Consider the following 144,179-nt stretch of genomic DNA (forward strand, 5'->3'; position numbering starts at 1 on the left):
GGGAACTGGCTACGAGCTCCACGGCTCATCTGCCTGCTCACTCACTGGGAGACAGCGGGCGTAGAACCAGGATGGGCGGCTGAAGACCCTGCTCACTGTCCTGACACGGACCACTCACAGATCTTGTCTTGAGCCTTCGGTAAGTCCAGCGTTCAAATGTGCTGAGACACGGCTTGAAATTGGAAGAGATGAAAACCTCATTCGCCCCTTTCAAGTTACCGATCCAGAGCTTGAGTCTGTTGAAAATAAGACCGTTGACGGTCACAGAAATAGACAGAGGGATGGGCAGGATAAACAGCCTAGAAATGGACTCTAGGTTAGAAAGAGCTGGAATGGAAAAGAGGGGTTCTGGGAAAATGGGTTAGCTATTTGGAAAAAGAAGTCAACTTAGATACTCAATTCCTACTGTAATAAGATGAAATAAAGAGGGAGAAAAGAAATAGATGTAAAATAGATATCTATTTTTTAACAAACAGAAAACAGAAGAAATAAAGAGGAGTAAAAGAAAAACAACAATTATAATAAACAAGTGCCAAAAACCGAACAGAATAAGTCTTTATATAGAAAGATAATAAAATCTATAGAAAAAATAGTAACAGCCAACTTTTAAATGTGAAATAATATGTATAATTCATAGACAGTAAAAAGGCTATTAAGTATGAGTGTATTTATCATTGTTAATGAGAGTCAGTAAGTTGTAACAATATACCTGTTTGTATCAATTTAGCAAATACATTTAAAATAACTATACCTATTGTTGACCATTGATCCATAGTAATTGGTGCAATAATTCCACTTCTTTCTAGAAATTATCCTTCAGAAATAAACAAAGCTAGAGATGAAAGCTTTATTTTTAGAGTGTTTATCTCCATGTTAATGTTAAAAGAAAAACGAGAAACAACCTAAAACTTTGACACGAGATAAACAGTGAAGTAAAGTATGGTATGCACACTCGAGTGATACCGTGGTAAAAAAATTCACCTGCCAATGCAGGAGATGCAAGAGATGCTGGATTCCATCCCTGGGTGGGGAAGACCCCCAGGAGGAGGAAATGGCAAACTGCTCTAGGATTCTTGCCTGGAGAATCCCATGGACACAGGAGGCTGGTGGGCTATAGTCCATGAGATCACAAAGAGTTGGACACACACACACACACCCGTACATTCAGGTCACCACAGGAAAGAGCAGGCAAAGAGTGGGCTAATGACAGTAGTCTGGTTTTTCTGCTTAGATGTTTATGTATTTCTGGTGTCATTTTGCAGTTAGGGAGAATTTAATGGTTTGGGAGAGGGTAACAGACATTCACACAGCAGCAGAGAAGTTAAGAACGTAAACTCAGGGACCTTCCTGGTGGTCCGGTGGTTAAGACTCTGCCTTGCAATGCAGAGGATGTGGGTTTAATCCCTGGTCGGGAAACTAAGATCCTATGTCCCTGGAGCAACTAAGCCCGCCCGAGATGACTAGAGAGTCCCTGAGCCACATGGAACGACCCCATGTCGATGAAGATCCCCTGTACCAGAGCTAAGACCTGCTGCAGGCAAATAAATAAATATTTAAAGAGGAATATTTTCTAAAAGAAGAATATTTAACATTTAGTAAACTCTGGTTCCCATTCAGTTCTGCTGCGTTACAATCTTATTCTGTGGGCAGTGAGGGAACCATTGCTGGTCTCTGTATTAATTAGGACGATGAACTTGAATTAGCTTAAACAAAAAGTAGGAAGCAATCAGCAAGTGCTTTTGTAGCCTAGCAAAAAAGTGAAAGTGAAAGTTGCTCAGTTGTGTCCAACTCTTTGTGACCCCATGGACTACAGAGTCCATGGAATTCTCTAGGTCAGACTACTGGAGTGGGTAGCCTATTCCTTCTCCAGGGGATCTTCCCAACCCAGGAATCAAACCAGGGTCTCCTGCATTGCAGGCGGATTCTTTACCAGCTGAGCTACCAGGGAAGCCCTTTTGTAGCCTAGGTCACATGCAAGTGGATTGTCTTGGAGTATGATCCCAGGAGCAGGGGTGAGAGGGAAGAATGGGGCTGGGAAGGGCAATACAGGGACCCACATTACAGGTCACCGGGGCTGGATCCCTCAGGGCCTTCAGAACTGTCTGCCCAGGAAATAGAAAGCAGGACATATTCATCCACTTGATCCCACCACTCTCGATCAAGTTGGCCCCCAAGCACTCACTCCTGCACGTCAGCTGGTGTGTGTGACAGGTGAGAGAGCCCTCGGGCACCCACTCCAAGGTGTCAGGGGAGCGCGTGAGACGCACCTGGGGCAGTTAGGTTGCTCCAACGTGATGATGGTTGAAACGTATAAAGCTCTGGTGGCCACATGTAGGGGAAACGGCTCCGAGGGATACCAGACATGCCCCATACATGAGACTTTGGTGATTCAAAGAAGAGCGAGGACCCAGAAAGGCAGGAATAGAGCTGAACCTCAATGAAACTAACCAGAAGTTCCAGTCCACCTGGACCTTCTCATTCTCAAATCTCTGTATCTCATTGGCTGAAGAGACATCACTTTTTCTCTGAATGATAGAAAACTTTTAATGACTTCTACATTTTGCACCTTACAATTTCACCCTCAGAAAATAAACTGATAGAATTAGACCCACATCTGAAATGTCCCAGGGCAAAGCATCACTGACCTACTTAAGGTCAGGCATCTTAAAGAAAGGAGTCATGTCAGGACATGAAAGTGAAAGTGTTAGTTGCTCAGTCGTGTCCAACTCTTTTCGACCCCATGGGCTGTGGCCCAGCAGGCTCCTCTGTCCGTGGGATTCTCCAGGCAAAAATACTGGAATGGGTTGCCATTTTCTTCTCCAGGAGATCTTCCTAACCCAGGGATCAAGCCTGGGTCTCCCACATTGCAGGCAGATTCTTTACCACCTGGGCCATAAAGTCCTCAAAATTCAAATTAATTTCTCCCTCCTCCAGGCTCCCACATCGTCCTCTCTCGTGTTAGACTATAATAATTTGTTGATGTGTTTGTCTGTCTCCCTCTGGACTTCAGAGTTCCTTGAGGGTAGGGACTTCATCTTCTTTCTGTTTCCCAGGATCCAGCATGGTACATGGCACACAGTAGGTCCTCCAGTTTGGGGGAGAAGCAGATAATGAATTCAGCAAGTCTGTCCTCTGAAAGACTAACAAACCACAGACATTTGGTGTAGGTCACTAAGGTTCTCACTGCTTATTCCTTGGAAATAAGCAAAGGATCCTAGAGATGTTTCCAGTGCAGCTAACTAGGATGTCACTGATATTTCAGACTCACTGGACAACAAAAAGCTACTCTTTTTTTGTTTGTCAAGTTTGTCAGCTCCTGTAAAAATCTCTGTGGAGGATGATAGCATCTGTGGGAGATTGAGGTAAGAGATTTCCAGTGTAAGTCAAGTTGTAGTGTTATCTTTATTATGATCTTTATTATCATCATTTCTTTTAGGAAGAAGAGTCTCTGACCCCAGAGAAAATTGTGGTCTGTCTCATAGGAGGCCGCCCGAAAAACATTACAGAGTAAAAACAGAACATAAAACACAGAAAGGCTTCTGCAGAGGTGAGAGGTGATTTTTTCACACTTTTTTTTCTCACCTGATAAGTGATAGGGCACACTGTTAAATCTCCTTTGAAGGGTGTTTCACATAATCTTGATTTAAACATACCATTACCCAGATTTCAGTCCCGAAGGCAGAGTAGCTCTGAGCTACTCTGTCAAAAAAAAAAAAAAAAAAAGAACAAACAAAACAAAAACCAGAATATAGTGCAATAATAGTTCAAAAGAACAGTTTTTTAAAAACTACTTTTCATAGTAACAACAGCTAGAATTCGGGAACAGCCTACTTTGTGCCAGAAAGCATCAGTAACATTTGATATAGGTCATCTAACACTCACATCAGGCATCTGGGGATGGTGTTACTGAGAAAACTGAGGCTCAGAAGAATTATTTATTAGATGGAGATTAGACGTAGGAGGGGAGACTCAGCGTATGAATGAGTCTCCCAGCTTTCGAGGTGAACAAGAGCCGGATATGAAAGACTACACACTGTATTATTTCATTTATTAAACTTCAAAAGGGTTTCCCTGGTGCTAAATTGGTAAAGAAGCTGCCTGTAATGCAGGAGACGCACGTTTGATCCCTGGATCAGGAAGATCCCTTGAAGAAGGAAATGGCAACCCACTCTAGTATTCTTGCCTGGGAAATCCCATGGACGGAGGAGCCTGATGGGGTCACAAAGAGTCAGACACAACTTAGCTACTAAACAATAACAACAGATTCAAAAGCAGGCAAAATGAATAAATCCTCATAGAAGTCATGAGAGTAGTTACCTTTGTGAGGTGGGTTTGGATACGAAGGGTTATCAGGATGACTCTAGATGACTAGAGTCTAGATGACTCTAGATGACTACAAGTGTTTTATATCTTGACGTGGATGGTGGTTCAAAAGCATGGACACGTGTTAAAAAGTCATTCATCCACACAAATATCTGTGCCCTTTTCTATATATAAGTTGTATCTCCATTAAAAAGTTAAAAAGAGAAGGGGGAAAGGAATTAGAGTTCAGCTCTGTTTAGTTCCAAAGGCTCTCTTTTTCCACTACACACTATTTCCACAATGTTTCAAAAGTTTATGTTCAATGTAGACTCTGGGATATTGCACAGAAAAGGCTCACAGATACTTTAATAAACTATTGCAAATAAGCTTATGTGACAGAAATTGCAGAGTACAGGAGTGGTTGTGATTGGATAATATAGCAGCTAGGATCGGTTTATAAAGAGTTTTGTGAGCCTTGTTCAAGGAAAGTGTTTTATTTATACGGGGAACCAGTGAGGTATTTGATATGACAAGCTTTATGATCATATTTGCCATTGTCAGTGAGATGGATGGGAGACGATGGGTGGAAGGGTGCAGGAAAGGTCAGGGAGCAGACAGTGGGGTAGAAAGCTATTGTCATTGTCTCTGACATTGGACTGAGAATGGCAATGGTGTGGTTTAGAAGAAGCAAACATCCGTTTAGTGGACATTGTGAGCGATTGGATATGGGCAATGGAGTTTCCCAATGGCTCAGCGGTAAAGAATCCTCCTGCAATGCAGGAGACACAGGAGACATGGGTTGCATCTGTGCTTGGGAATACCCCCTGAGGGAAGGGAATGGCAACCCACTCCAGTATTCTTGCCTGGAGAATCCCATGGACCGAGGAGCCTGGTGGGCTACAGTCCCTTGAGTGGCAGAGTCGGTCATGACCGAAGCAACGGAACAGAACACACGACACAAAGATGAGGGTGGAGAGGAGCTCTGAGATGACCTGGTGGGCTGATTCCAAGTAAGGGGGCTCTACTCACCTGGAGCCAAACACCCTGGAGGGGGAAGTCAGGTGGGCCTTAGGAAGCATCACTACAAACAAAGCTAGAGGAGGTGATGGAATTCCAGCTGAGCTATTTCAAATCCTCTAAGATGATGCTGTGAAAGTGCTGCACTCAATATGCCAGCAAATTTGGAAAACTCAGCAGTGGCCACAGGACTGGAAAACATCAGTTTTCATGCCAATCCCAAAGAAAGGCAAAGCCAAAGAATTTCCAAACTACCACACAGTTGTACCCATTTCACATGCTAGCAAAGTAATGCTCAAAATCCTTCAAGCTACGCTTCAATAGTATGTGAACCAAGAACTTCCAGATGTACAAGCTGGATTTAGAAAAGGCAGAGGAACCAAAGATCAAATTGCCAGTATCTGCTGGATCATAGAAAAAGCTAAAGAATTCCAGTAAAACATCTACTTCTGCTTCATTGACTATGCTTCATTGACTGTGTAGATCACAATAAACTGTGGAAAATTCTCAAAGAGATGGGAATACCGGACCACCTTCACCACCTCCCGTGAAACCTATATTCAGATCAAGAAGCAACAGTTAGAACTGGACATGGAACAACGGACTGGTTCCAAATTGGGAAGGAAGTATACAAGGCTGTATATTATCACCCCGCTTATTTAACTTACATGCAGAGTACATCATGAGAAACGCTGGGCTGGATGAAGCACAAGCTGGAATCAAGATTGCAGGGAGAAATATCAATAACCTCAGATATGCAGATGACACCACCCTTATGGAAGAAAGTGAAGAGGAACTAAAGAGCCTCCTGATAAAAGCGAAGGAGAATGAAAAACCAGGCTTAAAACTCAGCATTCAAAAAATGAACATCATGGCATGCAGTCCCATCACTGCATGGCAAATAGATGCGGAAACAGTGGAAACAGTGACAGACTTTATTTTGGGGGCCTCCAAAATCACTGTGGATGATGACTGCAGCCATGAAATTAAAAGATGCTTGCTCCTTGGAAGAAAAGTTATGACCAACCTAGACAGCATATTAAAAAGCAGAGACATTACTTGGTTGACAAAGGTCTGTATGGTCAAAGCTATGGTTTTTCCAGTAGTCATGTATGGATGTGAGAGGTGGACAATAAAAAAGGCTGAAGAATTGATGCATTCAAACTGTGGTATTGGAGAAGACTCTTGAGAGTCCTTTGGATAGCAAGGAGATCAAACCAGTCAGTTCTAAAGGAAATCAATCTGAATATTCACCGAAAGGACTTTTGCTGAAGCTGAAGCTCCAATACTTTGGCCACCTCATGCCAAGAGCCAACACATTGGAAAAGATCCTGATGGTGGGAAAGACTGAAGGCAGGAGAAGGGGACAACAGAGTATAAGATGGTTGGATGGCATCACTGATTCAATGGACATGAGTGTGAACAAGTTTCGGGAGATGGTGAAGGACAGGGAAGCCTGGCATGCTGCAGTCCATGGGGTCACAAACAGTTGGACACAACTGAGTGACTGAGCAACAACAATAACAAGTAACCATCAGGGAAACAGGGACAAGGTACAGTCCTCTGGGGAGAGGCTGATGCTCGACAGCTTGTCGAGGCTCCAGGCAAGTAATTTGGGGTTCAGGGAAGAGCTAGAATGTTGTCATGGGCTTAATGGTGTATCCCCAATTCATATGTTGAAGTCCTGACCCCCAGGACCTCGGAATGTGACTTTATTCGGAGATAGGGTCTTTTAAAAGGTAATTAAGTTAAAAGAAGGTCATTAGGGTAGGAGGCCCTAGTCCAGTACGACTGGTCTCCTGACAGGAAAAGGAAATGTGGACACAGACAAACTGAGAGAAGACCATGTGGAGAGACAGGGAGAAGACAGCATCAGCAAGCTAGGAAGGGAAGCCTCAGAGGACCTGCCGACACGCTGACCTTGGCCTTCTTGCCTCCAGTGGTGGGAATACAGGTGTCCACTGTTTAAGCCACCCTGCATGTGGTACTTTGTAATGGCAACCCTAGCAAACAAGCATGTCATCCTGGACTTCAGACCATTTAAATCACAGAAGGCCCAGCCGTGGGCACCAGGGGCTAAATCACAGTTCAGAAAGCAGACCGGGCTTCTAGCCAAGGAGCGGTTCCAAAGTCCGTCTACTGGTAGGGATGGGGCTGTTAATGTTCCTCTGAATTTAGTTCTTGTTGGTTCAAAGACGGGGCAGAGCAGAGCCACAGGTGGATTAAAGGTACGGTCTTTCATGGAGACACCCTAAATGTCCATCAGCGGATGAATGGAAAAAGAAGATGCGGTACATACACACAGGGGAATATTACTCAGCCATTCAAAAAAAATAAAATAATGCCATCTGCAGCAACATGGATGGACCGAGAGACAGATTACCATATTAAGTGAAGTAAGTCAGAATGTCACATGATATCACTAATATGTGGAGTCTAAAATATGACACAAACAAACATATCTATGAAACAGGAACAGACTCACAGAAAGGACAGACTTGTGGTTGCCAAAAGGGAGAGGGTTGGGGGAGGAATAGAGTGGGAGGCTGGGGTTCGCAAACGAAAACTCTTATACATAGGGTGGACATACAACAAGGTCCTACTGTATCCGTCCATGGCGTTCTCCAGGCAAGAATACCGGAGTAGGTTGCCATTCCCTTTTCCAGGGGATCTTCCCGCCCCAGGGACTGAACCTGGGTCTACTGCATTGCAGACAGATTCTTTACCATTTGAGCCACCAGGGAAGCCATTGTGTAGCACAGGGAACTATATTCAATATCCTATGATAAACCATAATGGAAAAGAATACAAAGAAAACATCTATATAAATGTATAACTGAATCACTTCACTGAACAGCAGAAATTAACACCACATTGTAAATCAACTATACTTCAGTGAAAAATTAATCACACACACACGAAAGGTAGAGTTTCTAATTTCAATGCTAGGCAGAGTTAGAAGGAAGCTGGGGCCGACTAACCATTTCAGTTTCAAAAAATAACGGGATATCAACTCTGAGCAAAAAGGAATCTAGATCCAGTCAGAACTGACTTGATAAACAAAATATTTGTTTACCTTTGCACATTCTTTGGTTACTAGACCAAAAAATAAGTATATGGGGGCTTCCTTGGTGGTCCGGTGGTTAAGGATCTGCCTGCCAACACAGGGGACACAGGTTCGATCCCTGGTACGTGGAGTTTTCCACATACTGTGGAGCAACCAAGCCCCTGTGCCACAGCTACTGAGCCCGCCCACCATAGAGCCTGTGCTGTGCAACAAGAGAAGCCACTGCAGTGAGAAGCCCGGGCACCACAACTAAGAGTAGTCCCCACTCGCTGCAACTAGAGAAAGCCTGAGTGCAGCTACAAAGACTCAGCACAGCCAAACAAAGAAACAAAACCCAAAATAAATATATGCACAGCATACCTACACACGTATTCCAACTACATACTACACAGCTCACACGCTCTGTCTTGGCTCAGCCTCAGCCTTTGCTCCCTGGGGTCCTCCATCTTCCTCCTAACTTCCCCTCTGCCTCAGTACTGCTCCCTAGGAATGAGGGTCAAGGGCAGGTCTCTTGAAGCATAAATCACCGTGACTTTCTCATTGGTCTGTACACACCTAGAAATCCTTCTTGACTCCTTTCTGTTAAATTCAATAGGAAGTATAGATCCTCCCTTTATAATTACTCTCTGACTCACCCTCTCTTGGTACATTTCACATATTCCAGTTTCAGTTATCATCTGATTCTGCCTCAACAGTTGCGATAGCCTCCTGACTCTTCTGCTCACCTCTTGGCTCTCTAAATCTGTCCTACAGAAAATCTTTGAAAAACATCACTTGGACCACAATGCCATTTTCTGTTGTACTTGTTAGCCTTCAACTGCTTATAGCAACACATTCAACACCCCCTCAGTCTAATGCTTAAGGCTTTGGGAATCGGTTTTTGTGTTTTCCAGTCTTATTGGTAACCATCCTTGCTTCCCCACATTCATCGAGGTGGTTTCAGGCATTGCCCACCCCCATGCCCGCAGTGCAGTCATGAGTGTCCCTGCGCTTCTGCTCCTGTGTATCCCTCCCTTCCCCCTCTTTTCCACGTCACACTGTCCTTCAAGAACATCTCGGACCCCAGAGGAGTCTGCTCCTTCTTCTCTGCTTACCTGTGTTACCCATCTTTCAAAGTCAACCTAAATTTATCCTCATCATTGACATCTTTCCTAACCACCCTGACACTCAATCTTTGGTGTCAGCACCCGTGGGGCCGTTAGGGTCTGATGTCTGAACCCCAGTGATCACCGGTGGATGACAGCTGCAGCTCATTCCCAAGACGATAGGCCCTCCTCCCTCTTCCACTCCTGTGGCAGTGAGCCCCTCAGCTCCAAATTGTCTATTCATAGTGTGATTGCTTATGAAATTTCTTCTGTTTTGAATTGCCAATTGCATTTCTATGATTTAACTTTTAAAAAAATGACTTCTCTTTCCTAGGCAGATTGTAAAGACTTTGTCCCCAAACAACTTAGTTTCATGTGAGGGAGGAGATGGAATATACTATCTGGTACCAGGCAGTGAGGTGCTGTTTTTGCCAGTACTTCTCATAGGGTAATGGTCTAGCTGTCTGTTTGTTGCAGAACTACAAGCCTTATATTGTCCAGCTTTAAGACCTAAGAAAGAGCCTGGAGTTGGCAACAGAGACATCAATGGTTTAATGGACAGGGGGATCTTACACGTCTGAAGAAGTGCCCTGGACCAACATCGCACTGCGTGCAGTGGACAGTGGGCAGGATGTGGTGGCACTCTTCGGTCCCCAGGGACAGGGGGATATTGTGAGTTCTAGAAATAATGGATGTCAAGCTGGCTCTTGGTTACCATGGAAACTAGCAGAGGGGCACGCCCCTTAACATTCCTTGGATGAGAACAATTACAAGCTGGGGCAGGAGCAAGTACATAGGAAGGTCAGACACGTAAGTAGCTGCAGGTGAAGCTGGTGCTGGCTGGGCAGGGGATGTAGAGAGCAAGAGAACAGTCATTTTGTGTGGCCTAACCATACACTGTTTTATGGGGCACACAAAAACCATGATTTTACAGATAGTCTTGCTTAGGATAAGGCTAAAGTAGAGAGTGTCCATTTAAGGTATTTTTCAAAATTCAGTTTATTTAAATAAAAAATTAATAATGGTTCAAGTGATACTCAGTTATGGCAAAAACTATGGAAGTGGTACATGAGTGACTGAAAGAGTGTTAGATGGTATATTTATTTCTCACAGTTCAGTTCAGTCGCTCAGTCGTGTCCGACTCTTTTCGACCCCATGAATCGCAGCACGCCAGGCCTCCCTGTCCATCACCAACCCCCGGAGTCCACCCAAACCCATGTCCATCGAGTCGGTGATGCCATCCAACCATCTCATCCTCTGTCGTCCCCTTCTCCTCCTGCCCCCAGTCCTTCCCAGCATCAGGGTCTTTTCCAATGAGTCAACTCTTCGCATGAGGTGGCCAAAGTATTGGAGTTTCAACCTTGCAAATTAGAAACAAAAGTCCGGAGAAACGTTGGGACTTAGCCAACCTGGAAAGCGAATAGGTCGTGAAGGTGGAGGTACTTAGGTCTCTGACTAGTGCTCTCCAAGCTTCCCCTTTTACCAGGATTCTTTTTTTGTATAAGGAAGATTTCATTCAACTACTTACATGTGTGACTGACTCATATTTTTTTTACTCCACCTCATCTCCTCAAAAATATTTACTTCCCAAATTAAATCCTTCCCCTCCAGAATGAATTTGGTGTGTTTTTAAACACACTTATAAAACATACAGGGAACAGGGCCCGATTTCCTGCCTGGCTGAGTGAAACATTAATTGTCCAGCTTGGCACCTCACCCTGCAGCTGTGATAAGGGCCGTTATGCCCAAATAGGCCCTTAAACGGAAGACCTGCTGAGCAGAGACCCACTTTCCCAGCCCTGCTCCACCGCGTCAGCTTCTCTGCCAACTGACCAGGCGGAAGCAGCAGCAGGGGAGGGCCTGCAGGTAGGTGGGGCGGGGATAGTTTTTTTGAAAGCCTTAAATCCCTCACCGGGAAGCAGCAGCTGCTCCTTGTTTTTCCAACATCTGTCCCATCTGTCCCCCTCCGCACCTCCCCCTTCGGGGGCTGGAGCTAGCTGCATGTAGGCATAACAAGGGGGCCTTTCTGAAGGCTGCTTGGCGAACGGGTATGGGCATCATTGCTACCCTGAAAGTTTCTACTGAGAAGCGGGCAGTTGGGGTTCCTGAGGACGATGGCTATCACCTTCCTTCATTTTTCTCACACACTTAACAGCTTCAGTCGACAGAGTGGGGATTTGTAGCATCATCCAAGGGTATCGTTTCACAGGACAGAGGTACCCCTCGCGCCCACTTCCTCCAGGAGAGGCACGGGCGTCCGATGGGGGCGGGGGCGCCAGCAAGATGCTGCCTGTAACAGTACCAAGTTGCCGCACCGCCTCGAAGAGCTACTCGCCGCATGTAGCAGCTCACTGCTCTCACCGGCTTCCTCACCCACTGTGCTTTTTCGGAATTAGCGATTTCATTTTTATCCAGTTATTTCCCCCTAGTATTCAGAACCGAGGCTGGAACCTGGCAGGCACGACACAGACACTTCTGAATGAACGAACGTTAACGAAGTGCAAACAAAGGAGCAGGCTGGCTTCTCAGGTTCGAAGGCAGGAATGCAGAGAGAGGCTCGGGGTTGAATGGAGCCGTCCGGGGGTGTGGATCCCCGCCGGCAGCCTCACAGACGCGCTCGGGCAGCCGGCTCGCAACCCCGCCCCCGGCGCGCTGCGGGGTCCCGGTGGCCCCGCCCCCGGGGCGCGGCCCCGCCCTCTCCCGGGGCTGCCCCCGGGCGGGCCCCTCCGCGGCGCTCCCGCGGCTCGGGGCGGGGCGGGAGTGCGCAGGCGCGGCGAGCGGCGGAAGTCGCGACCCGGAAGTGCGGGGGCTGGAGCCGCCCCGCTGTGCGCCGGGCGCCGCGCTCCTCCTCTGGCTCCCGTGGGCCGCCCCGCCCCGCCTCCTGCGCGTGGACATGGCGCTCGACCCCGCAGGTAAGGCGCGGGAGGCGGGGGCGGGAGCCCGGGGGCGCGCGGGGGGCGGGCCGGCGGGGGAGGTGCGACGCCGAGGCCGCCCCGCCCCGCCCGCGCCCCGGCCCGCGGGCGCCGGGGTCGGGCCCGCGGGCTGACAGGGCTGGCGAGTGTCCACCTTTGCCGCCTCGCCGCCATTCTCTGGCCACTTGGGCTCACAGGCTCCTTTAAGTATCTGTGGCCCGACGCGAACGCCCTGGTCAGGACGGGGCCGTTCCGCTGGAAGGTGCCCCCAGAGACCCGTCCCTCCCCTTGACTGCCGCGCGCCCGCCCCCGGGACGCCGCCGCGGGGCTCCCCGGCGGTGCCCGGCTCGAGGATGCTCTGAACGGCGGCTCTGGGGAGTGCTGAGGGGCTTCGGGACATTGCCTGCGTATCAACATTGTACGTGTGAAAACTCAAGGCGTAGGGAGGAGGAATGGCGTGCAGCCTTTGGAGAGCCAGAAGGGAAACGGCCTCTCTGGGCCCGAGGAGAAAGAAGCGGACGAGTCCAGCTGGGACTCAGAATCCTATGTCCAGTCCTCATGGAGTAGACAGATACTTGTTGCGAACTCACTGTCTCCTCTAGGACCTGGGAAACTGGTCTATAGGACAGAAAGACCCCTGCTCGGTCTAGATCTTGTGTTCTAGGGGTGCAAGAAAAAACATCACCCGCCCCCCACCCCCGTCCCCCGTACACTAACTTTTACAGACAGTGGTAAACGTTGTGAGGAAGATAAGCGGTGTCAGAGGTAGATGGTAAAGAGAGGACCACTTTAGGTGGCAGGTTCCTGTGAGCTGGCATCTTAAGAACCAGAGGAAGCTGTCCTGGAAAGAGGGAAGGGACCAGCGTGCTAGGCGCTGCAAGGTGCAAAGTGCTTAAACTGCTGGGTTGGATTGAGGTCCAGACTATGGAGGAGTTGCATAAGCAGAGATGCTGGGAAAGTAGATAGAACCTACATATTGCAGTGCCTGAAGGCCCTGATAAGTACGCATTTGGACTTTTCTTGACCTTAACAAAAACCTGTGGAGGATTTTAAAGACGGCAGTGACATGATACGATTTATACCTTTACCGCTGTGGTAGTGGTGGTAGCCTTGTAGAGGGGCCATGCTGCTGCTGCTGCTAAGTCGCTTCAGTCGTGTCTGACTCTGTGTGACTCCATAGACGGCAGCCCACCAGGCTCCCCTGTCCCTGGGATTCTCCAGGCAAGAACACTGGAGTGGGTTGCCATTTTCTTCTCCAATGCATGAAAATGAAAAGTGAAAGTGAAGTCGCTCAGTTGTGTCCGACTCTTCGCGACCCCATGGACTGCAGCCTACCAGGCTCCTCTGTCCATGGAATTTTCCAGGCAAGAGTACTGGAGTGGCGTGCCATTGCCTTCTCCAACTGGATGACGGGTGATGGTCAAATCTAACAACACGATAACCATTGGAAACTCAGACAAAAGCAGACTTGGAAGCAAGATTGAAATGGAAAGTTAGAGAGTGGACTCAGCAAGTAAGACTATTTTGGAAAAATTTCTTTGTTTAGGTTCCAGAATACAAATATACTGAGGTCCACTCTTTTAAAGTTAATTTGTGTTTGGTTCATAGATTGAAGCATAGAGTCATGTTTTGATATTTGTTTTGCTTCTTACAGTACACAGTGGTATGTTTCTGACTAAATGAATAGAAATGCCAAATGAAGCTTATGTAGCAAAATCTATTTTCCCAGTGGTCAATGTTAGATTTTTAAAAATCTTTATTCAAGTTTGATCTTCATTTGGCAGCAGCCTTTAAACTTACTTTGTATGGTCCATTTTTCTCAAAAAAAGTCTGAACCCAACAATGCATACTTACTCTTAAATGTAGTTTTATTAAGCAATTTCCCTTTTTGTTTATGTTGAGGTAATAACAACACTCTTTGGAAGCTTATCAGCCATATTTCTGTCCACTATTTTCTGTTACTATTTGAATGCGGAGAGAAAAGGCTGGAGAGTACAAAACACCCAGAGAAGATGACTGAGGAGAGAGGGAAATTTAAGCAAAATGCTAGTAGCTGTTTGCACTAGCAGATGTTCAGACATATTTTGCCCAAGCCTCTGGTGACTTAAAACAGTCCACGGGGAGTGCTAACCTGCAGAGTATTGCCAGGGCTCTGAACTCTCCCAGCTTTATTGACTTGACCTTTAGCTTTGTTTTCTTAGCAGCCAGGAAAGTTTGCCTTGCACCTTTAGTCCTAAGTGGGACCTTTGATAACACAGTAATGATTCAAGAAATATACAGTATAGTTCATTCTCCTATGAAAGGATTTAAGTAGTTTAAGTATACAGTGTGTATATTGTATGGACTGTATATATTTTAAAAATCCAGTCAAACTGAGGTGATTGAAGTTTTACAGGTTGTTTATTGATCATCTGTAGAAACAGTGTTACAAGTGACACCTGTTTTATTTTGTAAAGATCTTATAAATATTGTATTGAGTAAAAAGTGAAATCACCAAATCAAATCTGTAGCACAACACCATTTATGTTGATTACGAACCCTGCACACGAACAGTGCTACCTGTTTTCTGAGGATGTATGTGCTCAGACATGTCTGACTCTTTGCAGCCCCATGGACTGTAGCTCAAGTGGTACTTGTTAAAGTAGGATTTCCAGAAAGGTAAAATGATTACTTACGGTAATACAAAGTGGGTATTTGTTGAAGATTTTCTCCAACTCAGTAGTGAGGGAACCAGTAAAATGTAAAAACTACTCGAAAAACATTGAAACGGTAGATATATAGAAAATGTCATAGATTGTTGGCTTAGGTAAAAGCTGATGAATTTAAATAGGGCTATGAACGGTTACTTGGGGGGTTATCTTTCCACTGGTTAGAAATTATTTCTGTCTCGATTGGACAGGGTTCTAGAACTTAACCTCTGCCCCTAACAAGTTGTAAACTAGCCCAGTCCTGAAAGGACACCCAGTGAAGCCTTTGCTGCTGCCAGCATTCAGAGAAATCATCTGACATAATTAGTCCCGGGTGACAACTCACAGGAACCTGGGCCTGAGGAGTTTCTTACTTTTTCTGGTAACAAGGAGAGAGTTCCTTCTGCCCCATTGTTCTTCTGCTCTTTCCCCTTTGAGCTGGGTAGAGGGTTTCCCTTCCATTTGTTGCCCAGTCCGCAGCGGGCAGCAGGAGAGACGTTTCTTTAAGCGCGTGCATGGCCATTTGTGGCTGCCTCCATGGGTGTTTTCTTCCAGAAACCTGCTACGGGGAGGGCTGTGGGAAGTGGGATCAGGAATTTCATGCCATCCCATGAGTAGAGGTTTCGAGTGTGTGTATCCTGGGAGGATGGCATCTTGGCAACTCTAGGAATACTTAGGTTGCAGGGGTTCTTTCGGTGGTTCTCATGGAGATGGAGGTAGATGGGCTGCAGGTATCCCAGTTCTTGGCCACTGGGAAAGTCCGCTCTTTGAGTCAGACAGCTAAACAGGTTGGGAGAATCTGTTTCTGGTTTTTTTTCTGAGCATTGTGTGATTAATACGTAAAAAAAAGAAACAATATATTATGTCGTTGATTAGAAATTTTCTTATTTTGTAACTGCTTCCCTGTTTTTACAGTATCCTGTTAGATACAAATTATATTCATGGTTCAGAGATAAAAGTCTGACTTCCACGTTTTATAAATTTTTAAGGTCAAAGCATGCTTGCACTACTACAAAATATGTTGTTTTTTGTTTGCCTCATTTGATTAATTTAACAACCTGAAATGGTCTCCGAGATTGAACAGCAGTGGCATGAGCAGACAGCACACGGGAGAGGGAAGCTCTGAGCTCACAGACGCGCATATGTAGGGCCCGGGGCTTCGGGCTGTGGGTCACGAAATGGCTCTTAAACCCGTCTGTGGGGTTTGGATTTTATCCAGGAACACCAGGGAGACACTGCAGGTGCTTAGGGAAGGGAGTGACAGGTGGAATTCTTCATTGTGCATTGATCTGACTATTGATCAGATGGGGGTCGAGATCTCAGCTGAACCCTCTGCACTGAGGTGTCAGACCTGGAGGCACTGGACAGAGGTCTGTTGTTAGTCGGTGGTTTTAACATTGGCCACCCAGCCAGCGTCTTGCCCAGTTTCTCTGCTGTGTTTTTCCTCTCCTGTATTTAGTAAGCACTGTATGAGCTTCGCGGGTGGCTCAGTGGTTAAGAATCTGCCTACAGTGCAGGAGTCACAGGAGACATGGGTTCGATCCCAGGGTGGGGAAGATCCCCTGGAGGAGGAAATGGCAACCCACTCCAGTATTCTTGCCTGGAGAATCCCCATGGACAGAGGAGCCTGGTGGGCAACAGTCCATGGGGTCTCAGAGCCAGACACGATTGAAGTCACTTAGCATGGCATGGTGCAGGGAGAAGGCTACGCGGATGTTCATTCCTCATCAGAAAACTCCTTTTGATGGAGCTTCTGTTGATTTTTGCCGGATTCAGTCTTTTTCCTATGATGGTTGCAAAATGATTTTCTACCTCCAACATTCTTTCCACTTAGATGGTTATCTCTCCATTAAACAGTTGCTGACACTTTGCTGTAAACAAGAAAAACTTTGTTTCTTGTTGACATTATTGGCATGATTATTGGCATGGATTCAGGAATTTGTCTTCTCAGTGGTGTGTCACTTGTCACTGTGAATATTTCGGTGCTCGCGTTTTCCCGGATCGGCCACCTAGAGTTCCTTCAGACCAGCTTCTGGGTCCTGGTGACGTGCTCCCATCGTTTTTGAGCGTTTCCTTCGCTTCTCGCACAGAAAGTCCTGGCCCTTCTGGGACCTCCCCGGCCCAGCCACAGGATTACTCATGTTTTGGACAAGCCCTGGTTCCTTTATTTGGGTGGTCTTGGAGCACAATATGTGGGCCCCTGGGCACCGTGTGAATTTTTCATGTGCAGGGATTGGTTCTTGGAGCACAAACCTTCGGGGGAGAGAAGGGAGTAGGAGCTGAAGGGAGGAGGCTGAGTAAGGGTGTGGTATGGGGCCTTGTCTAGCTTCCGAAGCAAAGGAATTGGGCTTTGTGACCCCCTGTCAGCCCTTGCCCACTGCAGGAGGAGGGAGAGGGGTCTGGAGAAGGAAAACTACCAGGTGCTACCACCCACGGCCCAGGTGGGGTGCTGGGAAGGTTGCAGGGGTGGTGAGCAGGCTCTTGCTCTCCTCCGTCTCTGCTACGGGAAGAGACACCAGAAGTTCAGTTCAGTCACTCAGTCGTGTCCGACTCTTTGCGACCCCATGGACTGCAGCACGCCAGGCCTCCCTGTCCATCACCAGCTCCTGGAGTTTACTCAAACTCATGACCTTTGAGTCAGTGATGCCATCCAACCATCTCATCCTCTGTCGTCCCCTTCTCCTCTCACCTTCAATCTTTCCCAGCATCAGGGTCTTTTCAAATGAGTCAGTTCTTCACATCAGGTGGCCAAAGTACTGGAGTTTCAGCTTCAGCATCAGTCCTTCCAACGAATATTCAGGACTGATCTCTTTTAGAATGGACTGGTTGGATCTCCTTGCAGTCCAAGGGACTCTCAAGAGTCTTCTCCAACACCACAGTTCAAAAGCAGCAATTCTTCAGTGCTCAACTTTCTTTATAGTCCAACTCTCACATCCTTCCATGACTACTGGAGAAACTATGGCTTTGACTAGACAGACCTTTGTTGGCAAAGTAATGTCTCTGCTTTAATAAGCTGTCTAGATTGGTCATAACTTTTCTTCCAAGGAGCAAGCGTCTTTCCCCATCTATTTGTCATGAAGTGATGGGACCAGATGCCATGATCTTAGTTTTCTAAATGTTGAGTTTTAAGCCAACTTTTTCCTCTCCTCTTTCACTTTCATCAAGAGGCTCTTTGATTCTTCTTTGCTTTCTGCCATAAGAGTGATGTCATCTGCATATCTGAGGTTATTGATATTTCTCCCGGCAATCTTGATTCCAGCTTGTGCTTCCTCCAGCCCAGTGTTTCTCATGATGTGCTCTGCATATAAGTTGAATAAGCAGGGTGACAATATACAGCCTTGATGTACTCCTTTTCCTATTTGGAACCAGTCTGTTGTTCCATGTCCAGTTCTAACTATTGCCTCCTGACCTGCATACAGGTTTCTCAAGAGACAGGTGAAATGGTCTGGTATTCCTATCTCTGTCAGAATTTTCCACAGTTTATTGTGATCCACACAGTCAAAGGCTTTGGCATAGTCAATAAAGCAGAAATAGATGTTTTTCTGGAACTCTCTTGCTTTTTCAATGATCCAGCAGATATTGGCAATTTGATCTCTGGTTCCTCTGCCTTTTCTAAAACCAGCTTGAACATCTGGAAGTCAACGGTTCACGTATTGCTGAAGCCTGGCTTGGAGAATTTTGAGCATTACTTTACTAGCATGTGAGATGAGTGCAATTGTGCGGTACTTTGAGCATTCTTTGGCATTGCCTTTCTTTGGGATTGGAACGAAAACTGACCTTTTCCAGTCCTGTGGCCACTGCTGAGTTTTCCAAATTTGCTGGCATATTGAGTGCAGCACTTTCACAGCATCATCTTTCAGGATTTGAAATAGTTCAACTGGAATTCCATCACCTCCACTAGCTTTGTTCGTAGTGATGCTTTCTAAGGCCCACTTGACTTCACATTCCAAGATGTTTGGCTCTAGGTGAGTGATCACACCATCGTGATTATCTGGGTCGTGAAGATCTTTTTTGTACAGTTCTTCTGTGTATTCTTGCCACCTCTTCTTAATATCTTCTGCTTCTGTTAGGTCCATACCATTTCTGTCCTTTATCAAGCCTATCTGCATGAAATGTTCCTTTGGTATCTCTAATTTTCTTGAAGAGATCTCTAGTCTTTCCCAATCTGTTGTTTTCCTCTATTTCTTTGCACTGATCGCTGAGGAAGGCTTTCTTATCTCTCCTTGCTATTCTTTGGAACTCTGTATGCAGATGGGAATATCTTTCCTTTTCTCCTTTGCTTTTCGCTTCTCTTCTCTTCCTAGCTATCTGTAAGGCCTCCTCAGACAGCCATTTTGCTTTTTTGCATTTATTTTCCATGAGGATTGTCTTGATCCCTGTCTGCTGTACAATGTCACGAACCTCTGTCCATAGTTCATCAGGCACTCTGTCTATCAGATCTAGTCCCTTAAATCTATTTGTCACTTCTACTGTATACTCATAAGGGATTTGATCTAGGTCATACCTGAATGGTCTAGTGGTTTTCCCTACTTTCTTCAATTTAAGTCTGAATTTGGCAATAAGCAGTTCATGGTCCGAGCCACAGTCTGCTCCCGGTCTTGTTTTTGCTGACTGTATAGAGCTTCTCCATCTTTGGCTGCAAAGAATATAATCAACCTGATTTCGGTGTTGACCATCTGGTGATGTCCATGTGTAGAGTCTTCTCTTGTGTTGTTGGAAGAGGGTGTTTGCTATGACCAGTGCGTTCTCTTGGCAAAACTCTATTAGCCTTTGCCCTGCTTCATTCTGTACTCCAAGGCCAAATTTACCTGTTACGCCAGGTGTTTCTTGACTTCCTACTTTTGCATTCCAGTCCCTTATAATGAAAAGGACATCTTTTTTGGGTGTTAGTTCTAGAAGGTCTTGTAGGTCTTCATAGAACCGTTCAACTTCAGCTTCTTCAGTGTTACTGGTCGGGGCATAGACTTGGATTACTGTGATATTGAATGGTTTGCCTTGGAAACCAACAGAGATCATTCTGTTGTTTTTGAGATTGCATCCAAGTACTGTCTTTCGGACTGTTTTGTTGACCGTGATGGCTACTGCATTTCTTCTAAGGGATTCTTGCCAAATTGTGCTCTCTCTTTTTTTTTCTTTTTGCCTCAGGCCTTTTAACATGCTGTTCCTTCTCTTTGGAATGTTTCCCTTTCTGTCCCACCCTCACATCTAAGTCTTATTCTTTTTTGAAATCAATTTCATAGAAGGCCTTACCTGATGTCACTGCCTCCAGTCTTTATTTTAATATTTTAACAAAAAATTATTTTAATATATGGAATTTTAAAAACCACCAAAATGTCAAATAACCAGCGTGTGGAGTTTCTTTCATTCTAGATCTAGAATTTTTTCTTTGAGAAATAAAATGAAGGCTATGTGTATCAAATAATTTGAGAGATGAAGAAAAATCGGATGTGAAGGAATATTTACTTCTGTGGTGAACGGTATCTTTCCTATGGTTCTGTGTCTTTAACTTTATTAGCACAGGGAAAGGATAGGCCAGTTAATTACACCTAGATAGTAAGAGATTCTCCACTAGCTCTAGTAGGCTCTGTACTGTTATGCAAACAGCACCGAACTGAATTTGGGAATGAGTAGGACTGACATGTTTCAGACTTGGCTAGTAACCTCAGGCCCCTCAGGAATTCTAAATGGCATAATCTGAGATTTGAGGATGACGGGGAGGGAGAGTGAGATGTATCGGATTCTAAGGCTGCCGCAAGCCTTAAACTTGTCTGTGTTTAAATAATTAAAGGTGGTCTCAAGGGGTTCTAGACTCAGCACAGAAATCTCATGTTTCATTGACTGGATTAGTATGGTTATTTATCTCTAGGCGTGTTAATTGATGTTCAAGCAGAGGTTCCAATACTTTGGCCACCTGATGCGAAGAACTGACTCATTGGAAAAGAGCCTGATGCTGGCAAAGACTGAAGGCAGGAGAAGCGAGCGACAGAGAATGAGATGGTTGGATGGCATCACCAACTCGATGCACATGTGTTTGAACAAGCTCTGGAAGTTGGTGATGGACAGGGAGGCCTGGCTGTCCAGGGAGGTGCTGCAATCCATGGGGTTGCAAAGAGTTTGACACAACTGAGTGAACTGAACTCACGGGTGTTATTAACTTATTTGTAGAAATCTCCTAGACTTGATATAAGTGGGCCACACAAAATGTGCTGAAATGAAAACATTGATTCCCAAGTTAACCTTCTCCCTACATCAGCCAGCTCCTTTTACACTTTTACATTTTCAAGTAAAGAGATTGAGGGAAAACACTTTTAAGAACAAGCCTGCACTGTGTTTTTGCTGGAGAACTGTTACTGGGAGGTTTTCCAGATTTTAATTAACTGTGTGTTCGTCACTCAGTCGTGTCCGACTCTTTGCAACCCCATGGACTGTAGCCCACCAGGCTCCTCTGTCCATGGAATTCTCCAGGCAAGAATAATTCTCCAGGCAAAAGGGTAGCCGTTTCCTTCTCCAGGGGATCTTCCTGACGTAGGGATTGAACCTGGGTCACCTGCATTGCAGGCTTTTATACCATCTGAGCCACCAGGGAAGCCCTAAGCGTGACTAATTGAAAGATGATTTTAAATGTTTATATTGCAGAATAAGGCACATCAATATATCAACAATCCCTAGCCTGATAATTGGTAGATAGTGGGTACCTAATAAATGTTTCTTAATGAATATCAAATAAATAAATGTATTTTTTCAACTATTTGCTAGTATAATGATTATCAAATATGGAAATTTTACACATGTGTCATTTATTACATAGTTTATTGAATTTTTACCATGTACTAGGAGTAGGAGGGAATTATGGAGGTTAATGAGATATGGTCTCAGACCTCATTATAGTTAAATTTCATGCAGTGGTTCTTAATCTAGAATCTAATATTATAATTATTTGGGAAGCTTTTAAAAATACCAGTTCCTGGATGTTACACCAGTGTCTTTGATTTAACTGGTCTGGAGTGGGGCCCAGACATCAGATCTGGTTGTTAGATGCAGCCAGAATTGACAACTTCTGTTAACAAATCCTATCTCCATCCTCTTGGGTTGCCATAATAACATTCTGTAGACTGGGTGGCTTAAACAATAAACATTTATTTTCTCGCAGTTTGGAAGGCTGGCAGCCTGAGATCAAGGTGTTGGCTGATTCAGCTGCTGGTTTTTCCTGTTCTTAGCAGGGCCGCCTATCAGATTAGGGCCCTACCCATGTGAGCTCTCCTGGTGACTCAGATGGCAAAGAATCTGCCTGTAATACAGGAGACCCGGGTTCAGTCCCTGGGTCAGGAAGATCCTGTGGAGGAGGAAATGGCAACCCAGTCCAGTCTTCTTGCCTGGAGAATTCCATGGACAGAGGAGCCTGGTGGGCTACAGTCCATCGGATCGCAAAGAGCTGGACACGACTGAGCGACTAACTTTCATACACATACGTACATATGTGTCAACTCATTTAACCTTAATCACCTCTCCAACTAGAGTCATTTCGCGTTTAGGCTTCCGTGAATTCTATGGTGGTGGGGACAGTTTGGTCCTTGGCAACCATTGATCAACAGAAGAGTTTCTGTAGGAAGTGTGCTACTCTGAGTTCTGAGTCCACGTGTGATTAGTGTTTGTGCATGAAACAGCTTGAGGTTAGTGGAAGGAGAAATCACTTTCAGCCGCCGGGGTTAGGGAGCACTTTGGAAGATGTTAAATGAGGAAGTTCTGATAAAGAAAATAAAAGGTGGGAGCTAGAAAATACAGGCAGAAGACTGAGGCAGAGTCTGCCCCGCCTGGTTACGTGCTGCACGGCGCTGCTGGATCGCCCTGCGCTTTCTAGGCCTCCGGTTCAGAACGCCTGCCCCTGCCTGTGGTGGTGCTGGTGAAACGACCCCTTCACCTCCACTTCGTCCTCCTTTCTGTAAGTAAGATCTAGCTGGTTGTCTGGTGGATTGATTGATTTTTTAGCCAAGGAGGATAATATAACCACTGGGATGGCAGAATAACGATTTAAACAACAGACATTATAAGTGGAACTTCTGATCCTGGTGGGACTTTGGAATTACTAACAGATTCTTGAAGATGTGGGCCAAGTAGATTTGGTGATAGAGACCAGCACTGAGAACACAGCATCAAAAGTACCGATGTTAAAGACAGAGTCTTGTGGCATTGCCTGGGGAGGAGCGGGGGCAGAGCCGGCTCTGGGAGTGTTTATACGGTTTTAGCATCACCGTTGCTCAGAATATTTTCAAGACTCTTTTAGAATTTGCCTTCCGCCTCTACAGTACATTTATCTTACTACTTTAAATATTTATCTCAATATCTTATTATCTTAATATTCTCATTTTGGTAAATTTTTGTTTTGAATGTGAACTTCAATTTCGACCATAGTTAGCCAGAGGCAGTCTGATGAAGGGAGTAGAGGACCCTCCTTGGGGAACACTGCTCCCCAAGAAGGTTGCATTGTAGTTTAACTCAGCCTGGCTCTAAAGGCCATCCTGAGAAAGATGTCGTGAGTCTCTACAAATGAACCAATTTCATTCCTTTTTATGGCTGAGTAATGCTCCTTTGTGGGTGTGTACCACATCTTCCTTATCCATTTGTCTTTCAGTAGACATCTAGGTTGCTTCCGTGTCCTGGCTGTTACAAACAGTGTTGCAGTGCAGGACCTAGAGGCTGTCACACAGAGTGGAGTAAGTCAGAAAGAGAAAAACAAATACTATTTATTAACATGTGTATGTGGAATCTAGAAAAATGGTACAGATGAACCTATTTGCAGGGCAGGAGTAGAGACGCAGACATAAGGAATGGATGTGTGGCCCCGTGTGTGTGTGTGTGTGTGTGTGTCTCAGTTGCTCAGTTGTATCTGACTCTTTGCAACCTCATGGGCTGTAGCCTTCCAGGCTTCTCTGTCCATGGGGTTCTCCAGGCAAGAACACTGGAGTGAGTTGCCATTTCCTCCTCCAGGGGACCTTCCCGTCCCAGGGATCGAGCCCGCGTCTCTTGCATTGGCAGGCCTATTCTTTACCACTGCACCACCGGGGAAGTCACAGGGAAGTGAAGGGCAGGGGCAGGTTGGGAGATTAGCGTTGGCACTTATATAGTTAGTGGGAAGCTGCTGTGTAGCACAGGGAGCTCAGCTTGAGGCTCTGTGATGACCTAGGGGGCTGGGATGAGGGGTAGGAGGAAGGTTCAAGAAGGAGGGGATGTTTGTATGCATATGCCTGATTCACACTCCTGTACAGCAGAAATGAACACAGCATTGTAAAGCACCTATATCCCGATTTAAAAAGTGAATGATTTGAGCTCGCATTGAATCTTTGAAATAAGTGAATAAGCTCTCAATATAAAAATAATTCCCATGCTCTATGATGAAAATGGTCCATGTTTTTTGTTAAATTTTACGAACTGTTGAAAGATGGAGGAGAAGGACCGGGAGGGCCAGAAGCCATTGAGGAGCACTCGTCGGTGTGGGAGTAGCCCGCTGTGTCCCAGATGGACGTGGGAGGGAAGGTACGCGGGTGACGGGTGTGTGAGGGCAAGGCGTGCAGTCATGAGCTCCTTTCTCAAATGTCTACTTATGTAGACATGTCTCCTGTAGTAACATGACTGATTTTCTATTAGCTATCAATGGGAAATTGTGCCAGTAGCAAAAGACAGTCTTGAAGTTTTACCAAATAAAGTAAATGTGAAACCTCTTCACTGGAGGCATTATGGCCACAGTGGCGATCGCAGCGCTTTTCTAAAATTGGCAGGTCTTCTTGCATAAGTCGATTTCCTGCTCCGGTATGCTTTGAGACTGGTTGTCCCTTTCTGGCCTCATCTTGGTTAAAACAACGTGGGTGGAAGAGGAAGTTTTCACACCTCACAATCTGCAGAATCTGAGGTCCAAGAAATAGGTGCTTTTGGGAACCGGGCACATGTGGTGTGAACACAGTGGTTACTACCAGTGGGAGCTGATAGCACGGAGGAACTCAGATGTGGCACAGCGATGGTGGGACGTTGGCGTGTGTGACCCAGAAGCTGAGCAGAAATAGGCACTTCTACCTCATTGATGTGCTTTCCGGGTCTTGTGAGCTCGAGATTATAAAAAGTTCTATGGTCACCGACTGACCTAATATTTGATGTTTACTCTCCGCGAAGGTACTTTTCAGCCAGCTGACAAATCAGTCCTTTTTCGTTTTCTAAAATAATTTTCTTCATGGTTGGAATCGTTGAGCTTCCTTTCTGATCAAGAAATGTGAACTGTGAAGTTTTGAATTTTGCTTGTTCAAAATGATGCTTCTGAAACCAAGATTCCTCTTGTCCAAGAGTTCCTGCAGGCTTCACCATGCCTTTGGAAGCTCATGGGACCTAGCTGACCGAAGTCCCCTGAAATAGACGACTGCCCTAGGGGAGGGGTTGAGTTGTGGAAGAACTTTAGAACCTGCCCCTGGGTTATTCCCCTTTGTTAGAGTCAATTCCTATGTTGCTTAAAGGAAAGAGGATGGGACACAGATCTTCCTTGTCTGTCTTCCCGGTCTTGGTCCCGCTGCCCCGCACGCCTTCCTCACCTTATGCTGTGATTGTAGCAGAGGGTGTGAGCTGGAGGGGACAAGGTCTGGTTGGGGCAAGAGTGGCTTGAGCACTGAGACCAGAGTCCTCGAGGGCTCCGGTGTGCAGCGCACAGGGTGAAGCTGCCTGTGGCCAGCCCCGGTCCTGCTGAATGGCGTGCAGGGCCGTCTCCCTGGGGCCACTCATTACAGAAGACAGACCCAAAGTAGAAACCGATGCTAGTAAGAGCACCTTTGCACATTTCCTCAAGCATTTTCCTGATTTTTCCTACAGAGTAAACAACATCATGGTAATGTCTACTGGAACAAATAAAGGCAACTAGGAGGTTCCAAAAAACAAAAACAGTGGCATTATCTACGTAGCAATTGCGTTAGTTATGTTAGAGCATCTTCAGTGTTGAGGGGCGCTCCTTGCCCCCCGAGGTCTCCCCTTTCTGGGGGGAGGCTCTGTGATGCTCTGAGGCAGGTCCCCTCTTTCCAGGGAAGGCTCTGTGATGCTCTGAGTCATGTGCATTAGTTATGTTAGAACGTCTTCAGTGTTGAGGGGCGCTCCTTGCCCCCCGAGGTCTCCCCTTTCTGGGGGGATGCTCCGTGATGCTCTGAGTCGTGTCAGTGTTGTCTCATGGATTCAGGGCAAGCACTGCTGTCGGTTGTTCTGTGTGGTCCCGGGTGGCTGTGCTGCAGGAACATGTGAGCCCCAGAGCAGAGTCTGCACTAACCAAGTCAGCCAGTGAAAAAGGTAAAAATTGACTTGAAGGTGGTGATAGACGGTTGAGGAGTTAGAGCTTTGAAAATTTGCCCTGGTGGTGTTACCCTGATTCTTCATTTCAATATAATTTCATGTGACTGTAGAGTAGCAAACTCTCAAAATTTGATTTTTTTTTTTGCCAGCTTTGGTGCAGATGTATAACATCTATGTAGCATATTGACAGTGAGGGAATCATCCTGTAATTTTGTGAATAAAAAGTGCCATATCCATATTTGTAGTATCAAAGGAAACTTTGAAATACGTACAGAATCATAATTAATTAAAAATTGACTTTTAATGGTTAGTATGCTACCAAGTGTTAGCAGAATTTATATATATATATATATATTTATATTTTTTTAAGCCTTTTGTTTTTTTGACTGCTCAGCACGTAGGATCATAGTTCCCCAACCAGAGATAGAACCTGTGTCTCTTGCAGTCTAAGCAGAGTCTTAACCACTGGTCTGCCAGAGATTTAACACCAACAATGTGGAAAATCGAAATCAACATTCATATGATTCTATAATTTTCTTTGCTTTAGGAGGTTTTAGACGAATGATCAGAAGGACTTCTTACAACACATTTAAACACTGTTTCAGGAACACTGACGGTTGTGGAGAGAAAGGGTGGATTCATGAGGATGCGTTGCGGATAAGCCGTGTAGGTTATAGGCATGTTCGTGGAGAGCAGAGCGCAGAGTCTGAAGCTATTGCATAAACTAGGTCAGCATACCGCAGTGTTTCTTCTCATCTCTTCACTAGTTACACTGTTAGTTGTGCGTGCGTGTGTGCGTTCTCAGTCGTGTCCAGCTCTTTTGTGACCCCATGGACTGTAGCCCACCAGACTCCTGTCCATGGAATTTTCCAGGCAAGAATACTGGAGCGGGTTGCTATTTCCTACTCCAGGGGATCTTCCCGATCCAAGGAGTCAATCCATGTCTCCTGCATTGCAGGTGGGTTCTTTACCCTGATAACTATGGTTTGCACTGTAGACAAGGAGAAAGAAGTGTGTGGAGATGGCCCCAGTTTTATTATTTTCCTTCCAAGTAGTTGCCAGCTTTCCACTCCCAGGGTGGCTCTTGGGAATCTCCTGTTCAGTTTGCCCAGTCAGGCCTGCCCTCCCACCCGGAGTCTCTTTTGTCTCCCTGACTTGGTGAGTGGGCACCTCGTTTCCCTGGAGACGAAACGCTGGGAGCCCCCCTTGCCGCGCGCTGTTCCCTGTGTCCCCGCAGGCCCCCCACGCCTCCAGGCCGCCCTCTCGGTCCGTCCCGTCTCCCCACCTGTACCCGGCAGTCCCTTCTGCGCGCTGGTGCGCGTCTTCTCATCTTACAGCAGCTCTGGAGGAGCCAAGGAGGAAGACAAGGCATAAATCAATAGCGCAGGACAGACCCAGCCATCCGCGTCCTGGGCAGAATCTGTAAGGCTTGTAGGCTGTGAATGCTTAGTAATGTTTTCAAAGGATTGTTTGGAAAAAGAGAAGAAAGGAGCATACGTGACAGAGACGGTTTGTAACCTACGAAACTTGAAATATTTACACTCTGGTTCCTAACAGAAAGTTTGTTGACCCCCTGGCAGGTGCTAGAAACTGGGATAAATGCAGTAAAGAGGAAAAAGTCATGTGAACGTTTCCATATCATTATTTTCAACTTTTAGATGAAACGGATAATTTCCTTGAGAAATACCAACTTACTGAAAACTGCAGTTGACTCAAGAATGAATAAGAAACCTTCAGAAAATTTGATCAATAGATAAAAGTCTTTTTATGACTACTTTGGGGCTTTCCTTGGTGGCTTAGAGGGTAAAGAATCTGCCTATAATGCAGGAGACCTGGGTTCGATCCCTGGGTCAGGAAGATCCCCTGGAGAAGTGAATGGCCACCTACTCCAGTATTCTTGCCTGTAGAATCCCATAGAGAGAGGAGCACGGTGGCTTATGGTCCATGAGGTTGCAAAGGGTTGGGCACGACTGAGCGACCAACCCTTTCCCACACACACACACATGCTCACAAAGCCTGACTAAACCTGGCACACACACATAAACTCAGTTCAGTTCAGTTGCTCAGTCCTGTCCAACTCTTTCCAACCCCGTGGACTGCAGCATGCCAGGCCTCCCTGTCCATCACCAGCTCCTATAGCTTGCTCAAGCCCATGTCCATCGAGTCGGTGATGCCACCCAACCATCTCATCCTCTGTCGTCCCTTCTCCTCCTGCCTTCAATCTTTGCCAGCATGAGGGTCTTTACCAGTGAGTTGGCTCTTCATATTAGGTAGCCAAAACATTGGAGTTTCAGCTTCACCATCACTCCTTCCAATGAATATTCAGGACTGATTTCCTTTAGGATTGACTAGCTTGATCTTCTTGCAGTTCAAGGGAGTCTCAAGAGTCTTTTCCAACACCAGAGTTAAAAAGCATCAATTCTTTGATGCTCAGCTTTTTTTATGGTCCAACTCTCACATCCATACATGACCACTGGAAAAACCAGTAGACGAACCTTTGTCGGCAAAGTAATGTCTCTACTTTTTAATATGCTGTCTAGGTTGGTCGTAGCTTTTCTTCCAAGGAGCAAGCGTCTTTTAGTTTCATGGCTGCAGTCACCATCTGCAGTTATTTTGGAGCCCAGCACATAAAGTCTGTCACTGTTTTCATTGTTTCCCCATCTATTTGCCATGAAGTGATGGGACTGGATGGTATGATCTTCATTTTTTGAATGATGAGTTTTAAGCCAGCTTTTTCACTCTCCTCTTTCACTTTCATCGAGAAGCTCTTCAGTTCCTCTTTGCTTTCTGCCATAAGGGTGGTGTTATCTGCATTTCTGAGGTTATTGATATTTCTCCCGACAATCTTGATTCCAGCTTGTGCTTCATCCAGCCTGGCATTTCACATGATGTACTCTGCATATAAGTTAAACAAGCAGGGTGACAATATACAGCCTTGACGTACTTCTTTCCCGATTTGGAACCAGTCTGTTATTCCATGTCCGGTTCTAACTGTTGCTTCCGGACCTGCATACAGGTTTCTCAAGAGGCAGGTCAGGTGGTCTGGTATTCCCATCTCTTGAAGAATTTTCCACAGTTTGTTGTGATCCACACAGTCAAAGGCTTTGGTGTGTCAATAAAGCAGAAGTAGATGTTGTTCTCGTAGAAGGCAATGGCACCCCACTCCAGTACTCTTGCCTGGAAAATCCCATGGACCGAGGAGCCTGGTAGGCTACAGTCCATGGGGTCACTAAGAGTCGGACATGACTGAGTGACTTCACTTTCACTTTTCCCATTCATGCACTGGAGAAGGAAATGGCAACCCACTTCAGTGTTCTTGCTTGGAGAATCCCAGGGATGGCGGAGCCTGGTGGGCTGCCGTCTATGGGGTCGCACAGAGTCGGACACGACTGAAGTGACTTAGCAGCAGCAGCAGCAGCAGCAGAAGCAGCAGATGTTGTTCTGGAACTCTTTTGCTTTTTCGATGATCCAACGGATATTGGCAATTTGATCTCTGGTTCCTCTGCCTTTTCTAAATCCAGCTTGAATATCTGGAAGTTCTTGGTTCACATACTGTTGGAGCCTTGCTTGGAGAATTTTGAGCATTACTTTGCTAGCGTGTGAGATGAGTACAATTGTGAGGTAGTTTGAGCATTCTTTGGCATTGCCTTTCTTTGGGACTGGAATGAAAACTGACCTTTTCCAGTGCTGTGGCCATAGCTGAGTTTTCCAAATTTGCTGGCATATTGAGTGTAGCACTTTCACAGCATCATCTTTCAGGATTTGAAATAGCTCAACTGGAATTCCATCACCTCCACTAGCTTTGTTTGTAGTGATGCTTCCTAAGGCCCACTTGATTTCGGACTCCAGGATGTCTGGCTCTTGGTGAGTGATCACACCATCGTGGTTATCTGGGTCATGAAGATCTTTTTTGTATAGTTCTTCTGTGTGTGTATTTTTGCCACCTCTTCTTAATATCTTCTGCTTCTGTTAGGTCCATACCATTTCTGTCCTTTTTTGTGCCCATCTTTGCATGAAATGTTCCCTTGGTATCTCTAATTTTCTTGAAGCCAACTCTAGTCTTTACTGTCCTATTGTTTTCCTCTACTTTGCGTTGATCACTGAGGAAGGCTTTGTTATCTGTCTGTGCTATTCTTTGGAACTCTGCATTCAAATGGGTATACCTTTCCTTTTCTCCTTTGCCTTTAGCTTCTCTTCTTTTCTCAGCTATTTGTAAGGCCTCCTCAGGCAACCAGTTTGGCTTTTTGCATTTCTTTTTCCTGGGGATGGTCTTGGTCACTGCCTCGCATACAATGTCATAGACCTCTGTCCATAGTTCTTTAGGGACTCTGTCTGTCAGATCTAATCCCTTGAATCTATTTGTCACTTCCACTTTAAATCATAAGGGATTTTATTTAGGTCAATCCTGAATGGTCTTGTGGTTTTCCTTACTTTCTTCAATTTGAGTCTGAATTTTCCAATAAGGAGTTCATGATCTGAGCCACAGTCAGCTCCCAGTCTTGTTTTTGCTGACTGTATAAAGTTTCTCCATGTTCGGCTGCAAAGAATATCATCAGTCTAATTTTGGTATTGACCATCTGGTGATGTCCATGTGTAGAGTCTTCTCTTGTGTTGTTGGAAGAGGGTGTTTGCTATGACCAGTGTGTTCTCTTGGCAAAACTCTGTTAACCTTTGCCCTGCTTCATTTTGTACTCCAAGGCCAACTTGTCTGTTACTCCAGGTATCGCTGACTTCTACTTTTGCATTCCTGTCCCCTATGATGAAAAGACATCTTTTTTGGTTGTTAGTTCTAGGAGGTCTTGTAGGTCTTCATAGAGCTGTTCAGCTTCAGCTTCTTCAGCATTAGTGGTTGGGGCATAGACTTGGATTACTGTGATATTGAATGGTTTGCCTTGGAAACGGACAGAGATCATTCTGTCATTTTTGAGACTGCACCCAAGTACTGCATTTTGGACTCTTTTGTTGACCGTGATGGCTACTCCATTTCTTCTAAAGGATTCTTGCCCACAGTAGTAGATATACTGGTCATCTGAGTTAAATTCGCCCATCCCAGTCCATTTTAGTTCACTGATTCCTAAAATGTTGATGTTCACATTTGCCATCCTGTTTGACCACTTCCAATTTACCTTGATTCATGGACCTAACATTCCAGATTCCTATGCAATATTGTTCTTTATAGCATCGGACTTTACTTCCATCACCAGTCACATCCACAGCTGGGCGTTGTTTTCGCTTCGGCTCTGTCTCTCATTCTTTCTGGAGTTATTTGTCCACTGATCTCCAGTAGCATATTGGGCACCTACCGACCTGGGGAGTCATCTTTCACAGACACTCACGCACACACATAGACACGTATGCACAGGGTAGCAGCAGGGTGATGTTTAATTTCCAGATAGCAGGTCTGAGAGCCCCAGATATGAGGAGATTTTCCTGCGATCTCTCTGTTATTACTGTCTGGTTGATTCCATTCCATTTGATTTATCTATAGTGTTTTTGAATGTATTTCTTTGTCTTTTTTTAGTGGTTGTTCTGAAGATTCCCTTATGCATATATAGCTTATCACAGTCTAGTCAAATCAACATTTTCTCTTTCAAATAGAACATAGATATCCTACTACCAAAGTTGCTTTACCCTATTCCCTTTACAATGAAGTCATCTTTAATATTACCTCTATGTATACTGAGAATGCTATATTTTTTGCTTCTGTCAAAAATGAAATATAAAACTCAAGAAAAAAATAGTTTACTGTGTTTTCCCTTTTTGTTGCCCTTCCTTCATTCCTGTTCTGAGTTTCCTTTTGTTACTATTTCCTTCCTGTATGAATAGCTTCCTCCAGCCACTCTTTGAGAATAGGTCTGCTGGCAGGAAATTACCTTAGCTTCTCTTCATGTGAGTTGTCTTTATCTTCATTCCTGAAGAATATTTTCACTGGTTATAGAATTCTTGATTGACAGTGCTTTTCTTTTAGTACTTGAAAACACTAGGTCACTTCCTTCTGGCTTCTGTGGTTTCTAATGAGAAATCCTTTGTCTTTTGATTTTTTGTTCCCCTATATTTCTGATACTTTGGTGACTTTTCTTTCTCATTTTCAGAAGTATAAGTATGGTTTGTCTGGGTATGTATTTCTTTGGGTTTCCACTGTCTCACTGAATCAATAGGGTTCTGTCTTTTCACTGATTTGGAAAACTTTCAGTCATTGTTTCTTCAAATATTTTTTCAGCCTTGCAATTCTTCTTTCCTCTTGAGATTGTGGTAAAATCAATGTTAAATTTTGTTTTTGTTTTCCAGGTTCCTGAGCCTCAGTTCATTTTTTAAAAAGCCATTTTCTATTTTATAGTTTGGGAAATTATTATTGAATTATCTTCTAGTCCTCTGATTTTTATGTCATTTCCATTAGATTTTTGTATGTTAATGTTGTGTCTGGAAACCTTGCTAAACTCACTAGTTCTAGTAACTTAATCGATTCCATTGGATTTTCTATATAGATGCTCATATGACCTTTAATTAACTATGGTTTTATTTCTTTCTTTTCAATCTAGAAGCCTTGTATTTTTCTTGCCTTATTACACTGGCTAGAACACCCAGTATAATGCTTAATAGAAGTGGTAAGAACAGCCTTGTTTAGCTCATTCCCTGTTTTAGGGGAAACGTTCAGTATCTTAGCATTAAATACGATGTCAGCAGTAGGTTTTTTCTATAAATGCCATTTATCGTGTTGAGGAAGTTTCCTTCAGTTCCTACTTTATGCAGGTTTAAATTAGGAGTGGATATTGGATTTTTGTCAAATATATTTTCTCTGTCTGTTGTGATAACCATGTTTTTTAATATGATGAATTACACATCTTCAGTTTGTGAATATTAAATAAGCCTTGCAATCCTGGGATAAACCCTACCTGGTCATGAAGTATTATCCTTTTTTTTATTGCTGGATTCAATTTGCTCATCTTTGTTAAGATTTTTACATTAGTATTCATGATGGCATATTGGACTGTAGTTTTCTTGTAATGTCTTTGTCTAATTTTGGTATCATAGTAATGCTGGCTTCAGAGTAGCTTTCTGAAGGAGTTTATGTGGAATTGATATTATTTCTTTCTTAAATGTTTGGTCACATTCACCAGTAAGGGCTCTCTGGATTTGGAATTCTTTTGTGAAAAAACTTTTGATTATAGATTGAATTTCTTTCATAGGTATAGGGCTATTCTGATGATATGTCCTTATGAGTTAGGTTTGGTTATTTGTGTTTTTCAAGGAATTTGTCTACGTCATCTTTGTTGTCAGATTTATTGGCCTACATGTACAAATTAAATACATTATTATTATATAAAAGATGTGTCATCTCTGATGTCTGTGACCTCTCTTTTCCTGGCTAGGTTGTTTATCAATTTCAATAATCTTTTCAAAGAACCAGTTTTGGTTTCATTGCTTTTCTCCATCATTTTGCTTGTTTGATCATTTTGTTTTCCATTTCATTGATTTATGCTTTGATCGTTATTATTTTTTTTCTTGTGTTTCTTTTATTCTTTTTCTGATTTCTCAAGGCAGGAGCTTAAGTCATTGATTTAAAGACCCTCCTTTTTTCCAGTGTAGACTTTTAGTGCTACAAGTTTCTCTATCAGTACTGTTTTTAGCTGCATCACACAAATTTTGATGTGTTACCTTTTGTTTCATTTACAAAAACTTTCTAATTTCCCTTTTCATTTCTGCTGAGACCCATGGATTATTGAGAAGTGTGTTACTTAGTTTCCAGATGCTTGGAGATTTTCAAGAGCTCTTTCTGTTACTGATTTCTACTTTAATTACACTGGTGTCAGGACACATACTTTGTATGATTTGAATTCTCTTACACTTATTAAGATTTGTTTCATAGCCCATTCTGTAGATTATCTTGCTAAATATTCAGCTGTTATTGAGTGGAGTATTCTATAAATGTGACTTGGGTTAAGTCAGTTGTTGATGTTACAGTTTTAACATGTAAATTTAAATGTGTGTTTTCTAATATGCTTTATTTATTTCACATTTGTACATCACGGATTCATTTCTTTTGATCCAAGTGTGTTCTCTGTTACTTCTTGGGGCAAATTTTGTTTCAGAAAGAAGGTTACGCCAGTATCTTCCGTCTGTCAAGCTCTGTGTGATGTAGCCCTCACTCCACTGAGTACAGGCTGAGCCGAGCCCAGTGACTTGAAGTCCACAGAAGGCAGCGGAAATGCGGCCAGCGGCTCCCAGGACCGGCCCGGAGAGAAGGCTGCTGTGCTTCCCCTGGGTTACCCTGGGCTGCTTGCTTCTGCTCGTCACCTCCCTGCTGTGCCCCGTGTAGGCGATTTGGTGTCTCTTCCTCACTGAACCCGCCCTCAGTCTTCCCAGCCCGCATGTTAAGATAGATACGTGAAGAAAGAAGTCTTGGAGTAAATCCTCCAGGCCCAGCTTTCGTGGGGTTTGAAGTCAAGGCCTGTGGCTGGAGTCTCCCAGGTGATTGCCAGACACAGAAGCAGAGAAGAGTCAGTTCTGTTCCACCTGCCTGGACTCCTTTCTGTGGGCTCCTGTGCACACAGAATGGTGTTTGTTCTATATTCACATTGGATTAGTTGCTCGGCTTGTCTCGCTGTTATAAAGATCATTTCTTTTTCAGTGAGGTTGAAAGAGATAAACTTTTCAGTTCCTATGTATCTGAAAGTATATATTTTCCTCCCATTTTTAAAGTCTTTATTGAATTTGTTACAGTTGAATTTATTGCTTCTGTTTTATGTTTTGGTTTTTGGGTCACAAAGCATGTAGGATCTTAGCTCCCCAACCAGGGACCGAACTCTCACCTTTCACATTGGAAGGCAAAGTCTTAACCACTGGACCACCAGGGAATTCACTGAGAATATTTTTAATTTCACTCTTGATTGGCTCTGGAATTCTTGGATATAAAGTAATTCCTTCTCAGAGCTTTGAAGTTATTTCACGATCATTTTCTTGCATCCACATCTTGCCTGTGAAACATGATGTAAATCTGGTTCTTGTTTCTCTGTGTGTGTGGTGATGTTTTTTTCCCTTTCGAAGCTCTTAGGATTTTTGAGCTTCAGACTTTCATCAGTTAGGTGATCTATGATTTGTTTCTGTCTGAGGGATCATATCTTTTTATTTGCCTCAGTACATTAATTATATTTATTTGAAAGTCTTATTTTCTGTACTCTTTAACTGTCTTAGGAATTGTTTACTTCTTGATTCATTGCAGTGGGCTTCTCCCTTTCACTGTGTTGTCCTTATCAAATTTAGGTGATTCTTGGCTGTTTGGTTGTTGCTGATTTTATTTGCTTTTTGAGACGATGCCCTTTTACCCTAGCTGCAAATGCTGTATCACTTCATAGCTACATCCAGAGGATGTTGGGGACCAGGAAATGTTTAGGAGTTCCTGGTCTTAAGTGTCACTAGATACATACTGAGAAACTTCCTCATCTTTTGGAGATAAGTGTCTGTATTTGCTTATTTTACCCGTGGTCTGAAGGCAGCAGAAGAGTGACCTACTTTGGCTCCTCTGTGGTTGTCACGACCACTGATGCTCTGGCCCCTCTAGGGAAGTCTGCTTCTCTCCGTTTCTGTTGCTTCAGAGTGTGGGGCATGCTTCCCACTTTTGGCATCAGTTTTTTCCTGGGAGAAAACTCTGGAGATAGATTGCCTCCTTTAATCTGATCCATCCACCTTGTGCCTTTCGGCATGTCTCATCATGTGGATTCTGGGAGAATACTCACCTCTTTGGGCTTTAGGGCTCTCTGGGGATCTGAGGAGCCTGCTGAGGGGAGTCGGGAGCCGGAGCCCAGGCCTCCGTGTTTGTCTTACTGTGGCGGTTGTTGGAGACACACAGAAACCCCCTGTGCTTTGCTTGTCTTTGCAAGGGTAGTTCCGCGTCTCCTTCTTCTGCCCACTCTCTCTTAAGCTGCTCATTGTTAGGTGGGAAAACTACTCATGTGTCTCTTACTCTGGGATCCCTTCATCTATCCTTGGTTCTCAGTGTTGATAAAAATTCTCTTCGTATGGATTACGTGAATTAAAAAATGAAAACGCTTTAGTCTATGACTTTAATTTTGTCAAGGCTACATGGAATATGTCTCCAAATAAAAGTGTTACAACGTAGTTTGCAGAAAGTTTTGGGAATTTGTTACCCATACCCCTCATGTTTTTTTCTGTTGTATTTAAAACAATGTTTAATGATTTTCAGTGACTTAATTACAGCTTCATGAGGTTATAGAAGAGTTACTTCTTAATATATTTGCATAGGCTTTTATTTTAAGTAAACCAGAGTGCTTATTTTTCACCTAAACAGGTGGTTTACTTGAGACTTTATTAAATGAAGATTTTTTTTTTTTCAGAGCAGCATCTCAGACACGTTGAAAAAGATGTTTTGATCCCTAAAATAATGAGAGAAAAGGCCCGAGAGAGATGTTCTGAACAAGTTCAAGGTAAGATTCAAATATTCATGTAAAGATCAAATACGTTTTTTGTAATATGATCTGAATTTAATCCTTAGCCTCAGAATGAAGTAGTCAGTGAATTAATATGTATGAATTGGTTCTCACCCTTTCACTAAGATACCAGTATTTCAGCTTTCAGAACTTACAGGCAGCGTTCATTTACAATTCAAAACTATTCTCCCAAATTTCCAGTCAAGAACATTTCTTTCCCCCAGATGTACAGTTATAGAGAAAAAACTTGCATTTGTAAGTTGGAGAAACAAGTTATTCTGGTGAGTTTGATAGGGAAAGAAGAAACGTCAAATGTGATGTATACCTATTTCTCCTCTGTCAACATATTAATATACGAATAAATTCTAAGATGATTTGTCTGGCATCATTGCTATTATTGAATTATGAATGAAATCGCAGTAGTAAATACAGCGAGTCTGTTTTTTAAAAATTTTTCTATATTTTACAGTTTTAAGTGGAAAGTATTTATGTAAATGCATGTACTAGGCACCCACATATGCCTGTGTTCTTTGGAAAATATTTTTTAACATGAAGTATTCTTATATTCTATAAATCTAGAGATATATTGTTGATCAATATGTAATATTATAGTGAAAAATATAAACAAAGGCATGGAGGGTGAAAAATGAGACCTTAAATGCTGGGTAATCGGAAAAGCAGATGGCAGTATTACTGTAGAAATGTCTTGTAGTAACAGCCTGCCCCTTGGAATGGCCATGTCCGAGAAGCAGCAGCAAAATCTTGCAGACCTGGACTTCCCCCCGGCTTCCCTTTCCCTCTGCCCTGTGGCCTTTGCTGGGGCACCGTAGCTGTGCCTGGTGGGGCCGACTGACTGCAGTCCCCTGTGCGTTTCTCAGCAGGAAGCCAGGTTGTTTCAGCTATAGTTTTGGGCCTGTGTCAGGAACATTTGGGTGTCAGGCACATTCTTGTCCCTTAGATGCTATCTCCTTGGAGAATAACCTCTGGGGCGGATGGATAAAGACAATGAAAGAGGAGTTCCTCAGAATCAACACTGTGTGATGATCATTTTTTTTTCTTAAATGACTATTATGCGCTATTCCCATTTTAAATCCATCTATAAATTAGGTTTGAATTAAATCCGTCTGTAAATAAGTTTATTAATAAATTATCAGCAGTTTATCAGTATCATTTGATGGTCTTGCTTTCATTATGAAATAGTTGTCTGATTGGAGCACCTTCCATCCCCCCCCCCCCCCAACCAGATGTCAGGAGAAGTTACTCCATTGGCACCTGCAGGTGGGATTCAGTACACACCTGGCGTGGGGGTGGTCATGCCCATGGTCTCAAGAAGTAATCTTCCACCTGCCTCACAGAACTTGTAAAAATACAGATCCTGATTCTGGTGATGGAGGAGAGAATGTAAAAATGGATAATAAAATTATAGGGTTAACTTTTCACTACCAGGAAAATTATTTACTTATTATTGATGTGTTGGTTCAAAATTATAAACATTAGTTGTACTTATACTGTTTTGTGGGTCTGCCCTGGTATTCAGCTGGTAAAGAATTTGCCTGCAACGCAGGAGACCCCCCGGTTTGATCCCTGGGTCGGGAAGATCCCCTGGAGCAGGGCATGGCAACCCACTCCCATATTCTTGCCTGGAGAATTCCATGGACAGAGAAGCTTGGCAAGGTCCCAGTTCATGGGGTTGCAAAGAATCAGACATGACTGAGCAACTTTCACTTTATTCTCTTTTGTAACATGTTATTCTGATACTTAGCATGAAAGAAAGCTAGCCAACTCAGTTACAGGCTGTTTACTCGCATGATTCAGATGAAAATGCAAAATGGTCGAGTTTGGGTTTCAGAACTACCTTTGCTTTGCTCTTGGACAATGAAACTTCGTCTCTGGCCTTTGAAATGAAAGAACTAGAGTATAACTTTAAAAGGTTTATTTATGTTATGCACCTACTACTTTGTAATGGTACAGAAAAGAAAATATTTAATTTTGCTTCTTTATCAAAACTTAAGTTGCTTACCGTGTTAACGTTAAGGTTTTCTTTCTGTTTTTATTTAATATACTTAAAATCCTTTGAAGACTGAAAGCACCTTGAAATTTGAGGTTCATTTGAGTCTTTTCAATGCATTTATCCCTAATAGAACACGTTATAACAAATGATCTTTGAGTATTTGGACTTTTATAATCATATATTGATTTTTTTTTTCTTTTAGGCCATATGGTCCAAAGCAGTAGTTTAGAATCTAAAATTGATTATTTTATAAAGAATGATCTTGCTGTTTAACCAGGTGAATTAGGAGAGCACATACACTGGCATTGCTCAGGCAGGAGTAGAACAACTCCATTTAAACTGAACAAAAAGGCATAATGTACAATCAGGAGACTTCCATTGTGGTTTATTTACTGTTTATAGCCTTTGCTTTATTACATAATTATAGGATTCTATGTAAAAGCATTATGCATCCTAATTGTATAGTTCTCAGATAAAGATATAGGAATTCTAATAAATGATCTGACTTTCTGCTAAATGCCTGAAACATGATTATGTCAGAAAGCTTTTCTGTTTGATTTTTTTTTTTTCTTTTTCTATGTCATTTCAACCTGGCTGATCATAAGAATTGGGTCAGGCTGCCAGCAACTTAGGTTTGTGAAGGGAATGGAACAGCTTTTCCAGTGACAAAGAGAAATGAAATCACTTTCAATGAAAAAAAAGAGATGCCTCATTATAGTCAGCAACAGCAGTTATTGACAGCTACACTTCCTATTAACAAGGAGCATTTAACTAAGAGTTTGGCTGTTGGATCTTTGGACTTGATCTAATTTGCCAGCATTAATTAGTTTCTTTTGAACAGAGACACTTGGTGCTCACAGCTATAGATTTGCAGGGCTAATTAGGATAGAAAATTGAACAGAATGGAGTAAGGCATTAACCTTCAACCATTACCAGCTGGGACACTGATAAAGACCACAGGGTCCAAATGCTCCTATTGATGTGAAGAGCACCCTAATGAAGATCAATTTCAGCCAGGTTGCTATATTCTTACTAGTTCTCTCTTCATTATAAGTTTTAACCAGTTTTCCCAATCCCTTCATTGTCTGTATCTGCACAACTGGGTTTTACTATACACAGGTTCAGTCTGTGTTGCACGCTTCACCTTCTGTTTAAACACAATTAAAATTTGTCTTAAGTAGTGGATAATGTTCAGAATGTTTCATGGTTACATCCCCTATTGCTTCTAAAATTTGACTTTTACCTATAATTGCATGATTCTAATTCTGCAGTTCATTATTTATAAAGTCATGATAACTTCACCATCGCCATGTAGTGAAAATTATAACCTGAAACAAGAAACTCAGCTTTGGGGGAACAGTTAAGCAGTGTTTGTATTCAGCTGGGGTCAACCTGAGAATCTTTGTCTTTGTAAAATAGATATATTTCTTTGTTTCTTTTTGAAGAGAAAAAGAAGGCACATCACCTTTTCCATTAGAACTTAGTTTTGATTTGATGAGTAAAGATGGCTTGACTTGGTGATTAAATACAGAATTGAGAATCCCAGTCTTACTATTATATAAACTTTCACAAGATGATAGACTCTGTTGGTAGAGCATACATCAAAAGAAAGGCATTTGCACAGTTCATTTAAATAGAAGACTCAGCTTTATAATGTTCTTCTTTTGCCAGTGGTATGAGTAGCAGTGAATAGAGCCACTAAAATAAATGAACAAAGTAACGATGAAGGCGGATGTACTGGGGATGAACAGAAGGAAAACTCCTGAAGGGCTCATCTCTGCCTTTCCCCCACTGTGTCCCCACCTCCCGAAGGCCAAAACGGAAATCCCCTCCTACCAAGTGTGGTAGTGGAATCACTGCTTTTTCTTGAACCTGTGACGTACCAGCTTGTGGTGTCTTAGGAGGATGGTTTGATGACCTCTGGGGGTTACTTTTCACTGTGTGACTTTTTCCACATGTTTGACTCTTCACTAATTTAATGATTTATATTTTCTATGTTAGTAATATTTTTAAGAATATTATTTGTCATATATATTGGTAAAATATGCATTCTTTTGTTATATTTTTCTAAAATAGAGCCTTCATAAGAGGAAGAGTCACTGAATTGCTGTGTTTTGTAAAAATTCATTGTATTTCTTTGCTTTTTTGAAATGCATAATTAGCATTTTATAATAATGTCTCTGTTGACTAAAGAAGTTTTCCTTAAAAATAGTGTGTGTGTGTACTAAGTTGCTTCAGTCGTGTCTGACTCTTTGTGATTTTGTGGACTGTAGCCTGCCGGGCTCCTCTGTCCATGGAATTCTCCAGGCAAGAATACTGGAGTGGGTAGCCATGCCTTCCTCCAGGGGATCTTCCAGACCCGGGGGTCAAAGCTATGTCTCCTATGTCTCCTGCATTGGCAGGCGGGTTCTTTACCACCAGCGCCACCTGGGAAGCAAGAACCTTTTTTTGTCTTTGCTGTGACAGATCAAGACCAGGAAGTACTTTGACATCGGCAGTGGCCTGAACCTTTCTTTACCCGGGATATATTCTCCTACTCGCTGACTCTCTTCATCCCTTGCACCTTCTTTTATGGTATTTCAGTGTTTCTTTTGAATCAGTGTTTTTTGTGGCTGTCTTTTTCATCTGTTGGCCAATAGGTAGCATTGGTTCTAAAGGAATTGTAACAAGTTTAAGGGCATGGATTGTTTATTTGATACATCACAGAACTGTTGTTAAATAACACAGAACCTTGATAAAAATGCCTGTCCTCTTTATCAGTCACATACAACTGAAATGTGTTGCGTTTACTAAATTCCAAAGGTAGATGAATTAACAAAAGAGGAACTTCAAATTAAGAATGGTTAGGATATTCTTCAGGGTCTTTGCAGGCAGAGAACTATCAAGGCATCATTAAAACTGATCAGAGGGCTACAGACTATAAATGGTCCAAGTAATCAGTCTTTCCAACTCTGTTACTTGAACTTGCCCCATATTTCCTAGTGGTTGTTTGAATTGTACCTGTTTTATCACATAGTGTTTTTGCCATATAACTAGTTCACCAATGTTAACTCACACTGAAATGGAGTTGCAACACATCTTTAGACTGGTTTGGATCTATTAGGAGGATAAGATATAAAATCATCAAATATGATGAATATCTTTTGTATAAGAATGTCATATAGTCTAAGAAACATAAAGAGATTTAAAGCACAAGTCCTCTCTTTTGGACCTTCACTGGACTGTGTCAGGTTCCTGAGACCACCCTGGGCTTAGTACTTTCCTACAAAGGCTGATTGTCCTAAGCGAATAGTCATGCTCACGGCTAAGACTTATTAGAGCAAAACCAGCCAAGGGAAAAAGCACATGGGACGGTTAGACCAGGTGCAAGGTTTCTCGAGTTCTTACTCAGTAGAGGCAGTCAACTTGAGCTTCATTCTTCTGTGGTCAAATTGTGAGGACATGTGAAGTGTTGTCTCTGGGGAAACTCATTAGAGGCCCAGGGAGTTGGTGAGGTGGCAGCTTCTGCATAGCATGTACCAAAATTTCAGACTCCCAGAAGGAAAGCAGGTGTTGAGCACAAACCACATGGTTTACCCAGATGGTTGAGGCGCAGGGAGCAGCTCTTAACCAATTAGGGAGTAGTGAGAGTACTCCCCAAATCCAGGCTCTGACACAGCTAAGGGTCAGCCTCGGAAGAGCTTCTTTCTAAAGAGTGCAGTGTCAGGCTTGCCATGGTAACTCTTTCTTGCACATGGACACAGTAAAAGTTATTATGTTTACTAACTGTATTATTATCATTATTTTTTTTTTGGTCATACCACGTGGCATCAGGGATCTTAGCTCCCCAACCATGAATGGAAACCACACCCCCTGCTGTGGAAGTGCAGAGTCGTAACCACTGGGCCACCAGAGAAGTCCCTGTATTTAGTAACTTTCTAATACTTAAAAATATGTTTAATTAAAGTTATTATGTATGCCTATTGGGCTTGATGTCATGCCAGTGGAATCATGGGTAGTAGACCTCTGTCAGTCACAAATCCAGCTGAATGATTTTTAAAACAACTGAGCAAAGTGTTTGATGCTCATGACTCATTGACTTAGTGGTTCTTGGTCACACTTACTAATTCACACTTCTGTTGTAGGACGCATGGTTGTCTTGACTTATGATGGTCTTGTTTCTCAATGATGGCAATTTTATAATAAGATTATTTATACTTGGACATCAGTACTCTTGAATAAAATGGCCAGTTCTTATTTCACAAAGAAAAGTGCAGTGTATTTGTTTTAGGAGTTAAGCTAAATCTTTAAATGACTCAGTTAGCAGGGAATATTGTTAGGACAGAAGAATTCAGTATTTTTTTCTTTTTCTTTTGGCTGCACCCTGCAACATGTAGGGTATTAGTTTCCCTACCAGGGATCACATCTGCACCCGCTCAGTGGAAGGGGAGATTCTTAACCACTGTATCGCCAGGGAAGTGCTGAATTTAGTATTTTAACAACTGATTTATGCAACTCATCTCCGAAGGTTTAAGAGTGAAAAGTCTACATTTTGAATACAAAGCCGAAAAATTACATTCCTTGGAACTTAGAAATATTATTAAAATTAGTAAATATTATTAATATAAAATATGAGTTACAGCTGTTTCTATTAGTACTTCATTAACAAGTTTGTGTTATTTTCCTAGATTTCTTAGCTGTTCAACTTTCAAATATTTTGCCATAATAGACTTAAATCCTGTCATCTTATGTGCAATTAATCCAGACTTAACGGTGGTCTTTAAACAGTTCCATGCCTTTTTAATAAAATCTGAATATGAGATCACTCTTTATTGAAGCTACCTGATGATTTTGAGTCGTGATTGTGATTCTTTCCAGATAATCAGGGACTGATACTCATAGCCAGTTATATTTTGGCTAGATACATTCTCATAGGAATCTTATATGTCCGTGGAAAAATAACTAAGGGGGAAATTTGGCTTGTACAAAACTCTGGAATATGTTAAATTGATAGATGTAGAACTATTTAAAATATAACCAGATTTTTGGGGGATAGTCTAGAATTTACAGCCCATCTTAAAGGAAATCAGTCCTGAATATTCATTGGAAGGACTGATGCTGAAGCTGAAGCTCCAATCCTTTGGCCACCTGATGCAAAGAACTGGCTCATTTGAAAAGACACTGATGCTGGGAAAGATTGAAGGCAGAGGAGAACGGGACGACAGAGGATGAGATGGTTGGATGGTGTCAGTGACTCGATGGACATGAGTTTGAGTAAGCTCTGGGAGTTGGTGATGGACAGGGACGCCTAGTGTGCTGCAGTCCATGGGGTTGCAAAGAGTCGGACACGACTGAGTGACTGAACTGAACTGAACCGATAATATATAAAACAGATAAACACAGTATTATTTTGTTTTTATTACAAGTTATTAATTTCATTACATGTAAGGAGTCAGTATGTGAAAACAGTGTTGTAGTATTTCCATGAAGCAAATCTGAGCTCAGATGTTATGGAGTGTAGTTGCAGCCTAGTGGGTATTTCCAGTCCACATTTTTGTGGTTTACTCGTTTGGGGGATGCAAATGTAGAGTAAATCCTAAATCACATAAAGAAGTTCTAAACAGAAATGATTTCTTATAATTTACTCAAAGAATTGTTCAATTAAGTAGATATAATAGAAGTTTTGTTCTGAGGCTCAGAAACAATTTTATCTGGCATCATATTTTAATATATTGGTTGTCTCCAAAGTGTTATATACTATTTGCATATGTTTTAGTGTTTGTCAACTTTTACATGACTAAGTTATATTTTTACAAAGCAAAACAGAATTTTCAGATTCCTTTAAGCACTTGCATGGACCCTTGGGGTTATATGGAACATAGTCATTCAAAAGTGTTTACTGAGTATTTCCAGCGTGCTCCTCACCATTATATGAACAGTCAATAAAACAGACAAACATATTTGCGATTATAATTCTTAGATTTCAGTGCAGGAAGGTGGTAAATGTCTTAAGTTACTGTAAGAAAATATAAGTGATCTAGAGAGTAACGGAGTTGGGTCAGAGCAGTGAGGATGCTGATGTTAGACGGGGCTGCAGTTTTTTAGCAGGTGGTCAGTGTAGGTTGCACCAAGGTGACATTGGACAGCAGTCTCAGAGGAGGTGAAAAGGGGAGACACACAGGCATCTCTGGGAGCAGCACGTGGGAAGAGGCAGAGGCGGCGGGCGTGGCTGGCATGCTGGGGGGCGCTAGAAAGGTCCTTGTGGTTAGGGTGGGAAGTGAGAGTTCAGGAGGGTGACATGCAGAATCAGGGCCTTGAGAGCACGGAGGAGCCAGCTGAAAGGACGCGATGACTTAGAGCAGGGGAGGGAGGCGGGTCTGATGTATGAAGCGCTGCACCACTCCCTGCTGCGTTCGGAGTAGACAGATCAGGGCGAGGGCTAAGCAGGGGCCGGCTGAGGGGTGTGGGTGTCATGGTCCAGCTGGCGAGGTGGTGGAGCAGAGGGTGGTGCCAGTGGGCAGACCTGGGGTGTATTTGGAGACAGGTTTGTGAGGGAACAGGTAACGGATGGACCTGTGGTTAACACAGATGGGAAACCTGCCTGTCGAGAAATTTTATGATTTAATTTTAGTTTCCGGCGATTGATAGACTGGGCGTTTGGACACGTGAACTCTGAGGTGTCTGGTAGACGTCTAAGTTTGAAGCCACTATATTGGACAGTGGTAAAAATTCATCACTCTTTTCAAGGGAAATGAATATTTACCCGGTCGTGGTGGGTCTGGTATGTTTGAATGTTTTTTGTGTAAGTTCTTTTAGTATATGTTTGGCACATGGTGTTGACTTAATGATAAAAACTGACACTTTTATTTCTTGGTTTTAAGATGCCACCTGGACCACTTTCCTTCCATAGTAAATCGTGACTACACTGATGTGTTTATTCAGCACACTGTCTGTAGTACTGCTGGCTGTGGTACTGGTGCTGGGTACCTGGACTCACACTACAGTGAAGAAGCTGAATTAGCCACTAGTGTCACATGACATGTTGCCAAGGGTAGCGATTATGGCTCCTCTGTGCTGATTCTAATAGTTTGTAAGTGTGCCCAGCACGGTGGTGCTGTGTCTGCCGAGAGTGGTGGGTTTTTTAGGTGATGATACACTTGGTCTAGTACTTGTCCTTTCAGCCTATGTGCTAAGTTTATTTGTAGTTACTGCTTTTTAGTTCTGGATCGTGTTTGCTATGCTGTATACTATTTATCTCAGACTTCACCTAGATTGAAAAGTTATTTTCTTCCAATAGCATAAGTAATTTTTATTATTCACTTCATTTTGTACACTTCCAATGCTGTTTTCTGTAGCACTCTTTTTGGGGGGTGTAGCCCTACCTATTTTTCTTGAAGAGATCTCTAGTCTTTCCCATTCTGTTGTTTTCCTCTATTTCTTTGCATTGATCACCGAGGAAGGCTTTCTTATCTCTCCTTGCTATTCTTTGGAACTCTACATTCAAATGGGAATATCTTTCCTTTTCTCATTTGCTTTTCACTTCTCTTCTTTTCACAGCTATTTGTAAGGCCTCCTCAGACAGCCATTTTGCTTGTTTGCATTTCTTTTCCATGGGGGTGGTCTTGATCCCTATCTCCTGTACAATGTCACAAACCTCTGTCAATAATTCATCAGGCACTCTATCAGATCTAGTCCCTTAAATCTATTTTTCACTTCCACTGTATAATCATAAGGGATGTGATTTAGATCAATCCTGAATGGTCTAGTGGTTTCCCCTACTTTCTTCAATTTAAGTCTGAATTTGGCAATAAGCAGTTCATGATCTGAGCCACAGTCTGCTCCCAGTCTTGTTTTTGCTGACTGTATAGAGCTTCTCCATCTTTGGCTGCAAAGAATATAATCAGTCTGATTTCGGTGTTGACCATCTGGTGATGTCCATGTGTAGAGTCTTCTCTTGTGTTGTTGGAAGAGAGTGTTTGCTATGACCAGTGTGTTCTCTTGGCAAAACTCTATTAGCCTTTGCCCTGCTTCATTCTGTACTCCAAGGCCAAATTTGCCTGTTACGCCAGGTGTTTCTTGACTTTTTACTTTTGTATTCCAGTCCCCAATGATGAAAAGGACATCTTTTTTGGGTGTTAGTTCTAAAAGGTCTTGTAGGTCTTCATAGAACCGTTCATCTTCAGCTTCTTCAGTGTTACTGGTCGGGGCATAGACTTGAATTACCGTGATATTGAATGGTTTGCCTTGGAAACGAACAGAAATCATTCTGTCATTTTTGAGACTGCATCCAAGTATTGCATTTTGGACTCTTTTGTTGACCATGAGATACCAAGGGAACATTTCATGCAAAGATGAGCACGATAAAGGACAGAAATGGTATGGACCTAACAGAAGCAGAAGATATTAAGAAGAGATAGCAAGAATACACAGAAGAACCAAACAGAAAAGATCTTCACGACCCAGATAATCAGGATAGTGTGATCACTCACCTAGAGCCAGACATCCTGGAATGTGAAGTCAAGTGGGTCTTAGAAAGCATCACTACGAACAAAGCTAGTGGAGGTGATGGAATTCCAGTTGAGCTATTTCAAATCCTGAAAGATGATGCTGTGAAAGGGCTGCGCTCAATATGCCAGCAAATTTGGAAAACTCAGCAGTGGCCACAGGACTGGAAAAGGTCAGTTTTCATCCCAATCCCAAAGAAAGGCAATGCCAAAGAATGCTCACACTACCGCACAATTGCACTTATCTCACACGCTAGTAAAGTAATGCTTAAAATACTCCAAGCTAGGCTTCAGCAATACGTGAACTGTGAACTTCCAGATGTTCAAGCTGGATTTAGAAAAGGCAGAGGAACCAGAGATCAAAGTGCCAACATCTGCTGGATCATTGAAAAAGCAAGAGAGTTCCAGAAAAACATCTATTTCTGCTTTATTGACTATACCAAAGCCTTTGACTGTGTGGATCACAATAAACTGTGGAAGATTCTTCAAGAGATGGGAATAGCAGACCACCTGACCTGCCTCCTGAGAAACCTGTATGCAGGTCAGGAAGCAACAGTTAGAACTGGACATGGAACAACAGACTGGTTCCAAATAGGAAAAGGAGTATGTCAAGGCTGTATATTGTCACTTTGCTTATTTAACTTATATGCAGAGTACATCATGAGAAATGCTGGGCTGGATGAAGCACAAGCTGGAATCAAGATTGCCGGGAGAAATACCAATAACCTCAGATATGTAGATGACACCACCCTTATGACAGAAAGTGAAGAAGAACTAAAAACCCTCTTGATGAAAGTGAGAGAGGAGAGTGAAAAAGTTGGTTTAAAGCTCAATGTTCAGAAAACCAAGATCATGGCATCTGGTCCCATCAGTTCATGGGAAATAGATGGGGAAACAGTGGCTGACTTTATTTTTGGGGGCTCCAAAATCACTGCAGATGGTGATTGCAGCCATGAAATTAAAAGACACTTACTCCTTGGAAGGAAAGTTATGACCAACCTAGACAGCATATTAAAAAGCAGAGACATTACTTTGCCAACAAAGGTCCATCTAGTCAAGGCTATGGTTTTTCCAGTGGTCATGTACGGATGTGAGAGTTGGACTGTGAAGAAAGCTGAGCGCTGAAGAATTGTTGCTTTTGAACTGTGGTGTTGGAGAAGACTCTTGAGATTCCCTTGGACTGCAAGGAGATCCAACCAGTCCATCCTAAAGGAGATCAATCCTGGGTGTTCATTGGAAGGACTGATGCTGAAACTGAAACTCCAATACTTTGGCCACCTCATGCGAAGGGTTGACTCATTGGAAAAGACCCTGATGCTGGGAAGGATTGGGGGCAGGAGGAGAAGGGGACGACAGAGGATGAGATGGTTGGATGGCATCACCCACTCGGTGGACATGAGTGTGGGTAAACTCCGGGAGTTGGTGATGGACAGGGAGGCCTGGCGTGCTGCGATTCATGGGGTCGCAAAGAGTCGGACATGACTGAGCGACTGAACTGAACTGAGCCCTACGTATGTAAACTGTAGACCATTTATTTACTTATTAAAAATGCGGTCATACTCACATGGTGTAGTAATGTTGATTATGTGTTGAACTTAAATGTTTTGTTTTTATAATTTATAATTAATAGTATGTACTTTTTTGATGTTTAGTTTTTACTAAAATTGAAAGTCTTCTTGATTTTCATTACCCTAGTAATCTTATGAAAAATACCCTCAAAATATTATGTGCTAATTAATGGTTGATTTTAGGAAGGATTGTTAGCAAATCTGAACATGTTTATTTATCATGCTAACTTTAAAGAAGCATGATGTAAAATTGTGTACATAGTTTAAGCCTGATTATAACAAAATGATAGATGCATATAGAAAAAAATACATTCAAAGTTTAATAAGTATCTGGAAACGTGGGAAGGAAGAAGGTGGATCGTAAGTTATTTCTTTTCCTATGTGTAGTTTTTTTCATATTCTCCAAGGCTTTATGTTTTTACATTATTTTCTTGAAATATACTTATGCCCTGTATGTGCAAATTATAAGTATGTAGCTTGATGAATGATGATGTAGTAAGCATGCCAGTGTCACCACTGTTGAGGTCAAGAGACAGAAGTGACCAGAAGTCACTTTCTTTGTGTTCCCTCCCCGTCACTGTCCTTTTCCTCTTCCCAGAGGGGAGCCACTATTTTGACTGTGGACTGAATAGATTAGTTTGCATGTGTCTTTATTTAAATGGAGTCATATGGTATGTGTTCTTTTTGTCTCACTTCTTTTACTAAACTTTGTGAGATTCACACGTGGTCTTGCATGTAGGAACAGTCCTTCATTTTCATTGTCACATGGTACCGTGATGTGAATGTGCTGTGAAAGAGGTTTAGATCATTCTTGGTTTTATACAAATGATTCTCCTATAACCATTTTTGTTCATGTTGTTTGGTACCTGTGTACATATATTTCTATTATTTATATACTTAGTAATGGGATTTCTGGGCCCTATAATGTGCATAATAGACTTGCAAATAACTGGATGTACATACACCCAAGTTTTAAAAAGAACCCATGAAGGAATATGGGAGAAAGAGGGTGGGTTATGGGTGGTTTTTACATTTTCATACGTTGTTCTCCATAATGAACATATATTTCTTAAAAAATAAAACTATAAAAACTCACCGTATATTTTATAATACAGTAAAACTATAAATATATAAAGTAAGTTTTTACATATGTGCTATAAACGTATAGAAAGATCATAAACAAGGAAAATATTTCTAACATATGCAACAAATTTGATATCCTTAGTATATAAAGATGTAGTCCACGGAGAATCAGTGAATATCCAATTTAAAAAAAAAATGAGCAGGGGACACAAAGTTTCTTTCTGATAAATATAAATTTCTGATAAAGTGCATATTATTAAACATATTCTCACTGTCAGTGGGTTAATTGAAAACCACACACAACATGTAATTTGTGAACTTGATATGATTTAAAAATTCATAATGGAGACTTTCTGCTTCTGGCCTGGCCTAATAGCTCTATCACACACATCTTTCTGTAGAAAACGATATAAATCATGAACAAAATTTAAAGAGAACCACCTGAAGGCATTGGAGGGTAAACAGGAACAGATGGAATTCGAAGGGGAGTCAAACATTGATGTAGGGGAGGCTGAGACTGACCAAAACAAAAACACATTGGTCTTACTGGTTTGAAGAACCAAACCCAGAGTCTGGTATAACTGCAAGCCCTGGAAAGTTTGTGTTTGTACAGGAAGGAGAGGGGAGGAGCATACATCCCAAGGGCTGAGCCAGAGAAGAGGAGCTTCGTACTCTGTGCATGAACTCTGCTCAGTCCTGAACCTCATGTGGGGCACATTCCAAGCAGCTCAGTTACGGCTAAAAGGACTGAACCAGAAATCGAGCTCTGCTCACTGTACGCTGTTGGGGAGACAGGCTTCTGCAGTTTGAGTTCAGTGAAGAAAATTGATTGTTTAAAGGAGAAAGAAAAAATCTTGAGAGAGACAGAACAGGATCCAAACTTTTTACATGATATCATTCACAGTATTCATGATCAATGTGAAATTATTCAGTGTACACAGAAACAGGAAAATATGACAGATTCTTAAAAGAAATCAGCAGAGGCTAACTTTAGGATTACTAAAATGTTGGAATTAGCAGACCAGGATTTTATCTCAGCTGTTGTAATAGTTTAAGAATGTAAAGGAAAATATGGTTGCAATGAATAAAAAGAAAATCTTAACAGAATCTGAAACAAAAAAGACCCACATCAAAATTCTAGAACTGAAATATCTGGTATAGAAAACCTTAGAATAAAAATGGCAGGAGTGATGAATGTAGTGATAGATCAGTAGAAATATTCAATCTTAAGAACAGAGAAAAGAAGATTAAACATGATGACCAGAATCTCAGGGACCTGTAGGACCATAAGGATGATAACCTTTAAGTAATAGGAACGGCCTACTTAACAGATTGGCTGCAGTGAGACACGGACAGCATTCGCCAAACATACACCTGCCCACGGACCCGGCAGTGCTGCCCAGAAGAGGTGAAGCATGTTTCATCCCTGTACAGGTGATACATACAGTAGCTCATTCAGATAGCCCCAAATGGAAAACAATCCAGGTATCTCTCAAAGGGAGAAAGGGTAGACTCTGGAGTACTTATGCAGTGGGTACTGTTCAACAGGAAAATGGAATATACTAGTGTTATACACAGTAGCATAGGTGAATCTCAAACTGTCATTCTGAATGGAATATGAGAGTACGCACTCTTTAAAAATATTGTGTTCTAGAACAGGCAACATTTGTATGGTGCTCAGGAACAAGTCACACTAATCTAAATGATGGTTGCATAGCCAGTTTAAAAAATGAGCAAAGGACACAAAATTTCTTTCTGATAAATCACATATAAACTTCCAATAAAGTACATATTCAGTTCAGTCGCTCAGTCGTGTCTGACTCTTTGCGACCCCAAGGACTGCAGCACGCAAGTCTTGCTTGTCCATCACCAACTCCCGGAACCTACTCAAACTCATGTCCATTGAGTTGGTGATGCCATCCAACCATCTCATCCTCTGTCATCCCCTTCTCCTCCAACCTTCAATCTTTCCCAGCATCAGGGTCTTTTCCAGTGAGTCAGTTCTTTGCATCAGGTGGCCAAAGAACGTATTGGAGTTTTCAGCTTCAGCATCAGTCCTTCCAATGAATATTCAGGACTGATTTCCTTTAGGACAGACTGGTTTGATCTCCTTGCAGTCCAAGGGACTCTCAAGAGTCTTCTACAACACCACAGTTCAAAAGCATCAATTCTTCGGCTCAGCTTTCTTAATAGTCCAACTCTTACATCCATATATGACTACAGGAAAAACCGTAGCTTTGACTAGATGGACCTTTGTCAGCAAAGTAACGTCTCTACTTTTTAATATGCTCTCTATGTTGGTCATAGCTCTTCTTCCAAGGAGCAAGTGTCTATTAATTTCATGGCTGCAGTCACCATCTGCAGTGATTTTGGAGCCCAAGAAAATAAAGTCTCTCTGTTTCCACTGTTTCCCCATCTATTTCCCGTGAAGTGATGGGACCAGATGCCATGATCTTTGTTTTCTGAATGTTGAGTTTTAAGCCAACTTTTTCACTCTCCTCTCTCACTTTCATCAAGAGGCTCTTTAGTTCTTCTTCACTTTGTGACATAAGGGTGGTGTTATCTACATATATCTGAGATTATTGATATTTCTCCCGGCAGTCTTAATTCCAGCTTGTGCTTCATCCGGCCTGGCATTTCGCATGATGTACCCTGCATATAAGTTGAATAAGCAGTGTGACAATATACAGCCTTGATGTACTCCTTTCCCGATTTGGAACCAGTCTGTTGTTCCATGTCCGGTTCTAACTGTTACTTCTTGACCTGCATACAGATTTCTCAGGGGGTAGGTAAGGTGGTCTGGTATTCCCATCTCTTGAAGAACTTTCCACAGTTTGTTGTGATCCACACAGTCAAAGGCTTAGGTGTAGTCAATAATGCAGAAGTAGATGTTTTTCTGGAACTCTCTTGCTTTTTTGATGATCCAGCGGATGTTGGCACTTTGATCTCTGGTTCCTCTGCCTTTTCTAAATCCAGGTTGAACATCTGGAAGGTCATGGTTCACATACTGTTGAAGCCTGACTTGGAGAATTTTGAGCATTACTTTAATAGCGTGTGAGATGAGTGCAATTGTGCGGTAGTTTGAGCATTCTTTGGCGTTGCCTTTCTTTGGGATTGGGGTGAAAACTGACCTTTTCCAGTGCTGTGGCCACTGCTGAGTTTTCCAAATTTGCTGGCATATTGAGTGCAGCACTTTCACAGCATCATCTTTCAGGATTTGAAATAGCTCAACTGGAATTCCATCACCTCCACTAGCTTCGTTCATAGTGATGCTTTCTAAGACCCACTTGACTTTGCTTTCCAGGATGTCTGGCTCTATGTGAGTGATCACAGCATCGTGATTATCTGGGTCATGAAGATCTTTTTTGTATAGTTCTTCTGTGCGTGTATTTTTGCCACCTTTTCTTCCTATCTTCTGCTTCTGTTAGATCCATACCATTTCTGTCCTTTATACAAATAGCTGAGAAAAGAAGAGAAGCTAAAGGCAAAGGAGATAGCAAAAGATATACCCATTTGAATGTAGACTTCCAAAGAATAGCAAAGGGAGAGGGATAAGAAAGCCTTCCTCAGTGATCAGTGCAATGAAATAGAGGAAAACAATGGAATGCTAAAGACTGGAGATCTCTTCAAGAAAATTAGAGATACCAAGGGAAAATTTCATGCACAGATGGGCACAATAAAGTACATATTATTAACCATATTATTAAATATGCTCTCACTTTGAGTGGGTTAATTGGAAACCACACTCAGTATGTAACCAGTAAACTTGATATGACTTCCAAATTCATAACACAGACTTAACTGCTAGGGGACAGGTTCTGATTAGAAAGGGACATTACAGCAACATTCTGGAGTGATTTTAATGTTTCGTGCTTTGATTTGCATTGCACAGGTGTATCTTTTGTTGAGTGCTGTATTTAAGATTTATTTATTTCACTGTATATACATGTCATCTACTAAGAAAAATATAGAACTCTGATCATGCACATCATGAAGTATGTGGTAAGAAAATGTATATGAGGTATAACATTGGTGAGGCTTTGGAGAAGCAGTTTCTACACTGCTGGCTTAGAATATAGATCAGCATGATGTCAGCAAAAGAGTTTGTAAATATGTTAAAAAATTAACAAAGGTTCCTAAATACGGCTTCTCCGTGTGTGTGAAGGCAGTGATGAGAGTTGTGCCATAGCATTGTGTGTAATATAAAATTCTGTCAAAAACTTCGACGTCAAGAGTTGATTGGTTATAAAGATTATGTTGTCAGAAGTGATGATATACACCTTGTGATCTTGTGATCATAATGATTCATTTTCAGTATGAGAGACTGGCATACTGTATGATTTTCATCCAGGGCTGCTGGTCTACCATGGTCAGATCCTGCCCTTTGCCTGTCTCGCTCACTAGAGCACAGCCTTTCCCATTTCCTTAGGTATTACCTGTGGCCCCTCTCACGCTGCTGTAGTAGATTGGAGTAGTTGCAGCAGAGACAATACAGCTCACAAAGCCTAAAATATTTATCAGAAACTTCTTTGCTGAAAAAATTTCCTAATCCCTTGTCTGCGTGCATGCATGCAATTGTGTCCAACTCTCTTTGACCCCATGGCCTATAGCCCACCAGACTCCTCTGTCCATGGGATCATCCTCGGCAAGCACAGTGGAGAGGGTTGCCATTTCCTGCTCCAGGGGAATCTTCCCAACCGAGGGATTGAACCTGCATCTCCTGCATTGACAGGCGGATTCTTTAGCACTGCACCACCTGGGAAGTACAATCCCTAGTTTAATCAGATAAAATTTTTAAAAATATAGAAGGCCTTGCCAAAAGTAACTAATTCCATAAATTCTTCGGAGCCCTTACCTTGTGCTAACAAGCACAACAGTGTGTACATAAGTGTGACTGCGACCAAGTTGGTCTTCATCCTCACAGAGGTTAAGTGTGGGAGGTGGTAGTTAGAATGTAAATGCTTAAACCGAAGTTATGACTAATGGTATGGAGAGAGAGCTGTGAAGACGTGTTAACAGAAGTTGTTTTGGGAATATTGTGTTGGGAATACTGGTGATTTTTAAAATTTATCCTTTTCGGAGTTTTCTAGGTTTCTGTTACATTTGCCAATTATTTTCCTTTGGAGGGAGGTAAAGAGGATTGAGTTGATAACCAGACATTTGCTGCTTCAGAAATTTTTTAAACTTCAAGAAAATATTGCTCCTAACTTAAAGAATTTTTAACAGCAATCTTATTAAATATTTGTCGAGTGCCTGTCGCTTGTGCAGCATAGTGAGAAGTGCTGGAGAGTGGAGGTGAGACTTGCGTTAAGGACCTCTTGCCTGACGGAGAGGCGGCCCAGGTACATGTGGAATAGGATTCTACGATTACAGTTGACAGTGAAATAGTGTGGATTAGTTTAGAAAAGCCCACGAGGCCTGCTGTAGTCGGGGGGGCCTCAGTGAAGAGCGTGGGCTGTCGCTGGCCCCAGAATCACAGCTCCGGGCTTGGGTGGGGGCAGGTCGGCTGGAAAGGCCTCTCAGGCCCCAGACTCAGGACCGAGGCAGGGAGCTGAGAAAGGCCTGGTGCGTCTCTGAAACAGTAAGGAGGACCTTGGGAGAGCGGGGGTGCGCTGGGAGGCTGATGATAGATCAAAGCTGGGAGTCGAGCCGAGCCTGACTTTGTAGCACCTTAAACACCTCAGGCAGAAGTTTAGACTCGGGTTTAGACTCGGGTTCTAGGAAGAAATCAGAAGCATCCAAAGTGGCTCCCCCCCCCCCCCATTGTCTTCGTCACTCCCTTCCCAGGAGACTTGATCCGACTAAAAGTAGGAGACTAATTCTGCAACAGAATGCAAGACAAGTTGACAAGTTTCTAAAGTTTGACTGTCTTCATTCTTTTGCAGCTAGAAGCTGTTTTTCATTCAAGTGAGCACGGTGTGTGTTTGCCAGAGCCTGGGGTCACCCCTGGGCCACCCTGTGTCCACCTGCTGTGGCAGGACCCCTTTTTGGTGTGTGTGAGGTGGGCGATACTATGGCACAGGCTTTGGCACAGTCTCTTCCTCCTTACAGGTGTCCTTAGACTTGTATTATTCGTTATCTTTTCTAGAGAAATCGAGTCATCACATTTGTCAGATTTTAACATCTAACATTTTTAAGTCCCGAGAGCTACAGAAAAACCTTCTGTGGCCTAAGAATGCCTAATAGCTAAACAGTTTATCCTTTTGTTGAATAGCAATTGACTTCTACTTATATAATCTGAAAGTTCATATTGCCACATTGCCAGTCTGCCTTTTTGTGTGTGTGTGTAATCAACATCCATAGTTTTCTTCCGCATTGGAATATCATATACAAGTCCTTACTTTCAAAATGCATAGATGAATAATCTGTTTTTATAGTGTTTTTTTATCCCCTTGATTCTACAGCATAACCTTGTAACTGGTTTCAGTGGTAACCAGACTCAACAGACACAGCGCCAGTCTAACTGAATGTACGCCGTTAGACGGCCTCTCCTGTTGCTGGTAGTAACTATGTGTGTTTTGGTTGCTCTGTATCTGTAGCTGTCCTTAGTTTTCATGCGTCACATTTCCTGAACCTTAATTCCCTTTGCTTCCATCATGGAGGCTCAGCCCCCAATTACATAGGCAAGCTTTCTGCTTCTTTTCCAGAGGCTCAAAGATTCTTAGTAAACTCCTCTTAGGAAATGATAAACCCAAGTATATATTTGCAGTCTTCAGCCTCAACCCCCTTTTATCCTGTAAATTCCACAATTACCCCTTCCGCTCTTTCCCGTTAGGAAAATTGGTACCCTCGTGGCACACAAACCTCCCCTTCCACAGTGGTCTTTCCTCTGTGTTCCATCAGCACAGTCTTTGACTTATCAGATTTCAAATCTTGACTCTCATCTCCATGAGCAGACATTGATTTGTGGTCATCTTAGATCCCTGAGTTCACAGGATGTCATGTGAGTGATTAGCTCACAGTTTCAGTGAAGACAGTTGCTCTGACGCGAAGCTGTGCCTGTGTGCTCAGCCCTCCCCGCCCTGGCGGTGCTCCCCGTGCACAGAGCTGAGGAGATGCCCTTGATGCCCTGCTCGAGAGGAAGGCCCTGCATCGCGACACATTCACACTGAAAAACTGTCTACACATTTACACACATTCACGCTCAAAAACTGCCTACAGATGGAGTTAAAACGTTGTTCTAGTTAGCGAGTATATATACAATCATGAGAATTGGTCCTTTAAAAATCTTAATTTGGATTAAAGAACACACACATACATGACTTATTGAGTTATTACTCTAATCCTGCATATCATCCAGGGAAATTCTCAGCTCATTTTTGTTATGTCACTCTCATCATATGTGTATATATTACACTCATATATGCCCCGTTTTTGAGTTTCACTAGAAGAAAAGGCTGAGTCAAAGATACCACTGTTAAGTGTATAGGTTAGTGTCCTTGATAGCTACTATACTTTTCACATTGGTATACAATAACTCTTATTTTCCATGCCAATGTTTTGAGTGGGCACCCCACTCCAGTGTTCTTGCCTGGAAAATCCCATGGATGGAGGAGCCTGGTAGGCTGCAGTCCATGGGGTCGCTAAGAGTTGGAAACGACTGAGCGACTTCACTTTCCCTTTTCACTTTCAAACATTGGAGAAGGAAATGGCAACCCACTCCAGTGTTCTTGCCTGGAGAATCCCAGGGACAGGGGAGCCTGGTGGGCTGCCGTCTGTGGGGTCGCACAGAGTCGGACACAACTGAAGTGATTTAGCAGCAGCAGCAGCAGCATTTCAATATCGAGACTTCTGCCTCACTGATGCAGAGTCCGCTTAGATGGGCAGTCAGGAAACCCCTTCACATTTTTGACCTTGAAGGAACATTGGTTTTCCTATACTGGGTTATACTGGGACCTTTTTAGGGTTAATTGTCCTTGGATTGGATTCTTCACCTTTTTTCCCTATACATTTTAACATACCATTTAATGAATGTTAAGTTATGCAGAGCATTTATATTAAATAGACTTGTTAAGTATGTCTTTCCTATCTGCTACATGGTTCCTGCTGAGAGTGTTAATATTCAAATATCCATTTATGATGTGAGTTATCCAGAAATATGCCTAATAAGAATATACCATATTCTTCATCTTTGAATTATCACTGTTCAAGAATATATTCTATAATGATATTTTTCAGCAGTGGGTGGAATATCTCCGTTTTCTTCTATTCCCTTTTTGTTTTAAAGGAAAAGTTCTAAGGTTTAAGGAAATAGGTCATGACATTTATAAACTGGTCAGGAACTGAAGTATATTATGAAATAAAAAATGAAGCTGAGTTGCCCTCTAGGGGTTCAGTTTTAACACAGCACATGTGGAAATAAGGTAATGAGATCTTGGGGGGAGGGGTCTGCCGAACAGGGAGGCTCTGTTCATTTTCTGTGGAGTGTGACCAGTCAAAGCAAGCTGACTTTGTAATTAAAAACGAGAACATCCCAATTTGGTAACCTACAGGCAGTTTAATTGAACATCCTTTTTGGGATTTCCTGGTTGGTTTTGAAGTTAGCGCGCGTGTGCCAGACGAATCCAACCATCAGTGTATTTTCAAGAATTCGACCCACGAGTTCTTCTCTGATGCTCCTTTGTCGCCTCAGAGTCGCCTCACTAGCGCTCGGCAGTCAGCTGCCTCCCCTCCTCTGCTCACACCAGCAGAGGTCTCAGCGAAGTGGTTCCCCGTGAATCTTGGTGCACTCGGGCTGCGGTGCTGGACATCTAGTGGCGTCTTTGTGCGCTGGGTCTTCTGGCCTGAATGGTGTCCAGCTTGGCATCAGACTGTCTCTGACACAAAGTGCTCTCCTTCGGAATTAGAGAATTAGGCTCTTTACTGTCTAGTCACTAAGTCATGTCCAACTCTTTTGTGACCCCACAGACGGTAGCCCACCAGGTTCCTTTGTCCGTGGGGTTCTCCAGGCAAGTATACTGGAGTGGGCTGCCATTTCCTTCTCTGGGGGATCTTCCTGATCCAGGGATCGAACCCACATCTCCTGTATGTGTCTCCTGCGTTGCAGGCGGATTCTTACTGCCGAGCTACCAGGGACGTCCCTTACTGTTTAATAAGAGGGAGCAATTTTTTCCCCATTATTGAAAATGTTAACTGAACTTGGACTTGAAAGTGAAAGTCACTCAGTTGTGTCCAACTCTTTGTGACTCTGTGGACTGTAGCCTGCCGGGCTCCTATGCCCCTGGATTAGTATGTATTCTATTAGTATGTATTTAAAAGATTAGTATGTATTGTATGTGTGTGCACATGTTTTAATAATGTTCTTTGTTATTTCCTTTGAGGGGTGCTGTAAAACTTTACTCCTTTTAATATATATTTTCAATTCTGTAGTGAAAATGTTTGTGTATTGAGCTTTTCCATTCTTTTTCTCATGGTTATGGACAAACCTTGATTATTAATTGTCAGAACCTGTTTTTTATCGGTAGTTTGTACTTTTAAAGTTCAGGTTTTATCTGTTAATTGCTTTAATACCTGAAACTCATTGGATTTTGATATATATGGTGTAGATCTGTGCTGTCTAGTTTGGTAGTCACTAGTCACAGAAGTGACTTCATTTTTCTTGGTGGCACTGCCCAGACTTCCAGTGCTCACTGGCTGCCTGTGGCCTGTGGCTGCCATCCTGGATAATCCAGGCACTAATCCTCTCTACCACTGCAGGCAGTTTTCTCAGACAGCAGTGGTATCGACATACGAATCATCCTTGTCGGTGTAGTTTTAAAAACATCTTAATCCTGGTAGTTTCCTGTGTAAAATGAATTGAAATATGTAAACATTATATGCTTTTGTATTTTCTTCTCTTTTAGCAAAAGAATATTTTGGAAATAACTGTAATTGAAACTCATCACATATGAAATAGTTTTATGTATCTGTATATTTAAAGATCAGCCTGTGTTTCTGATTACAAGCTAAATGATATCAACTGTTAGTAAAAATTATATATTTTTGAAATATGTAAATGTATCTCCTTTATCTCCATCTTGTGGTGGAAATATATGTAAATCCTGTTCTTAAGAATGTGGTTAAACTGTGTTCATCTTTACATTGACTTTCTCTGCTCTTTCCCATTACTGTAAATGAAGTGTTTATTAACAAAATTTTAGGTCTTATTCTAGGAGCCAACTAACAATAATTTTAGATTTTATAATTACTACAAAGGGGGAAATATAGAACTACAAGCCATTGAGTATGTTGGAATATTAAAACGAGGAATACAAACATTTTAGTCACGGTTGAGAGAAAACCACATACGACAGTTTTAGCTTCTTACTTGGAGATACAGTTTGTTGCTGTTAAAGAGGATTATGGTAAATATATTTCTGTGATAAATCTATGAAGTGTCATCAGTTGTCTCTTGCTGACACAATTTTTTTGGTAAACAATTTTTTTTTATAGTTTCTAGTTTTTGTACTCAGCCTTTTTGAAGATAATTATCACTGTAGAATTATTTTTGGAAGTAAATTTTAAAATGGGCATTAAAATAATTTGTAAACTGTAGCATTCTACATAAATGCATAAAATTATCTTCTTAAATTCTAATATGAAATATCAAAGATTTAAGAACATACTTCAAATCAGATTTATTAGAATCAGATTTATTTAAAATTTTTTTAATTAAAACAATTTTTTAAAACTTTCTTAAAGATTTTTAACAGATTGTATTGAATTTAATATTTTGGTTTTTATATCCTTTTAGCTTGGTAAGTTTTGTTTTTTTCAGTTGACGAATATAATTTACAAAGTAGTATTAATTTAGAGTTTAGTTTTTATATGGAAAAGTCTGTGAATGCTATAGGAATTCTGAAAGAATATTTTAGTTAAATTCCAAGAGCTTAGGAAGAATTTTATGCTGCAGATAGACCTTGTAGCTAGGTTAGATTTAGATTGACTTTTTAAAAAATATCCATTTATGTTATCAGTTATTAGGGAAGAAATAGCCTAAAAATGGGCAACATCTCAATTACCTATTTAGAAGATATCCCAAAGAGGAGTTAGAACACGGAAGCTGAATATAATGCAAGTTATCTGTGGGACAGTGAATAGAAATCAGCCTAAAAATAAACATAATTATAAGACTAGTTTAGGACCCTGTTTTGGTGCTCCTTGAAAGCCTAGCAAAAAAAGCCTAGACCTAATATAATAGAAAACAGGGAACTCCCTGCAGCCAAGTTTTATTTAGGGAAATTCTGGGATCTTAGAAATTTGCATTAGATGGATGTTTTGAGGTTACTGGTTGCAGTTCAGGAATCTTTCCAACTGTATATAAGACCTTCCATTTTTGATACCTCTGCCCCAATTCAGACTTTTATTATTTACACCCTCCTATATCTGATTGTTAGTTTTTTAGAAAACACCATTCTTTTAATAAAAATTATAAATACTGTATAAAACTATAAATTCATATAATTATATAAAAAATTTTATATGAATTATATAAATTTACATAAGAAATATAGAAAATATGAAATCCCTTCCACAAAATTATCCTGAATGTCAACATTCACACACACAGATATCTCTCTGTGATTAAGGTATTACTTAAAATACATAATATTTTAAAACTGAATTCAGAACTAAACTAAACTGAAAGATTTGCTGACATTCAGGTAAATTTTTTTGATTTAAAAAGTATATTACTTCTAAGTTTGCCTCAGATCTTAAGATTATATAAAAGCCATTAATAAACTGGAGTCATTGGGTTTTTTTTTAAATTTCATGATCTAGTTTGGTACGGTACTGAAAGTATTATACTCCCTCCACATCCTGTCTTTTAGGGTCTCAGTTTTTGTCAGTTGTATTTTTACATGGTCACAACGTATAATACTTCTTTTCTATAACTGAAAAATTCAGTGCTCACCACAGCTCCTCATTCCACTTTTTTGTTTCTACTCATTGCTTCATGGGCTAGATTTCATTGTCACGGAGTTTATTTAAGAAGAATCTTTGGATCCTAAAATCCTTACTGTCTGTCATGTTTGGAAATGACCGCTTGTTGCCCTGGACGTGTGTGACATAGAGGGTGGGTATAAAATTATGATGTTCTTTTCCTCAGAACTTGGTGCGTGTTGCATTCATGTTTTGTGACCCTGGATGTTGCTCTGGGAAGGCAGAGGCCAGCCTCACCTCGCACCCACTTTGCCGCAGATGATCCGATTTTTCTGCTTGGATAGTAGAAACATTCTTCCTTTATCCCTGCCTTTGGCATCTTGGGTGTTGATTACTCCGTGTCAGTTCTTTCTGGGATATACTGTGTCCATTTAATTTGTAGATTCAATTCTTCACCTCAGAAAACGTTTCTTAAATTGCCATTGAAAATGTCTTTTTTCTTTTCCCTTTTTGAATTCTCTGCTCAAAGATGCTAGCCATCCTCGGAACTCGGACATGGGATTAACTTAGTGTCATTTTGGCTGCGTCACAAGTGACTCGGTGGCCCAGCAGTGCACACTGGTCATCTCACAGTGTCTGCAGGTCAGCACTGCACACGGCTGCCTCAGTCTCTCCCAGACGGCAGGGGGTCTCAGCTCACCGCTGGCCTCACCAGGGGGTCTGCCAACAGCGCCCCAGCTGCTCGCCTCCTTTCTTGTCGCGGGAGCCCCTCCCACGGGCAGTGTTCTTCAGAGCACGCGAGCTGGGGAGGCAGCGGTGAGTGTGTGCACAGGGGAGCAGTCGCGGTCCTTTCTCAGGGCCGCGCCCTCTGCCTGGAAGGGGATGGCTTGTTCAGCCTGCCCTCCAGGGGCTGGCCTCTGTCCAGGCCTCCTGAGAACCTGCCTCCTGCAGTAACTGCCTGCCACACCTTGGCTTTCTCTACCTTTGTGTGACCTTTTATTTTCCTCTGAATTTACCATGATTATCCCAAGTCATTTCTATGAAACTCTCCCACTTGAATGTTAGCTGTGTCTACTGTTATTTATCAGCACTATAATGGATTTGTCTTGGTCTTCAGTTTATATTTTTATACCTCCTCTTTCATCTCTGTTTTATCAGCCATTCCTTGAAGTCTGGCTTTCTTGAACTTAGGTTTTTGTGAAGTTTTTATGTAGTTTGACATCTGAGATAAATCTTCTTTTCCTTCGGGCGTGTTTGCAGTTGCCCCGCTGCTCTGAGAAGTTGTGGGTTAATTCTAACACTCTTGCTGCCTTTTTCTGATGTCTCTTGTCCCTTCTGGGAGTCTGGAGGGACGCCGGGCAGTACCTTGTTTCTGTTAAATAGCTCTCGGGGCTGTGTCCCCTCTCCCGTGGGGTGGCCTTCGGGTGCCCCTCTCTGTTAAGTTTGGAGCTTGGGTGGGGAGCAGCAGCCCTGGGGGGTCTTCTTCCCCTGCTGGGTCCTCTGCAGGGGCCAGAGGCTTTTGTTCTAGATGCTTTATTTTGCTTTTGCCTTTTCTTTAGGATTTCTGTGTGTGCCCTGTCTGCCTCTCTCGAGGTTAAGGGGCTGGCAGTGGAGAGTCCAGGACTTCCTCAGCTCTTTCTCTGTGACTCCAGGGTTCTAGGGGTGGGGCAAGAATGGGATCTGAGCTGAACTTTGCCAGAATCTTTTCTTTCTTTCCTTACTGCTCCTTGTAAAGCTGAGGGTGTAGGACCAGAGATACCCCTTTTTTCTTGTATTGTGAGAGCTAGCCAATGTTTGCTTTTCTGAAACTCCTTTCGTTTATTTTTCTGAACAAGCAGAGCAGCAGTTCTCACTCCTCCTGGTTGGGAGCTCCTGGAAGGCAGCAGTGGCGTGCCCGGGGAGCAGGGCTTGCTACAAACCAGCTCTCTGGGCTCTTGAGTGAGTTCTCTCAGCACCTTTCTCCTGCCTATAGATTCAAGAGGTAGATTTAGAGACTTCAGGTGAGCTTGAAATATCCTGCCATTTTTACCCAGGACTGTCCTCAGGGGGCGGGAGGAGAAGGGGACGACAGAGGATGAGATGGTTGGATGGCATCGCCGACTCGATGGACATGGGTTTGGGTAGACTCCGGGAGTTGGTGATGGACAGAGAGGCCTGGCGTGCTGCGATTCATGGGGTCGCCAAGAGTCGGACACGACTGAGCAACTGAACTAAACTGTCCTCAGTATCTGTTGCTTGAATTGTTTTCTTAATATGTAGACTGGCTTTCCTTGTGTGGAAGATTTCCTTTCCTTCCCCATTCCTAACTTCACCCTGAGTGTAACTGCTCGGGAGAGCTGGTGAGGTGCGCAGTTTGGTCCATGTCATTCCCCGCTGCCTCTAGGGTCCAGGATATACTCTTAGCTTTAGCATCTTCCAGGATGTCCCTTGAACTTCCCAGGTGGCTCTAGTGGTAAGGAACCTACCTGCCAGTGCAGGAGATGTAAGAGATGTGGGTTCCATCCCTGGGTCGGGAAGATCTCCTGGAGGAGGAAATGCAGCCCTCTCCAGTGTTCTTGCCTGGAGGATCCCATGGATAGAAAAGCCTGGCGGGCTGCAGTCCATGGGGTCACAAAGAGTCAGACACATCTGCAGTGACTTAGCACACACACGCAAGATGTCACCTTAGTCTGCCTTGCTAGTCGCAGTCTCACTCTCTCTCTTGAGCTTCAGCTCTGGCTACATTGAAGTATTTTCAGTTTCCCATTGGTTTCCCCGGGGGCTCAGTGGTGAAGAATCCGTGCAGTGCACATGTGGGTTCCATCTCTGTTTCAGGAAGATCCCCTGGAGGAGGGCGTGGCAACCCACTCCAGTGGAGTGGAGAATCCCGTGGACGGGGAGCCTGGTGGGCTGTGTCCACAGGGGTGCACAGAGACATGACTGAGACGACCGAGCACGCACACCCAGGTGGGTTTCCCGGGTGCAGCTTGTCCATACGTGGCATGTGCATCCCTGTGGTTTCTGACCTCCCAGCTGCCTGCTCCCTTTCTCTGGGAACACGAGGATTTGTCCAGACCCGTCTCAGTGTGTGGTTCCCCGGCGAGCACAGAGAGACCGTGAGCTCCCACTGCGTGTGTGACACTGATGTCCTGTCGTTTTTTGTATTGCCGGAGCACATTGGCTTTATAGTCATAAGATCTGTGTTGTTTTTTTTTAATGTAATAAATGCAGACATTTGTATTTATGCCTGAGAAATTTCACCTTTAATCAAAGGAGACCTTAGCAGGGCTTGGTGATTGGAGAGATCACGGAGGAAAAGCCTGATGACGCCAGGGAAAGCTTGGTTTCCGGTGATTTGCCAGAAGCCGTGAACCTGCCTTAGGTCTGAGGTCCGTGACTGTGAGATATCCAGGAAGATACCAAGGGTTCAGCAGAAAACTTTTTAGTCTTAGCTTTCTAATTACATTACAACAAAACATACATGTTTTGAAAGTATTCTTATTTTTTTTTAATATATATTTTTAGATTTTTTTTTAATGTGGACCATTTTTAAAGTCTTTATTGAATTTGTTGCAATATTTCTTCTGTTGTTTATATTTTGTTTTTTTGGCCATGAGGCACGCGGGATCTTAGCTGACCGGGAAGCAAACCCGTACCCTCTAAATTGGAAGGTGGAATCTTAACCATGGGACCACCAGGGAAGTCCCCAAAGTATTGTTTTTTAACTCAAAATCTTGTTTTGAGTCCTGTAAAGTCTGTGGTCATTTTCTTCCTAAGACCTTCCTAAGATATTTTGCTGTGTAATTAAATTTTAACTGTATTGATTTCAAATAAGGGAAGAGGATAATTATTTTTTTAAGACCTTATTTTGATAAGGGGTTAAAGTATGTGTGTGCAAAAGTGCTTATTGCCACACTGTTTTTAATAGTGAAGATTGTGAGCAATCTAAATGTCCAGACATATGCCCATATGTCTGTATAAGTAGATTAAATAAATGCTGTTATATCTAAAATAACAAAATGATTCCAATTTTCATGAAATGAAATAAAATATTGTTGCCAACATCTTTTTAAAAAATGAGTTAAAATGTAAGGTTAGTGATTTTTTTTTTTTAAAACCTTCATGATAATCATGCACAGTTGTGTAGAAAGGGCTGCTCCAGGGCCCTGTTTACCATAACATGATGTATGCCTGTGAGTGGTTCCTGTCTATGGGGTAGTTACGTAAATGAATTCCATCAAAAAGGTTATAGAACTTGCACTGCAATTTTGAGAGCCTTATCAAGTATTCCAGTTCCAGTTCAGTTGCTCAGTCATGTCCAACTCTTTGCAACCCCATGGACTGCACCACACCAGGCTTCCCTGTCCATCACCAACTCCTAGAGCTTACTCAAACTCATGTCCATCCAGTCAGTGATGCCATCCAACCATCTCATTTTCTGTCATCCCCTTATCCTCTGCCTTCAATCTTTCCCAGCATCAGGGTCTTTTCAAATGAGTCGGTTCTTCACATCAGGTGGCCAAAGTATTGGAGTTTTCAGCTTCAGCATCAGTCCTTCCAATGATATTCAGGATTGATTTCCTTTCAATGGACTGGTTTGATCTCCTTGCTGTCCAAGGGACTCTCAAGAGTTTTCTCCAACACCACAGTTCAAAAGCATCAATTCTTCGGTGCTCAGCTTTCTTTATAGTCCAACTCTCACATCTATACATGACTACTGGAAAAACCATAGCTTTGACTAGATGGACCTTTGTTGGCAAAGTAATGTCTCTGCTTTTTAATAAGCTGTCCAGTTTGGTCATAACTTTTCTTCCAAGCAGCAAGCTTCTTTTAATTTCATGGCTGCAGTCACCATCTGCAGCGATTTTGGAGCCCCCAAAAATAAAGTCTGTCACTGTTTCCATTGTTTCCCCAACTATTTGCCATGAAGCAATGGGACCAGATGGACATGGGTTTGGGTAAACTCCGGGAGTTGGTGATGGACAGAGAGGCCTGGTGTGCTGCAGTTCATGGGGTCGCAAAGAGTCGGACACGACTGAGCGACTGAACTGAACTGAACTGAACTGAACTGAATGGGACCAAATGCCATGATCTTAGTTTTCTGAATGCTGAACTTTAAACCAACTTTTTCACTCTCCTCTTTCACTTTCATCAAGAGGCTCTTCAGTTCTTCACTTTTCTGACGTGAGGGTGGTGTCATCTGCATATCTGAGGTTATTGATATTTCTCCCAGCAATCTTGATTCCAGCTTGTGCTTCATCCAGTCCAGCATTTCTCATGATGTACTCTGCATATAAGTTAAATAAGCAGGATGACAATATACAGCCTTGACGTACTCCTTTCCCGATTTGGAACCAGTCTGTTGTTCCATGTCCAGTTCTAACTGTTGCTTCTTGACCTGCATACAGATTTCTCAGGAGGCGGGTCAGGTAGTCTGGTATTCCCATCAAAAAGTAAAAATTATATTAAAAAAGAAAAGAAACTAAAGTATTTGTATTATGTTACCATTGTGTATACAAATGATATTATTGTTTCCTTACTTCAAATTTTCCCTGCAAATTCTCAGCAGGTCCAACCTCAGCAACCCTGCAAAAAATAGGACCCACTGCCTCTACCCTCCCGTAATCCCCTTACCTCTCCCTGCGTTTTTCCTATGATTGTCCCCACATTCAGACCCACCTTATAGTATTGTATTTCCTGTCTGGTTCTTTTGAGTCAGCTTCTTTTGAGGACAGGGAGCCTGGTTTGTTTTGCTCACTTATTCCAGTTGCCTAGAGTAGGTCATATAGAAATGTTAGGTATTTACAGAAGAATGAAGTTGGAATATGTTTCAGTTGTTTTCCTACTGTTGTGGAGGATAAGAATTAGCATGCACTAGGCCAGTGGCTTTCAAAAATTTTTCTCACCAGGCTGAACGTAAGAAATATAATTTAAAGTACAACCCAATGTCTACATAAATAAATATGCACTTTTGTATGTATGTGTGTGTTTATGTAGATGAAATGCATGATATCTGCTATTTCCTCTTCTCTTTTCATTTTTAAAAACAAGTGTTATTTGCCATCTGCTAAATTTTCATCATCCGTTAAAGGGGTTCAGACTGCAGTTTGCATTGGGCAATAGATAAACCAAGAAACATTTTTATGTAAGTAGTACCCAGTTTTCCCTTTGTCTTATGTGACTGTTTGGAAATGTTTTGTTTTCATTTCAAATTGATCTTTGAGAGTATTTTTCAGATTTCTGTATTAGCTGCTATTTTGAGAAATGATTCTTACAAAAAGTATGGATACATTATTTAGTAAAAATATACTTAATTTGTAATTTGTACAGCTCCTCTCAAGTGTGTGTGTGTTTTTTGAGTTCGGGTTCATTTCCTTTTGAAGGAGAAAGAGAGCCAGTAGTTGGGAGACAGAAATGAAACTGCAGTGGAGTGCAAGGCAGCCGTTGACTAATTTTGAGGTCTGAGCCACTCAGGACCAAGTGGATTGGGAACAGATTGTCAGAAATCTGAATTCCTATCTCCCCCAGCTGTTCTAGGATTTAACAGGCCAGGAATTATGCATATATTCAGTTAGCTAGAGTGTGACAGATATGCCCCATGAAAAATGTAACGTGGAGACTCCTTTAAATGGTTGATCGATTACCTTTGAAACCATGTAATGTTTTACACTAGAACCAGAAGACCCAGGAAATAACTCTGACATTTAAAAATATGATGATTCTCTAGTTTTAAAGTTTGTACATTTTGAGAAAGCTCTTTTTAGCTTAATGTTAGCAAAGCAGCTGCTGTTTGAATTTACTTTGTAAAACACTGAATTATTCATTTCCATAAACAAAACTTCCTTAGTAATTATTTAGCATTAATTTATTTCTCTTTATTTCAATCAACCCTGTTGACATTCTGTTTTAAAATTAAAAATATTCTTTGTGGAATCTAACAAACATGACTCTGACAGCTACTTTCTCTACTTCTGTTTCCTATGACAGAAAATTTCCAAATCCTTTTTTATTTTTATACTTAGAATATTTTATATCTTAATTTAATTTTTATTGTTTAGTTTTATTATTTTAATGAAAGTTACTAATAAGATACAGGTCAGAAGTAAAATTCTTATTTAGCATTGTTTTCTGTAAAGTGGCTTCTTAAGACCAAGCCTGATGTTTGACTTGTTAAATTTTACCACAATGCATGAGTATAACAAACAGTATTATACTGGATTCTGAAAATGTAAAATTATTAGAAGTAGTGTAAGTAATTCTTCACTTCAGCAGGTGTACTCACAGACTGACTAATAGACAAATTAGTAGGAGAGGAAAGGTAGCGAGTGTAGTTCTGTGTTTCTTGGGACCCTTCCACCTCTGTGCAAACGTGGGGACGGTCCTTTAGCTGTCCTCTGGCTCTCTGCGGCCATGGCGGACCCTTGTGCCTCTCTGCCGTCTGCACACTCGCCCCCCGTGTGGCATTGCCACCTTGTGACGTGCGTTGTGTTTTCCATGTTGCTGCTCAGTTTTCTGTCTCACTGCTCTGCTGCTCCATTGGAAACTTCAGGAGGGCAGCGAAGAGACTGCTTTCGAGGTTACTGAACGTCTGATGACGTCAGAGAGGGTGGGATGAAGCGGTGCGATGGTAAAGAATCCCCCTGTCGAGGCAGGAGATGCAGGAGACGTGAATTCGATCGCTGGGTCAGGAAGATCCCCTGGAATAGGAACTGGCTTCCCACTCGAGTAGCCGTGATTGGGAAATCCCCTGGACAGAGAGCCTGGTGGGCTCCAGCCCATGGGGCTGCAGAGCTGGGCGGGACTGAGCAGCTGAGCACACACACACAGTGTCACAGAGGAGGGAAGGAGTCCGTATTGATGCTGTGGAGTAGCGTCCCTCTGAGTGAAGCACCCCTTAGCTCGGGTGCGCCTGGCAGCTCACGGTCAGGGAGGTTCAGCAGCCCACACGGTGTCCACCCAGTGAGGACCTGAAGGGAACATCGGCGCAGTGAAGACTGCATTTTGATGCCCTGTCGTTGATTCGCAGAAGGAGTGTTCTCCATCCATCTCAGCCTTGTAGGACTGTGAAAAGGCTGAGGCCTGCGGAGTAGGAGGTCAAGGAGTTAGAGATGGGAACACCTCCATCGCATTCCTCTGCTTCTAGGGCGGCGATGCTAATTTAGCATCTGTAGGAGGCTTCTGCTTTAGTGGTTGTCCAGTGAGTGATGGTAGGCTTCAAGGGGATTGCCACATGTGTGTATTTACTCTGAACTGTTCACGAGAGCCTTTCAGGCTGCTGACACAGACCATCGGTCTTCAGCCAGAAGCCACTGTGCAGGCGTATGTGTTTCGTATTTCGTGTTTCCTCCGCATGGTGTCTTAGAAATAAAGTTAACTGAGCTACTTAAAATTGTGAGATTTTACATAAAACAAAAATTCCAGCTTAAGAAGAAGCATGAATCCGTGGGTCTGGCAATGCTCTTTCCATTCCTGCAAGGCAGACAGTATCTGGGATAGAGCAACAGCTCCACCTTTAAACGTGGGGCGCGTGCACTGGCTCGGTAGTCTTAGTGCTGGTGCTGTGACTTTTATATTCATGTGAAATATTTTACGTTATAAATACACTATTTTATACATGTATTCTATATAATATGTACATAATGCTTATATTAGACAGTTACTTCTCTGAAAACACATTTCAGTTATAAGAGAATCAAGCAGATGTCTGTATGGTTCAAGAAAAATAGGAAAGAGTCTTCCATGAAAGTCAAGAATATTCTTTGAGTCTGACATGCAAATGGCCCAACTTCATGTCGCATAGGTAGCCCCAGCCTCAAATTTACAAGTTTCTGGAGAGTGGCCTATCTTAACAAATTCTGGGTTTCATGCCCCTAGTTTGCGTCTGTAAGTAACTCCTTTGGCTGTTTCTCATGGGATATTTTGGAAATCTACATTTCTAGGTTAATTTACTTAATTTTTTGGTTCTTCAAATTCTTTTCTGGGACATGATAGCTAAGACATGAGAAAAGGTGCATCTAAGGTAAGTAACGCCTATGAATTATTCAGTATATAGGAATAACCTCTATTGTGAGGTTTAAAAATAATAGATAATAAATAAATGCTTCATATATTTTATGTAAAATACATCTTTACAATAGAATATTTTACATATTATATATAATATACATAATATATATAATAAGCAATATTTGGCATGCATTAAATACTCTAAATTGTATTATTATTTTAAGTTCTAATAATTAGTACATTTAACAGTGATTTTGCTTTATTAAATGTATTGTTTAAAATTTGAAATTTTTCTGTCATTTTCATATGAGTTAGTTGAGTTTGCTAACAAGACAAACAATGCTTCTGTTCAGTCGACCCAATGAATAATTTAACTTTCCCCTTCTCCATCTTGGATTTGAAGAGTGCTCAGGAGTGAAAAGGGAGGAAGATGTGTCTCATGTTCTTTTTAGAAGTGTAGGTTACAAGTGTGTAAGCATCCTAAAGCATTCACTTTAGGATTCACTAAGTTTTATCCTGCTCAGTACGTCCAGCTCTTTTTGGAAGAGTCAAAAAGTGATTTGGTTGTTTTTAGGTGTGTGCATGCTGTTTGGAGTGGTGATCATGGAAGGAGGGTGACCTGAACAGAACTGTTTCTTTTCTTTGGCTTCCTTGTAAATATCTGCACCTGAAACAAAAGACCCTCCAAGAGCAGTCAGTCTGTAGTAAAAGCACATTCCTAACTACCTGAGCTGATAAATAGTGAAGTTTGTTTCAAAAAAGTCAAGTTTATTTTATGTCAATTTTCTATTTGCCCTGTATAAGATATTTTTAATTACTTTATTCCATCTCCGTGTTCAAATTAATCAGATTCTGACTACATATTGGTGCTCAAATTAGAATAATTCTTTAATCAACTGTGTCATCCCCACCATGGTAGACTAGAATGGAAAAGCTACTCTTGGCATATTGAAGACGTGTGCATTTTATTTTCTATTGTAATTTAAAAGTAAAATCAGAAATATTGATTTCTACTTGACTGGAGAGATGATTTAGTTTGAATATCAGTCTGATCTTAATCAGGTGAGAATTAATTGAGTTGGAGGTATTAGATATTCAGTGATGTTAAGTGAACCATGGTCAATCTAGAGAGAAGCTTTCTTTTGTACTATGTTAGAATTATCAAATAGCCTATGCGCCACCATGTAAAATCATCTTTTCACGTTCATCTTTCTTGTCTCATTAAATGCACCACTAAATTCATTCTGTACCCAGTCTGATCTTTAAAGTAGCAAGCTAATGAACCACAATTTAATAGAAAATTAAAAGCATAATAATTTTGTCATAAAATGCTATTGTGGTCAGAATTTTCTAGTGATATATTTTCTAGTACCTAATTTTAAAAACCAAGTGATAAAACCTCTGTTTTTCAAGTATACCTGGGACTTAAAAAAATTAGTTTTACTTTTTTTCTGATATTCAACACTGCAAGAATCAAGTGAACAATACAGAATGGTTTTAATGTTTATTTCCAGAAATAGAGTATGTAGCATTATATTGGTCCACCACACGGCATGGGCTTTTTATTTATTTTAAGAGTGTGATAGCAATATCATAAGTGTTGTGAAAATATAAATGGTGAGATGACACCTCCATAGGACTCGCCCTTAAGTAGTAAAATTGTAAAGTCTTTAAATAACCTGCAGGCTGAACGGAAAGGATGGATTTGCCTTGTTAACTAGGGACACTACACTTATTAAATGTCTAATTAAATTTAGCATCACATGTCTTCTGTTCTTTTTCCTCTTTAAAACCGAGAATTGGGACCAGTTTATGAGCAAGGCAGCACGCGTCATCAGTGTTGGGTTTCTTCCATTTTGGCAGTTGGTGTGACCGTGTTACATTAAAAGAAAGCCAGGGAGTGTGGCTTTTGATGGTGTCTTTTTACCTTGGGTTAGGGCTCCACGTGGCATTGGTGGGGTGGGAATCGTAGGATCTCTGCAGCTCTGTAATTTGTGAAAAGGAATGCCCACATTTTTATTTGAGAACAGACAGCGTTTAATGAAATGAAGCCATCCAGGCAGAAGTGTCCGTTGACTGTGAAGAGTGGGGTGCTCTGTTGCAGGGAAGACAGGTCCCCGCCCTGTTGTCGCTAACGGGCAGTTCCGAGGAAATGGAAGAGGATTGTTGGAAAAAAAAAATCGAGAGAGATGCCCTCTCACTCTGCATCAAAGCCAGACCTCCTCTCTCCGCCTCCTCCGCACAAAGGTATTACTGTGTTCACTTTCCTTTTTTGAAATTACGTTTTGTAAGGTTGGCACAGGGCTAGACAGCACGATAGAAACCTGCTTCTTCCTGGTCCCCCCAGGCCCCAGGTTTCCTCCTGAGACCGGGACGGTCACTCGTCCCTTCCTGGTCCCCCCAGGCCCCAGGTTTCCTCCTGAGACCGGGACGGTCACCCGTCCCTTCCTGGTCCCCCCAGGCCCCAGGTTTCCTCCTGAGACCGGGACGGTCACCCGTCCCTTCCTGGTCCCCCCAGGCCCCAGGTTTCCTCCTGAGACCGGGACGGTCACCCGTCCCTTCCTGGTCCCCCCAGGCCCCAGGTTTCCTCCTGAGACCGGGACGGTCACCCGTCCCTTCCTGGTCCCCCCAGGCCCCAGGTTTCCTCCTGAGACCGGGACGGTCACCCGTCCCTTCCTGGTCCTCCCAGGCCCCAGGTTTCCTCCTGAGACCGGGACGGTCACCCGTCCCTTCCTGGTCCCCCCAGGCCCCAGGTTTCCTCCTGAGACCGGGACGGTCACCCGTCCCTTCCTGGTCCCCCCAGGCCCCAGGTTTCCTCCTGAGACCGGGACGGTCACCCGTCCCTTCCTGGTCCCCCCAGCCCTTCTGTATTGCACAAGCATTTGTCTGTATAGGTGTGTGTGTCTGTATAGGGGTGTGTGTCTGTATACGGATGTGTGTGTCTGTATAGGGGTGTGTGTGTGTGTCTGTATAGGTGTGTGTGTGTCTGTAGGTGTGTGTGTCTGTATACGGATGTGTGTGTGTGTCTGTATAGGTGTGTGTGTGTGTGTGTAGGGGTGTGTGTGTGTCTGTATAGGTGTGTGTGTGTCTGTAGGTGTGTGTGTCTGTATACGGGTGTGTGTGTGTCTGTATAGGTGTGTGTGTGTGTGTGTAGGGGTGTGTGTGTGTGTCTGTATAGGTGTGTGTATGTGTGTGTGTCTGTATAGGTGTGTGTGTGTATAGGTGTGTGTGTCTGTATACGGATGTGTGTGTGTGTCTGTATAGGTGTGTGTGTGTGTATAGGGGTGTGTGTGTGTGTAGGGGTGTGCGTGTGTGTCTGTATAGGTGTGTGTATGTGTGTGTGTCTGTATAGATGTGTGTATGTGTCTGTATAGGTGTGTGTGTGTGTGTGTCTGTATAGGTGTGTGTGTCTGTATACGGATGTGTGTGTCTGTATAGGGGTGTGTGTGTGTCTGTATAGGTGTGTGTATGTGTGTGTGTCTGTATAGGTGTGTGTGTGTCTGTAGGTGTGTGTGTCTGTATACGGATGTGTGTGTGTGTCTGTATAGGTGTGTGTGTGTGTAGGGGTGTGTGTGTGTCTGTAGGGGGGTGTGTGTGTCTGTAGGTGTGTGTGTCTGTATACGGATGTGTGTGTGTGTCTGTATAGGTGTGTGTGTGTGTGTGTGTGTAGGGGTGTGTGTGTGTGTCTGTATAGGTGTGTGTATGTGTGTGTGTCTGTATAGGTGTGTGTGTGTATAGGTGTGTGTGTCTGTATACGGATGTGTGTGTGTGTCTGTATAGGTGTGTGTGTGTGTGTGTATAGGGGTGTGTGTGTGTCTGTATAGGTGTGTGTATGTGTGTGTGTCTGTATAGGTGTGTGTGTGTGTGTGTCCTTGCTGTTTTCACTTTGAGTCTTGGAGATCGTCTTCGGTTGTGCACTTTCTTCAGTGGCCGGATAGAGCTTTGTGGTTTAGTGTTTCTACTCAGGCTGTTGGTGTGACTCTGTTGGATTAAAAGAAAGCCGATAAGTGGCTTTGAACAGTGCCAAGGCTACTTTTTACTTACATAAAGATATTTTTTGCTTCAGCTAAGAGAAAACAGGATGAGGAATGGCTCGTGATACGTCATTCTCTTAATGATTTTCTACAAATGATTTTTGTTATAAGAAAGGTGTAGTCATAGTTATTTTTGTATTTGAATTGTCCCCTATGTTTGCATATGAAGAACATAACTGTCTTTTCGAATGCTGTCTCTTGAAGGGAAATGCCAAGCTGTGTCAAATCGTCTTTTGGAGCAAAGCAAGGTGTCAGATACATAAGAAAATTTGGCAAACCAGCAGATTAGAAAGAGGGTGGGCAGGTTTTGTCCATGGTCTGGAAACCACATCCTGCGAGGAGGAGCCGTGTCCATGCTGGTTCTAACCAGGAGGAGGCACAGTAGGACTGTAACTGCCAGGGGTGTTTGATGGGGGGTAGCAAGAGCCTTAACTCTGGTTTCTTCCCGTCTTAAACCTCCCCCACGCCCCTCAACACACACGCACACCCCCCCCCCCACACACACACACCACCCCCGCCCCCACAGCGGAACCAGCTCCCTTGTTAGGTAAGGTGTCTGTTCCCACAGTGAGGTGAGTTAGGACTTTCTGAATTGAGGAAGGCTCTAGGGTTTGGGTTAGTGACATCTAAGTCCTTTCTTTTCTGGCCGTTTCCACCTGAGGAGTTGAGAACAAGGTCGTTTCCTGGCCCTCCGTGAATGGCGGTGAATTGTCACCACTGGCCCACACTTGTCCCCAGAATAGACTGTGAAGCCACCTGCAGGAATGGGGAGGTACAACAGGCTGGTTTGTTGCCTGCGTTACCTGTGTTATTTAGAGGGTTGGTCCTGCTTCTTATCGGGATGTTCAGAAGCATGGTGCCTTTGTTGGTTGCTCTGATGGGTGTGTGTTCGTGAATAGATCTTTTAACTTTAGAGGCTCGGGCGGGGTGGGGGCCAGAGGGGGAGCATGTAGCAGAATGTGCGGCGTGAACCAGATTGAGGCACTTAGCGTTTCTCTGGCTTTGTCACTGTCTGAGTCCTCCCCCTCTGTCGCTGTTAGTGATACTCACGGATTCTCCTGCTTGGGGAGGCTGACGGCCTCTCTCGTATGCGTCTCATTTGGGAGATGCTCTCCTTGGCCACAGCTCGGCTCTCCTGGCGTCTCCCTTTCCTATTCTGACGGCTCTTAGAACCCCAAGCACAGAACTTAGCAGTTTCTTGTAAACTGCTTGGAAAAGTCACTTTCTAATGTGTCAAATCCTGATTTTAAATATTTAAATATATTTTATAGGCATTCTGGAAAAGGAGGTGTGGAGCCCCGGGGTAAGGTATCTGGCATTATTTTATTTTAGATGATGGCTCAGGAGCACAGCATCAGCGCTGTAAGCTGTAGCTTTCCTCCCCAGAGGCGGTGACAGAAGGACTGAGCCGTCCCCCCAGCGTCCTGGGTCCAGTGGTGACCTTGTGTGTGGGGACTGGCAGGGCTTCCGGCACTGCTGCGACCGCGAGGACTTCTGCCCAGTGTACAGGAGTCTCCCGTGTCCTCACTGTGAAGAGGAGTCCCTGGGATTCCATAGGATTCCATAGGCGTTACGGATTTTTTCAGGGACTAAAAGGCCCGGTTCCGGGCTAGTCCCTGCCACACTGTCCGTCTTGGAAATGTATGATGTCACCTACTGAAAGCTCAGTGTCCTCGTCTGGCAAATGAAGGTGATGAGAGTGCTTATCTGTTAGGTTTTTGTAAAATTCAAGTGAGCTGATGAAAGTGCTCATCGTGTCTGGTACGTAGTGAATACCCAGTGTATGTCAGTGGCCATTATTGGTTTGATTTTGTTGCTGTTATTATTAACATCTTTAAATACCTTGCAAGAAAAAATTATGAAATCACATAGGAAAATGGAAAAACAAAAACTCCACCTGAAGTATAGTTTATTCTAATGGAGATATAGATCCTGCTGAGCAGTTAATGTATTATTAGCCTTTGTTAGAAACCATCTCTGTTCCAAGAGCTACACGCTAAGGGCTCCTGGTCAGAATCACAGTGTGTTCCCATTGAACTTCATTCCAGTACATGGAGATGAGGAATCTGAGTATCTCATCAGCAGCCTCCTGTCTACATCTGACCTGAAGTGCAGGGAACTAAACACGCTCAGGGCTGCCTCTTTCAATACGGCAGCCACTGCACACACGTCACTGTTTAACTTAATTAATTACAAAGACACATTCAGTTCCTCAGTTGCATTCAGCCACATTTCGACTGCTCAGTCATCCTACACGGCTCATGGTGGCGCTATGGGAAAGTGCAGAGAACACCTCTATCGTTGCAGAAAGTTTCACTGGGCCATAGAAAATAACATGAGCTATATTTATAATTTTAAACTATAGTAAAGTAAAAATCACTCAGTCGTGTCCGACTCTTTGCGACCCCATGGACTGTACAGCTCATGGAATTCTCCAGGCCAGAATACTGGAGTGGGTAGCCTTTTCCTTCTCCTTAAACTGTAGTAGCCATGTATTTTTAAATGTGACATTAGTTTTGAAAGGTAAGCTTAATTGTAATGTTATAGTTATTTGTGTATTAAATAAATAGTATCTATCTTATTAGAGCATCCCTGGTGGCTCAGACAGTAAAAAATCTGCCTGCAGTGCGGGGAACCTGGGTTCAATCCCTGGGCTGGGAAGATCCCCTGGGGGAGGGTGAGACAACCGGCTCCAATATTCTTTCCTGGAGAATCCCAGGGACGGAGGATCCTGGCGGGCTACAGTCCCTGGGGTCAGAGTCAGACCCGACTGAGCGACTCAGCGCAGCACAGCACATCTGTCCTATTAGCGAGCGATCAGCATAAAACCTGTGGACAAGATACTTTGTTACATTTTTCATCCTAAGCTCCCACAATTCAGTATGTCTTTTTTTTTTTTAAAGATGTTTTTGAAGTCTCTATTGAATTTGTTACAATATTGCTTCTGGTTTTGGTTCTGGCCACAAGGCCTGCCAAACCAGCTTAATCTTTGTACCACCAGGGGAACCTCCAGTGTGTCTTTCATACTCACGGTCTTGTATATACACGGAGGTTCAGACGAGGCACGTTGCAGACCTTGCTTGGTAGCCTTGTGTGTAGGGCTTAGAGGGCTACAAACCCAGGCTGACCAAATGAAGATAACTGTTTGGTATTATTGAATTCCTTCGTGCATCTGCCACTGTATTATAAGCACATTGAAGTTAGGAACCATATTTTGCATTTAATGAATACTTGATTAAATCAAAGAAATAAGTGTCCTGGAAATAAAAGGTATGTTTAATGCATCTGTGATAAGGAGCAAGGATTTTTGTTTGTTCTAATCCTCTCCGTGACCTTATGTGAATCAAAGATATTCCTAGACAACAGAATGTCGCAAAGTCTTAACATAAACACTAACAGGTGGCTTTCTCTCCTCATCTTAGCATTCGGCAATCATGACCATGCCTTCTTTAATCCATACTGTCCTAGAAAAGGTAGTCATCTGTGGATACCTTTTATTTCTTAATTTTTCTATTTAAAAATCATATTCAAAAAAATTTTGAAAACAAAGGAAGAGTGACCTTAAAATTGTAATAATAATTAACTATAGCTGTACCAGTTTTTATTCTGTATTTCCTTGTTATGAGAGTTTTATACTTGAAATGGGCAGTGTTGCCTGAATGAAACTAAGTGTTCATCGTGCACCTGCACACACCTGTCTCGTCAGCACCGCACCAGGTCCCAACACGCCTCCAGTTGGCCCTCTGCACCAGCAGCCCTGGTTCTTCCTGTGCTTGCTTTCATAAAATACGATGCTTTTGAAAACATCGGTGGCTACTAAGTTTATTTTAAGAGAAGATAGTCATCTTTTTTGCTCCTTAATTTTTAAGAATTTTAGTGTTTTGACGTATACATCCCATCCCATAAATGCTGTTTCCTTTGATCGTCTTTGTTTATAAGCAGGCGTAAGTATTTGGGTCACATACACAGCAGCATAGAAGATGGGAGAATGCTGCCGTCTGCCCCCCCAGGGGGATGTGCCGGGTCCTGTTACAGGACACCAGGTGCCTCTTCTCAGGTGACTGTGGGACGAGGAGGCCTTATTTCCTTTTTGTCTGCAGAGTTTGTTGCTTACTCATCTGTTGCTGATTTTTGAGAAGTTCACCTGGGATACTGTCCTCTGAAGATCCTAGGTGGTGGTTGTGTTGATAGCAGGTGATGTTGTCGCTGTCGGCAGAATCTGGAGCTCTGCTTTCAAGTCTCAGCATGCGTTTTCTGATCCATCTAATAAATGAGAAGCATCCTTTTGTCACTGTTCCTTCTTCTGCTACAGGCAGTGTGGTTAGTTCATTATGGCGGCTGCCACAAATTACACACATTTAGTACCGTAAACGGAGAAGGCAATGGCACCCCACTCCAGTCCTCTTGCCTGGAAAATCCCACGGACGGAGGGGCCTGGTGGGCTGCAGTCCATGGGGTCGATAAGAGTCGGACACGACTGAGCGACTTCACTTTCACGCATTGGAGAAGGAAATGGCAACCCACTCCAGTGTTCCTGCCTGGAGAATCCTGGGGACGGCGGAGCCGGGTGGGCTGCCGTCTGTGGGGTCGCACAGAGTTGGACACGACTGAAGCGCCTTAGCAGCAGCAGCAATCCCATAAGACAACACAGATGTGTGACATCACAGTCTGTAACTCAGGGGTGACCCCGGTCTTCCTGGGTTAACATCCACATGTTGGCAGAGTGCGTCCCCTTCTGGAAGCTCAATGAGAGAGTCTGTTTCTTTGCCTTTTTCAGTTTCTAGAAACTGAAACTCTTAGCATGAGCTGCTTAACAAAAATAACATAAACCGATGATTCATAAACAACAAAACTTCATCCTCCCAGGTTTAGATGCTGGAGGTCCTAGCTCAGGGTGCTAGCTTGGTTGGTTCCTCATCCGGGCTGCAGACCTCACTGAGGGAGCAGAGAGCAAGCCACTCTCTCCTGACTCCTACCAGGGTGTTGCTCTGTTTATGAGGATCCACCCTCCTGACCGTATCTCATCCTGATTCCTCCCAAGTCCCCACCTCCTAATATCATCACGTGGCAGGTTAGTGGTGGGGGCGGGGGCAGTAGGGTTTCAACCCCTGGATTTTGTGGGGATACAGATATTCCATTATGAGGCACCCTACTTATTTATTTTTGTCTGGTGTCCTCTTTTTCCATTGTTCAAGCTGCCAAGGTGACATCTCTCCATCCCCACTCCCACCATCACGTCTCTCTCTGCGTCTGTGCCTCCCTCTTCCCTTTCTCAGGACCCTAGTGATTCCTTTGGGCTCAGACGGATAATCCAAGATAATCTCCTTATTTGAAGGTCAGCTGATTAGTAACTGTAATTCCCCTTTGCCATATAACCTGACACATTCATGGGGTTCAGGGAGTAGGATTTGGAAATCTTTGGGGTCTGTTATTCTACCTAATATAATCAGGAAGTGAAAAAAAAAATCTGAGATCTTAACTGTGTTCAAGGAAAGCAAACATCAAAAAGACTTCTTTTCTATATTGATAAATGATGATGTAATATGCCAGATGATCCAGTAAGAAAACTGATAAAAGTGGTTTATTTCACTGTTGCATCGTTCTTCCAGCTGATTCCATCATTGTGTTTTTTTATTTTAGTCAGTTTTAGCATAGTTGAAAATAATTGATGAGTCATGATGAAAGAAGTCCTAGGATGACCTAGTAAAAAGTTTCAAAATGTAGGAAAAAGATCATTTAGTCTATGTTGTGTCTTATCCTTACACAAAGTTTTAGTGAGTCTATATGATAATTGCGAGATAGAAATGAGCTTTATTATATTACAAAGTATATCTGTTTTCTTTGGTTTTTTGGAAGGCTTCTCAGAAAAGATGAAAATCATAAAATATCTTTAAAATAGTTAGAAGTACTCTAAGAAACTCAGAAATTAAACTTGGGTCCAGTGGACCCTGATCTCTGCTCAGAGGGTCAGCCTCTCGGCCCCCTTCCCTTCTGTGATGCCCCGAGGGCCTCGTCCTGAGGCTCCCCTGTCTCTACTGACCCGTAAATATGGCAAAACCTAGCGGTGCCCTGGGCCCTCTTTACTTTTCCTTACTTTTCATAAGTGACTGCTGCCACACCAGTGTCTTTGACTTGCCTCAGCCGCATAGCGCTGAGGGTTTTCTGGACAATCCACTTGGGTGTCTCGCAGGCTTCTCCCAGCTGGGTGTGTCTGAAACACGTGCTGATCTTCTTCCCCGCCTTGCGCGTTCCTTTCCTGGTGTCTTGAGACATCAGGCCGCGCCGTCTGCACCCAGCGGAGGTGTCGGCATCATCCTCGACTCCCTGTCTGTCGCCCTGTGACTTGGCAGTGTCCCGATGTCCGTCCTGGGGCCCTGGGAGCTGTCTGCACCTCGCCAGAGCCACTCCCTGTCTTTTGCCCCCTGGGCGTCTCTCGGTCTGATTACTGTGCTCAGTTCTTCACCGGATTCCCTGTTACCCCACCTCTGCCTCCCTTCCAGCGCATCTGGTTCTCTGCAGAAGAAACTCTGATCATGCCGTTCCCCTGTGCAAAACCCTTCTGAGGGCTTCCCCTGCCCCAGGACAGAGCCCGACGCTGAATGCTGCCTGCGAGCATCACTGGCGCACGCATGTCCCACTCCACCTCCCATCCCCAAGTGGAGTGAATGAGTGGTATTTTTATGAGCCTGTGTATAAGCACTGAAAGAATTCATGAAAACAAAATTTTAATTTAATCAGTTAATGCCTATGAAAGCCTGTCCTAACTCTGGCTCGTGCCTGGTGCACAGTAAAGACAAGTGTTAGCTATTGTCGTTGTTACTATTATGAGGCAGGAATGTAAGTGACTTTTTTCATTTTCATTATGCTCGGATAATTGAAGAAATAAATGATATGAGATTAACTTATACATACTGCTGCTGCTGCTGGTAAGTCACCTCAGTCGTGTCCGACTCTGTGCAACCCCATAGACGGCAGCCCACCAGGCTCCCCCGTCCCTGGGATTCTCCAGGCAGGAACACTGGAGTGGGTTGCCATTTCCTTCTCCAATGCAGGAAAGTGAAAAGTGAAAGTGAAGTTGCTCAGTCGTGTCTGACTCCAAGCGACCCCGTGGACTGCAGCCCACCAGGCTCCTCTGTCCATGGGATTTTCCAGGCAAGAGTTACTGGAGTGGGGTGCCATTGCCTTCTCTGAACATATACATACTACTATATATAAAATAGATAATGAAAAAGGACCTATTGTGTAGCAGAGCAAACTCTAAGCAATACTCTGTAATGACCTATATGGGAAAAGAACCTGAAAAAGAGTGGGTATGTGTATACGGATGACTGACTCACTTTGCTGCACACCTGAAACGAATGTGACGTTATTCATCAACTATACTCCAATCAAAAGTGAGAAAATAAAAAAGAAACAGATAAATGAAATATTTGCAGCTGGATCCTTTCCTAAACATTGAAGTGATGGCATGGTTTGGTGATTTCCCCGTCTGCAGTGTTTTCGACTCAGCTTTGGAAACGGAAACACTTTGAAGGCGTGAGTGGAGTTAAGAAGTCACTGCTCGGTGACTGTGCCTCCTGAAAGATGAGGTGGCCTCCGCGTGTTGTTTTCCATTGAGTGATTAATTTTATGGATCTCTCGAAAAATTGTCTATGAAATTTCGTTGTTGTCAGAATCTTTGCTGGCAGATGATTTATGCATCATTTCAAGTACATTTCTGTTTTTATTTTTATCTAGTTCTCTATAAGGAAGCAGTTTTATACTTAAGATTTCCTGTTGTGCAGTTGATGAAATGTTTTGAATTGAAGGTGATTTAAAAATCTGCTCGCTACATTTCTTTAGTAAGCAAGGCCTCCTAAATGTCTTTCCTTTCGATTAAATTGAAGTTCCAGATTTAAAAGTGAGACCATCAAGATGGTGGTTTAGTGACAGACATATTACACAGAACTTACATGTTAAAAATTCTAAATTACCTTGGTACCTAAATAGAGCTCTACTTTTTATAATGCTGGAAACAAAATAGGTACTTTATTTAAGTACTTCACTGATTGAGGAAATAAAAGTACTAGAGAGTTAGAAATAAGTGCTATGTCTAAAGATAGTTGTACAAAAATTCATAAGCTCAGGATTGTTTAGAAAATATAGATTGTTAGAATTATAAAAGGAGTGGGTCTAGTCAGAAATATGAAACATTGGAATTACTTCTTTTAATCTGGTATGTTTTTAAATTGTTCTCTCTCATTGAATGCTATAGTCCTACCTGCATGACTGTGTCTGCAAAATTGTATGTTGCTTGAAACTGATGAAGTGTGGAAGGTCAGCCTTTCTGCTCCCATGCACACTTTGTTGCTCATCTTCAGCTTAATCAAGAAACCTAATTATGGCGGTTATTTAAATATTAAGATACATTCCAAAGTTCATAAATTAAATGAGTGAAAAGCAATGAATTCCAAACCATTTCTTTCTCTTACTGCTTTTATACAGAGTTTCCCTAAGTTTTTTCTCATATAAACTGGAAATTATGTATTCTTGTACTTAATTACAGTATGATTATTTTGCCCATTATCTTAGACTAAAGTTGGGAGAAGACTTTATCTCTGTTTTCAGTAGCTTCACCTGCTGAAAATTTTATCGTGTTCACAGAATGTTTACCCACAGTTTATTTAATATGGTGTTCAGTGGTTTCTTTCAGACAAAGGAGCGTTTACAAAAGAAAGAATTTCATGTTCTTGATATTTTAAAGAAAAAAAGTCTTGAATGCTGTCTTTAAGCCCAGACTGCCTTAAAGTTTGGAATAACTTTTTTTTTTTTTTTAAGTTTGGAATAACTTTTAATCATCTCTCTACTCTCATTCTTTACCGATATTAATTTGCATTACGTTAAGGTACGTATGAGTGAATGACAGTTCATTTTCATAGTCGTTAAAGGGGAATGTTTATTTACAGGTGTACAAACTCGGTAACACTTAATACTGAGAGACAGAAGTGATTTAAATTGGGCTTGTTTCAGAAAACCATTGTAGAAATCGGCTGGCGACATCACCATTATATGAATGTTTGCTAATGTGGTTTGAAAGAAGGATCCTCATTAAAATCTTGTTGCTAAACAAGTGACAGAAACCTTACAAACAGCTTGAGGCTTCGGGCCAGTCACAGTTGCTCCTGAAGAGATCTGGACAAGTGTGAAAATGCAGACACTGTGCCTTTATGGCCGTCGGAACACACACATGATATCTGGAGCCACTTCCCTACTTGAGGACGTTTTTAGTCACATTAGGGAAAACAGATCTTAACGTAAGTCAGTGCCTGAGCATTTGGCTGTGAATTTGTCAAGAGTCAGAGTACTGAGTGTTAAATTCAGAAACTGTATTGTCGGGAAGAGCCCTTGCGTTCGTGTTTTCTGGAAACGGACTGGGGTTTGGTCAACTCGCACATGTTTACGAGGGGAGGTCCCTGATGCTCACAATCTTCCTGTGGACGTCATCATCCGAGTGAGCCGGTCCAGGTCTCCGAATGACTGGGGCTACGAGGAGCCCGCCCACGGCCCGTCACCACCGTTGAACATTCGTCACCTCTGGATTGACTTTGTGTTCACAGTCCTTTTGAGGATAGCTCATGCTTTAATTCTTGCTTAGGATCGTAACCCTTGCCTCTAGAAAGGCAGGTCTCCCCATCAGGCTGTGTGGAGAGCAGTTAGCGTGTAAGGATGCGAATGACTTCCAGAGTGCAGGTTAGTGGACCTTCAGTGGGCCTGCTGCCTCCCCTCAGGACCTCCACTGAGAATGAACTGATCCTGCATTTGCTTTGCCTTTTTTTTTTTTTTAAAGTTTTTCCCTTTAGTTTTCTTATTTCTGCCTGGCTGTGCCGGCCTTGCGGCCGTGCGGGCTTCTCTAGCTCTGGGAGCGGGGGCTGCTCTCCAGGTGCGGTCTGTGGGCTTCTCACTGCAGTGGGCTTCTCACTGCGGTGGCCCCTCTTGTTGTGGAGCGCGGGCTCCAGGGTGCCAGGGCGTCGGTAGTGGTGGCTCCCAGGCTCTAGAGCACAGGCTCAGGAGTCGTGGTACACAAGGCTTGGTTGCTCCGCAGCATGTGAGATCCTCCCGGCTCAAGTATCGAAGCCGTGTCTCCTGCGCTGGCAGGCAGGTTTCTTTTCCATGAGTCACCAGGGAAGCCCCTGCTTTGCTGTTTTGCGTCACAGAGGACACAGGAAGTCCCCTTTGCTCTGATTTGGCCACACGCCCAGCTCATCAGCACAGAGGCCACAAGAGCATGTGTCGATGAGTGTACAAGATGCCTGATTCAGTTCAGGACTCAGAGCAAACAGTGGCAGTCCTGAGACTGGTGAACAGCGAGTTGAAGGAGCCCGTGATTTGAACTGGAGCATCTCTGCCCCCGTGGGTGTGACCAGACATGCCCTCCTGAAGTCAGGCCCCTCCTGCACCAGCAGGCCTGGTTCCCGCCCGCCCGCATTGTGCAGACTGCGCTGATGCTGCAGACAGACAGACATCCTTGCCTTAGGCCTCTTGGTCCAGCGGAGCCCCTCGAATTTCTTGTGCATTTACAAATGTCAGTCGTTTTCAGTTTGCTTGTGGTTTAAAGCCCCCATTTGTTACACATTACATGTCGTCATGGAGACTCCTGAAGTTATCTGCTTAAGATGATTATAAATCATATTCCTTAGTAGCTGGAAGGGTAAGAAGAGAATCCTGATAATTTTATATTAAATGATTACACAAGCTATTCTCCAGCTTCTTGGTGAGGGTGGTGTCGTATTTTCAAGTCTGACATGGACATGGCTGGTTGCAGATGGGAGGTGGCCGAGGCTGGGACCAGAGAGCACCGGGAGGGCAAAGGCTGAGACAGCTGGGGAGAGTCACTGCTGAAGCACGGGCGCCCCGTGCCCCGTCCCGGGGAGGGACTGAGCAGCAGGGCCGCCGTGGCTGGACTCTGGCCCCAGGGCTCTCTGGGTGGGGTTCCTGAGAAGGCAGGACCCCGAGGGGGCCAGTATGATTTGAAGGGCACACAACCAGAATGGAAATGTGATAGAAAGGCATTTGGATTCTGGGGCACCTCAGAGTTGACTCAGGAATGGGACGGGAGCCGTGGGATCAAAGTCAAGGACCGTGGCAGGTTGTCTGAAAGAAGCGGGGCTGAAGGATGCCATCAGGAGACAGAGAAACTGGACCTCAGGAGGGTTGTGTCTGACGCAGCCCCCTTCACTCTTCTACTCATTTCTTCCAGAATAGACTCTGTTATTTAAAAAAAAATTGGGAGGATAGTTGATTTACAATGTTGTATTAATTTCTGCTGTTCAGCAAAGTGACTCCATTTTATATATAAAAGTTTATGGGTGTATATATATGTCTGTTTGTGTGTGTGTGTATATATATATATGTTTATGGGTTTCCCTGGTGGCTCAGTGGTAAAGAACCTGCCTGCAATGCAAGAGACGCAGGAGACGCGGGTTCGATCCCTGGGTCAGGAAGATCCCCTGGAGGAGGGCACGGCAACCCACTCCAGTGTTCTTGCCTGGAGAATCCTGTGGACAGAGGAGCCTGGCGGGCCACAGTCCATGAGGTCGCAAAGAGTCAGACATGACTGAGTGAGCGCACACACACATACGTGTGTGTGTGTGTGTGTGTGTATTCTTTGTAAAATAGTCTTTTCCATGACGGTTTATCACAGGACTCTGACTGTAGCTCCCTGTGCTGTACACTGGGACCTTGTTGTTCATCCATAGAGTATATGCTTCCTCTCTACAGACAGACCCTGGAGATGCTGTGGGTTTCGCTCCAGACCAATGCAAGACAGTATCACAATGGAGCAACTCACACAAAGTCTTTGGTTTCCTAGTGCATATAAAAGTTATATTCACACTGCATTGTAGTCTATGAAGTGTGCGATACATTACGTCTAAAAAACACTGTACATGCCTTCGGTAAAGATACTTTATTGCTAAAAAATGGTCACGCTCCTCTGAGCCCTGATCCTGAACGAGGCGTAATCTTTTTGCAGGAAGAGGGTCTTGCCTTGATGTTGGTGGCTACTGTCTGATCAGGGTGGGTGGGGTTGCTGAAGGTGAGTAAGATAGCAATAATAAAATTTGCTGCATAGGACTCCTCCTTTTAGGAACGATTTCTCTTCTGCCTGCAGTGTGCCAGTTGGTGGCATTTGGTTCGGTGGAGAACTTTCAAAATTGGAGTCAGTCCTCTCAAACCCTACTGCTGCTGCTTTATCAACAAAGTTTATGTAATATTCTAAACCCTCTATTGTCATTTCAGCAAGCTTTATAGCATCTTCACCAGGAATAGACTCCATTTCGGACACCACAGTCTTTGTTCATTCTTAAGAAGCAACTTCTCTGGTCAAGTGTGGTCAGGAGACAAAGCAGTCCATCCCATCTTTAGGCTCCACTTCTAATTCTAGCTCTCCTGATGTTTTCTCCGCGTCTGCAGTTACAGTAGTAACATCAGAGATCACTGATCACAGGTCACCATAACAATTATAATGCTGAAAGAGTCTGAAATACTGCAAGAATTACCAAAGTATGACACAGAGACATGAAGTGAACAAATGCTGTTGGAAAAATGATGCCGATAGACTTGCTTGGTGGAGGGTTGCCGCAAACGTTCGGTTTGTGAAAAACGGCATGTCTGCAAAGCAGTAAAATGAAGTACGTCTGAGTCAGAAACCCTGCTTCGTCTCTGCATTCTCTGTGTCACTGTGAAGCCAACTCCCGCTTCCCCTCGGGTCCCCTCCCTCCTTTCACGTGCAGGTCTGTGGCACATGTACTGTGTGTGCGCCAAGCAGTCTAGGCATAGATGTTAAACGAAGGAAGATTTTAGAGCTGCTTACAATTATAGAGATGTAATTACAGACCATTTTTTCTCTTCCACATTTTTTATTTCAGATTTCACTAAGTGTTGCAAGGACTCTGGAGTCCTTATGGTAGTAAAATGCCGGAAAGAAAATTCTGCCCTGAAAGACTGTCTAACCTCTTAGTAAGTAGTTACCTTGGTGTTTGTGTTCCTGCGCGCGTGTAATGTGTTGGGGGTAAGAGTGTGTTATCACCGTGTGTCGTATGTTCTGTACTTCTCCCCTACCAGGCTCGTCATGTTGCTGGCTGAGTCTAGAATTTTAATTTGGTAAAGATGCTTCTAAGACAAGTGATACAACATATTAATGAAGGGTCTTTTCAAGTTATGTGTTTGTCAGCATTTTATCTGATTAAAATATTAGGTCAGCCACAAAAATACAAGATTTTTCATAGGATTTAATAAATGCCTTTTCATGAACAGGTTAATCTTTTGAATATATTATGCTTATGTTTATCTTGTAATGAGAAGGTAATTTTACCAGCCTTAGGATCTTTTGGATGAATATAATTTAACTTCTAGGAGAGTTGTAATAAATCAAACGAAGGAAACAAAGGTATATTTAGGTTTCTGAAGTTAAATTACTTTTAAAAATAGTTTTTGAATGTGTTCACTGATCCTCCGTTGTAGTTTGTTGAGTCTTAAAGTAAAAATGTGTGGAGTTCTTTGAATGCGGGTGCTTTCTGCTCATCTCCCCAGATTTCATCATCAGCCACGTTATTGACAGCTAGCGTGGTGGATGCAGAGCTTTCGTGAGTAGGTAGCTGGCAGTCGTCTGTGAGATCAGACAACTGTGAGGTCAGATCAGATCAGTCCCTTCTGTGCTCTGCTCCCCTGGCCTGCGAGCATCTATGTCAGATACTTCTTAGATGATTACATAAAAAGAAAGTGGTGATTATTGGAATCTTAAATTGTTTTCTTTTTTGATAACAAATAACGCACACATGGATTTACACACTCTTGTAGAATACTGATTATCTGCATTTATAGATAAGGAAACATACTCCAAGTCCACATGTCTTTTCTCAAGTTAATAATAAATAAAAACAATTCTAATAGCTGCTCTTTTTTATGAGCCCAGACCTGCACTGAGTATTTAACTATGGAGAAATAAGAGCTCTGGTCCCTAGAGCTCCCAGGATATACTGGATGAATATGAACCTCTTGCACGTCTGTGTGACCGAATTTGTTAAATTCCGTGTGCACACTATTAATGGCTTTTGACACCTCAGTTGCAGTCTCCGCTGTGCCTGTTACTCTTAGTTGGGACAGGGTGGCCCTGAAGCTGGGAGCAGGACTGTAGGGAGGGCGGCGGGCTGGGGTCTCCTGGGTGCCCCGGGTGTAGCCCTCCCGTGCCCTGGGCAGGGTCCTTGCCCTCCAGCAGAGGATTATTCCTCATGTGGGAGCCCATCGCTCCAGCACTGGGCACGTGGAGGGTGTGGGTGCCAGGCACTCAGTGGCTGCTGGCTCTTGTTACAAGTTCGTCTGTGTTCTTTTCAGCTTCTGTTCTGTGAATATTAATCACTGGAATATCCCGCCATCTCTCGCCCCTGAGAGCGGGAAGGGAGGTGCTAGACCACCCAGGGGGTTGGGGTTGGGGGGAGGCTGCCGCTGCTTGGAAGAGAGAAGAGTGAGGGGAACCGAGAGGAGGGGTGGACACTGTGGGAAGGGGTGAGAGCTACCGAGGACGGATTCTGCTTGACCGCGAGTCTCCACCAGGGGGCTCGGTGCTAAAGAACCCGTCTGCCAGTGCAGGAGATCTCACCCTGCCAGAGAGATGCGGGTTTGATCCCTGGTTCGGGAAGATCCCCTGGAGGAGGAAACGGCAACCCACTCCAGTGTTCTTGCCGGGAGAATGCCTTGGACAGAGGAGCCTGGAAGGCTATGGTCCATAGGGTCACAAAGAGTTGGATACGATTAAAGCGACTTAGCACTAGCACTACGAGTCTCAGCATACTTGAAGAAAGACTGTTTTTTCGTCTTTGCACATGAGGCGCCTTTGCTGTACCTACTGTGGACATTTTGTGGGTGGAACCACTGCCCTCTTGCATCTCTGCCCGGTGACACGGGAAGCATTGACAGTGTGTGTTCTTGTATTTCTCCCTGCCTCATCTCGCTCGTCCCTCAGTGACCATGTCTGGCTTCTGCCCTCCCCCCGGAACTGTGTTTCCAAAGGTTCCGGCATGTGACTTTCACATTCTTTCATCCAGTCTCCCCAGAGTCTCACCCACTTCCTCTCCACCTTTTCCTCCTTAACCTCTTCCTGGAAGCTACTTCCCCAGGGTCTCCTCTCCATCTTCAATCTGAGAAAGCTCAGTCTGCACCCGTGGAATTCAGTGCTTCCTGGAGGTCGTGGCATTTCTCTGCTTCCTCCTACGGCTCCCATACTGAACTCAGCTCCTCTGCCTCCTGCCTCGTGTCTTTGTGAACTCTGATTGTCTAGGACCCAGGACCCTCCTGGTCTCCTGACTGTTGACTGCATTTCCCGTCTCTCCCAGCCCCACTGCATCCTTTTCACCAGCAAGTTGACTCCTTAGATCGTTAGGCCTGGTCATTGCTTGTGTGGATGACTGTAGTAGTTTGTCTATTGGGCGTCCGGCCTCTAGCCTTGCTGTCCCCCGCCCCCCCAGCCTGTGTGTGCCCCGCACCGAGACTCACCCGCGGCCCCAAGCTGCTCTGTTAACAGTGTGGGGCAGCTTGGGCTTTTGAGTGGGGCAGGAGTGGATTGCCGTGATGTGGGCCTCGCCTTTCCAGCTGCATCTCAGGCCCTTTCTCCAGCCTGACCTGCTGTCGTGGTGCCAGCTACAGGTAGTTCTCCACACAGCCCAGTTGCCCTCCTCTGTGGGTCCCTCCTCGTGGGCCTTCTACATGGACTTCTGTCGGTCCTTCACAATGCAGCTCACACGTCTCCCCGACAGCCCCCCTTGCCCCTCTTCAGCCTGTCTCTCCCTGGCACACTGGGCCACACGGCGAGCTGTGTGCTGGCTGTGACGTCTGCTCACACGGGCCTGAAGACGGGGGCCCTGCTCCCCACTGTCCTGCCCTGGGACATCGCTAGTCAAGACAGAACCGTTAGGGGGTTGGGTTTTTTTTTTCCCTTTCATTTGGTAGCCTCATCTTTACAATGAATTTATGACTATTACTAAAAAACCTACTTGTAAAGATTGTGCTTGATGAACTGGATGTTTGAATTTATTATTAAAGCAGGCTTATATTACATGCGTGCCAAGTGATTGGCTTTAAAAGATTTTTGTTTTCCTTCCCGCAGCTATAAAGATCCAGCCTTTTATGAAGAATGCAAAATGGAATACCTGAAGGAAAGGGAGGAATTTAGAAGAACTGGAATTCCTACCAAGAAAAGGCTACAGAAGCTTCCCACAAGTATGTAGCAAATATTCAAGATGATGCTCAGGAACGCCAGTGTTCATGGGAGTCAGTCACCTGAAATGGACTCAGGGACGTGCGTTTCCTTCATCCTTAATGATGGAAATAACTTTATGTGAAATAAAGATTTTTCTTCAACCTCAAAGGTAGTGACTGGTAAGAGTGAGCAGGGAACTGGGGCGTGGTCTGCTTGGTCGTAATGGGTTTAAATAGGTGACCTCACAACTCGAGTTCTCTAACAGCAACACTGAATTTTAGGTTTCCACACGAATATCACCCGTCAGCGTGTGGACTGATCATGGAGCCGGAAGTGACTAAAGGGGAGCGGGAGTGGACAGTCTCCAGAGGAGTTACTAACTGGGCGGTGTAGCAGGGTGGTCATGAGCCTGGCTTGACCATGTTATTAATAACTAAGCAGCTGTGGATGTAAGTAGTCTCCATAGAGTTACAAAGACTGGATGTGAGGATTCGCAGTTAAGTAGAATATGCAGGACGGTGTCTTGGACGAGGTAAATGCACTTCAATAACTATTGGTAGTGAAGGCTTATTTGGAAACAGATCAGTGCTTATGCATACATTAGTTTTACTTACCTCTTTTTTTTTTTTAACGTACCTGGCTGCATCAGGCCTCGCTTGCGTGTGTGGGCTCTTTCATTGCGGGGCACGCGCTCTAGTTGTGGAGCCTGGGCTCAGGCTTGGTCGCCCTGTGACGTGTGGGATCCTAGTGCTCTGAGCAGGGGTCATACCCCTGTCCCAGGCAGGGAGGGTTCTAACCAGTGGGCCAGCAGGGAAGTCCCTGCTGACATCTTTAACAGAAAATTTCCTAAAATGTATTAACACTCCATGACCTGTTAATTCTGCCACTGAAAATATTTTAATGTTTTTAAAAGTCTTCTTTATAAGGATGAATGACCATTTTGTAACATAGTAATAACTGTAAACGTTTTCTGTCCCAATGCAGTAATTTGGTTGCAGGCTGAGCTTTTATATTAAAAGTTGCTCTTTTTTTCATACGAGCTGTTAACTCTTCAACATAGCACTGCAACTAGTTTCCAGGTACTTTGTATGTATTTACATATCTGTATATATATTTATTTTATATGTATTTACACGGTTCTTACTAAAATCACAAATAGAGATTCCTGCCTACTAGGACAAGATTTAACTTAGGCCCCAGTCCCATGAAACAGAATAAACTGATGGACAAGATGATAATCTTTTTGGTTTTTGGCTAAAATATCTGGTTTGTAATCTCTCTTTTCCAGATACAAGGGAACTTTTCCCCTCAAGCTAATTATGACTTACAGCAATTTGGTAAATTACACTTTTGTTAAGTAGAATTAAGACTTTTCCTTTTCTACCTGATCCCTCTAGAAACTGGGAACTCTTCGGTGCCCAGAACCAGCACCTTTATCAGGTAAGGTGCAAGAATCTCTTAAGTATTTAAGGATTTGGGGGACCTCAAAAAGAGGAACTCACCCACATCTGCAGATACTGCACCACTTGCGTAGATCAGACGGCGGGGGAGCGCAGCAGCAGACACCGCAGTGTGGGGATAGCAAACCCACGCTGGGGGCCGTTTTCTGTTGTGCAGTCTAATGACTTAAATGAAGAAACGGAAAAATACTTTGAAAAGCTACACACAACCTGTGGCTATTCTGTAACTTTAATTAGAGTCAGAGGGGCCAGCTTCATTTTTATGTGGACAATTCATCTGTGCAGATGTCACCTCCTCACAGCTACTGGACAGACCAGCTTACAGTGTAAACACGTCCCCCGGAGGGGAACCCATTCCGGTCCACTGGCTCCCCTCCCGCTGCCCCCTGCCTCGGCCCCGTCGCGCCAGCTCGGAGTCTGGCTCTCTACCCTGTGCGGCCTGCCTTCTGCAGACGGCGCTCCTGGCTGAGGACACTGCTCTGTTGCCCAGGACTCAGTCCTTCGGTGGCTGAGGTCTGAACTCGCCCCCTCTGCTTAAAATTAGCTTCCTTTCTAGCAGAACTTCAGTTTCCTTTTAGAGATGTAACTTCTGTTTTAGGGGGAAGAGTTCCCAATTAGTTACAGTAACTTCTGTAATGAGGGGATCAATGTTCTTTTCGCTCTCCAGTTATGGGTGTGCTGAAGCGGGCCATCCTCCTTATAAAACTCTGGCGACTAGGGACTTCCCTGGTGGTGCAAAGGTTAAGACTGCCTTCCCGTGCAGGAGCTGGCATTTGGCCGAAAAAACCAACACATAAAACAAACGATATTGTAACAAATTAAGACTTTAAAAATGGGAAGAAAAAAAAAAAAACCTGGAGATAAAAGAAATTTTCAAGTGAGTCTTTTGGAGCAGGGATCCCCAACCTCTGGGATCTAATGCCTGATTATCCGAGGTGGAGCTGACGTAATAATACAAATAGAGAAATAAAATGCACAATAAATGAGATGCACTTGAATCATCCTGACCATCCCCCAACCCTTTCCATGGAAAAATTGGCTTCTGTGAAACCGGTCCCTGGTCCCCAAAAATGTTGGGGACCACTGCTTTGGAGTAAGTTCTAGCTAGTGGGACATAAGTCAACAAAATCTTCCATTTCAAATAAGCTACAGATGGGCCATTCTTTCATTTCTCTTTGAATCTGTTAAATGATCATAAAGGGTGCATTTAAAAAATTGACTGAGGGAATTTGGGGGGGTTAACTTTTCTTACCGTTTTACATCATTTGTTTAGCACTCTGAACTGTCAGGAATATCCAGCACTGATTTTCTAGCCTGTTCAATAGCTACCGTGCTGTTCAGATGCAAAAGCACGGTCTCTTTGCAAGTTGATTTAACAAGATGTCTTGTTAACAACTAATTAGCACCTGACCCTGAAATATTTAGGCAAGGACAGTATTTCACATCCACTTCAAACAAAAATAATCTAAGTAAACAATGTCTTGGCATTGTTCAAAACGTTAATCAAGCCATTATGTCATATGACTCATTTTAAGGAAAATTCCCAATCTTGCTTTTGAAACAGGAAACCAGTAAGCCACCATGAGATTAGGCACAGTGCACAGCCTACGCGGCCACACGGGAAAGAGTTTCTGCCGCTCTGTTACTACACAGGTAGCTGCTTCCTGCAGCTGAAGCCTGGAGCCTTCTATTTGTTTCATGCATATTGGGTTTTGTTCTATTACTTGGCAGGAGATCGTACTCCCCTGAGTCAGCTGTGTTCATTGTGTTCATTGGTCAAAATAAATTCCAGCATCTGACACCAACTCCATTAACCGCAGACAAGCCTGAATAAGTGAGGAAGATAATAGAAATATCTGGAGAATGGTGAACACTGTTTATATATGGATGCTATTCAGTCAATGTATGAGAGATCTGAAATATTCTTGAGTCCAAGGTGTTTCAAACTGTCAAAAAGGATAAAAGCCTTCTAACATCAAACGCTTTATCTCAGGCAAAAGATGTAGGAACTGAGACAGTTATTACTAATATTCTTAATTCCATCACCCTGAAATAGAGGAATTTCCATATGAAGTCATCCCTATCGTTAGGGATCGAACCCATGTCTCCTGTGGGTCCTGCCTGCGTGGGCAGGTGGATTCTTTACCTCTGAGCCGCCTGGCTGGTGGTGCTCATTCAGCTGCTAAGTCACGTCCAACTCTCCATGACCCTATGAACCGCAGCCACGTGCGTCTGCCCTGTCCTTCACCATCTCCCGGAGGTTGTTCAAACTCATGTCCGCTGAGTCGGTGATGTGGTCTTATCCAACCATCTCCTCCTCTTGTCGCCCGCTCCTGCCCTCATCACCTGGGAAGCTCCATCATAACATCAACACAGCACAGAACTGGGTTTCTAGAATTAAAATTCCTCATTAATTAAAAACCACTTTCTCAATAAGCAAATCATTAACACTTCAAAATAAAGTCTAACCAATGAATACGCTGCTCTGCGTTAATAGCAGGTGTCGACCCTTGGAAGCAAACAGCTTTACACACTAACATACCCAGTGGAGTTTTCACTACATGCTGAAGATTAGATGGAAGCCTTTGTGATGCTGTTCCCACTTCGACCTGGATAATGTCTGTGACTGTAAGTTTAATTCGTACAATATACGGTTTTTCAACTCTATCATCACTTTTTTTCAGTTAACGACTTGAGGGATGTATTAATACCAGGACAGAGTTGGCTGTAATGAGGTAATTTCAAGTCTTAAAATGCAGATGGCAGCTTCAAATTTTATCAACACTGATTAAAAAATGATTTTAATCTTAACCTTTGAGACACAACAGCACATATAGATGGAGTAAACCAGATACTATTGTTCCACTGTAATAGTTTTCTTATCTGTACACAATAAAAGGTCAGCAGGAATGTAATCACATTTCCATCTACTCCTTTATGCAACTTAATATGACTCTACTCTGATATAATGGTTTCCCTTTTTATGTTAGGCATTTCATATGCTTTGTAAAACTATGTCTGAAAACTTTCAATTCCACTCTTAATGTGAGAGGCAGAAATTTACAATTATCATCAAAGGTAGAATTGTGATTTTGAAATACCATAAGTTTATTAATTTATTAAGTACTAACACATATTTGACTCTTAGCCAGAATACGGAGCTGGAGGGTGTTTTTCCATACTGAAAAATCAACTACATAATATGGTACATTATGTGCAAATGTAAATACTGAAAAACTCTCCAAAAGTTTAATCAGAATCTGCTTTGTTTGCTAATGATTTCCCCAGAAAACCCCTGATGAAAACAGCGTGAGCCTCTCCAGGATCAATGTGTATAATGGCAGTCTTGAGCCTGTTGCCCCGAGCAGTGCAGTGGTGGCCGGCTGGGCAAAGGCAAAGGTCTGCTTTTCACTTCCCCAAACGTTGCCTCACTTGATTTAGGAGGGCTCGGGAATACCCAGGAATTATCTTCCAGGGAATTTCTGCTGTAAGAGTTGTTTTCCTGAAAGTTTGTGCCGTCTTGAGGAATGGATTGCTCATGGTCTGTCCACGACTGGAGAGCTGCTTTCTCCGATAAAACCTTTGCGTCTCCTGGTAAGGGGGAAGGCGTGGCATGGCAGAGAGTTCTGCCATTTGGTGAGAGGGGGGCATGTCTTTTGTAAGTTGCAGTAAAATTCGACAAGTGCAGTTGTGTGCTGTCTTTACCCAGGTCTTCCATGCATCCTGCCGGGGCACAAGCTGAAAAGAAAACACAGGCTAAGCATCAGCTGTCCTGGCGGTTACAGTCATAAAATAGTAAAGATCTGGTTAACCTGGTTGATTCTAGAACTGGAAACGGACATCACCAAGTCAGTGCAGTCACTGTGGCGCTGGGACTTGAGCAATGACAGATGCTCTCAGTTCAGATTCACCTTTTGGTAAATAGCTCATCTCTTGTCAATGGACACTGTCATCTTGCCCTGCCCGCATCACAGTGAAGCTGAAGAAATTACTGTTTTAGAAAGCTGGAAACCAATTCAGTTAAAATACAAATAAAGACCCTGTTCCTGGCTCTTAATGTGGCTGGAGAAGGCATGCAGAATGTTTGTGTGTCAGTGGAGACTAGGCTATTCTTATTAATTATTCTTATTTTAATAACTTTGTTAGATATAATGTTCTTTAGCTTGGTCAAATCTGTTTCCCAGAGGTGGTCCAAAAGTAGATTTTCCCAGGGATGATTATATTGTGAATTGTTGAGCCCTAAATGAAGTTTTTATATATGTATTAAAAGGCTTTTATGAATAAAATAGGTTAAAAGCTTTAAAATCATCTTTTTTTCTTGTAAATGGTAAATGTAAATTCGGCTATGGTCACAATATAGTTCAAGTTAAAGAAAAAGCAAAAAAAAAAAAGTATTTTGTAACATGTAATGGCTTAGGATACAGGCCACAGAGGGCACAGTGCCAGCGTGGACCCTCTGCCTTCAGCTGCCTGGGGGGGCAGAGGTGAAGCTCGCCCTCAGCCAAGAGGGGCCCCACGAGCAGTCAGCGCCCGACTCCAGTTTCAAAGGAGAGAGACCCTGAAGCACATGCCGCGATCAGCTCACTACTGCCCTTTCTCATGGGAGGCGCCAGTGCCCGCCTCGGGACGGTGGCGACTGCGGCTCCTCTCTGCCCACTCTGGGGATCACTGAGCTCTGTGGAGAGGTGGAGAGGTGGCCCCAGGCCTGGCAGTGCTGTTGGAAACGGGACAGAAACCTCACAAGGGACGCGACAGTGAGCCGCTCCAAACAAGGAGACAGTGCTTCTCTTCACCGAAGAGTCACAGGAAACTCACTGAAAAACTACTCTGAGTCTCTCTCAAGAGAAGTGCTATTTCTACCATCAACTCAAAGTTGTCTCACACGTGACCCTGGCCGCTGGAACATCTGCAAACAGAATGCATCATAAATTAAGCTGGGGCCTGCCGAAGCACCTTACTGTTCTGCTGGTCCATAAGTAACGGACTTTAGGAAGGAAAGGGATTCTGAGTTTCTGTCCCAGGGCGTCCCACCGCCCCCCGCCCCCACAGTGAACATTCCAGAGAACGATTTATAAAATAATTCTCCTGTGCCCTCTTTAGGAACAATCTGAGGTGCAAATAATAATTTTAAACTAATAATTTTTAAATAAAAAGTTACTCATGCCTTTAAAGTTTAGGACATTCAAATTTACATTACACAACTTTACAGAACTACAACTATTATGTAATGGAAGGTACAAATGCACTGATTTTTCTCTAAGGTATAAAAAGTAGCTTTGCCAAAGTACCCACTAGTTAACACAAAACTCAAAAGGTTTAGTCGGCTAAGCAGTTAAATATGAAAAAGCAATGAAAATTTTTGTTTGGTTAGAAGGGCTAAATGAATAGCATCTAGTCTCTATTCAAAATTATCTTTTATGGAGGGAAAAATTAAGTTTAGAAAAATGGAAATAACCAAATAACCAATCAGAGTTATCTTTTTGAAAACAATTTAAAGAGTTAGGTCTTTGGAGTATTTTGAAGCACTGGAATGAAAATAGCTTTTGGTGTCTTGGTGTCTTTTTTTTTAAATATATGAAGTACTTGTGGTAAAAGGTCAACTAGAGCAAACTTAACACCTCAGCCTTGAACACATAAGCAACACTCGGCTGAGAAAAAAGCCACAAGGGAAGAGAATACAGTACTGAAGAAACACATCAGCAACACCTTTACGTGTGAAGCTGACCGGTGTGAGGCCGGAGCCAGAGCAGAGACCGGGAGGCTGTGAACAGACTGCATCTACTCGGGCTTATCAAACTCATTTGAATCAGATTTCGATAAGATACGGTCAAGAGCCGCTCTTCGGGCAGTCTGGCTGGAATCGGTGGTTTCCGGCAAACACTGACTTGCCTTTCTTGATCGCAGTTGGGGTTTTCAGCTTCCTTAGTAGCTCAGCTTGTACCTGAGTCACCAGATGTAAAGTAGACATTTCCCTCTTCAGTTCCCAGTATGCACTTTGCATATTGTCACTGAAATACAGGGTTTTATTTTTTAACGGTTATTATTCTATATAGACAGAAAGGAAAAACTTTAAAATAGAAATGAACTTACCTGCATTTCTGCTCAAATTAGTTTTAAAATAACAAAATAAAACTTTCCTATTAAATATTAGTTGAAATATTACAGCATTATATAACAAATGAAAAAAATCTTATTCACAATAATAATGACCTAATTTTTATCAATTAACTGAAGTGTGTTAAACAGAATGGTAATATAAAAAGTATTCTAACCGAGTTTAATAGTTCTCAGTATTCAGATTTTATGATAGCCTACAAGGTGCAGTGGTGTTAATATATTTAAGAGTAAGGAATATGTTCTTCACTTGCAGGTCTGATCAAGAATTCAGTGATGTTCATTCATGTATGCATTTTAAATTTATTAACGTATTTATCTTTTAATTATTGTTTTGATGTTGTGAATGCTGTCACCAGTTGCTCAGTGTACACCCAAGCCCACATTAAAATAAATGGAGGTTTCAAGCGCTCCACTCTCGGCTGTCTGACCGGGCTGCCTCACGCTGCCGGTTCTAAACCAGCACAAGGCACGCGGCGCTGCTGATTTCCTGGTCAGAGAAGGGGCTGCAGAGGGCGACACGGAGCAGAACAAGACTTTCACAAATACCCCTCATTCCTGTAACTCAAAGTATTTCCTTCAATTACCTGGGAAATCATAAATCAGTTATTTTAAACCTAATTTTATTGAGTTTCATCTTCCATTAAGCATTCTTATTTGGATAGTCATGATTTTTTTTTTAAGGTTCTTAGTTGCCAACTAAATAAATTGAAATCCTCAACACATATTCTTGCTTTGCTGCATGAGAATACATAAAATGTTAACTAGAAGAACTGATCTCATATTGTTCAAACAAGCACTACTGCCTCTTAAAGATATTAGTGTAATTTTAGTAATAAAATCAAATTAAACATGTCCCTTCAGGTTCAATTTTTGTCTAGCTATAAACAAAAACCTTTACGCAAACTTCAAGGATAACACTCTTGATATCTAAATCTATATCCTAATTATGAAAACAACAGATATAATAAAAAATAGTTATCTTAATTATCTAAGGTTACATACCTTTTTGGTCAAAATATTCCCATTCCATTCAGACTATAATTCTTTCAATAGAAGCAAGAGAATAAACTTTACATTGCTTTTGAGAATAATCTACTTGTTTTAATCTGTTGTAAACATCATTTGTTAACCAGTAGTCTACCGAAAACCATAGGTATTTTGGCAGGTTTCTGACAGGTGTGAGAGAGTCACAAACACGAGTGAGCCGCCTCTGCCCCGGCAGTCAGCCTCTGAGCCGTGCGCCACTCTGCGCGTCTCACACAGGCACCGTCTTAAGTGTGAAGAGTCGTGGTTCCTGGCTGCAATTCTGGGCATCGGTGTGCTTCCCCACAAGAGTTACTCAAGTTACACAGCAGCTAAGTGTGTGTAAACACTGTACATGTGCTAATCCAAGCAGTCATGACATGAATCATACAGCTTAATAACAGCATTTATTATTGACTTGCGATGGCAAATCAGTACCTGACTTGGAGAAAAGCAAACACAGTGCTCAAGACATTGTGTGGATACTGGAGTATCAAACATCTCATCATTCAACATAGCTACTTGAATGAAGTAAAAGGGAAACAAAAATAAGAGAGGTGTCAGGGCAGCTCTAACACACACTTTCCAATTCAGTTTAGTGAAGACTGCTTATAAATTAGGTGAAACAAGAAACTAGGTCACCAAGTTTAACATACGTCCACTAATCTTCTTTTGCCTTGAATGTCACCTAAATTGAAAACTACAGATATAAAGATCTAATGATTACTAAGTGTAAGCTCTCCCTCTTGTGGACAGCAAAGTAATGGCAGTTACTTTATGCTTAACAGTTAATGTTCAAGTCTTCAAAGTGTGTTGCAAAATCCTAATGATAGAGCTGTCTATAAAGAACTCATAAACGACCTTAACAGGGAGATGCAACACCGAAGTATCCCGAACGAGAACCGTAAATAATAAAGCAGGTGCGACATGAGGGTAACGGTGGTTGGGCAGGTCCCACATGCTAGACAGGCAGCTCACCCGCCCTCACCCCAGCCTGGCAGCCCGGGAGCTCGCTGGACACAAGGAAGCAGGGGCAGGAGGGCTTCCCGACTCTGACGAGCTGCAGTGCAAAGAGCCTCTGAGTGATCCAGTCCCGTGTCTGACTGCCACCTTTTTAGGGTCACATTTTTCACACCATCCTCAGCTTCATCTTCATCACACTGACTGCCAACACAACCTTCTTGGTCCCAGTATGTAACTCCACACCATAATGGAGCCTGCCTTATCCACATCTCAAGAAGGGGGCAAGACATCCAGCTTACATGGCAAAAACTGTAAAAGCTCAATTTTCTTAACTGACACTGTCCATTCAACTCCAATACTGAAATGAATGTGCCTTGTACAAGAAAAATCTTTTTACTTCAGTCCTATTTTTCTTTAGCTTTTGAGCTATCACATTCCCCAGAGGAATTAAAATGAAAGTACAGGACAATCTCAGCTAAGAACTCAGGACTTAGGAAAGTATGTTCTGACGACCGTGATTTCCTCAAACAAGCTTCTTTCAAATATTTTTAGTTGTAAGGCACAGCGGGCAATCATTCTACCCTGCAACCCACACTCGGGTATGTTCTATTCTGTTTTATTCCCTATTTTTAAAATGCTTGTCTTAACTCGGAAAAGTTCACAATCATTAAGGCAACACAGCACACTGTGAAAAACACCAATATATTCCCTATTCTGGAAACCAAGAATGTGCATTTGAAGAAGTGACCCCTCACCTAGATCTGGCTTAAGAATGGAGGGCAATAACCTACAGTAACCCTAGCCAGGACGCTGGCAGGACCGTGGCCTAGTTTCTGATAGGTAGGGCAATTATCGTTGAATGATGTATACAACGAGGACCCTAAAAAGGCCTCCAGTAATTCCGAGGTTCGCTCAGGAAGAATACCGTATCACCTCGTTCACCTGGCAACATGATGGAGGAAATGAAAAAAAAAGGTGTTCCAAAAGTTTTGCAAATAACTGGAAAATAATCCTTAAAAATACCTAAACTGGTAGCTAATGGTTTTATGGAAACATGCCATGTGCTTCTCTCCTAATATAGTAGACTTATCATCTGAATTATTCCATTTAAAAGCAGATGACATAATTTGCAAAGATTAATAACACAGGACTATAAACTGAACACAGGTATAAATGATAAATTGAAGGAAAAACAAGATAAAGCGGTTAGGAATCAGACTACATAAAATTTTATACATGGTATGAAGTTTACCAAAGGTAAGTCACAAAACTGGTTATTAATTTTCTAGCTGCTTAACCAGAAGACGGAAAAGTAGTCAGTTCCGCGATCCACACTGCTACAGGTTTGCAAAAAACACAAACACGCCTGGGCGTGGGGAGCCATGAGGACTCGCTTTAATCATATAGTCCTTTAACACAGAAAAACTCTTAGACTGAACTTAATTCTTTCTAAAATCTGTTTCTCTCAGTTGCTATCCCCTGAATTACTACTGAGCTTTAGAAAACGCACAACAGTCCTTGGAAGCCACAATTACACAGTTCTCCAGCCTCAGAAGTCAGACTCACCTCCTGGGCTGCCAGCCGCCTCTTCCAAAGCCTGCCCCAGAGAGCCTTCACTGTCCTGTAAGGGCTACGGCGCCTTCAAACACACATCTTTTTGGTGGGTGGGGGGCAGCTTTTCCACTCATTCTCGAAAGAAGTGACCCCGATTATGTCACACTGCCCATGGACGGGTACAGAAGCCTGTTCTATACCATGTGCTTCTAAGAAACTATTTACACGAGCCCTTGATTTGACCTACTCTGATTCTAACACCCCTCTTTCCAAAAAATGGTTTAAGAAAGCTTATAAAAATGACAAATACAATAGATTAATAAGGGGAAACCCAAGTTGACGGGAAAAATGGTACGTGTGACACCAAAGACATCTTTGAAAAATAATTCACAAGGACAGTGTACTAGGCGCACGTTTTAAAAAGGAAACACTTCCTTGCTGCGAGTGTCGATAGAGGTGGAAGGCATTAAGTGGAGACAGGCAGGGTGAGCAGATTCCGGCCTACGACGCCTGCAGTCCTTGGCCCTTCACACCTGCAGAGGGGCTGCCCCTGCATCTGGAAGAGGGGCTGCGCGGGGCTTCATTCAGCTGTTTTTCCCAACTGAGCATTTCTCTCCATTGAGTTTTTGATAAGAGGAATAGGTGTGAGATCAGTCAGTTTTGGAAGCCAAACGATCCAACAATGAACTCAAATGTGTATGTTTCATCGGGTGGAACTGTCCACGAAGAGAGGGGGTGCTGACATAGCACAAAAAAATGATCAGTTCAAACAATGCACTTATGTTACTTAAACCGATATATGTATTTAAGAAACAAAGGGCTAAAGTAACATACATACACCCTGACAGCTACTTTTATTCTTATCCCAAGAAGACGGCTCTCTTAAAATTCATGTCACATTAAAGATGAGGGCTGTCCAAGTTCAGCCCTAAAACAAAGGGATGCTGCCACGTGTGGAAATGCATAATCTTCATGCAAAACTCAGAAGTTATTACAGAATACTTCTACACAGCTAACTCCCTAATATTCTATCTGAAACAGTACTGAATGTTCAAAAATTTTATCTACGGCATCGTAATAATATGCACCTTTCTACTGCTCAAGTTCAAGCCCATTGTTAAGAACAGTTACATAGTAATCAGAGATTTCATGCAGTACTCAAATAGTGTCAATCGGTTTTTAAGGTTAAATCATAAAAGAAGTACCTAACACAGTGGCCGACAGAACAAGAAGGTGTTATTTCTGAATGCTGAAGAATGTTCATACCTTGAAATGCTCAGTCTTTGCAGATCTCTGCAGTTCAGATTGTCTTCCTGAGATGGATCCTGTCATTGTTTAAAGAACAGTTTAAAAGTTGTCATCATTACCTTCTATTTATTCTCAGTACTTTACTGCTCTCCACATGCTTCAGCTTTACAGAACAGTCTGTAACTGCAGTAGATTTTATATTCAATATCAATAAAGTAACTCCAAATCTGTGCAGACATTGCTAAATCATTTCTAATTATTTAAAGTCATTAATGCTTTAATTTTCTTTAAAAAATACACTTGCTTTCATATAAAAGACCTTTAAGTTTTACAAAATAGATTTATGAAGACACCAACCTGAAATCTATACTCAAAAAATGGTAACATTTATCAAATTGCTGTTTCTTCAAGGTATAGGTGAGTGAATTCCATCAGAAAATGAAAGTTTGTTGGTATTTCACTTTTGGTATTATTACAAAAAAGTACTCAAATTTAACAGGTTACTGTTTAAAAGATCAGCATAAATGTCCTCTTTCCATAAGGAAATGATAGGGAAAAGGATTTTATATAAAGTCCTTATATACTTTCAAGTTTTAGTAGTTTAGGTTATGGATGACAAAAAGAACCTATAAAAGGTATTTAAAAGTGAACTTAATACATTTAAGATAAGTCTATAACACACTATTTGCAATGCATTTCAATTCAAGGTCTAGAACAAATAAAAATGACTAGCACAGGCGCCATTTCTATTAGCGGAAGTGGCCAGTATAAACTGAGAGAATAAGACTTCATTTTACCATTTCTTATATCATTTAATGATTTTTTTTTAAGTGGAACACGCACAAAAGGAATTCATGAGTCCTCTGAATCTGGGAGTGTAAAACATCAAAATGTTCTGTAGAAGTTAAAGTGTCTTTGGATCTGATTGTTCAGAAAACAGCAGCTAAACACTGCGAATGATTGAGCTGCATCTCAAGGAGCGCTACGGAACGGGGAAACAGAACGGGCCCCCGAGTCAGAGCAAGTCTGACCACGAATAGAGGACATAACCTTGGACCTTTTCCTTTCCATTTCCTCACAGGAAATGAAGGAATCAGATCAAGTCACTTTTAGTTTCTCTGTATAATTAATTAAAAAGACACATTTTAATTACAGTATACTTACGTGTTGTTCGGTTCACAAGTTGTGTCTCTTATACATATATGCATAATGGAAACCTTCCTTGTTTTTAAAACCAATTAAAAAAAAAAAACAAACACGAAGAAGTGTGGGTTGGTAAAGTATTTCTCCAGCTATCACCTAACAATGCAGAAAAGTCTAATGTAAAGTGAGAAAAAGCACAAAGGAATTGTCTCTAACATGCAAAGACCCTGTCCCTGGCCAGTTACTAGCTGCCATTTTCTAAAAGCAGTGATGGATCTGTTTCTCACCTCCTGCCATCTGATGGTTGAAGCTTCACATAAACAGGCTCAGAGCCACAGAATCCTGGGAAACACTGTTCCAGTTAAACAGGTTCCTACACTTCAGGACTGCTCAGAACCTCCAACCCACACAGCAAACAGTGACTCTCTAATGGGGCTGGTACCAGCTACCACAGACGTCTATGCCAGCTCCATACGACCAGGGATCCCTACACTTCGGTCCTCGTGTCTTTTCCCAAAGGTCCCACTGTTCTGAATACAAATGACTTGAAAACTGGAGGATACAAAATGTAAAAAAGGCCCACAGTGGAACTGACCCTGAAACCTTGACCTCATTAATATCAAACACTAACTACTGAGCTCACCAAGTACTTTTAAAAAAAGTAAGCCCACCAAAGCCCCACGATTCTTTCCATGTAGGGTGTTATTTCATACTTCAGAGATGTTAATGTTCCATAGGAAGTACCATCTTAAAAATATTTTTAAGTATGGTTGCAGAAGACTTAAGTAAGATTATTCATATGAACATAAATTTCTCTCCTTGGCTTGCTCTTTGACTCCCAGTTCAAGAGGACTCTGATAGCAACACCTTTGAAACAAGACTGAAATGTACACATCCCACAATATCAAGATTTAAACTTGGAACCCTTGATAAATTTCCACTCCATCTTTCCCTGGTTCATCTTTGGTGGTGAACATTTTTTACTTTAAACTTCCCTTCCCCTAGCCATTCTAGTGAAGGAAGGACCACATCTTAAATTCCTTTTTCAAAAAATAAAAATTCCTCCGTTATCTCACCTTCAACTCTTAAAGTTTCTTAGTCTCTGAGATTCAATTTCATCAGCAGTAAGACAAGAGATTTCTAAAGTTTCTTCTATCTTTAAAAGTCTTTCTGTGATTTGTGAAAGATGAATTAAGCTGAAAGCAAATTTAATCCCCTAGTGCCACCTAGTGGGAAACATTAAATAGTAAGATCTTAACTGTGTAACACAGGTACACAGATACACCCCTTACACAGATAGACCCCTAAAGTGCTGCTTTTCTGGATTAACCTAACTACGTTGTTTTGAAACACATTTACTTATTGAACAAACTATGTGCTAGGCACCATGCTGCTTTACATACTACCTAACTTAACTTTCATAAAAAGTAGCTATTTAGTGTCAAGTTAGAACAGTTGAATGACTTTGCTAATGTCACAATTAATAAGCACTACAACAATTAAGAGCCAAGTTTTTATGACTCTGTGGTACTGCTTTCCACTCTATAAGGAGATATCCATTATTTATTAAAGCTACTGAATTATTTCAAGTAGAATGTATATGCTGACAGTTGTAATTCAGAGCTTCAAAGGGCCAATCTTTTCTTGCAAGCACATCTTTTTAAAAGCAGCAGCGAGTGGGCTTGTGGGACAAGATGCTGGAGCTGCTGAAAGAATCGTGTATGCGGTCACAGGTGCAAGGCTAGGAAAACCAATTTCAGATGTCAAGTAGGAAAACAATTTCTTTTGGCTCTAACAGGAGTTGAGAGTCATTTTTACAGGGGGTATTTCCCCTTTATCAGGCCTGGGGGCTGCTAATCAGGCTCTCCCTGTCCAGTGCAGAGGAGTTCACTGGGTCAAGACCAAGGCAGGGTGCTGCACTACCCTCAGTGCCCATCGGGCAGCTTCAGTGAAGACCCCAGTACAGAAGAGGGGCCTGTCAGCTCATCTGAGAACACGTGGGGCTTGGGGCCGAGTGCCGGCTGGCAGTCGGGAAACGGGGGGGAAGTTCTTCTCTCGGGTAGTGGCTGCCCAGAAGAACCCAGGATGCGGACCCAGCTACTCAGAAGGGCTGGGTACTCTGATGGGCAGAATGGCTGATCCTGAGAAATAATTATCCAAGAGGCTACCTTAGACTGCAATATATGAGTGTACAGAACGTATATGATGGCTACTGAACTCTACAGAGTATGTAACTTTTCAATTTCTTGTAATAATTATTTTAAACTTTGCATCTAGAGCCCTGCTCCCACCCTGCCTTGCTTCTCTCTCATTCCTTCTTTTTACTCTCAGCCCTTTCTGTCATGACATCTGAAAACACATAGCCAAGCTTTTCAAAACTCAATGTAAAGTTGTTCCTCGGTGTCCGTGGCGGTCTGCTTCCAAAATTCGCAGTGGGTACCAAAATGACTTAGGGATGTTCAAGTCCCACATTCGCCCTGCATACCTTCAGGTCAGCGTCCATGGACTCAACCAACAACCGGCGGCCTAGTCAGCAGCCACCTGTGGTGGCCTCAATCCACAGATGTGCAACCTGCAGATTCACCAAAGACTGACTGCATCTTTACTGGAAAAAGATCTCTGTATCAGTGGACCTCCACTGGTCACCCCCACACTGTCCAGGGGTCACTGTAATAGCAGACAGACTCTGAATGACCGGAGAGACAACCTGTGTCTCGGTGGGTGACTCCAGGCTAAGCACAGCTCGGCAGCTCAGCAGGGTCCCCGTCTTGCCCCCCCGCCCCTGATTCCTGCCCCCGATTCCTGACTCCTCAGCTGCCTGCTGAAAGCTAAAGTGGCTCCACAAGTGTTACACCGCTGAGAACTAGTGGGTGCTCAAAAGTGTTAATAATTCTGAAAATCAAGTCTTTGTATGTCTAAATTAATCAAATTATTAAGTTAAATAAAACGGAAAACTTAAAACTTGAGTTCTCTTTGAACTTTACAGAGAAAAAAATGACTTGTGGAGATTGAAGGAAAGGAAGCTTAAAGAACAACTTTAATTAACTAATAAGGTTTTTTTAAAATGACCTTTTAAACAAAAGCATGTAACTCTGGGATTATGATAGAAGTACACAGTTACCAAATTTTAGCAAAACTGATTAAAGGGGAAGATAAAGGTGAATTTTCACAGAATATAATTCTCTAAGTAGTTACAATTTATGTTGATTCTGATCTAACACTTAGTTATAAACCCTACGTAGGACGCACACAGCGTGCTGAATCTCTCAATTCAGTGACTCAGTAGTACCGTTTGTTTCGCTCTCTGCAGCTCCATTTTGAGATCTCTGCATTCCTTCCTCATCAGTTCCAGTTCCTGTTCCAAACCATGGATCTTCAGGTCGCAGCTTAACTTTTCCACCTCCCAGTTGGATGAAGGAGGATTTAAATTTCTTATCACTACAAAAAGGATGGACATTAAAATTGTTATTTCTGACTTCTACATGGGTTTCCGTTCAAAAAAGATTATGTTAGTAAAATGGAGGTAAAAGAAAAACCAATATAAAACATCTACAATTAATAAGTTTTTGAAAGATAGTAAGTACTTTCAAGTGTCTATGCTAAGATATTAGCAATCTTATTTTATACAACACAATAGAATGTATTCATCACCCCTATTCCTGATTTTCTGTTTAAACAGCAAATTTGTCCGCCTGAAAATGTAAAATATACAGCACATACCAAGCATATGCTGAAATGATAGATCAATCACATATGTACGTGAAGGTTAGACAGTGATTAAGAAGGAAACAGTGAGTAAGCTGAGGCTCACTCAGCTATCATCCCATCCAGCCCTTGCAGGAAGGATCAGGTTTGACCATCAGGCCTAGAACATGGCTTCTGAACAATTTCATTCATAAACATTCCACTGTACAAATGCAACACCCCTGGGTACGGACCAACCCTTGACTTAGCTCCTTAGACTCTGTCCATAGAAAAAAGCCCACTCACCTGCCATGAGATCCCACCTCAACCTCCCGCTAGGTCTCTCAGAGGCCGAGTCTTGAGCTGTCTCATCAGAGCCAGTTTGCATGGGGGCAGGCTAATCCCCATCCCTACTCCTAACTTTTCAGCATAGCCTCTCAGCTGCACATTTTAACAACCTCTAGAAATTGGATTAAGACAAACAAAAAGCAACTGTAACTACTCTATGACAGGGTATCTAATGTGGGCAAGAGGCTTTACAGAAGATGGGACTGGACTCCTTTCTTCATCCACTTCATCACAAACCAGCCCTGAATCAACCATCAGATTTTCTCTAGGAAAAGTACAATTTACACCCACGGAAAAGTTAAGAAGGATTTGATACTTGGTAAAAGCAGAACACAGAAATTAACATAAGCTCCCAAATTAAAAAATAAGTCCTTAGCACACAGACACAGAAAACTGATCATGGATATAACACATGAATGGAAAATCGTATCGATTGCGGTAGAATATTTGTAACAAGTAAGTGGCCTACCCTGCTGAGTTTCCACCTCTGTCCTCAGCTGGAGGAGCTCTACTTCTTTAGATTGTAGCTGTTCATTCAACACTTTCAAAGATTCAGAGTTGTCTTTATTCTAGTTAAGTAGGGAAAATGCCACATTACAGTCAATAAAATCTAAAGGTTGGTATTATATATTCATTTTCAGGCAGATTTGAAAACACAGATTCCAGCCTTTTAAAAGCAAGGTAGGAAACTGAACGCAGTTTTCACCCATCTCTTTTTCTCACTTAGGACTTTTTTCACTGGCTTAAAAAAAAAAAAACAGTGATAAACTCTACTGAGTCACAATTTTTCAAAATAAGTTAGTAGTGTTAGATGTACTTAAGACCTAAACATCATTACAAACCGACTACTTATTTTGTATAGAAGCAACAAATATTCCTATTAAAATTTTTTTCTGCTTTTGCCTTGAGCAGGCAAATTTTTTGTCTAATAAAAAGTAAATATCTAATAAATGTAAAGCTCTCTCGTTCCTGATTTTAAAGCTCCCGAAGGAGCACATTATCTGCAGCACACAGACCCCCCTCTTGACAGACCCCCTCACCACTTTCTCCAGTTGGCTCTTCAGGTTGTCTCTGTCGATGCAGACCTCTCGGTACGCGTGATAGGCTTTATTTACTTGTTCTCGTCCCACAGAGCCTGTCTCTTCATCCTTTCGAGTTCCTATAAGCTACAGGCGTAAGATCAGAAGACAAAGCTTAAGAGGGTGTTCGACCTCAGCGAATAAATCAGTCTTCTGATGGTTCCACATCTCACTTTAATTATACTAATGCAGGGAATAAAGCCTGAACGACAATTAAGTGAACATTTCACTTCCACACAATTACGCTTTAGTGATTAAGAAAGTAAAAAGCATAAAATATTTTTAAAAATCTTCTTTTATGCATTTACTTAATCAGTATCTTATAATTTACTGTATCTTTTATAATGTAATTCATCATCAAACTAAAACAGTACATCATTCTTTTATGGTGCTTCACTGTTTTCCAAGCTAGAACACACTATTTCCATCATTGGAAAAGTGAACATCAGTTTAGTGTATACTTGACACTTTAAGGAACAGAAGCGTTAGTTCATTAAGTTTGTATTATTGCAGAACAAATTATTAGGGCTGTTGATCACAAAGTACAGAAATATTTCCAATATTACTTATCACATTTTTCTACTGACTTTTAAAATAAACCTAACTACAAACTCCAAAATGTTATCTTTTTTCACTCTATCCCAGCATGTCACAAATTTAAGTCATTATAGAAAGTTCATATGAATACTAAGAAATCAATTATTTTTACAACCGAGTCCTCCTTTTCTTACTTCCTGCAAATGAGTCAATCTCTACCGAACTGCATCCTCACGTTTCTAGTTAGAGCGTGCCTTCTCGTTTTGTGGAAGCTGCTGTCTGTAATACTACACTGAAGAGCTGCGGATCCTAAACCATCATCTGAAGACACGTGAACTGAGAAATGGATGAGGGAGGAAGGTTCCCCGAGACATAAGCAAGCAGATCCGAGGACTTATGCGAATCAGCTGCCTGGCTTATGTATTCCATAACACTTAGGATATAGTTTCTGCATGAGAAAGGTGTAAACAGAGGACATTAATTCATCAGTTAAACACATTCTTATTAACGTGTGTTTGAGAACAAAAGAGAATGCTGATGTAAAGACGTCAGTCCTGGTGAAATTTCAGTCCTGACGAAAACACTATTAAACATACTGGGACAATGTTCTAGGAACTTCTTCCTTTGTTGATATATAATTTTTTTGCACAGGTCTAAACATCCTGAATGAAATACACACAGCTAGCAAGGTAAGGCAATCTGAAAGAGGTAAGAAAAATATCTGAACTTGAATCCCTTCATGTTGCTAACCTGTCTTCTGCACACATTCCCCAAGCCTTACGATGCGTGAAACGCAGAAGGCCAAGTAAAATGCCCAGGGTTTCGAGATTAGCAGTGACTTATCTTTAGAAATGCGGTTACCCTCATGGAAGACAGAGCAGAGAAATGTTTAAAATTTCAGATACTCTTGAATTATTAAGTCGTAAACACAATGAAGGAGATAGACAAATTACCTTTTCTTCCAAAATTCTGATTCTTTTTTTTAAGAAAGAGTTCTCTTTCTCTGAATCCTTAAGTCGTTTTTTGATGTCTTCATATGCAGTGACAAGGGCAAAATGTGAAGCAACCGATTCATCTCCTGAATATATTGAGACTGGAGTCACTGGGTCTCTCCTGTGGGCTTTTTCGTGATTCAGAATACAGATATCATCTTCCACCAGCGCATCCATGACAGCTATTTAAAAATGAAAACATAAAATAGAAATGTCTCACTGAATAAATAAGCAGAAAAAAGTATATTGAGAGAATCATACGAACACTGATGAAATGTTTACAAACTCCTATTTCTTTTTTCCTACTGAGATAACTGAGATACAGGGGATGTATATGTAAGCTTCAGGTGTACAACATACTGACTCACCATTTTACAGGTTATATTCCATTTTACAGTTATAATGCACTGGTGGTATTTCCTGTGTTGTACGCTATATCCTGTTAGGTTATTTATTTTACACACAGGAGTTTGTATCTCCTGTCCCTCTCTTGCCCACCCCCGTTCCCTCTCCTCCCTGCTAACCACCCGTTTTCTCTGAGCTCGTTTCTTATCCCTGTTGTATATTCTGTAAGCTTGTCTCTTACCTGTTATATAGTCACTAGTTCGTTTCTTAGATTCCCCACATAAGTGACACCATACAGATTCTGTCTTTCTCTGACTTATTTCACTGAGCGTAATACCCTCCAAGTTCATCCATGTTGTTGCAAACGGCAAAATCCCACCCTTTTCTAGGGCTGGGTTGCAGCCCATTGTCCACCCTTTTCTAGGGCTGAGTTGCAGCCCATTGTCCATATGCACCGCGTCTTTTTTCTCCGTTGATCAGTCAATGGACACAGGTTACTTCCGTATCTTGACTATTGTAAACAGCACTGCTGTGAATGCTGGGGTGCATGTTATCTTTCTTCATTAGTGTTTCTACCTTTTTTTGATATATACTCGGGAGTGGACTTGCTGGTTCACATGGTAACTCTATTGTTACTTTTTTGAGAAAGCTTCATACTCTTTCCACAGTGGCAGCACCAATTTACATTCCCACCAATGCTGCACAAATGATCTCTTTTCCCCACACCCTTGCCAACATTTGTTATTTGTGGTCTTGCTGGTGACGGCCATTCGGACAGATGTCAGAACTGAACTCTCATTCTATCCCACTGTAGTTTGAATTTGCATTTCTCTAATTAATGATGCAGAGCATCTTGCCCCATGTCTGTTGGCCATCTGTATATCTTCTTTGGAAAACTGTCTATTCAGGTCTCTGTGCATTTTTAAATCAGGTTTTTTTTGATGCTGAGTTGCGCTATTTTGGATGTTATCATTATCGATTCTATCATTTGCAAACATTCTCTCTCATTCAGTACACCGTCTTTTCATTTTGTGAACGATTTCCTTTGCTGTGAAATTAAGTCCCACTTGTTAACTTTTGCTTTTGTTTCCTTTGCTTTAGGAGACAGACCCTCCCCGCCCCCCAAAAAATTGCTATGATCTTTGTCAAAGAGCATTCTGCCTGTTTTCTTCTTTTATAGTTTCAGGTCTTATGTTTAGGTCTTTAATCTATTTTATTTTTGGATATGATGTTCGAGAATGTTGTAACTTCACTCTTTTACATGAATTGTCCACTTTTCTTAGCACCATTTACTGAAGACAGTCTTTTCTCCACTGTATAGTTTATTAAATTTTTTTTTTACTCAAGTATAGTTGATTTACACATGTTCTGTTAGTTTCAGCTATACAACTAAATGATTGAGTCTGTAAAGTTTGTTTTGCTTCATTTCAGACATGAAAATTAAGCAAAGGGTGTGTGTGTGTTTTTCTGGGTCTGTTCTATCATTGTGTATTTGCTTTTCTGATTTTATAACTGAAAGCTTCCAACTGCTCCCAAGTAAAGTCAGAGTTTGACACGTCTCGTGTTTGTTTATACCAAGGATTATAGGAAAGTTGGGCAAAAATAAATGTGTTTTACTACAAGTCCGAGCAGGTGAAAGTTACCATTCAATCATTCTTCACCAGGACCAATTTAAAAATTTCTAACCATGTAGGGCAACTCCTATTCTTAAGTTAGATTCTTTCTTAGTTTATCAAAAAAGTTAAGAAGACAGACCTGCTATATCCCCCCAAAGTGGCAGACCCTCATGACCATAATTAACTCCTGCTGTTTCCAGCGCAAACTGAACTTTCTCCTAATGATGGATAAAGAGGTCAAGTTTTCTTCCCCTGAAGGGTTTATTTTCTCCTCTCTGGATTCAACTCTATCCCGAACTAACAGTAAACATCATTCCAACCACACTGCTAGTAGCTGAAATCCTCTTATTTCCTGTCCAAAAGGAACTGTGATACTGTACACCTCCAGTGTGCATGTCATTTCCATCTAAGACTCTGTCACGCACACATCACGCCCTAAAGAGGAGCCGCAGCGTAAGAGCAACGCTGGGTGAGTGACCGGACGCGGTCCAGCACAAGGAGAGGGGAGACTGTGCTCGTCTTGGGTATCTGATACACGTAACAGCTTCACATCCAACCAAATGGACAGGATTGATTCAACTGGAATAATCCCCTCCGCTAAAGGAGAAAGTCAGACTGCTCTACAGGGTTGAAACGAATGGGGTCCCACAGTTTGTGCACCTTCAGGATCCGCGCCTACACACCTTTGCTTTGCACAAAGTTCTAACTAGGTCAGCTGGGTGATTTCCTACTCACTCATTTTTATCACGAAATAATCCTTTACTCAGCAAGGAAAACCCAGTGTGGGAGATGGCTGTGCAGTAAAATAGTTATTATGCCATAAAGGGAAGTAATATATTTGCAACAATACAGAATGCTACAGAGACTGAGAGGTGGGGGGAGGAGGAGTTTTCAAAGGTAACAGGAAATACCAAATGACTCTCAACCCTGCATTCTTAGGTGAAGAGGGTGGTTATGGTTATTGTACTTACAGTACTTAAACTGTAACAGTTTGCTGCCAGCAGTGGTAACAAGGTCAAAGGCTTGAAAGAGTATGGGGAGAAGGGATGAGGAGGAGAATAACAGGAGATGAGACTGGAAAAGCAGAATAAAAACCAATGAAGATGGTCCTTTATAACAAAGAGACTATAGGATTTGATCTTTATTCTGTGGAATTTAAGAAAAACCTGGATATGAATCAAGAATGTGAAGAACACATATACAACAACTATAAAACATTCACAATCAAATGAACTACTGAGTACTGCAAGAAGTAGTTCACAAACGTTATCCCCATTAATTCTCATGATTACCTATGAGGCAGGAAAATCTTATTGGACCCATTTCACATCTGGGAAAACTGGGGCCCATAAAGATTATGAAATTTAACCAAGATCAGCACAAACATATGGATTTTAGAGCCTGAAATATTAGTCCTTTTCCCTCCCCAATGAACCATTTATACGCTAAATTCTTCAAGAACTACAAAACTATGAACCCTTTGGAAAGTTTTAAGTACCTTAAATGGAAGGGAGTGTAACAACTTAACAATGTCACATTCAATAAAGTATAACTGGTCATTTTTAAGACAAAATATGTAGTCAGATAGCTTATTTTATGTAGTTTTATCTGTTGCCTATTTATTATTTATAAATCACCCAAAGCTGCATATGGCCTCCCTCTAAATATAAGACAATATTATTTGCCTAAAAATGATTTTTCAAGTTTTACGTATTTATTATATATACTCTAAACATGACTTAGAATCCACTGTCCTGAAAAACTACTTATCTGTCCTAAAAAGTATGAGATACAGCCAAGCACACCAAAGAGAAAACTCACTAGTGCCACGCAGCAAGGTTCACTGTTCCAGTAACTGCCATTTAAATTTATTATAAATGAAAATGAAAGACTTAATTCCTATCCTTGCAGAAACAAATATAAGATCAAGTAAGTATTAGAAATATTAATGCTTATCGTATGACTCCATACACACCCAATTTCTAGAGAGTAAAAGCTGCAGGGCCAGGGAAAAATGAGATCTTAGAAAGACACCATATAATACAAGGCAGGTATCCCACTGTATTTATCACCATACTGAAAGGGAAACTGCTTGCAAACTAACAAAATAGGCCATGTGTGACCTTTGGCTTTACTGCTTATGCAAGCACCCTTCCTCGACCTCACTGCAACAGAGAAGTAAAGGGGAGCTTCAGCAGTCCACGCACAGTGAAATCAGATTCAGTTTTATTGACTTTGTGATATAAAAAGTATTTGTGATATTCACAAATATCCAAAGTATTGGCCTGGGGAAATCTGATTTTCTGGATAAAGGGTAAAAGCCTAACTGGCTTAACAAACTAGACCAAGGCAGCTTTAACATTTGTCAAATTTTACCGTATACTGTAATCTAACTTTATTTACCATAATACCTGTGTTTATTTTAATCTTTAAAAAGTGAGTGCCATGAGTAGGATATCATTATCAAAGATAAGAATGACCAACCAAAAAAACTGTCTTGTATAAGAATATTCTAAAAACACTGAGCTGACCTAGAGTAGTGTTTGCAAAGTGACAAATGGACACTACCTTAGAGTCATTTGGGGTTCTCTTCAAAATTACCGATCGCTAGGCTCCAATACAGATCTATGCAAGTCAGAATGTTGGAGTAAAAAACGTTACGCTGAACTGTCAGTAATCAGTCCTCGTAATTTTAAGTCTCATTCCAATTTAAGGAATGTACTCTGCGGTATTAAACAATGAAATTCCCAAGAGTGATTAAAAGGGGTTCTGGTCACCCAATTTCAATGTGGAGGAGGCGGCATTTCCACACCATCCACTGCAAGTGCTCTGGACACCAGCTGAGGGCCCTACAACTCAACTCAGACACTGTCTACTGGACACGGATCAGATTCCACAGCTAAGCGGCTCAGTGCACGACACCTGTCTCCACTTCAGAAGCCAATGGCAAGCCCAGGTTGCTACCTGTACCTCTGAGGGACCGGCTCCAAACTGGAGGTTCCAATGGTTCCCTCCAACTCAGGATGCCAGTCACCAAGTCCAGATTGTTACCGGTGCTTCTGACCAACTGGCTATAAAGCAGAAGTTGTCACGACCTTCTTATATTTGATTACTCAAGGCCATTTACTCACTTGATTACTGTTACAAGATACGAACCAATAGCAGATGTAGAGACAGAGAGGGTGAGGTGCTGAACAAAGGGGCCTCTGCCCTTGTGGGGTTGGCGGCCAGCACCGGGCACTGAAAACGTTCCGGTTCACCCACCGGGAAGCTCTCTGACCCTCTCATCTTTAGGGTTTTAACAGAGGCCTCATTACATAAGCACGACTGATTACATCACTGGAAACTAACTCAGCCTCTCTGACACCCACCTCAACAGCCCAGGTCAGTGGGACTAACAGTGCTACTGCTCTAATCAGCTGGTGAGATCCTCTGGCAAACAGCCCCCATCCTTAGGGGTTTTCCAAAGGTCACCTCACTAACACAAATCCAGGCAAGGTGGAAGGTCTGCTATGAGTGACCGGACCAAATACTAGGACAAAAGATGCCCCCATGAGTCAGGGAACCAGGGATGAAGACCACACGTATATGTGAAATAGACTTTGGGCATCTGACTGACTACATTTGTATTTCTTACACATCACAGCATCGCCAATGCTAGTGGAGAAACATGGAGACCACGTGCCAGAGGAGCTGGCAGAAAAGAGAACGGTAGTTCCTAAACACTCCAGGAGAGACACAAAGGGAAGAAATTCAAGCATTACTCATCAGAATTATTTTAGGAGACCTTGAATTTCAGTCTTTACTACAGTCAACACCAAGAGGATCCTCAGTTGAGATACGCTATATATAATCAGGTGAGAGACTAGAAAACATAGAATTATCTTCTGACACCAGATTAGTCTTTTTTCCAGGGAAAAAATATGATTATCCTGTCATATTTAATCATCCTAATATTTACTATTGATTGATCACTAACCATATGCCACGTATAAGTGTTTCCCCATGGTAGGAAGGCAGAATTTGCCACCAAAATATGTCTCTTGGGTCATTTTCTAAGAAACTGCAGAGGTGGGGGAAACACTATGAAAACCAAGTAGTAGTTACCCTTTTGTAAGAACCATTCACGTTTATACGGGAATCTGCACTGTGAGGCGGCCCCCCTCTCTCTGCCCTCCCTCTCAGTGAGGCTTTGGGTCCTCTGTCGAGTCACTCAGTTCTCCTGGGTCTCTCCCGTGTATATACGTGTCATTAAGTTTTTGTTTGGTTTTCTCCTGTTAAACTACCTCGTGTCAGTTTAATTCTTGGATCAGCGAGAGAAACCTGGAAAGTGTTAAGGCAAGACAAGAAAAATTTAAACATGAACGTTTCTCCAGCCCCTCCGGGCCTCCTCCTTTCCCTTCGCGTGTGCAGTAGCCAGACTTCCTTGGGACAGAACTTCCTTCTTAAATCTTCTAAGGGGCCACCATGACCCACGACCTACTACTCACTTTGCATCTGTAGATTCAGACTGTATACAAGCTTAATACAATAATACATCACTTAGAGTATAACCTTCTGTTTCAAAAGCGTGACCATGCTCTGACGTGTAATAGGTGGGGCAGTCCTCAAAGCGTTCTGAGTTCTGAAGGAATGTCTCTGGGGACAAACTCCAGGTTGGCTCAGATAACATTTCCTGTTTCTTTCTTCAACAGACGTGCTCATCTTCTCACTGACACGCACATCTTACCACCGGCGGACACCTGGAGTCCACCCTGAACCAGTGCTCAGAACCAGCGTGGGCTCACTGGGCCCCACCAGCTCCTGTGTTCTGGCGAGTTCTCCTGATATCTGGGTCTCACGACTTTTAAGTGATGATCTTAAAAATGTTATTCAAGCTGTTTGACCTTATTAAGTCTGAAGGATGACCGTGAATTTCCCAGGCAGGGGACCTAAGGTTTTTGTTAGATTTAAATTTTAAAAACAAGTCACTATATGGTCTGAACCAAACTTCTGCTAGTGAAATGAGAGACCGAATTAATCCCACTCTGAGGAAGAGGGCTCACCCGCTCTTGAGAGCCTAGCGGAAGCGCCTGAGGCCCAGCCCTCACGATGCGCAGCCCTACAAGGTGACCCGCTGCAGCCATTAAGTAAGCACGGCTCTTCCAAGGGTGCATGCTGCAAAGTCCCGTCGTCCTGTGCTCTCGATGCCACAAACTTGGCCTCTGTGAACTGCTGCCAAATCAAATCTCAGAGACAGGGTTTTGGGGGAAGAATGGGGTGAGCCAAAAAGTAAGTTTGGGTTTTCTCCACAACATCTTAGAGAAAAATCTAAATGAACCTCTTGGCCAACCCAACAGAAGAGAATAGCTTTACTGCTTTGTCAGGGAAAAGGGACACAGGAGGCTCCTGCCCCGAAAACTGTGTCTCCCAACAGAAGATTTCATGAGGCCTTTCAGGGCAATGGTTCAAGGGCGGAGGTGCTGGGAAGATCTGGGAGTCTGAGAGCCGGTACTCCACTAATCCGGTCTCAGGTAATCTTTCTTCCTTTAATGTAGCCTCAGGTGTTCTTTCTCTGGTATGAAGAATGCTGAATCTTAAAGATCTTAAAGACATTGTTACTGTGCCCCCTGAGATGAAACCAAGACCCTGCTCCAAGGCTGCACTACTGTTTCTTGGTTGCCCATTCCTTGTCCTTGAATCCATTCCCTTCCGGGATCACTGCGTTAGCAACAGTTCAGAATCTGCCCTTTGGAACTCACAGCACAGGCTGGAGTCAAGAAAGCCTTCCTGCCCGGGAGCCCCACAGAGACCTGTTTCATCCTGAGCACTCTCAGAGGATATACTGTAGGAGGGAAAAACTGAGAAATGGTAAGAATGGAACTGATCCAAGGATAAACAGCACAGGTCTCATCCACAATCCCATCCTTATAGAGCTGTTCAGAGCATACCTCATATCTGAACTCAACTACCAAACTGCTAATGGGAAACTTCGCCTTAAAGACCAAATAACTCCTAGACAGACTGCCATCCATGGGAATACCAGCTGGGTTTATACTTACAAGTGCTTCCTTAATTAGGAAATAAAGAATCCTGCCCTGTAACAGCCAAGATGGGGCTCTTGTTTGGCAGTCCAAACCTGATCTTTGTGCACACAGTTAGAGAGGCCAGCAGAAGGTAAATTCTCACCGTGTCAGTCTGTTGCCTGGAACCCTGCCTGCAAGGCCTACTAGAAACAAGAGTGGTAAGAGTTCTTCTCATTTCTGGAGACCAAATCAAGATGGTGGAGAAGAAGGATGTGTGCGCATCTGCTCCTCCGAGCGCACCGAAATCACAGCTAGCAGCTGAGCAACCATCAACAGGACGACACCGGAACCCACCCAAGAAGGATACCCCACGTCCAAAGACAAAGGGGAAGCCACAGCGAGACAGCAGGAGGGGCCCAATCACGATAAAACCAAATTCCACACTTGCCGGACGGGCGACCTACAGACTGGAGAACAATAATACCAAACAAGTTCGCCCACTCGTGTAAAGATTTGGAGCCCTATGTCGGCTTCCCAGCCTGGGGATCCAGCAAAGGAATGCCCACTACAAACCGGCACTGGCCAAGAGCATTTTCCAGTGAGTGAACAACAACAACGGCATCTGGCATCTGCCTCTGCAGAGGCTGAACCCTGTGCTGCTGCAGCTGCTGACCTTCAACACCCCCTGAATTCAGGGTGGAGAGTGAGGTCCTCTGTGCTCCAGGGAAACTGGTATAACAGGTCTTTAGTTATTTTCAGGAACTTATTTCATGATCCCAAGAGATTCTTATATCTCTTCATACCCAGAAAAGCACTAAATCCCTTTGTGGTGACAACAGCTCCTTATAACTAGCAAAAAACCTTTCGTAAAGTAAGGGCTTGATTGCACTGAACTCCCCTTTCACCAAAATCTTTTCTATTGCCTTTCCTCCACTGCCTCTAACTTTCTCAGAGCTACCTGAGGTGCCGTCTCCGGGCTGTAGTCCTCGTTTTGCCCCAATTACAACTCACCTCAGAAATCTCATGTTGTGCATCTTTTTAGTCAACAGGGACTGGGAATCTCAGGGAATCTGGCTTTGAAGGCCAGCGGGGTTTGATTTCATGACTCCCAAAGGACGCGTGGAAACAGACACTCCACTCTTAGAGGGAACAAACAAAATCTTGCATGCACCAGGACCCAGGGGGAAGGAGACTGAACCAGACCTACCTGCTAGTGTTGGAGGGTCTCTTATGAAGGTGTGAGTCAGCAGTGGCTGCCACAGGGACAGGGGAACTGGCAGCAGCAGTCCTAGGAGGTGCCCCTTGGCAAGTGAGACCTCTTGGAGGTCACCAGTCAGCACAGCATAGAGCTCATCACCTCAGGCTGAACAACTAACAAGAAGGGAGCACAGCCCCAGCCATCAGCAGATACTGGATTAAGATTTTACTGAGCACGACCCTGCCCAGATTTCCCTACCAGTCCCTCCCATCAGCCTCATCCACCAGAGGGCAGACAGAAGAAGCAAGAAGACCTGCAATCCCACAGGTTCCAGACTGAAAACTACAACCACAGAAGTTGACTGAAATGAAAAGGCAGAGGATTAACTCCCAGAAGAAAGAACAAGACAAACCTCCACAAAAAGAACTAAACAAAGTGAGCTAGGCAACCTTCCAGAAAAAGAATTCCAAATAACGACAGTGAAGATGACCCAGGATCTCAGAAAAAGAACGGAGAAGATGCAAGAAATGTTTACCGAACTAAAGAACAGAGATAAACAGTACATTAGAAGGAATCAATAGCAGAATAATTGAGGCAGAAGAACGGATGAGTGACTCGGAAGACAGAATGGTGGAAACCATGCTGCAAAACACAATATTGAAAAAAGAATGAAAAAAAAAAAAGAAGACAGCCTACAAGTCCTCTGGGACAACATTAAACGCAACAATATTCACATTATAGCGGTCATGGGGAAGAGAGAGAGAGAAAGGACCTGAGAAAATATGTGAAGAGACAATAGCTGAAAACTTCCCTAACACGGGAAAGGAAATAGTCAACCAAACTCAGGAAGTGCAGAGAGCTCCAGGAAGATAAATCCAAGGAGGACCACACTAAGACACACAGTAATCAAACTGACAGAAATTAAAGACAAAGATAAAATCTTAGGAGAAACAAGGGAAGAACAACAAATAGCGCACAACGGAACTCTCATAAGGTCTTCAGCTGAGTTCTCAACAGAAACTCCTCAAGCCAGAAGGGAATGGCATGATGTATTTAAAGTGATGAAAGTGAAGAACTGAAAACCATGAATACTCTACCCAGCAAGACTCTTGTTCAGATTTGACAGAGAAATCAAAAGCTTTTCAGACAAGCAAAAGTTAAAGAGAATTCAGCACCACCAAACAACCTTTACAACAAATGCTAAAGGGACTTCTCTAGGCAGGAAACACAAGAGAAGGAAAAGACCTACAAAGAATAAACTCCAAACAATTAAGAAAATGGTAATAGGATCATATAGATCAATAATTACCTTAAATGTAAATGGATTAATGTACCAAAGACAAACACTGTGCTGTGTGTGTGGATGAAAACATATGCATGTATGCACTTCCAGTTACATCACTCTACTTAACTCCTCAGTTCAGTTCAGTCGCTCAGTCGTGTCCGACTCTTTGCGACCCCATGAATCGCAGCATGCCAGGCCTCCCTGTCCACCACCAACTCCCGGAGTTTACCCAAAATCATGTTCATCGAGGCAGTGATGCCATCCACCCATCTCATCCTCTGCTGTCCCCTTCTCCTCCTGCCCTCAATCTTTCCAGCATCAGGGTCTTTTCCAATGAGTCAGCTCTTCGCATCAGGTGGCCAAAGTATTGGAGTTTCAGCTTCAACATCAGTCCTTCCAATGAACACCCAGATCACTTTAGGATGGATTGGTTGGATCTCCTTGCAGTCCAAGGGACTCTCAAGAGTCTTCCCCAACACCACAGTTCAAAAGCATCAATTCTTCTGCGCTCAGCTTTCTTTATAGTCCAACTCTCACATCCATACATGACTACTGGAATAAACCACAGCCTTGACCAAGTTGTAATTATTTTATACAGTTAGGTTAACCATGTTTCCATTATGGCTGGCAATTTTATTTTTTGTGAAAACTGATAAACATCTTTTACTATTGTGATTATATAACTATTACTCATTTTAATACCACTGTATCATGATTGGTCAACAGAAAATACTAGAATTCTGTTTCACTAAAGCTACCATTTAATAGAAAAACCTATAATCACTTTTTAAAATCCAGATGCACATTAGCATTATCTTGGAATTTGTTGAAAAATACAGGTGCCTAGGTGTTGTTTTTCCTCCAAAGCTCTAGGTATCATTCTAATGAGCAGCCCTGTTTACAAACAGCAGGACTATGTGATGATCTTTATTTCTAGCTCTTTCTAGTTTGTTTCCCTTTTTCTATTTCATATTCAGTGCTCCCATTTCATTTAGTTTATATTTTCCAATTTCTCCATCTTTTTTTGTTGCTCTTCTTTCTCAAGCCTTTATCAAGTGTAGCAGAAAAGCTTTCGCATACATATATACATATCTATATATAATAATATAATATATATATACTTTAGAAAACATGAATTTTTGCTAACCCTAATTTATGATATTTTGATTCCACTTGTTTGACGAAGTATGAATAGAATGATAAGAGTTATTATATTCACTCAAAACTTTGATAATAGTTTCACTTATTCTGGCATCTAGTATTACTGCTAAAAGTCTAGAATGATCCACAAATTCTGAACAATTCTCTTTTCATTCTTATTGTTACAAATATTTTCCAATTTTCCTTGTTATGGCTTCTTAGATACATCCATCATTTAAAAGTGGACATCTAATTTCCAAATACATAAGGTTTTTAAAGTATCTTTCATATCAATTTCTCATTTAAATACTTTATTCTCTGCAATCACCCACTATGTTTTTTCAGTCTTTTAACCTTCTCGAGGCTTTCAATGGCTAAGTCAAAGATCTGTCTTGGAAAATGTCACATTGTACTTGAAAACATGTGCGTTATTTTAGAATATATTTTGATATTCATTTCTAACATAATTCCACGTGATAAGAGAACAGACGTTGTATGATTTCAATATCTTTAGACCATGACAATTTTGCACCTTGTTTTATGTCCCTGGATATGTTCCAGTGTCTCCTGGGAACTTGAACAGAATTTGTATAAAACCTGTATAAATCTTAATTATGTTGAATTGGTTCATAGGGCTTTTCAGGTCTACTATATCCTTCTACTTTTCTGTCTATTCATTCTATTAATTTTTGAGAGTTTCACACTGAAATTCCAACCAAAATCTTAGTTTATCTACTTAAAAGATAATTGTAATATAAAGTGGAACTATATGTAACTTTGTTTTGTATTTTCCAAGTCTCCTATAAATGTGTTATCATACTTTCACAATTTAAAAAATAAAAATTTTAAATAAAAGTATTTCTCATTTCTAAAATTAAATTGTAGCAAGAGAAAATATTTGTAGGGCTAGCTCCTTGGTTCCTTTGAATTAAAAAGACTTGAAAGCTGTTAAAGGAGAAGGCAATGGCACCCCACTTCAGTACTCTTGCCTGGAGAATCCCACGGACAGAGAAGCCTGGCAGGCTACAGTCCAGGGGTTTACAAAGAGTCAGACATCACTGAACAACCCAGCATGTGGTCAATTACCCATCCTTACTTCACAAATAAGTCTTCATTTGGCTGTATTTCATTGTGAGGAAGGTAATTTCATAGAGAAAAAAAGATGATCCATCAGTGGATATTAAATTCTAGTTTTGTTAATTGAGGTTTTTTTTTTTTTTAATATTACTGCCTAAGACTCACTTCTTAGATGGCTTCTTGTTATATTACTGTAAAATTGAATTGAATTATTAAAACAACACTCTATGTTTGTTTCTAAAGCCTATCACAATAATCTATTTTTGAATGAAGATCTCACCATGACTTGCAACCAAGGGATTATGCACACTGGAAAAGACATCGACGAAAGACTCTTCACAGCTATGGAGGACAGGGCCCATAGCAGGCCTCCACTCCTGAATGAACTGTAACTCCTGTTTCTGACACTCGACTTTGACTAACTAGGATCAGCACCACCAGACCAGGATGAAAAAACGGCACGTGAAGTAGAGAGCTGACCCAAACTGCCAGACCAGGCCTGCATACTGTTACTGTGACAACTGCTCACACTTTTGCTTATAAACCCAATATATTTCTTCCTTGGGCCCAATCATTTGCAAGTTTCAAAAATCAAGCCAAACAAACCATAGGTTTGTGGACCTATGTCCAATATTCCCAGGTTTCCTTGGTGGATTTCTCCTCTCCAAGGCTCTAACTGGATGGCCCTTATTTTATTTTAGAAGTAACTCTGCTACTGCTGCTACTGCTAAGTCGCTTCAGTCCTGTCCGACTCTGTGCGACCCCATAGACGGCAGCCCACCAAGCTCCGCCATCCCTGGGATTCTCCAGGCAAGAATACTGGAGTGGGTTGCCATTTCCTTCTCTAGTGCATGAAAGGGAAAAGTGAAAGTGAAGTCGCTCAGTCGTGTCTGACTCTCAGCGACCCCATGGACTGTAGCCTACCAGGCTCCTCCGTCCATGGGATTTTCCAGGCAAGAGTACTGGAGTGGGGTGCCATTGCCTTCTCCGAGAAGTAACGCTAGTACTATAGAAACTCCCCATTACTTCTAAGGCCACTACGAGGGATCTTCTTACCTGGCCAATTAATGGCACCTGTTCTGAACCTAGCCATAAACACTGTTTCTCACTAGATGCGAAATATTGGGTAGCTCCTCATGAGCCTAATGGACTTAGAGCACATGTTTATGGCCCCAGCTCTCTCCAGGTTGGTCAGAAAGCTGCACAATTGGTTTCCTCTGGCCTGAAGGTCATCTATGGATAGCCTTCGGAAACAAACCCTCCCAATTTGCCTTTAATGCTTATGTGCTGGGTTTCTATCAGTTTTCCAACAGTAAAGACTATTTAGCCAAGATATTGGTTAACCCATCTTTTAATATATTCGAAGAATCAAATTTCCACTCTGAATGTTCCTCTTCCCAGTTTAGAAAACATACTAGGAAAATGGCTTACTTTAGGAGGATCTTGGCTTAAACATTTACTACTGACACTGTTACTTCTATCGTCAAATTTTCCCCCTATTTTTTGGCCGTGTAGCATGGTAGGCAGGATCCTGGTTTCCTGGCCAGGAATCAAACCCTGCAGTGGAAACTAGTGTACTAACCACTAGACTGTCAGGAAAGTTCTCCTACTGTCAGTTTTGATCACATATACAGTTTTCTATAGATTAATGAACATGCACAATGCACCTGCAAGGCACAACTGGCTGGAGTCCTATCAGACACTGGAACTGACCATTAGTCCTTGCCAGACACCTTACTGGTACAACTCCCCAGAATGAGCTATTAAGACCCAATGCCAAAGGACATGATGGACCTAGGGCACATAAGCAACCGCCCTGGCATCAGGGGACCAAATATTTGATCAACAAATGCTATCAAAAAATTAATGATCAAAGAGGGGAAACTGATGAAATACATTCATATTTTATGACAAGACGAGAAAAATTTAAACATAAAATTTTTTTCTACCCTTTTGAGCCTCCTCCCTTCCTTTAATGTGTGTTGTGCATTTGCATTAATCAGAACTCCTTAGGAAATAACCTCTTCTTCATCTTGTAAGAGGCCACAATGACCCACTTATTTTCTTTGTACATTTAGATCTCGACTGTGTGAACCGCCAATAATATGTCATTTGACGCATAATCTTCTGTCTCAAACACTTATAGAACTATGCTTTGACTTCTCAGAGCTTTCTGAAAGACGGTCTCTTGGATTACAATCCCTAGCGGGCTCAAATAGTATTAGGACAGAGGAATGTTTCTTCTGTATATATGCATTTTCCTATTTCTCAGGTAGGTACCGTTATTCTAATATATAACCAAATCTTAGAAAAATTAAATACCTTACTTATACCTACATAAAGAATCAGCACCAAAGGTCAAATGTGAACCCAAATAAGCCACCTTCCAAACATGTGCTCTTAATACCACATTCTGAGAGGCAACACAAAATGGACTCTTATTTTCCCAATAAGAATCTGGACAAGGCAGAACTCAGTGGGAGGAAAAACACTGGCCTGAGATTCGGAAGCCCAGACTCGAAGACCTGGCACCTTGACTATTGATTAGTTTACCTATCCAGATCTAAGCTTTCCCACTATTTGTGGGAAAATGCCAGGGCTGAACAACATCACTCAGATGCTGCCTTTCTATACTGTGAAAACAAAGTGTTAATGCAGACATGGTATGGCAACCTAAAACAGAATTCAGTTTTACTATGAATTGAGTAAAAGATATACTGCACGTAATATGTCATGTCATTACCAGACTTGACTGGAAAGGTATTATCACACTAATGAGCAAAGAGAGGCTTAAAGTGAGGTAAATTTGTCTACAATCACCTGGCAGTACAATGGAGCTAGGGTTTGAATCAAGTTCTATTTAATAGGCTCTTTCCTCAACTTTGCATTGCCTCCTGAAGTGAATCTTATCTAGACTTTTCATCATCTTTCTAATCCTCAAAAGCCAGACTATCCCTATACCCACTTCATAAGATCAGTCAAGATACTACAGACCAAGGATTAAGTCTTACAGAGGAAAACCAATACTTACTTCTTTTTCCATTTTTAATGAAAGAATTAAGGGAAGGAATGGTCTAACTAGCTTATAAAGAAGGGATCACCGAGTGCCTTTTTTCAAGATACTATCACTCAATCTCAGAGGATGAGATGGTTGGATGGCATCATCGACTCAACGGACATGAGTTTGAGCAAGCTCCGGGAGATGGTGAAGGACAGGGAAGCCTGGCCTGCTGCGGTCCATGGGGGTCGCAAAGAGTCAGACACGCCTGAGCAACTAAACAACCACCACCACTTAATCTATGTACCTCACCACTCAAAACCCAGAATCCAGTGAAAGCCCAGAAACGCACTCGACGTTAGACTACAGCAGGAAAAACCCCATGATCATTTTTATAACCCTCAGCATTATCTCACCAACTGCTTTAGTTCAGAAATCAGTTTGTATGGCCAAGGAATCATAAGATTCTTTCTGGGCTAGCATAGGTATGAAAGGCAGTCTACTTCTTTTGTTTCCTTTCCTTTCATAAAGTATAATATATCTCAACGCAACTGAGTGTCATGCTCTCTAGTGATAAGACAACTGTATTTTAATCCAGTATACATGTACCAAAAGACAGGAAAAAACATTAAGTTACACTGATTTCATTACTTCAAGGATTATGAAGTACTTCATAACATCATTTTATTTAATAATCATGACAACATTCGGTGTTGGCATGTCAGGCAGTGTGCTTTGACTTTCAGGGGAACTGGCTCGTTTGATTTCCATAACAATTCATTAAATCTACATAAGACCTACCAGGTGAGTAAGAATTTCCTTATATAACAGATGGAACCATTTAAACAGTGGGAGCCAGTAATGAAAAAATGGGCAGCTGACTCGATAGCCAGCAAACTCCAGGAAACTGCTTGGATGCCTTGGAGAGGGAGCATTATTCCCATTTCAGAGATAGGGAAAATGGAGAGATTTGGTTTCTTACCCAGTGTCAAGTGAGTAAATAGAAAATTCAGCACTCAGATTTTGAGTTAATGTTCTCACTTAATCCAGTGCATTTCCCATTTCATTATGTCTCGTTAACATTAAAACCTTACCTTTGTTTACAACTTCCCATTTTACAAACAACATCACATTAAAATTGAACAACCCTCGGAAGGACGCACCACTCCCCCACAGGCTGGTGAATTAGATATGACAACTCTAGAGAAGTGGAACGTAAACCATGCCTTGAGATCTTGTTCAAGCCAATTTAAAACTCCAAAACGTAAAAAAGCAAACGTCTTTCAGGTTTAAGAGGCGAGGATCAATTTCAGTCCTAGTAGGTCACCGACTCTGGTCACCTCAGCATATCTCTAACACATGCTGGACCAATCTGTTTTCATGTGTAGGGCAGTTTCTCTTTTACTTCCGAGTTCCCTGTTGGAAGGGATGAGGGACTCAGTCTATCTGGCATGTGGTAGTCACTCAACAAATGACGGAAAACCATCCTGGGTACATAGGTTAGACACTCGAGAACCAACGACTACGGACTGTTAGTCCTGAGGAACGTAACGTGCATCGCCCCAGGCAAGACCATCCACGCCGCACGTCCTCCTCTTGGGTTTCCAACGTAAATGCGGTCTCACTGGGTGACATAAAACTGAAGGGGCCCCAGTACACCAGAGGACACTCACTAGGGAGGGGCGAGAAGCAAGCGGGCCCGGCCCGGCTCACGAGGGGCCGAGGCTCGGGGTGCCAGCTGGGCACCCCGTGGTGGGCACCCCCTCCAGGTCTGGAGAAACGACGCGTCTCTGTCCACCGGCGCCGACGGCGGAGAGTGGCCCCACCGCCCGCACCCTCTGCCGGACCAAAGCGGCCCACTCACCCAGAACACAGGCTCCGTGGGGCCGCCCCCAGGGCCGCCGAGTTTCGATTCCCCAGCGTGTGGAAACGGACCGAGAACAAACCGGGTCGCCAAGGGTCACCGCGGGCTTCCGGTTTCCTCGAAGACACAGCCGCTTCCCTGGCGAACGCAGCTGCTCCGGGGACGCTGCAGGGGGACGCCCATTTCTCCGGCCTCGGCGGTGCTGGGGCCGGCGCGGCCGGCTAGTGGGCTGCGGCCCCGGAGGCTCGGGAAGGAGGGCCGCGCCGAGGCCGGGGAGGACCGGCTGCCCGGCTTCGTCAGCGCCCGCGCGGCCGCCGCGCCGCGCAGGGGAAACGCCGCAAATGGGCCGGCGGGAGGGCGGGCGGCGCGCGGCGGAAACGCGGCCTCCGGTCGTCCACAGCTCGGGGCCGAGGCCGAGCCAGCACACCGGAAGTCGGGCCCGAGGGAGCACCGAGGGCGTTCGCGAAGCCGGGGCCGGGGCGGGGTCGGAGGGGGCGGTGAACTACGTGTCCCGTGAGCGTCCGCGGCGAGGTGGGCGGGGCCGCCGCGGGCCGCGCGTCCCGTGAGCCTCTGCGGCGGGGCGGGCGGGGCGCGGCGACGCGGGCAGCGGAGGCGCTGAGGGGTAAGAGTTCAGCTGCCGTGACCGCGGTTGGGGCCTGGGCCTGCTGCGTCGTGTGTTTCCTTGAGCGTCCGCTTGGGGGTCCCCGAGCGTCGTGTCGGGTGTAGGCTCCGTAGGGTAACCTTTGGGCTTCGGGCGCTCGTCTCGCCCTGGCGCGGACCTAGGAACCTGTAGCAGTGCGCTCCTGTTGAGGCGCCGTTAACACCCCGCCCGGTTTCGGGGCGTTGCTCCGGGTGCCCTAATGGTTGGGCACACGGCTCTTACTAACAGTGAGGAAGCTGTTAACTTCGGGATGTACCCTGCTGCGCCAGGGTTGTTTGTAGAAGATGCACGTATGTGCTCCGTCGCTTAGTCGTGTCCGAGTGTTTGCGACCCCAGGGACGGTAGCCCACCCGACTCCTCTGTCCGTGGAATTTTCCAGGCAAGAATATTGGAGCGGGTTGCCCTTCCCTACTGCGGGGAATTTTGATGACCTAGGGATCGAATAACCTAGGAAACGCTACCTCCGAAGCGTTTATCAACATATACTTGTTACAGAATGGCCATTTTGGACTGAGTTCAACACTCTTGATACAAGACACTTTTTCAAAGGTCTTCTTTACAGGTTGTGGTAAATAAAAACAGATATCCCAAGAGATTCTCCCCCAGCTTTCCCCACCTCCTCCCGTTATCTCACCAAGGTCCTGATGTTCTCCATCAGGAGTTGCCCTTGAAAAAAGTCCCAGAGTGAGGACTAGCTTCAGCGAGGTTCCGTTTTCCCCGGGGGTAGAATGGATTTCAGAACCATATCTGAGCAAAGAATACGGTCCCTGGCACAACTGACTGTGGCTCAGCCTGCTTCTCTCGTTTTTAAACGATCTTGCATCTTTACAGCTGCTTCAAATGTTTTGTTTAATTAGACAGTATGTTAAAACAGTAAAAAATAGTGCTGTTATGTTTTGTTCTTTTTTAATGGGAGGTATATATTTCTAAGCTGTGAAGAGTCGATACTGTTAGAGGAAAGAGAACGTGCGTTTTAAGGAAAATATATAAAGCGTATTTTGGGTTAGTGATTTAAATTTTGTATTATTAAACTCATACCATCCTCGGGATCATGTTTACTGTGTCTCTGCCCTGTGTTGTGTGACTACTGTGTATCTGTGGCTCTTCAGTGTTAGCAGAATGTAATTAAGATGTCAGAATCTATAAGCTGAAATAGCAGTGTCTCTTCATATATCAGCTTCAGTGTCATTTCGTCAGTATTAAAAGCATTTTTCTTCCCTTCCCCCCCATCCATCACGTGTTCATGTCTAGAGCTTTAGGGTAAGGGAATGGTTTCAGTGGCAGAGATTCAAAGCAGATTCAAAAATACTATCAAAAATGAAAAATCTGGTATCTGGGCCTACATAGTCTGTCTTCCCTCTTTCTTCCCATATCTCATCACTCACCCTGCACCGCCGCCCCCCCCGCCCCCCCCCCGCCCAAACCTCCCATCAGAATCAACGTTCATGACTTCTGTTACACTGTGTGTATCTGAGACGGTGTGTATCCCTGAAACAGCAGTCCTCAGACTGGGCGTCACGTAACCCAAATCCTTAACCTTGTAAAGTACATGATGGCTTTCCAAGGGGTTATGTGCTTAGTCACTCAGTGATGTCTGATTCTTTGTGATCCCATGGTTGTAGCTCGCCAGGCTCCTCTGTCCATGGGGATTCTCCAGGCAAGAATACTGGAGTGGTTGCCATGTCCTCCTTCAGAGGATCTTCCCAACCCAGGGATCGAACCCATGTCTCCTGCATTGCAGGCAGAGTCTTTACCGTCTGAGCCACCAAGGAAGCCCAGATGATAGCTAAAGGGTATTAATTTTCAGGTTGTTAAATTGCATGTTTCTTCCCGAATATTGATTTACCTCCGACTGTGCCTGAACTCGGACACCTCTCCTCTTTCCTCTTCGGTAACTGTCCCTCTCCCACTCGACTTTCAGTTCAGTTCAGTTCAGTCACTCTACTTTAAACTGACCTAAATCTGTTTAGAAAGTAAACGATTCTAATACCTAGATAGCTAATTGTTTCCTATGAATAGTAATTTCCAGTGGTTTTCAAAAATGTTACAGGACACAGTTGTCTGCAGATTAAGAATAATTTTATGGGATACTCCTATGTGATTTTTGGTACATAGCTTAGTAGTTCAGAAGAATGATTATTGATATAACCAGGAATCCTTCTGCTCCTAAATATTTGGAATGGAAGAATACAAAATGTAAGACTAGGATCAGCTTGAACCCTGTTTCTATTTAGCAACAAATAATATGATTCTGAAATGAATGACTTAATTGGAGGGAGGAGGAGCTATCCAATTCTAAATGAGATGCATTTCCAATAAAAGCTGACTTAGGATATTTTATAATGATCATAATTTGAACTGTTTCTCATTTGATAAGTACTGCTCTAGTAAGTTAATATAACAATACTGATGACAGTTCTTAAATTTATGTTCTCAGGAATTTTTAAATATACTGTTTTATGTAGGGAAATATGACTAAAGTATTTAGAAGCACTGAAATGTGTTGGGATAAGCTTATGTTGGGGAAGTGATACAAAAATATGAATTCAAGGAGAAAAGGAACAAGATCAATTTCCTAACTATAGAAGGAGATCTTGTTCATGTGCTTTTCAAATGAATGGGTTGATAGTAGATATCAAATTATTATGGCAATTACATTCCATTTATTAAAAAAGATATATTCTTCTGTCTCTAGCAGCTAGCCTTGTCCTGAACAATGTATACTTCATAATAACTTTTTGACCTGAAGTGCTTTATAGTCAGGAGGAATTAGCTTCTGACAGCTTTCATTTAAAAAAAATAAACATGAATGTCATAATTATAAATGCAATGACTTTTTCTTGGAAACATATGTAGGTGAAGAAAAATTTAATAATCTTAGGAAGTTTTTGATGTGAGGAGTAGGGAGAAGAAATACGAGAAGAGCTGACCGAAGAACAGCAGCAGAGGCCGCAGGCTGGGGTTGGTAGATTGTACAGAGAAGGAAAAAAGATCCAGTAGGGGGAATTCTGTACTTATTAAATGAAGTAAGAGCAACCCTTCTCTGAAGCTTGAGACTTAGACTCTTACTATCTGATATATGAATTCATTAGTTTATTCAATACTTGGTGTTAGTCGCTCAGTCATATCCGACTCTTTGTGACCCCATGGGCTATAGCCCTCCAGGCTCCTCTGTCCCTGGAATTCTCCAGGCAGGAATACTGGAGTGATCCCTTTCTCCAGGGGATCTTCCTGACCCAGGGATTGAACCTGGTCTTCTGCATTGTAGGCAGATTTTTGGAGGCAAGTTCTTTATCATCTGAGCCACCAGGGAAGCCCATTCAATACTTAACAAATATTTACCCAGAGCATGATGCTGTGTGTCATTGTTTTAGGCACTGAGATGAAACAGGCTAAGTAGCTTTTTAGTTTATCACAGAGAAATCAGTCACATAGACAAGACCTATCAGAAATTTAACATGATAAGAAATTCCCTCCCATTGAGTTTTGTCATGACAGTTTCTGTAAGCGTCTATGAAGAAAATAAACTTCTTTCCCCTATTTAAAATGGGAAGAGAGGAAGAAATAATTCTGTTTTGTGACTTTCACATATACACTATGAAAACCAGGAAGATAAAGTGAGTTTTTCAGAGGAAAGACATTTTTATAAAACTACCAAATAAACAACAGAGAAAGGATGACATTAAGCTTCAGTAAGATCTATAGAAAGATATTAAACTAGATTTTTCAAATAGATTATGTAGCGAAAGAGAGGGAAAATTTCCAAACCCATTTCACAATCCATGATATAAAAGTGAAATCATTGATTTTTTTAATAGTTGCAAAATTAAGAACACAGTTTCTACTGTAGATTTTTCAGGTGTCTATGAATAGTTGATTATTAAAAGTCCGAAAACAAAATGATGGGTGTTTTTTTTTCATTCACTTGTACTTTGTCATTTTCTCTTGAGAGTCATTTTATGTCATTCCCTTTGACTTTTATAGCTCCTTCCCTCTCATCCTATAGTCAGTCTGTTCCACTGATTTTCCCCTTTAGCTAATCTTTTGGATCTGTTTCATAGTCTCTACTGTGCCACAGTTTCCCATTAGTTTCTTCTTTCTTTCTTTTTAGCTTCCAGATCATTCTTTATAGGATAGCTAAATGATCTTTTAAAAATGTAAATCTTACCATTACTTTTCTCCTCTTAAACTCCTGAAATGACTCCTTTGCATGTTTTAAAAGTCCATTTGTAATCAACCCAGCCTGTTTTACCACCAACTTCTATAAGCACTGCCAGCTCAGACATTAAAATTGGATACCTTTACTCCTTTATAAAGTTTTCATTCAGTTGACCCTGATTATAATTTTAGAATGTTTACTTTCTTGATCATCATTTGCCATTTTTTTGTAAATTTAATAATTCCCAGATGGGAACTCCAGAAAAATTCTTCAACATTAGTTTGAGAATTATGGTTCTACTTTTTACTTGTCCTAATAGGATATCACGTTTAAAAGAGGAACCTGTATCTTCAGATAATGGATTTCAGCCTCAGAACATACAAAGCAAAACTGGACAGACCTAGGAGACACGCCCCCAGTACTGGAAGATGCTTCCATTTAACGTGCTTCCCTCACTAGCAATAAAAAATACATTAAGGAAATAGACAATAGGAATAAAATTATTAGCATCACACTTATTAGGATGGCTATTATCAGAAATAAAACCAAAATGGAAAATATTCCTCTTAAAATTAATATGGGATCCCAAGGGACCTTAAATAGCCAAAACAATCTTGAGAAAGAACAAAGTTATTTGCTGACCTCAAAACGTATTACAAAGCTGTAGAATTAAAACATTATGGTACTGGCATCAAGACATACATATAGCCCTGTGGAATAGAATAAAGGGCACAAAAAAATCCTCACATATATGGCCAAATGATTTCCAACAAATATGCCAAGACTCTCCAGTGGGAATAGGGCAGTCTTTTCAACAAATATTGTTGGGAAGACTGAATATCCATATACAAAATAGTGAAGTTGGACCGTATCTGACACCATAACAATTAAATCAAAATGGATCAAAGGCCCAAATTTAACAGCTAAAACTAAAACACTCTTAGAAGAAAAATAGGGAAGAGCTTCGTGGTACTAGATTTGGCAGTTTCTTGGATGTGACACCAAAAACATAGGCAACAAAACGAAAAATAGGTAAAGTTCTCTAAATCAGTCGCTAATAAAATATTTTAAAAAATCATTGTCTAGTGACTCCAATATTGACTATTGTGGTCTTTACTTTGAATTTCATTAGAATTGTCTGCATTCATAATTGAAGAGTAAATAAAGAATATAATTTTAACTTCAAAACTAAAATCATGCCTAAGCTTAAATAGTGTAGACATTTAATGATGGGGGAAATGTTCAGAATATATTGTTAAGAAAGCAAATTGTTGAGTTCCGCTTGAGATTACAGATTGACTTATTTATATTTTTTCCTTCCATTAAGATTAGAATTAAAGAGTAAAAACTACGCACATTACAGAAAGAGTTGGGGAGACATCAGAGGACAGAAAATTTCAACAAATATTCTGAGAAACTTGGTTTGAATCTGTCATGAATTGAAGTGGAGCCCAGGAAGCTTTAGCACAGAATATACTGGACAAGAGACCCCAGTGGAGCTAGGAATCAGTCTTCCCTGAAAGATCATGATGAGGCTCTGAAGGCCCTAAATGAAAGACAGAGGATGAATATGACATTTTTGGAAGTTTTTCGTGAAGCTTCTTTGCTTCCTTATCCTTCCTATTTCATCATGCACAAAGGCAGTCTGTCCAGGCTTTCCTCTCAGGACAAAGAAGGAGAAGGACCCACTCCAAAGAAATTGAAAAGAAAATTAGAGAAAGTGGGGAAAACCTTTGTTTGTTTCTTCCCAGAATAAGAATTTCAACTTATTCCTGTTCTCAGTGTTTCATGCTTACTTTGCAATTTTAGATGTGATATGTATAGAAGCATATTCTTAGTTTTGCATTATGCAATTTAAATTTAACTCCACATTCTCACTTAAAAACTCTTTGTTGATGGATTTCTTAGTATTTGCATAGTGACTTTTGAAACATTATTTATATAGTTACTCGCTAGAACCCTGGGCTTCCCTTGTGTCTCTGCTGGTAAAGAATCCACCTGCAATGTGGGAGACCTGGGTTCGATCCCTGGGTTGGGAAAATCCCCTGGAGAAGGAAAAGGCTACCCACTCCAGTTTTCTGGCCTGGAGAATTCCAATTTCCAATTTGAAATTCCTGTAAATTCCAATTTATATTGGAGAGAAGATTAAGATTAAATGCATTTTAAAGTCTGGTAGTGGTTTAGTCACTAAGTCATGTCTGACACTTGAGACTCCATGGACCCTAGCCTGCTGGGCTCCTCTGTCCGTGGAATTCTCCAGGCAAGAATACTGGAGTAGGTTGCCATTTCCTTCTCCAGGGGTTCTACCTGACCCAGGAATCGAACCCAGGTCTCCTGCATTGCAGGCAGATTCTTTACCGACTAAGCTATGAGGGAACCCTGGCATTTTAAAGTCTGTATGCAAACTCAAGAATCATTTATTAAGTTGAGTGCTTGAGAAAAATCATGAACGAAAGACAAAATAAGAGTGTTCTCATTCTGCATTGGTTTCTGCATATTTTAATTTTCTTGTCTAACTATAAATATTACTCATTTAAAAGCAGTCTAGAAAGAAAGTCAAACATTATATTTAATGTACTAACTCTGAAATGTGTCTTTTCATATGCTATTTCATTTCATCATTAAAACCATCCTATGAATTCAGTATTATAATTGTCAGTATGTAAAAATGATAAAATGATAGGCAAATTATTTAACTGACTTGCCTTAATTTAAAAATCTCATATGAAATGGAGTCAGAATTTAAATCCAGAGCTACAAATGACATTCAGCTGATACACACAGCCATCCTAGGTTTTAAATAATTTGAATATCAGTACTGTCAAGGACAGACCTAACTCTAAAGTTCATGATATTTTCTTTATTTTATAATATAAATATTCTTTCAGTGCTTCTTTTTGGTAAATATTCTTTTAAATGCTGGGGATACAATGGTTAACAAGATAGACTGACTTGCCACTGGATTTTCCTTGTCTTGTAGAGCACTTCATTTAATGAACTGTAATACAGTGTGTTAAGTCGCATGGAGAAGGGTAGAGACTCCTAGGGGCACATAATCGTGGCCTAAGTCTATTTAATAATTTTTCAGATTGGCTTAAAATCACCTCTTTGCAGTATCCGGACACCACCTACCTGAAAGGTGTGCCCTGCATGCTTCCAAATCATTCTGTATTGGCTTCATGATAGTACTTACGTTACTTGAAGGGAGGAGAATCTTGTTTTTCCTTTAGCATTATGGCTGGCTCATAGCAAATCCTCAAGAAGAAGTATTTTAGAAGAAAATAGAATTGAGGTCTGAAATGGCAGCAAGGAAGTAAGAGAGCAGTTTTGGATAAGCTTTTAGGTATTGAGGTGAGAAATGGCAAAGATAATCCTTGTAAAGTAAGAGGAAAGTTTATCTTTTGAGAATGAAGAGATTGGTCTGAGATTGAGAAAAGTTTAGAATAATCACTAAAGAATTGCAAGAGGAAAGAGATAATACGTAAAATGGATAGCCTTAAAGGTGTACTGAGGGCTCATCTGAGACTGGAGTCTGAATTTGTAGTGTTACCAATATGCATGACTATGTAATTTCCCCCAAGAAATTACCTCCTCCAACATAATATATATCACTATCATATCATCCTGTGTTGCTCTTTAGCACTTATCATTATCTGACATTGTTTATTTATTGGCTTGCTTTTATATACTGTCTGTGTCCCCTCTTACTGGAATGTTAACTCACGTATGCTGTATTTGTTTTGATTCACTGGTGTTTCCCTAGCATCTAGAACTTTTGTGCAACATGTAACATGTCCACAGTAAATATCTGGTTTAAAAAAAAAATGAATGAGTGAAGGAACAAATTAATACATAGTTTGAAATATTGTCCATATTGCTATGTTGAAATAAAACTAGATTTTTTTCCCCAAAGCAATATGTTTTTGTAGGTTAAGGGGAATTTTCTTGAACTTGGAATATTGCTTGACAGTTCTTACGTATATTATAATTACTTTCCTAAGGATTAAAATTATTGAACTCTTTATATCTTCATTTGCTAAGGTTACTCTAAAATTAGCTATTGGGAATTCCCTGGCAGTCCAGTGTTTGGGACTCCGCACGTTCACTGCCAGAGGCATGGGTTTGATCCCAGGTCAGGGAACTAAGATCCTGCATGACCATGGTGGGACCAAAAACATTAATATTTAAAATAAAATAAAATTAGCCATTTTTGGAATATTACCTGATACATTTTTGCAGTTCTAAAATTTACAAGTCTATAAAACATTTTTACAATTTAATATTTGCAACAAGAAGTTACAACCTAGCAAAAACTGAGATTTAGGTACACGAGTGTTTAAATAAAGAGACAGTGCAGATTGAAATCATTTTTATTGAAAAGTTATACTGTTTAGTGGTTTATTTGAAAACTTGTTTTCATATTTTAAAAGTTCAGAGCTTTCAATAACAATTTTAATCAAAAGTCTGTTATTATGAACAAAATATACAGAAAAATAGTATTAAAGCTTATAAATTAATATTATTCAAAATTTTCTGTAGTCACCATTTTGATATATGTGGATCTGATACTAAGTATGCTTTTTAAAGAAACATTTATCTCAAGAATAGATGCTGTTATGTTGCTAAAGTATCTTTGAGAAATAACTTGTAAATGTTAATTTTGTCCTTTTACATTTATGTTAGCCCTGAATAGACCACTGAATGGATACTTGTTTACAGTATGAGAGCTGAAGCAAGAAGTCAGTGTTACCTTGCAAAAGCCCAGCAAATATTGATATCGGAGGTTACAAATGATTTATAGTAGACAGAATTGCAAATATGGTATCTGCAAGTAATGAGATTGACCTATATAGTTATATGAAACTATAATTTTAAAACTTCCATTAAAAATGTTTGGAAGATAGAGGAAAAAACAGTTCATATTCTTATTACCATAAGATTTTTATTTTCTGTATTTTCTTCCAGTTTTTGTCTCTGGTATATGTGTCTTCAAATATTGCATGGATACCTACTCTTCTTCTCTTTTACCCAGTTTACCTCTGCAAATCCTCTTCCTCCACTGTCTTTTGTCCGGAGCAGTCTCTACCCCTTGCTCCAGTGGTACGTACGTGACCTCTGCTTACACATTGGCACATGCTATTCACCAGCTATGGTCACCGACACTGAGAGAGACACATGCCCACTTAGAGTCCGTGTGATGGCATGAGGGTTTCGTGGGCTTCTGGGGAGGGCACACATGCTCTTTCACTCTGGCCTTGAACTTGCTGCCATCTTCCTTCACATGGAACCTAATGCTTAACCTAATGCAGAAGCAGGCAAAGTAGAGAGACTAAGGGAAAACAAATCCTGATGAAATTAGTTAATCCTAAATTTATTCATTTTTATAAGAATTGTATGTATTTAAAATGTATAATAAGATGTTTTTTATGTACAATATTAACACATTGTGAAATGATTACTACAGTCACATTTATCAACATATCCATCATTTCCCATAGTTGCTATATGTGTGTGGTGAGAACACTTAAGATTTACTCTCCTAAAAGACAAATATTTTATATTATCACTTATATGCAGAATCTAAAAAAATAAAACAAATGAATTAATATAACAAAACAGAAGCAAACTCACAGATACAGAGAACAAACTAATGGTTACTAGTGGGGAGAAGGATCGGGGAGGAGCAAGATAGGCATATTAGATTAACAAGTACAAACTGCTATTTATAAAATAAGCTGCAAGGATATATTGCAAAGCACTGGGAATACAGCCAATATTTTATAATAACTCGAAGTGGAGTATATAAAAATATTAAATCACTATGTTGTACACCTGAAACTAATATTGTAAAGCAACTGTAATTTAATAAAAGTAAAATTAAAATATAGGAGGATTAAAAAGACAAAAAGAATTCTGTGTAAATTAAAAAAAATATTTACCTTCTATCTTGTATTTGGAGATTGCCAACAGGGCTTCTATCTTTGTTTTTTTAAAAAAAGGTTTACTGTCTTATCAGATTTCAGCAGCAGTATTATTAACTGTAGTCACCACCTGTACCGTAGGTCTCTGAACTTAGTCATCCTGCATTATTGAAACTTTGGGCTGTTTGAGGAACTTAACCACATTTCCTCTCCCCACCCCCACCTCTGGTAACCACAATTCTCTCTGCTTCTGATTTTGACTATTTTCAGACTCAGCAAGATCATATGGTATTTTTCTTTCTATACCTGACTTATTTCATTCAGCCCAGTGCCTTTCTAGGTTCACCTATGTTGTCACATAGGACAGGATTTCCTTTATTTTTTAAGGCTGAATAATTATATATATATATATGTATATATATATATCACTATTTCTTTATCAATTCATCAATCAGTAGACATCTAGGTTGTTTTCTGTTTCTTGGTTATTGTGAATAATGCTGCAATGGACATGAGAGTGCAGATAGCGCAATGTTTTTATTTCCTTTGGATATATATCTAGAAGTGGGATTGTTGGAGTTTTTGAAGAACCTTCATAATGTTTTCCACAATGGCTAGACCAGTGTACATGTCCACTGCCAGTGTACAAGGATCACCTTTTCCTCCATCCTTGTCAATGCTTGATTTGCATTTCCCTGATGGTTAATGACATGCAGCATTTTTTCATACACTTGCTGGCTGTATGTCTTCTTTGAAAAAATGTCTGTTTGGTCCTTTGCCCATTTCTTGATTGGATTGGTTGTTTCTTTTGAGTTGTAGGGATTCCTTATATATTTTGGATATTAGCCCCTTATCAGATATATGGTTTATGAATATTTTCTCTTCTTCAGGGTGCCTTTTCACTCTGTTTCCTTTGCTATGCAGAGCTTTTTTATTTGATGCATTTCTACTTGTCTGTTTTTGCTTTTATTGCGTGTGTTTTTGGTATCATATCCATGAAATCGTTCCCAAGACCAGTGTCATGAAGCTTTCCCCCTGTTTCCTTCTAGTATCAGGGGTTACATTTTACGCCTTTAATCCATTTGAGTTAATTTTTGTGTATTTTGTAAGATAATTGATATCGAGTTTCCAAGCCTGGCTTATTGAAGAGAGTGTCCTTTCCTCATTATCTGTTCTTGATGCCCTTGTTGAAGATTAGTTGACCATATATTTGTGGATGTATTTCTCTGTTCTGTTCAGTTCAGTTCGTCTGTATTTCTTCAATCAAACAGCATAATCTTTTGGTTACTGTAATATTGCTTTGCAATATTGTAATATATTTTTGAAATCAGACACTGTGATGCCTTCACCTTGTTCTTTCTCAAGATTACTTTCTCTGTTTGGGATCTTTTGTGGTTCCATAGGAATTTTATAATTTTTTCCCTGTTTTTGTGAAAAATGCTGTAGGGATTTGATAGCGATTGCATTCAATCTATAGCTCACTTTGCATACTATGGACATTTTAACAATATTGTTTCAATCCGTGAACACTGAATATCTTTTCATTTACTTGTATCATCTTCAGTTTCTTTCATCAGTGGTTTTTAAAATTTTTTCTATTCATTTATTCATTTAGCTGTTTTGGTTTTTAGTTGGGATATTTGATCTTTATTTCAACATCCAGCATCTTTTAGTTGTGTCGCGTGGGATCTAGTTCCCTGACCAGGGATCATACCTGGGCCCGCTACATTGGGAGCACAGAATCTTAGCCACTGGACCCCAGGGAAGTCCCTGCATCAGGGTTTTATAGTTTTCGTTTAACCAATCTTTCACCTACTTGGTTAGATTTATCTGTAAGTATTTTATTATTTTTGGTGCTATTATAAATGAGATTGTTTTCTTGATTTCATTTTTGGGTAGTTCATTGTTGGTGTAAAGAAATGCCGCATATTTTGCTGTGTTGATTTAGTTCTGAATTTAGCTGGGCCTCATGTCAGACATACTTCTCTCTTTTGACATATGAAGCAATAGTTTCTTCTTTTTTCTTTCCTTTTTAATTTTGATTTTTTGTCTTAAGCCGTCACTTGCAACAAAATGAATTGTAGTGGATACAGTGTAGTTTCAGTCAGCTTCATATGCATTTATAATATTGCTTTTAATCTTGTAATGTTTTATTTGGATATATAAATATAAAATTCACACTTTAAAAAATATATATCAATCTCATTTACTCCAACAGTCATCAAAGGTAGGACTTTTTTTTTTTTCCTTCGGTATTTTGGCCACACAACATGGCTTGTGGGATCTTTGTAAACTTGGGCCACAGCAGTGAAAGCACCAAGTCCTAACCAGCACCACCAGGGATTTCCTTGCTGTCGTTCAGTCACTCAGTCATGTCCTACTCTTTGCGACCCCCATTCTTCACCATCTCCCGCAGCTTGCTCAAACTCATGTCCTTTGAGTCGGTGATGCCGTCCAACCATCTCATACTCTGTCATTCCTTTCTCTTCCTACCTTCAATCTTTCCCAGCATCAGGGTCTTTTCTAAATGAGTCAGCTCTTCGCATCAGATGGCCAAAGTATTGAAGCTTCAGCTTCAGCATCAGTCCTTCCAATGAATATTCAGGGTTGATTTCCTTTAGGATTGACTGGTTTGATCTCCTTGCAGTCCAAGGGACTCTCAAGAGTCTCCAGCACCACAGTTTGAAAGCATCAATTCTTCAGCACTCAGCCTTCTTTGTGGTTCAACTCTCACATCCATACATGACTACTGGAAAAACCATAGCTTTGACTGTACTGACCTTTGTTGTCAAAGTGATGTCTCTGCTTTTTAATACACTGTCTAGGTTGGTCATAGCTTTTCTTCCAAGCAACAAGCATCTTTTAATTTCATGGCTGAAGTTACCATCTGCAGCGATTCCCTACACACTTTAATATATTTGTTAATAATTTGCATTTTTTTAAAAATGTAAATGTATCAACTTCAAGTATATCATAAGTCTCTATGTTTTTTTAAAAAAATGTTTACTTTTTTATTTGACTTCGCTGTGTCTTAGTTGTGGCATGCAGGATCTTCAGTCTTTGTTGCAGCATGCAAGATCTTTTTGTTGTAGCATGCACACTCTTTAGTTGTGGCATGTAGGATCTAGTACCCTGACCAGGGATTGAATCCAGGTCCCCTTCTGTGGGAGTGTGGAGCCTTAGCCATTGGACCACCAGAGAAGTCCCTTGATCTTTTAGACTCTTGCTGCTAAGTCGCTTCAGTCGTGTCCGACTCTGTGCGGCCCCATAGACGGCAGCCCACCAGGCTCCGCCATCCCTGGGATTCTCCAGGCAAGAACACTGGAGTGGGTTGCCATTTCCCTCTTACTGCAATATAAATCTTTTTACAACATTTCCATTTCATTTTTCAGAGTTCATTTGCCTATCAGAATGCTCAGTGTTTGAAAATGCAAGACAACTGTCTCTTAAAAATTTTTTTTCTTCTAAAATATATCTAGTCAAACTACAAGCAAATGCTTTTGTTGACATGTTTGTGCTGCTCTCTGTTTTCTGGAATTCAGCAACTTTTACTTTAGTAATGTCAGGATAAAAGTTGTGAGCCTTTTTTATGTGTCACATTTTCTTTTTGGCTTACCAAAGATAGTTTATATTAAAAAATTAGTTATTAATTATTGCAGTTCATTATACAATAGTAGGCTATTGCTACTATAGACTTTGAAATAATTGGTGTCTCATTTTAAGAATTTAAGAACAAGTTATAGTTTTGAACATAGAGACTATTCATTTCTTATAGAACAATATTTAGAGTAATTTTAAATTTAGTAACACTAATTATGGCCATGAGTAATTAGAATACCAGTTAAATCATACCTAAAATTGTAAAGAAGTATTTTAAAACTGCATGTTGTGTTGTATTCTTGTTTTATGTATTAATCTTCCTATTCCTGTTAACTTATTCACCATATCTTATGAACATATTAACAAGACATATATTCTAACAATATATTGGTTATGACGTTAAATATTTAAAGTTAAGACTCACAAACATTAAATAGCCACATTACTAGCAAAGTTTCAGTTCAGTTCAGTCACTCAGTCGTGTCTGACTCCTTGCGACCCCATGGACTGCAGCATGCCAGGCCTCCCTGTCCATCACCAACTAGTAAGGTTTAGTCCACTGTAATTTTTTATTAGTCAAAACTATTTTAAAATTTGTATCTTTAATGCCAAGTTTCTATAATTGTATAAAATACTTGATAAATATATTTCAAGTATATTCTGCATATAAGAGCAGAAGACTCCATGATAGCTTGACATTGTGATCACATTATCCAGAATATTGAAAAATATAACTTGGAAAGTATAATTTAAGGCAGATGAACAGTTCCATTTTCATCACAAGAGGCTTAAATTTGGAGACAGTAGGTTTGTTCTGATATATCTTCACATTAACCTAGCCTATGAGCTAAGCCTAAGTCTTTGTGTATGTTTGTTTATGTGCTTGTGATTGATCCTAAATGAAAACAATAATTGAATTGATGGAAATATTTCCTCATTAGGGACATTAGCTAAGGTGAGGAGGCAGAAGAGTATGTTTTCAAGAGAGAAATTGTCTAGGTGAACAGGAAAGTATACTTAAAGGGAACTATGGTAGAATTATGGAGAAGTATTGAGTATCCTTTTAAAGTTTGTAAT

The 144,179-nt window shown here is 42.1% G+C and overlaps 3 protein-coding genes across 11 annotated transcripts in view; 2 read left to right on the forward strand and 1 right to left on the reverse strand.

Moving 5' to 3' along the window:
* Positions 1 to 10,202: 10,202 nt before the first annotated feature.
* CMC1 (C-X9-C motif containing 1) lies at positions 10,203 to 91,253 on the forward strand. 3 transcript variants are annotated; one of them, XM_081526968.1, is made up of 4 exons: positions 10,203 to 10,281; positions 36,736 to 36,825; positions 87,760 to 87,850; positions 90,993 to 91,253. In XM_081526968.1, the coding sequence occupies exons 2-4, from the start codon at positions 36,783 to 36,785 to the stop codon at positions 91,111 to 91,113; spliced, it is 255 nt and encodes an 84-aa protein (XP_081383094.1). In that variant the 5' UTR covers positions 10,203 to 10,281; positions 36,736 to 36,782; the 3' UTR covers positions 91,114 to 91,253. The 3 variants fall into 3 exon arrangements, with proteins under 3 accessions (XP_081383094.1, XP_081383093.1, XP_081383095.1); XM_081526967.1 differs by lacking the exon at positions 10,203 to 10,281 and adding an exon at positions 12,268 to 12,383; XM_081526969.1 differs by lacking the exon at positions 10,203 to 10,281 and adding an exon at positions 12,268 to 12,383 and having other exon boundaries at positions 36,741 to 36,825.
* A 4,376-nt stretch (positions 91,254 to 95,629) lies between these two features.
* AZI2 (5-azacytidine induced 2) lies at positions 95,630 to 129,202 on the reverse strand. 3 transcript variants are annotated; one of them, XM_081526956.1, is made up of 8 exons: positions 128,762 to 129,202; positions 111,195 to 111,415; positions 109,666 to 109,791; positions 109,095 to 109,194; positions 107,883 to 108,031; positions 103,469 to 103,527; positions 98,435 to 98,553; positions 95,630 to 96,283 (listed from the first exon to the last, which is right to left on the reverse strand). In XM_081526956.1, the coding sequence occupies exons 2-8, from the start codon at positions 111,408 to 111,410 to the stop codon at positions 95,871 to 95,873; spliced, it is 1,182 nt and encodes a 393-aa protein (XP_081383082.1). In that variant the 5' UTR covers positions 111,411 to 111,415; positions 128,762 to 129,202; the 3' UTR covers positions 95,630 to 95,870. The 3 variants fall into 3 exon arrangements, with proteins under 3 accessions (XP_081383082.1, XP_081383083.1, XP_081383084.1); XM_081526957.1 differs by having other exon boundaries at positions 98,431 to 98,553; XM_081526958.1 differs by lacking the exons at positions 95,630 to 96,283; positions 98,435 to 98,553 and adding an exon at positions 100,074 to 102,940 and having other exon boundaries at positions 103,408 to 103,527.
* Positions 129,203 to 129,347: 145 nt separating this feature from the next.
* Positions 129,348 to 144,179, forward strand: part of ZCWPW2 (zinc finger CW-type and PWWP domain containing 2) — a 134,037-nt gene continuing 119,205 nt past the window's right edge. For 4 of the 5 annotated variants that reach the window (XM_081526962.1, XM_081526959.1, XM_081526963.1 and 1 more), the window contains exon 1: positions 129,348 to 129,383. The gene's annotated coding sequence lies outside the window, so the exon portion shown is untranslated. Of the gene's footprint in view, positions 129,384 to 138,613; positions 138,682 to 144,179 lie in introns of all 5 variants that reach the window. The other variant, XM_081526961.1, reaches the window with a different exon arrangement.

This window comes from Giraffa tippelskirchi, chromosome 9 (assembly GCF_054371585.1).
Source record: "Giraffa tippelskirchi isolate mGirTip1 chromosome 9, T2T-mGirTip1v1.2.pri, whole genome shotgun sequence".
In the NCBI taxonomy this organism is placed as follows: Eukaryota; Metazoa; Chordata; class Mammalia; order Artiodactyla; family Giraffidae; genus Giraffa; species Giraffa tippelskirchi.

Excerpts from the sequence above, each read along its gene's own strand:
- CMC1 (XM_081526967.1), top strand. Across the intron at positions 36,826-87,759 it reads ATGTTCTGAACAAGTTCAAG|ATTTCACTAAGTGTTGCAAG; the intron begins GTAAGATTCAAA and ends TTTTTATTTCAG. Across the intron at positions 87,851-90,992 it reads AAAGACTGTCTAACCTCTTA|CTATAAAGATCCAGCCTTTT; the intron begins GTAAGTAGTTAC and ends TCCTTCCCGCAG.
- AZI2 (XM_081526956.1), bottom strand. The coding sequence starts at position 111,410 with ATGGATGCGCTGGTGGAAGATGATATCTGTATTCTGAATCACGAAAAA. Across the intron at positions 108,032-109,094 it reads AGAGGTGGAAACTCAGCAGG|TGATAAGAAATTTAAATCCT; the intron begins GTAGGCCACTTA and ends TCCTTTTTGTAG. Across the intron at positions 103,528-107,882 it reads TGCAGAGAGCGAAACAAACG|GATCCATCTCAGGAAGACAA; the intron begins GTACTACTGAGT and ends AAACAATGACAG.